General features: G+C 41.7%; 3 protein-coding genes and 1 long non-coding RNA gene across 11 annotated transcripts in view; 1 reads left to right on the top strand and 3 right to left on the bottom strand.

Annotated features, from left to right (window-relative positions):
* Positions 1 to 13,684: 13,684 nt before the first annotated feature.
* LOC133222156 (lysosomal amino acid transporter 1 homolog) lies at positions 13,685 to 31,471 on the bottom strand. Of its 5 annotated transcripts, XM_061371607.1 has the most exons (10): positions 31,259 to 31,471; positions 28,558 to 28,687; positions 27,098 to 27,182; positions 26,836 to 26,971; positions 25,463 to 25,592; positions 24,310 to 24,400; positions 22,626 to 22,750; positions 21,632 to 21,727; positions 20,501 to 20,686; positions 13,685 to 14,551 (listed from the first exon to the last, which is right to left on the bottom strand). In XM_061371607.1, the coding sequence occupies exons 3-10, from the start codon at positions 27,132 to 27,134 to the stop codon at positions 14,450 to 14,452; spliced, it is 903 nt and encodes a 300-aa protein (XP_061227591.1). In that variant the 5' UTR covers positions 27,135 to 27,182; positions 28,558 to 28,687; positions 31,259 to 31,471; the 3' UTR covers positions 13,685 to 14,449. The 5 variants fall into 5 exon arrangements, with proteins under 5 accessions (XP_061227591.1, XP_061227590.1, XP_061227592.1 ...); XM_061371606.1 differs by having other exon boundaries at positions 26,836 to 27,182; XM_061371608.1 differs by lacking the exons at positions 28,558 to 28,687; positions 31,259 to 31,471 and having other exon boundaries at positions 25,463 to 25,588; positions 27,098 to 27,184.
* Positions 31,472 to 52,514: 21,043 nt separating this feature from the next.
* VEPH1 (ventricular zone expressed PH domain containing 1) lies at positions 52,515 to 133,993 on the top strand. Of its 4 annotated transcripts, none has more exons than XM_061371615.1 (13): positions 52,524 to 52,783; positions 54,547 to 54,762; positions 59,876 to 60,050; positions 73,947 to 74,113; positions 75,662 to 75,871; positions 85,459 to 85,679; positions 92,605 to 92,814; positions 93,729 to 94,072; positions 108,421 to 108,560; positions 112,493 to 112,627; positions 117,976 to 118,093; positions 128,810 to 128,946; positions 133,209 to 133,993. In XM_061371615.1, the coding sequence occupies exons 1-13, from the start codon at positions 52,646 to 52,648 to the stop codon at positions 133,440 to 133,442; spliced, it is 2,445 nt and encodes an 814-aa protein (XP_061227599.1). In that variant the 5' UTR covers positions 52,524 to 52,645; the 3' UTR covers positions 133,443 to 133,993. The 4 variants fall into 4 exon arrangements, 3 of the variants coding, with proteins under 3 accessions (XP_061227600.1, XP_061227599.1, XP_061227598.1); XM_061371614.1 differs by having other exon boundaries at positions 133,206 to 133,993; XR_009728214.1 differs by lacking the exons at positions 73,947 to 74,113; positions 75,662 to 75,871; positions 85,459 to 85,679; ... (5 more) ...; positions 128,810 to 128,946; positions 133,209 to 133,993 and adding exons at positions 62,652 to 62,733; positions 62,817 to 63,061 and having other exon boundaries at positions 52,515 to 52,783.
* On the bottom strand, positions 63,716 to 69,482 carry PTX3 (pentraxin 3). The gene is made up of 3 exons (XM_061371627.1): positions 69,034 to 69,482; positions 68,096 to 68,629; positions 63,716 to 65,023 (listed from the first exon to the last, which is right to left on the bottom strand). Exons 1-3 carry the CDS (start codon positions 69,179 to 69,181, stop codon positions 64,410 to 64,412), a joined length of 1,296 nt encoding a protein of 431 aa, XP_061227611.1. The 5' UTR covers positions 69,182 to 69,482; the 3' UTR covers positions 63,716 to 64,409.
* A 9,440-nt stretch (positions 133,994 to 143,433) lies between the features above and the next one.
* LOC133222154 (uncharacterized) overlaps positions 143,434 to 144,179 on the bottom strand; it is a 1,188-nt gene continuing 442 nt past the window's right edge. Inside the window, exon 2 of the long non-coding RNA XR_009728213.1 lies at positions 143,434 to 143,925. This is a non-coding gene — a long non-coding RNA (uncharacterized LOC133222154). The remainder of the gene's footprint in view (positions 143,926 to 144,179) is intronic.

Below are 144,179 nucleotides of genomic sequence, written 5' to 3'. Positions count from 1 at the left end.
AAGGAATGGCAAAAATAAAGGTAAACCCTCTCCTAAATGTATTTCTAACTGCATCCTGCATCCTGAGCAAAACCAAAGTACCCAAACCCCAAACTCCCGCTGTAGATGTGGAGAGTTCTAGGGAGGACAGTACCCCAGCAGCAACACCACCAGCATGAGGAGAAACAATGATTCTTAGAGATGCTGCTGGAAATGTTACATATTAAAGACACTCCCCCAGCTCCCACTTTAAAAAAAAATAAAAAATAAAGTATTAAATAAGTTTTCCCTTTCTAGGACAATATCACAGAACATTTCTTAGTAAAAGATACTGCATACTACACATACAAGGAGTATGTGCATACATTCACACAACCTATAATTTTTCCTAAGGTATTTTATATAAGCAAACATTCAGAATGGGAAAAGGTGAGAGGAGCTTTAGGATGCCCACTTGTGGTAATTAAGCACAGACTAACTGAAACTTAATAAAAACAAATTAAAATGTCTATTTTCTGTGTCAACATCACACATCAGCCTCTGGGGAGCCCTGATCCATGCCTTGGGGCCACATTTTTCTTGGGGCTGGTCATCTGGCTCTCAGGCACATCCCTGAGCACTGCAAGCCCATGCCCTTGGAGCTGCTCACCACTGCTATAAGCATCTTAGAGGATAATTCTGAGAGGAGCTGGGTCTTTTTCCAAGAAATTTCCAAAACTCCTGCTCTTCCATGTTTTATTGACTGCAGTCTTATCATTTAAACTGATTAATGACAAATTTTGGCTGATGTCCTTCTCTCAGCAACACTTTATATAGATTCAATAATTACTCCAAAGACAAACTTCAGTTCCAACAGCAGCCATCACTTGTTTTGTGAATGGATGTGTGAATGTCTCTTGTGAACGGATGTGTGCTGCAACCCCTTTCCTCCAGATGACAGCTGTGTATCGTTGTCTTGCTTCACACCCCATTGCTATTTTCAGTAAAAAATTTTCAATTTGCAGTAAATGCATATTTGAGTGCCACTGAGGTGGAGTATCACTAAGCGTAAAGGCTTTTCTTTTGAAATACTCAGCCGATTCCAGTCAGGAAGCAGTGAAGATTACCAGGCAGGGGGGAAGCCTTAGAAAACCAGACTAGGTTTATAGCAAACTAATTTGGGGTATAGGTATCATTGGAGATCTGATTGCATAATTATTTAATGCAGATTGAAAACACAAGCAGCATTGCAACATTCATGTGCTGATAGGCTGCGTTTCCGCCCGCATGGGCGCAGCTTTTGTTTGCTGCGGGGGCCACGGGAATGCTGGTGATTTACACATGTTTCAGATGAAGGATAGTCACGTGCATCTTGTGCTTACAACGTTTTACATTACTCTAGATTATACATCTGTCATGTTAGTTATTAAGTCGCTGAGGATTACATTGCATTACTGCTTAACAAGAAGATGTATTGCAGAACAGGGGAATGCTGTGCCTGTTCCAGCAAAGGACAGTGTTTTCCCACATTTCTCTAGAAAGATCACACATTATAATCACTGTCTACAGTATAACATGTAAAATGATCCCCATTTATTTCATACAATAGATACTGTGTCATTTAATTAATTTAGACTAAAGAGGAATGATCAGTATTCACTAACAACTTTACCTTTGAGACTGTAAATGAAAAACTCTCATTCTGCAGAGCAGCCAGAGCCAGGAGAGCACTCTTGGAGAGGTTTGCACAGAGAGGAAAACTGCCCCAGTATCCCATTTTTCCCCCTAAATATATAATGAATTTACAAAATTGACCTAATGCATCTGGTGGCCATGAAAGCTACAGCACCATGTGGTACCTTAAGACCAAACCATGAAAGAATTGTCCATGATTTAAGGAAACCATGCACAACCATAGCTGTGCACACAAGGAAACCAGCCTGACCGATGTCAGAACCATACCGACAGTACCTCTTTCTCGTCCTGCTGCCATAATTTGTCTTAATTTTTATAATTTCCTATATTTTGTTTGGTTGGTTGGTTTGCTGTTTTGTTCTTAAAATATAATAGGAAAGTATAAAGGCACACCTCTACAGATGATATTTATGGTGCATGGAGCGCCATACCAGCCACTGCCTGAAGTGGTGATGCTGCCTTTTAGCATTCCTGTCCCTGCAGAATCCATTTCTATATTATGGAGATTTCTGCAGACCTTAGGCCATGAGTATTGAACAGTCCTCACCTCTCACAGCTTCTCATTGACCCAGAGTACAATACAGGCTTTTTTTTGAACATAAAAGCATCATTGACAACCCTTATATGACTCCAAGATATTGTTTACCCATGTCCTAGAGCAGACTTAAACTTGCTGCTAATTAGATGTACGTTACTGAGGCCAAGCCTTCAGGTAGTTACCACAGCTCCTTTGTCATCGCTTCCATTACAATCTCTTAATTATGATTGCACTGGGTTTGATGAGGACTGAGCTAGCACCCTGTGTTTTGTTTTGTTTGCCTTTTATTTTGCCTGGGGTGCATCCCCTGTCCCATGTGAAGGGCATGACACCATCATCAGACCCTAAGCTGCACCAGCAAGCCTTCACCATATCTTATACCTTGCTCTCAGTCTTTCCTCCCTCATTCATAGCTGCATGTATTTACTGCAAGCACTATTTTCAGCATGCATTAAATGAACTATTTTAATCACAAGTAGCGGAACTCCTCACTCCTAAACATTTTTTCTTCTTGGGAGATGTGATGTGCACTGAAGGCCTGGGTTAGCTTCCGTGATGCTCCTCAGTAAATTAGTTGTGGAAAAGTCTTTCATTGCAGCCTTTATCAGTGGAGTATTTAAATATAACCACATAGCTTTCATTGGATGTAATAAAAGATTCTCATCTGTATTGCTGGGTTTGATATAAGTGGTTTGCCTCTCAAATGCATTATAGTTCTTTTCATGTTTAGTGATGGGGTAATAGCTTAAATTGTACATTGAGGTCAAGGACAGACATTGATCCATTTAAACAAATACTGCTATTAATTAGAGGTGGGCTTGCACTGAAATACCTGGCCTTCATGGGACACTTCAAACACCCCCGAAGAACATGGGTAATTTTTTCCTTATTTCTCCAGCCAGCTCAGCCCAGCCTGACTGTGGAGTCCCTACTGCCTTTCTTCCCTGATGTAGTAGATATAAGTGGGAATGTGCCACCCTGCAAAGTGTAAGGAGTAGGAGAGAGGTAACTGTAATGAACCACAACAGCACTAATTTCCACATCTCTATCAGACGATGCTCAAACTCAGAAAGGTCTGAACCACAGCTCGTGTGTATCCTCTCCAGTGATGGGCAGCCATGCAGCCAATGCCTCCAGGACTGAGGCTGCACTGTGCTGCTGGCTCAACATGGGCAAGGGATGGCTTCTGCCCCTGAACTCACAACAGACCAAGAATAACAACCTCAAGGACAATCACAAGGATAACCTCAAGATTAACATCAAGGATAATCTCAAAGACAAGCTCAAGGATAACACCTTCTATCTCACCACCTTCACTCCAATTTCTATGAATCATCTTCCCATATCTTCTTTCTTTTTTTAAGCTATTGCCTAGTCAATTCTTTTTAAGCGAAGAAGATTTTACAAAGTGTCATGGGCCATTTCCTGTGTCTATAAACATTTTATTACTCAGGCAATATGGCCAAAGCACTTGTCTCATCTCCAAGACCTCAAACACAACAAAACAATTCCCCTAAATCCTCACTCCCAAGTGCACAGTCATTTCCTTGCTACCACCAGATCACTTTAATGAAATCAATGAGTTTATACAAGTAATTCTAATCTGTCAAGAAAAGTCTTTCTATATTAGAGCAGTGATTTTATTAAAAAGGTTTCAAGCAACAACAAGCAAATAACTTAAACATACTGGGGGTGGGGGGGTGAGGGGAGGAAGTCATGGATAAGAGATGGTAGAAAGCCCCCCTGCATAGATTGGGGGTGCAAGGGATGTCTTGACAAGTCTGTTCTTTACCTAAAGGTATTTGCCTATAAAAACAGGCTCCTGAAAGGTTATGCTGCTCCCAGCACTGTTTGCAAGCAGTTTGCTCTGACACACACACGGAGTTGTTGACAAACAATTCCTATACTGTGAGCTACCAGCATTCTTTTCCCCAGATTCACTTGCAAGAGCAAAACCTTGCCCAACTGTGTGTCCTGGTGCTTTCCCACGTGGTTTTAGGGATGTTGCCAGGGAGTTTTGGGGCTGGAAAACTGCAGGGAAAGTGCATACTGTAGCAGTGCATACTGTGCCGAAAGTGCATGCTGTGCTGAAAATGCATACTTTACCTGCTGGCCCTTCCTGCGCTGCCCATGCTGCTGGCTCTGTCTGTGGTGGGGAGGAGAGAGGCAGGCAGCAAGCATACAAAGGCTGAGCAGAGTCCCATGTGAAAAACCTGACACAAACACAAAGCAAAGGCAGGATAATCCAAACCTACTGCTGAGAAGTTGCAGAGGTTATCCATCATTGTCAAGGCTCCCTTTGCAGGATAAGACATCAGAACGACTCAGAGTATCGGTAACTGTAGCTGTTCCTGTATCTTAAGGATGGCCCTTTCAGAAGGCATCGATAACAACAACAACAACAAATCCTTCTTTTTAAAGGTCTCATCACACTGAAAGCTTGGTTGGGTTAATGACAGCACTTTTACATAAAGATAAAAGAATTCAGTTTCCCCAAGATGTGGTAACAAAAATCATATTAGATAGTTGAGCAAGAAGATGAACATTTAATATGTCCCCATCATATACCCATTTTTAAATATGAAATAAAATACTGAATAAAGAGGGCTTAAAATAAAACCTGTCTCCAGCTCTGTGCTTGGGGCATCTTCACGCAGCAGTGATAGCTGCCAGGATTGCATTAATTTGTTGTCAGCTACAACAGGTTCCAAAGCAAAACAAAAGTAATTTGTCTGTTGCAGGTAGGACAACTGAACTGATACATGTTGGCATGGGGAAGATGAGGAGAACAGATATGCTCTAAAGGTTAATACCTCTGGAATATATTTTATCATCTATTCTAAACAAAACGCTGTGTGTGGGCAGCAATTGAGTTTGCACCATAGACCTGCAGACCTTGGTGCAATGCAGACACCCTTCCAAGCCCCTTTAGCTCATATCCTTTCTAAATTGAGCCAGACATGGTGTACAGTATGAAGCAGGGACACACATCAGCTATCTAGGCTTAATGCAGAGTGATTTGCATAAAGAAAAAATCTCATGTTCTTTCAGCGAGATGTGGATTTTACACAGGACATGGAAGGACTGTGCTCTATGGGCAGCAGGCACTGGCAGAGCAAGGTCTTGGCTTGCCAAGAGATGTTCTGCAGATGGAAAGCTGTTTGGCAGGAAGCATGGGAGATGAAAGTGCTACTGCTGCAGGTGGTCATTGCACTAAGCAGTAAGACTTGTACTTTAGCAGCACCTAGATATGTATTTTGGTACCTGGGCAGCACAATAGGAACCCTTGAGTGCCTGGGCCTGCCTGGGCCTGCCTGCCCTGCCTGCTGTAATGCTCCCATGGCAGCATCAGAAAAGACAGCAGATAGGCATTGGAGAGTTATATGCACAAGAAATGAGTGGGTTTTGAGGCCTGTGGGTAGCAGCTTGACATCCAAGCATTTCATTGCAAATGTTTGGCTGAGATACATCCTCCAGGACAAGCCATGGCACCTGTCCCACTACCAGCCATCTCAGCTGCACTGAGGTCACAGTTTGCAGAAGTTACTGCAGTTTTATAGGCACAAATGGGCAAAAGATGTTAGTTTTCTCTAGAGAGCCTTTACCCTGCCTCATCCCTCCAGCCCTCTGGGAGGAGGGCTGCTGACTACCTGGTGCTGCCCACCATCCCTCAACAGTTTCCTACAGCCACACTCAGAAAAGGATGAAGGACATTATCCATCAGGAGAGAGGGTGAAGCTTCCACCTCTGTGCAGGGACAGACTGTCATAAATAGCAAATGAGATTTGATTATATAACACAATTTTACTTTCAATGTAAAAATGAATTATGTTGCATGCAATAATAAACCATAATTTTATGTTTCATCAGCACAGAGCCAGTTCTGAACTGCAAGGCATGGCATGGCATGGCACTGTGGGCATCCCACTGATGGGGGGCATTGCTCACTCCAGCAACTCCTGTCTCCTGTACAGAGACTGGCTTCTCAGGAAAATTTGGGTAATGAGGGCTTAAGAGTCCTGCTGCAGTTTGACATAATTCCTTCCATGCTTCTATTAACAAGCATACACTTAGCAAAACATTAACAGCTTTGCAAAAATGTGTGGTCACCACAGATCTGAGATAGAGGCAGGTTATTCAGTGCATTGCCAGAAGGCCTTTACTCACCTGCTTGCTGCAGCTCTGGGGAGCACACACACTGGGTCACATACCAGACATAACCCCACAGGGGCCCACCTTGCCCCACTGCATTGTCAGTGTCACCCATGGAACCAAAGCACAACCTTGTCTGATGCAGGACAAGCAGCCAGATAGGTGCACCATGGTCACCGACATGCAGCCAGTGGCTGCTGGAGCAATGCTGATGGCTGCATGGATAGCATGCTCTCTGCTCCCACCTGGGAACAGCACACCCACATCCATAGCTAGGTCACACGTTACTTTTAAATGCTGTATGATTTTTAAGCACCTGTTTGGTGTTTTGGCAGAACCAGTTGAAAAGAGACAGTTTACTAAAAATGCACCAGTCCCCTGTGTCTGGCCAGCATTGCAAAGAGCAAAGTTAGATAAAACATGGACAGCGACTTGAGCATGCTTGAAAAGTGATGAGCTGCTATAAAGCAAAGGACCAAACCAGAGGCAGTGCTTCAGCTCGGCTCTCACAGCTCTGTGACCTCTGTTCTGGATTTACACCCCAGGAGCAAAGACGAGATCAGCCTGGGCACTTTGTGAGGACACGCTGCAGACTCCCTCTTCAGGGCTGGGGGATGCAGCCCCTCTGGCCCCACAGGGTTTGGGGTTTCACAGCTCCGCAGCACTGGAACGGCAACTGCTCCATCTGGTGGGAACGGCTCTGTCTTGGTTGGGATCATGGGCTTGCAGCTTCACTCTACAGAGCAGGCAGTGATGCCCTGACCAGCTCCGGCACATGGCTGGGCTGCCATAACACCACCGTCATCTGCTGGAGTGCACCAGGTCCCTTGACTTGATGTAGCAAGGATGGCCTAGGCAAATGCACTTGCTGATAAAAGACACATGGAAAAGAGGAGCAGACTGCCAACAGCTGATGAGTGTGCTCATACAGTACAAAGAGGAAATGAAGGCATACGTGCCAGAGAACAGTGGCTCTGCTGCTGAGAATCCTGGTGTAGAAGGGCTTTATCCAAGGGTGTTTGAAGAACAAGGCCAGCACATAACCAGCACAACCACGACAGCAAGCCTGGTCAGCCTGATGGACTGGGCCAGTGGCTTCAGTGAACAAATCCCTGGCGTAAGGGAGAATCACTATGGGCACGTATCCTTAAAGAAACCTGGGGCTGAGCTGAGACTGGCTTCCTTTAAGCATATGACATTACAGAGCTTTAGAAGAAGGTTTCACAGAGCATGGATCAGCCTGGTATCACAGCACAGGGCAGGGACAGGAGGCCTGTTGGCCCCGTTTCTGTTGGTCTTTGCCTGTGTTTCCAGGCAAATTCTTTGCTGATTATTTGAACAATCTTAGTATTTAGAGAAAAAGCAATGAGCAAAGATAAAAGTGGGAGGACCTGCTTTCACTACAGCTTCAGTTCAACAAAACCAATTGTGAAGCAGCGGTGTGGCCTGGCTGAGCAGAACGAAGTCTGGCTCACAGCTTAGCAGTAGCTCTGCCCCTGCAGCTGCCAGCAGTTCAACAGCCCATTATCTTTTCATCCTACATCAAATCTTTCTTGCTTCTTCGCTACAAATATACAAACAAGAGAGGACTGCATAACGCTATGACTTGTAGAAAGCTTCTGGCTTTTGTATTTTAAAAACAGATGCATAAATGCAAAAAAATTCTGATGTTCAGCATTTAAACATTATTTTGTGTGAAATTTTGATTGTTCAGAGCCCAGGTAGAGCACTGGGAGAAGAGGGTGTACTGCTGAATGCATCTTCAAATTAATGATCATAGATATGCTTAGATATCATTATCTCAGTACATTTGTTCAGGAACAAATCAAATGAGTCCCTGCTACAAAATGGGTCAAAATGCCCAGCTGTGGGTCCTTAGATGTGTGATGGGTGAGGTTGACCTGAGCTCAGCCCTGCTGGCCCATGGCTAGGGGCTTGCAGAGGGTGTCTGTGTTACCCAACAAGCCTGATGTGCTGTATGGAGACCTGCAAAAAAGCAGAGATGCTGGAAGAAGAGGGAAAGAAATACTTGCTTGCTTTCTAAGCATGGCACTTTTGTGTCTCAGTGAATTGGCATAACTACAGCCGACAGTCCTTACCTTAAAATATGGACATTTCTCTGCTGGAAATGCTATCCTCCACTACTTCCTTGATCTGAAAGCTGCAAGTGTCAATACATCAGCACTGAAGTCTGCTGAGTGCCTAGAAATCAGGCTATATCATTTCCAAATACAAGTGACCACCAAGCTGCCATTAGCTCTGCCAGCACAGAGGGAGAGATGGCTTTTTGCAACTTTGATTTACTGGCAAATGTTGGAAAAGAAGCAAGCAAGAAATGAAAACCCAATATTACCATTACAGTTTACTTAATAAAAAAATATTGTAGGCAAGTCAGACATCATAAAATGCCCATCTTCTGCCTGTATTTACAGGATCATACAATAACTTGAGCCAGACCAGTAATAAATTTTAAAAAGCCCTTTGCAATTGAAGGCACAAACAAGTGAGTGTTCAATATCCCCAACACAAAACCGGCAGCCATGCTTCACCATAGTGCCCCAAATATGGCCACACTGCATTACAGCAAAGGGTGGAGAGTAACACACCCACTAAAAGCCTGCTCACAAAAGAGCTCTGGAGCGGGACAGTGTGTTTCCAAGAAGCTGTTTTAAACACTGGGCAATTTGTCCTCTGACATGCTCAAGAACTCTTCTACATCATCGATTCTCCCTACTTGCAAAACATCTTTCCTTGTTGTGAACATCATCTCTTGTTGATAAGAAGGATATTTTTAACATCAAGCTCCCAAGTTACGGACAGTCCATCAGGCATCAAGTGTTGCCTATGGCAAAAAAGGATCAATTCTGACTAGGTAGTTTCTACTCCCCTTCACACACATCTTCCTCTTCTCTCTCCCAGCATTATATCCCTCTTCCTTAGCTTCCTCTGGTCCTTCCCGTTATCTTCACTTACTACTGGACCTGCAAAGGTGTTTGGTTTTGCTGTGGATGCCATAACATCAGTGCTAGGGGGCAATCCCGGAGGAGAGAGGCTGTGGGTGACCATGTCACCCTGTCCCACTGCTCTGCTCTGCTCCAGCATTCCTCCCTCCCTTTCCCCCTTCATCCACACCAGGCACTTTGCCCTGTGGGCTGTGATGCCGGGGGGGGCCTCAGCCTTACCTGAACCTGCACTGTTTTTAGCTCAGTATTCTACCTTCTGCTGAGCCAATTTTCCCTAAGGAGACAGCATTAGTCCATGAGAGATGTTTGGCCTATGGGCTGGTGGGTTTAGGGCTACCTCGGGTCCATCTGCACTCCACCTGAGATACTTAGGCTTTGCTTGTGCTGTGGTCCCATTAGCTCCTTATGTCCAGCTTCTTCAGAAGAACTGAGTCATTTCATGTACAAGTCTCTTCAGGCCTATAAGAACTTCCTTTAAGAGGAGAAAGGTCAGGCTGCCGCTGAAGAAAATGTAGAGTCTGGCCTTCCTCTCTGAGGCTTGCACGCTTAAGGATCCTAAACAACTAAGAAATTTAGTTGCGCTGAGAAATAAAGGCACATTTCCCAGTGAGGGTCATTTCCTCTGGGTGTGTTAAGACCCTGAAGATGTCCTTTATTTGAACAACTGGGGTCCAAACAGGAGTGAGTACAAGTCTGCTACCAATAGCAAGTCAGACAAAATGATGCAATGCTTTATTCTTCCTGAAGTCTGCAACATGTCCTCCAAAGACTTTCAAAGAGAAAATGTGCTGTTAGAACAGTGGTAGTCTTGAGGCACATGATGCTTATGAAGAACTGGTACCTACTGAACCTCCATGTAGCAGCAAGAAGTTTCAGAGAGCAGAAGTGACACAGCTGTAACATCAAACCTGCACTTCTGCCAGAGTCAACCAGTGTTTCTTATCTCTCAGTTGATATTTTAATCTATTTTAATGATTATCAATACTGACGCTGAGTGTAATCACCTTGTCTGATACAATTGCTAGAATCTAAAAGTCAACTTGATTTTAATGGTTTATCATTAAGAGTATTATTTAGTTGTATTAAACTAGTCTTAATTCCTCTATAGTCATGATTTAAAAGCTGTTTGGAGCACATTACAGTAACTCCCCTCATCATGGTACAAATCAATGCCCTGTCTCCAAACCATATATTTTCAGCAGTATCATGGATGGATACCAAAGTACTAAAAGCAATTAATATTCATGAATCATCTCTACCACCGTTAAAATTTCCACAAAGCACACCACAGCAGTGGCTGGATTTACTTATCCTGGAGTTGATGTGGGCCATTAACACCTGACTGTTGGAACAACGGCTGGGAAACACTCAGAATGGGGATTTGGAAGAGATCCTGGGGCAGCCATTCTTGCAGTACTGAGGAGCTTTCAGGGGATGGATCCAGACCTGTCAAAGGAAGTGCTGTGCTGCAAAGGCAAAGGCAGTTCTGGGTGCATCCCTGCTGAAGCCCTGGCACCCACGGTAACACTGCGTAGCAGCAGCTGCTCATCCATCTTTTCCTTATTATTCATAAAGTCTTCATTGTCTGTTAGTTGAGAACTAATAAATGTCATTTGAAGCAACCGAAGCCCTAGATGTTGGTAGCAATTCATTAGGGTTCCCTCAGAGAAAGCTTTGCTTAACTGAACCTGCAGCTTCTTACACATGGTGCCACACAGACATTTAACTTTTAACTTAAACATCCATAAACTTAAAATATCATGGATGTGTTAAGTCACACAAAGAGACAGCTACAAAGTGAGTGGCACAAGGTACAGCTGACATTTTTCTCCTGTACAACCTTTACTCTATTAGGAAAATGATATTTCATATCCATAATAACTGCTGCTGTAACCAAAAAGCATTTTTCTCTTGCCTCTCTGAGGTTACAGAGCAATAACTAAACAAATTGCAATGGAATAATTAGAACAAGCTGACTGTTGCCCATTCTTGGGTATTCTTTTCCAAGTTTTTTATACCTACAGATAAAGCTGTGACCTTGCACAGGTTTAGTCTAAGCACTGATGGCAAATAGGGACACATTGTTGGCTTCTGGTCTTTGAACCTGAAAATCAGCTTGTTTTTCTTGTACTTTTGGCAGAGCTGTAAACAACCCCCTCTCAATGGTATTGTACTAAAAACCTTGCGGGAGCATCTTTTGTTACTTCCACAAGATGCTGCAGACCTTAAAAGCCAGTTCATAAGAAACAGAGGGAATAAGATCCTGGAGCAGCCAACAATGGCAGCTTTTTCTCTGCACTTTTTACTAGACGAACCAGTTTGCTTTCCTACAGACTAATAACACTTTTTTTTTTTGTGGGTTTTTTGGTTTGTTTTTTTTTTTTTTCAGTGAGAACACAGTGCAGAATGTAGAAAAAACAAAGAGACAGTCAGAAGGGGCAAATTAGGTATGTATTTTTGTTATTGAAACAGGTGATCACAACTGATGTGTAACAGCCAGGAGTAACTGCATTCCTGGAAAATCTTCTGTGGACAATGGAGAACTATGTTAGCTAAATTATTTGATGAATTTGTTCAAAAATAAGGCCCTGAATACATTTTAGAGGTTTCCTTTAGTTAATGAGATTTCCATGATAGTAAAAAAAACAAAATTAGAAAACAATGCCATTAATCTTGGATTACATGCAGCACGAAAGAAGAATTAGTAGCATAAAGCAAGAAGATTAAGACACTGCTTTCCAACCAAATAGCTGTGATAGAAGGATAAAAGCTACGCTCTGTGTTTTCCTGCCTAGGATTAACAAAGAGGTGATGAGGATCTGCCTTTAGTCTCTAACCTGGTATATTTGGGCATTGCTCTACCTTCTTATTCCAACATGGCAAGATCTGGTTCTGAGAAAATAATTATGGGCTGAGAAAGGGGTGACAAAGACAGTATCATCCTACTAGGCAACAGGAAACAGCAAGGACTACTGTATGCATTTGATCAGCTCTTGAAGCCAAAGAGCTAACTGGAAATAAGAGCTTCTCAAGTATAAGCATTCACTGAACCCATATACTAAATATTACATATATCTGAACTATCAAGAAATAGGTATCATTGTTTCATATTGAAAAAGTTACATTATTTTCCATTAAAATTCTCAAATCACAGTAACTTTATATACCCCATATTTGGCTGTTTTAACAAACAGCAGCGTGAAACAGGGATAAAAAACCATCCTAAACCAGGATTACACATAGCAATAAAAGGGGAAATGATCTTTGAAGAAATAATATAAGAACAATTTCTAACTGCATTAAGAAGTGAGAAGTCATGGTTTCAATCACCAGTCAGGCAAGAGACTGATAATCTCATGTGCACAGCATATAAATCTGCGAGTTAGACAAATTGCATTTAATTTAGGTACTGAAAAGGTTAATTTCTAATACCCTCTACTCGCTTCAGAAATCATGGAAAACATGTTCTTCCCAAGTAGAAGCTGAGAATAATAAACTAACTTCATTGGGGTAGAACTTGTGTAAACCCTCCACATTTTGCAGAACTGTAAAACATTTCAGAAGCACTTGCCTTTTCATAACACAATTTAGTAATTCCCTTTTATTCAGTTGTCGTGGCACTGCCTATACCCACAACACCAGCACAAGGATTACTGAGCAGTACTGTTGGCAGGTGGCAGGACTGGAAGCCACTGGAATGGGTTTATCCTTCCATGGCACGTTGTGCCACTAACACCTAATCCACCATCTCGCAGTCTGCCATCCCCTGACAGGACCCAATTCATTTTTAGCAAGAACATGGAATTCAGTTCCTCACATAACTTACTGCTGCAGCAGAAGCTGGAATTACATTTCCATCTATGGCAACAGGGATGAGGCTGATCCCCCCCTCCCAACTCCCAAACACCCCAGTCCTGTTCAATAGGGTTATATGAGTGTGCATGAAGTCCTATAAAAGGTCATAGAGTGCATGCTTTTGGCAGCAATTTAGACACAATCGATTGCACTTATTTTCTTTCATTATTTAAAAAAATAATTTATTATTCATTAGGATTTATTATTTAAAAACAAAATTTAAATCATGGCCCTTTACCAGTCACATGAAATCAAAAGGAAGGAGCGTCACAATAAACCCACTAATGTATACAATGTTCATACTGGCCTTTTTAAAGAAAGACCCCTTTTGTTCACAAACATATCTATTGAAGAGTGAATCATTACATATATATTCAATAAAAAATTAACAAGTTTATTCTTTGAGATTATTTTATTAAAGCTTTCTTCAAACACAACACAGTATTGCAAAAAAAAAAAAAAAAAAGTGATTGCAAGCTACAATCTCCTTAGCTTCTAGGGAGTTTTTTGTTTGTTTTTTAACCTCCATGGTACTTACCTAAACCAGAAGAAAATTCATGGCATACAAAACCATTATATGGGGTATACGATGACATACAGTAATTATAATCCTTGGAACAGACAGGTATTGATGTACATATGCTTTAACTCTTAAAAATAAAATGCACAATGATGCTCTGCAATGAGCTGTACCTGAGACTCCCAGTAACGTACACCAGGATTCCAGTTTTGCATCATTAGCAGATCCTTTGCATTGAAGTCACTCAACGTTTTTTCTTCGGATGCATACAAAACTGAGTACGAATTTAAAAAGGCCAAATTTACCATATAACACACCTGGACTGAGCAGCCTGTAACTACAGGTTGGGTTCAAGGCATGGGATAATCTTATTCATTGGCTTTAAACCAGCCACATGACTGCTAACCATGGTGTACACGTTCATCTAAGAATAAAGTCATCCCACAATACACACTGTATCATGATGTCAAATAAATATTTCTACAGCACTACTGCTGTCACTCTGTATCAGACTTTAGGGAGAAATAGCTAAACTCAGGGAAAAAAATAATTCAGGAAAAAAAAGTATCTAGCCTAAAACAAGACAGTAAATATTAAATATTTTATTATTGGCATATAATTTTCAAATAACTAATGAGAAATTAATGACAAAATAAATAATAATTAGTAATAAATTTGGTCCCTTAGCAACTGCACTCTTAACTGTTTGTCAAAATAATCCAAGAGCAAAATCCAATGAAAAACCCAGGAGCAGAACACAGCCCAACACTAGGCCGTCTCCTCGTTCACCAGCAATGGTTCCACTTCCAGTGTTACTAAACCAGATTCCCTTTCCTTCTGCTGACGATACAGGATGAACTGCAGAGTCACCTGTTATTTTGGGGTAAGGAAGTAATTAACTAGGATACAGAGGTAGCATTTGCAGTACTTGCTTTTAATTAAAACCAAAATAAGCTGTACAGAATAAAAGCAGCCATCCATTTAGCTCTGGCACAGACTCCAAATACCACAGTTCACAGAGGAAAGCTGCATCTAATTCACGTACTTTAGTGTCAGGATTATTTTTATTTAATCCGAACTGCAGAATTTTTGACATTCACATACAACCTCTTCCAAACCCTACTTAATGCCCATTTTCCTACTTCTTTAGGGTGAAAGGTTTAATTAAATTTTACTCCAACACTAGAAAAGGGAACAGAAAAATTCTAACTCAAAACTTCAGTTCCCCCTGGTTATATGGCTCGAATACACATGGTAACATTCTTCACTACCTCATCCTCATGATGCAAGGATCCTAAGCATGAAATTCATTAGCAGAATAGAAGCAAGGTTTGCCTAGGAACAATGTGGAATCAAACATATTGCTCTGTACTACTCTAGCCTTCAGTGGTCTGGGCTAAGAGTGGGCACTGGTAAATGGAGAAGTTATTAAGAAACTTTTCTTAGCAATAGATGAGCAGTGCTTGATAAGAAAACAAAACTTTCACTTCCTGAAAAATTCTAGGCAGTTTGATATTTACAGGCACTGACATGTATACATCACTGCGAGTCAATACTTAATGCAGTTTGCAATACAGATTTGTTTGCAATTAGACATAATTATTTATTTCTACTGTAACACAGACCACTGGAAACACTGCTAATCTAAAATGCATTAACAAATATGTACTTGTCCTGTTTTCTTGATGGCTCCAGCTCTCAAATGAAATTATTGACTTGAGCAATGGACAGATTTCTTACTCTGCAGAATTTTTGTTAGAGAGTTGAGGATTGTTATACTTGAGGCACTGAACCACTTTGTTTTCAGATAGAGATACCATTTTGAGATACAAGGCTATGGTACAATTCTACCCAGCTATGCCCTGAAGTATTCTATTTCTATTTTATTTTATGAAATACTCATAGTATTTTATGGAATAAAGGAATAAATTGATTTGGAAGTGACATGAAATGCAAAGCAGCAAGCAGTCACAAAGGCAAACCAATGCCAGCCAGCAAAGCAGCACTCTCTGCAGGGAAGGTTTATGGCTCCTACCTTTTTTACTCAGTATGGGTACTTTTTTCCTAAAAGACAGAGTGATTTCAGCAGTAGAGTATTCTAATCCTAGCATTACTTGCTATCCAATTTTCTTCATTCAAATTTTAAGAAGGATATTAGCTGAGTAGAAGCAGGTATAGTAGATGAGGTCAAGTACGGAGCCCCCAACATAAGGATCTGCACGAAAGCAGCTTTAAAGGTATGGAGTGGAGACAAAAGTGGCCATCTGTATACCCAGGTACCTTGCACTAAGTCCAGTGTGTAAGTCCAGGTTTTCACAGAGCCTGGATCACAACTACTGCTAGACATAAAATCCCATTTTAAAAATGAATTTGTTTCTCTGGGAGGAATCTGACATAGAGAATTCTACCAGAAACACTTTAGATCAGCTAAAATAACTTGGCTGGTAGACAATAGCTGTGAGAAGTCTGAGGCTAATGTATGTAATTATCTATAAAAATAAGGAGGGGGGAGATAAAAAAAAAAAAGCATTCTGGGAGGCCTGGGTGAATGGAGAGGAAATTCTCTACATCCTAGGCTGAGCCCCAGGAATTATCCCACCTTTTGAAAGCTTTCCAGTGCCCCACCTCTGAGGCTCCCCAGCTAAAGACTAGACAGGATTTCCTTCAGAGACAGAGAGACAGCAGCTCTGCATGCCTTTTTTAGTATTTCTATAGTAATATGTGGGGAACACTTTCTTCTTACAGCTTTGCAAATTACTTTTATAGTATATATAGCTACCACTCAAATTTCCTACTTTTTTCTTGTTTTCTCCTAGGCCTTACTGTACTTGCAGCTGAGCACCTCCTCAAGCCTTAATAGTTGCACTGGTGGAAAAGCAACCTGTGAACTCTGAATCAAACCTGCTGAAAACATACTGTGGGCTCAGGACAAGCCTGCTCTTTAGCACTGCATTATCACTCTTAGCCACTGAGTTGGCAACAGCAACAGAACTTTTAAGGTGGAATAAATTATAAACACAAGTTATGTGAAGCTTATCAAACTGTATTTCTAGAATATGTTTTAGCAGCAGATGTACTCAGATGCTCATATTTTTTTTAAATAAATGCTAAACTGCCAAGACCACTAAATACAGAAACTAACTTGCTGCTCATGTCTGCCTTTTTAGGGGAAACTTTAAGACCTAAGCATGCAGACAGCCCAAAGCAGAGGAGACGACCAAACTGACTTCTCAGAGTAAAGTTTATGACAGCTATGAAGCTAGTACATCAGATTTTTAAACAATTTAATGACAAAATCCAGAACAGTTTTGAGACAGAAGCAGGCATTTATAAGAATGAAGTTGTTTGTTTGGCTGGGAAACTCCTGGCTGCATTGTCAGGTCAGACATGCTCTTTGCACAGTGTAATTAAATTACAAAGTATGATGTTTTGTAGAAGTATATAATGGATTCCAAGTGGTTGCTCTGCAAATCATAAAAGGTGCAAGAGAAGAGTCTGTGTACAACATTTCGGCTCTTGCTGAGTATACTTTGGCTATCTAGTAACAACCTGGCCACACTGAATGAAAAGAAGCACATGTGGAGGATTTGAACACAGCTCTGTGACAACAGGGTGATGTAAAATATAAATAAATAAATAAATGTAAAGGGAAAAAAAAAAAAAAGAGCAAGCAAAATCTTGGTAAAGGGCTTTGTCTGAACTAAGCACAAAGCAGAGCTGTTTGGCTTTGGTAAGAGTAGGGGAGGAAGGAAGCAGGGTGAAAGAGGGTAACAGACCTACAGAAAAGGATCAAGTTTTCTGGAAAAACCCGCACTAGATTCAGTCTCTTAAAAGCTTAGTGATGACTACTGCTACAGGTCTAAGGGCAGAACTACTCATCAACTGATTTCGTATTTTAAAATACATAGTATTGTAAGTGAAATATTAATTAATCACAAAAGAAAGCTCTAATTAAGCCCACAGTCGGCAAACCTGGACCAATTGTCTCTGGCTGGTGATACGCCCTCTTAGGTTCGTTTAAACCCTGAGCTCTGTGGTTTCTTGAGAGGCTCCAAACACCTTCAGCTGCAAAGCGGCAGTTGGAAGGAAACGTTTAGTGGAAAAGAACATGTCCCATTTATAATTCAAATGTGTGATGCTACAAAATGCCTCTTAAAATAAAAAGGAGGACAATTCATACTTTACGAACAATTGGATACTTCCATTATTTATCAAAAATACCTTGCTTATTGTGCAACCAAATAACTTTAACTGTAGACACCAAAGAAACAGGATGACTGTGTTAACGTGTTAAACCAAGGCGAAACAACTCCAGTGTAATCCTGCACTAAATAATGCTGGAGCTGCTGTTCCAGCTGTGATCAGGAGTCCATTTGTTTCTAAAAATAGTCCACACCAGCAGTGTCAGATGGAAGCAAAAGAATACTGCAGCAGACACAGAGTAAGTGAACTCTTAATCCTCGCTTGGACCTTGAAAAATGAGAGTTTATTTTCCATGTAATGAAACTCTGGATACTATCAGGAGTAAAGTCTACTAGAATTAGTCAATTCCTGCAAGTACCCCTCAAAACAGAGACTCTGTTCAGGAGTAAAGTCTACTAGAATTAGTCAATTTCTGCAAGTACCCATCAAAACAGAGACTGTGTTACACAAATAATCAATTATGAAACACTTTCCTCCTAGAAATCATTACTTTTTGATTTAATTCCTCAATTTTTCAAAACCCAGGTGATGCCGTTGTTTTCTAGTCTAACAGGACATATCAGTTTGTTAGATTTTTTTATTTACTTGCTTGGCAAGAGACAGTAATGAAGCTCTCTTTTAAAAAGCATTGACTTCCCTACCTTCAGGGCTTCTCAAAGCAGGAGGTCTGCTTTTGTTTTCTCTTGATTACAAATACTTTATACATTTTCAACTAACACTATATACTTGACTAGATTCCTATAAGCTCCTCAACCTGATTTGAAAGCATCTGTTTTCAATATAACTTAAACTGGAGGACTATTAGCAAGATTGGATTCAGACTCCAATCAAGACAGAACCCAGAAATGAATGTCATGTGGATACTGGCACTGCAATCCTGGGGCAGGGCTCAGACGGGGGGGGGGAGGTTTGTGGCAAATATAAAAGTTCCTTTGCAGAGTACATCATTGAAAGGCATCTGCAAATATGCACATAATGCTCTGTAAGGGTCATCAAGATCAAGTTCTAGGGTTTTTTTGGTAAATAAATACTGGCTGGTTTATGTTTCCAGCTGAGGGCAGAAGAAAGAGTTACTACTTTACTCATGGAACAAAAGGCCTGAGCACTCAAACCAGCCACACAGGCCAGCAACCCTGAATCTCTACAGTCTGCTCATGCAGAAGAATCTGCACTAGTTCCTAAAAGATAAAACTACAATTTATTTCAGAAAGGACCATGGGCCACAGTTCAGTCTTACCAGTGCAGTGGAATATTGTGTTCCCACAATGCAGAACGTTTTACTGAAGTGCCCACTTAAATCGCCATGGCTGGAGATACAAAAAACACAGATGGCTATTCTGAATGACAGTGTAATTTAACAGTCCATTTGAACGCCGAGGTCGGCTGTTGCATCGCTAGTCTGATTGGAGTGGCTTATGAAATTACTTTAATCAGAAGGACAAAACTGATGCCTGGGAATCATAACTTCTGGAACTGTTCCAGGTAAATCTGGTAAAGAAACTCCTTTTAATATGGAACGTATTAAGATAATACGCTTCAGTATGGTCCTGAAACCACTCTTCATTTTACTCTGTTTTATACTTTGAGTTCATGGACCTATGCTTTCAGATGGTTTCAGAAAACCAAGATGTTTTCAGACACAAACCTAAATCCCTTACTTTAGGAAAAATCAGAAAATCTCCTCTTTATCTTCTTTTAAAGTAAATACAAGCTATAGTAACAGAACAGGTGGCTCTAAACCTATAGCGAATAGTAAGACCAAGTACCACCACATTACTATTCACTAGGCTTTTAAAGCAAAAGTACACTAATTACTCTAAACATTTTGCTTTTAATTTCTTGATCACAAAATGTTAACACTTAATCTACAGAAAGCATGACTAACAATAACTGATATACTGTGGGCATCTCATGTATGTCTCCTGAATAGAAGAATAAAAAATTGTAGTGTTTTAAGTTTGCTCAGGACTTTCAAAAAACTCACATACTAGTCTAGATAAGCAAGTAGTTGATTAGCCCTCAGTATGACTCTGTGAGCATAGCCGCTGTTTTCAGAGGCACTCAGTGTTTCAACACACCTGATTTTGCCCCAATCATGCAGTTAAGGGGTAGTTGCAGCATTTCTCTGTTAAGTGCTATTTTCTGAAACTAAGCTTGCCAAAACCTCATTCTTTATCTCTGACATTAATGCAATCTTGCAATAACACAATTTTACCAAATTCTCAAAGCTCTAATTCTGCATTTGCATTTAACAAGAAGCAGGTTTGGTTTTGGTTTACTTGTCTGTTTTGTTGTTGTTTTGTGTTTTGTTTGTTTGGGTTTTTTTTTTTAATCAGAGAGCAAACCTAAGAAAAACAGTAGCACAATGTGCAACCTCCCCCCACAACTTTTAGTACACTACACATTGGCTACAAGATATAAATTAACCTGTGCAATGTACCCATAAAGGAGAAATATCATTATAAAAAGCATACAAATTATTGTTTAGAAAGATTTTATGATCAGGTTAGAATTATAGAAAAAAGATTGATTTTGAAACAAAACCCCACTTACTTTCTTATGTACTTATTAACAAGCCTATATTGAGAAACTTTAGGTATAACATGAAAAGGATACAAAAATGTCTAGAAACAAAACTCCAAAGCTTCCAATAAGCCATGGAAGATGGTGTAAGAAGTAGAGGGCCTGGAAGGCTTTGGCAGCTGGCATCCTTAAAACAAGGCTCAGTCCATAGGTACAGTTTCCCATCATGGCTAACGCAAACAGCAAGTAAGAGGTGCCTTCTGTCGATCTTCTTCGGAACTAAATACAAGGAAGTTTTTACAAACACAAATTTTAAAACCTGTATCACAGTAGCCAATTAGAGATAATTTGGCATTCTGTCCCCTAACACATCCAAAGACTTTCAGTCATTCTTGTCCATCTCTTCTGGGGCTCTGAATCATCCAAACTTAGTAGTTTCAGCACATATCTCTGAAAACTACAGTTGTTACAGTACTTAGAACCAGCTCTGACTAATGTGATTTTTATGTAAGTGTAAAGCAGCAAGGATAATCTGATTCCAAATTATATTTAGCTCTTAAAAACTCTGTTGGTCTATTCAGTCAGCTTAATAGACCTTTTTGAAAATATTGTGGCATTGCAGCTGTGAAGGAAAAGGTAAAAGGGGAAGATGAATAGGCTAGGAAATGAACTAATATTTCTATAAACAATTAAAATGCCTGCATAGAACTGACAGTGTAAAAACTTCTGGTCTTTTTTGTGTTTGTTTCTGGTTTTTAGTACGCTGATAACAAAGAGGTTGTGAAAAAAAAAAAAGTCAGTCAGTAATGGTATCTTTTTTGAAAAGGGGCCAAAATTCTAAACTAATTTTGTGCTAATTCTAACTTTTGATCCCATGGGTCATTACTTAAGGTAGACTGGTTTGAAGAAAGAAAAGGGGAAATATCACTTGCTCACGACAACAATCACACACACTGTTTCTGCTCATATCTGATAAACTCAGCTGTAAATACTTCATTTCCTCTTCCCATCCTCTTCCTCAAATCAATTCTCTTCCATCTAAAACCAGTGTTTTCCTAAAATTCTCACTATCCTCTGAATGGGAGAACCCCCTCCCCCCTTTTTATTTTTTTTTTAATCATTTTAGAGTTCAAGCAGGCTCACTGTTATGGAGAATCCAACACCTAAAGCAACAGAGAGTATCCTGTAAAATATACATGCGTACTTAGCCAAAAACCTACTTACATTTTTATACAGCTGAGGAAATCTACTTCCCAAGTAAAACACGCAGGATACATAGCCACAAATGAAGCCTGACATTTCAATCATACCAAGAGAGTTCTGAAAAAGAAAGGTACATATATTTTGGCAAGAATGTTTTCAGGCATTTCAGAGGATTAAACTGAGAGTCCACTGGCTGATTTTCTGGATAGAACTCCTTTCAAACCAGTTCAGGGCTGCTCTTCAAATGACCATAGAGGGCTAGAAAGGGTTTAATCTTTATCTGCAACAATGCAAACTGCTGTGTTGTAGCCATGACTGAGATCAAAACTAGTGCCAGGCTTTAGGATACGACACTAATATCAATCCAGTCCTCCTGCTAAAAAAGCTTGGGCACAATAACTCAAACCAAAACTAAGAACTGCAGCTAGGGCCACTAAAAAAATGAATCATCCTGTCTGGAGAAAGCAGAATACTCATTTTCACAGTTTAACAGCTCTTAGTTTTTTCACTCTAGCTGTGTTTTGAAAATAAACTGCTTCCCTGCTGGGCAATGTTGCTGGATTACAATTATTTTACTGGCATTAGTATAAAGGCCATCAAATTGCTACAACAGCCTGTGAACTTTCCTACTGAACTGACAGCAGCAGCAGGTACAATTGTAATTTTCCAATTCTATTGATTTCACTCATGGCTGTGTAGTCTCTGTATGGATGTCCACAGTATTTAATACAAGCAGAAACCCAACACGTATACAAGTTACTTTGCAGAGTGGCACATCCTAATGAGCCAAGGGACAGCATAAGTTTGAAACACAGTTTGAAAAAAGAAGCAGTTTTATAACTTTTTTATTTTGGGATGCATGGTCCAAAGTTAAAACATCCACATAATGCCACAGCTATGATTTCTGAAGCATTGTTAAAAATGTCATCCAAATTTCTTTAAAGCTTACAGTACACAATCTTTTCAAGACACTTGGGTGGGAATTTTTTTGGAATGGAAGCAGGTAAGAACTTACATGACTTCTTTCGATTACTCCACTCTGGTCTTGGTTTCTTAGTAATAGCTGACAGAGTAAAATAACACACAGTGCTATACACACCATGATCCAGGTTATACAGAAATTCTTCAGGCTTTTGCTGCCTAGAATGACATACAAACAAATTAGCTGAAAAATAACATCTGCTGTTAATTTGAGGTTACTTTTTGTTTGCAATAAATATGTAAATGTAAAGGTACAGTTTCATGTATCTTTTTCTTGGCAGTAATTAAGTTCACCTCTTTCTTCTGGGCTCTGTGCCCACTCCTGCTCACTATCATAGTTGTGCTGTGTCTTTGTGCAATAACTGAGGGTAGAAGTGCAGGAACAGGAGGGGAGCTCCTTCAGTGTGCATTGCTACTGCGAGAACATTTTCATACAGCGCTGTGGTGGACCAGTCTCCACGTCTATAGTCAGCTAGATAACAAGCCTTACCAGGACCCACATACTCAAATACAGACTTCATACAGCAAGTCTCCATAGACAAGACAGCCTGAAACTGGCAGACAACCATACAAAACTCTGGAGCTACAGTACCTTCCATATCTGTAAGATGCTAGTAAACTCCTGTGATCACTGTTACCAGTGGAACAAACTGCTTATGGCATTAGTAAGCCTGCCCTAAAGACCTGTAGCCTAAATAGGATTCTGTGAAATAACACAGACTTAGTCCTGCTGTTCCACAGGCTGTACTTTGAGCTGCAAAACTGACCAAATTGCTAAGGTAGGCACTCCAGAACTGGGTACTCAAAAGTTATTTTTCAGCTTTAAGCAAAACCTCTACAGCTATGCAAACCATTGAGCTGAAACAGGCGCTGGCAGTTAAAATGCACAAAACCTTGTGTTTGTTTTCAAGAGTAGGCAGCAGGAAGGAAGGATCTTCAACATTGACCTATATCCAGGTTTATTATCAGTTCCACATTGAATGAATCTGCTTTATCCCTGTTTAGTCTGCTAGGCAGGCATCTGCTTTACTTCAGCTTTTTGTTACCTCTGATGCACCATGGATTTTCTTCGATACTTTTTAGACTGATGAGTTAATGTTTTTGATTTGATACAATGTGAACAGAGCTTTCTGTCTTCCATTTCAGTCAAAACAGTAGCCCATTGGTAGGCTGAATGCTACAACTATTGCCAGGATTTTAGGAAGCACAACTCAAGTCTTAATTTCATTCCCCTTGAATGTTTTTTAACCATATGTATGGAAACAGAACACAAGAAGATGTCAATATATTTTATTCTAAAAGCAAATAAAGTCCGTTTCAATCAACATGGAGGAAACTACCTGAACCACGCAAAAAAAAATAACGCTTTCAACTTACACATAAATAGCTGTAAGTAGATAGTAAAAACATGGAGTAAGTTAAAACATGGGGCCAGGTTCCCCAAAACTATTGTATTTTTTTATGTCTATGTAAACTGAAAGTACTACATTAAAAATATTTACAGATACTACGTGGTAAGAAAAGAGAAAATCACAGGGCAGGATTTTCAAAAAGACCTGAGAAAACTGGAAGCAATGGGCCTAACAACTTCAACCAGAATTTGTGCACTCTATTTTTTGATCCCTCTGAAAAAAAAAAATATTCAAACACTGTAGAAAATATTAAAGCAAAGAGTGTGCTACATTATGGAAAACATTTTAATTGTTGAAAAAACTTACATTTTTTCATTTCCTGATTCTTGAGCTTATAGTAGACAAATTGTGAAATCATAATTATATCCATGTTAACATAAAAAATGGCAGTGACAATCTGAAAGATAAGATCCATTTGTTTCTTCAGTATACAAATAGTAGATCAAAACACATTAATGTAATGTATGGAAATTTTGCTTCGTAATCATAATGTGAATGACAAATAACAAAGTACTGCCAAAAAAGAAAGTAAGTTTCCTGTACAAAACAAGTTGGAGCACAGCAGATGAACGCAGTGTAAACCTTATGCAACACAGTTGCAAAAGTTGGTAATTTTCCAGGATGCACAGCACAAATTCCTACCTGGGCAGATTTATAAATCCTTCCTCTCCAAAAGTTTAAGTCTGCTCCACCTAGTTTCCCCAGCATTTCAGAAGCTACTAATTCTACTCAGTGCCTCTATTGCAGTAAGACAAAATTACACTTTCTCTTCACCTTTTCATAATGGGGAGATGGAACGCTTAACATCACGCATTAGCTTGTAAAAAAGAAGACAACTCTATCCATGCTTGGGGTCCATTTCCAGCTTGTGAAAACTTCTGCAGGTGGCTGACACAAAGCCCTTTCTCTTTTAATTAACAGTCAAAAAAAAAGAACTGCAGATAGTCTCAGGCACAATGTATTGCTGAAAATGACTGTTTCTTTTGGAGAAACCCTCCTTTTAGTGAAGAAAATGTATTTTCAATATTTGAACTAGTATTTCCCTGTTAATAAACAGCTTTCTTAAAATAAATAAAAAGACAAGAGGAAGTGTAAAGAGTAGCTGCCCCAAACCAGTTAAACAACACAACAGCCTTCCAGGCTCTTCCAGCCCTATGTACTCTACAAGCTTATTTTGATGCTGAAGCTCAAAAGAAAATTCCCCACTTCATTCATCACTGAGTAACTCCTAGGAAGTCTCTTTGGATGTTAATTACATGTGAAATGGTTCCTATAAAGCATAACAGTTTCAATGTAAATATTTAGAAAATTATGACCTGTTTTGCAAATCACAGTGAACAGAATACAGAACTATTTTCTTTCCCGGTATCCACTTCACTGTGCAAGATTAAGTTATCTCAGAGTTTAAGGAGATGGTTTGAAAAGGATAAGTCAAAAAGTATGAATACTGACAAATTACCTGAATTGGCAGCTGATTTGTTAAATAGCAGCCTATGAAGTTCGTAATATCTCCAGCTATCCAACCCAGCAGAAAGCCCAAAGACAGCGCTTGATCCACTCTTCCATTCTGATAGGCAACGTAAACCTGACTGGCACAAATTCCAGAAGTAATTGCAATAACCAAAAAATGTTTAATAAGTTCAGAAGTATATTTTTCAAAATCTGAATAAAGAAAAATTAAAACTCTAGCCCCAAGAGACCTATCACAGCAATACTCCACTTACCTTTGAAGAACTTAGTATCGCTATAGTTCACCATTCCTAACATAAAAAAAGACTCAAATCACAACCTTATTACTGCTTGCATGAGCTCGGTTTTAATGGTATTAAAACACCATTTTCTGGTCCCCAGAACCATGTTCCAGAATGCCCCAGAACCATTTTATATTTGCCTGCTGTAGATACCAGCCTTTAAGATACTGAAATAAGAAAATCCACTGTTATTTAACAGAGAAGGGCTAAGAATGAACAAAGCTGCTAAAAGAGCAGCTAAGTAAGCTAGATTTAGCTTATGTCTCTAAATTGGAAAATTGTTATTCAGAATCGCAACAGGGACTATGAAGCAATCCCAGACATGAGTCCATTAGACATACCTTGATGAATTTCATGCTAATATGACAGTTTTAATGTAAAGTTCCTTTCCAACTCATATTTCAACTAATATTTCTGAAGCTAAACAGCTTACTAAGACTGGTTTTATTTTGCTTCATTTCCATAGCCCTTTTACTAGTTCAGTAAATTATATTCCCCTTATGGGGACAGACTTTGGAGTCAATCCCATTTTGTTTCAGGCATTTTCACCTGCTGGGAACATTTCTACTTTTCCTTTGTCATCTCCTCCCTACATGTTTGAAACCCGAACCCAGTGCCAGCAACCAAACAGCAGCTGATTTAGCACTACCAAAGTGTTAACTCATGTATCACTTCTGACCTTTTCCCAGGCCAAATTTACTCAGCAGGAGCCAGCACAATAGTTTTGGTGACATAGTATATGGTCTGAATGAACACTAAGCCAGCTCCCACTGCAAGCATGCCTGCACATGCACACATATCTCAGGATGGCAAAGATAAGAGAGGTGATTTATTCTCATTTGCTCTAAGTGGCAGAGATTAGTGTCAAGTCAGTACACCAGAACAGCACATCAAGCTCATTTGTCAGCCACCAAATATTTTTGCAAACATGAACAACATGTTTCTCTGGCGTATTATATCTGTATTATGCAGATAGAGAAACATACCCAAGATAAAATGAAAAAAATGCAGCTTTTGAAAAAGGCTGCAGGCAAGATTACTCATGTTTGAATCTGAGGACTGCTTAAGACTTTAAACTTACGGTAGTGCAGCAAACAGAAAACAGACAATGGAAATCAGCCCTATGACAACGCTCCAATACTCCCACGCATTCTCGACACATTCTTCCAGGAGATGCCAAATCCATGGTGTTCCATTTATGCACAGTCTCCTATCCTCTATTGAGGAGATATTGAAAGCATGGGTATTCAGCTGAGAAGCCATCATTCCTGGACCACGATTTGATGTCACAAGTTTATTTCTGCCTCCTTTTCTACCCCATGCAAATCCGCAAATCTGTTTACCAATGCTGATTATCCTCTGTGAAAAAGACCTCTGCATCCAGACGGATGCTTGATATCACTGTTATTTCCAATCTCATAAACGAACCTGCCAAATTCAAAGAAATAAACATAGCTAGTGTGAATAAGACATTAACTGTACAAAGCTTGCTTACATTTATTGCTTACAGAAGAGAAGTTAGTCTTCCAAGAAAGAAAAATACTTCATAGCCCATAACACTCATTAGCTGTTCACAAATCTGCAACACTCCAGATTTATACACTATAGCATTTTAGTCTGAGGTTGTGTTAGACTGAGACCATCAGTTACACTTAGGTGCCAGCAATTTGCCCGAGTGTAAAGTAAACCAAGCAATTTATTTACACTTATGATCAAAAGTCTGATTTTCATGCCCAATGTAATGCCAGTAAGTTAACAGTACTTTCTTAAATGGTACTAGCCCAGATTCTGAATACTCCACTCATATGTAGGAAACACAAATACAGTGTTGTTTTCTATGCAACTGATTTCAGGATAATGTTAAAAAAAAAGAAGTAATTTATGACTCAAGATTCCAGACTAGCATTAATGTCTACTTGAATCTAACTGGCCCATCAGACTAACAACTGATTCAACATAGTGTCAAGAAGTTTGCCTTAACACTAATATGAAGAAAGACTGAAAGCATGAGAAACTTGCAGAAGGCAAATGTAGAGCAATCCTGCCCCCAAAATCCCCAGAATGAAACATAATAGTATAATGTGGCTTAAATTTTGAAGCAACAGAGGAGTAGGTTTGACCTTCAAAAATATTTTCTTGTAACCAATTATATAATTCTGGATATTTTTTGTTCTGCTGAAATATCCATCCTATTTGAAATGTTAATGTTTACTTAGAAGGCTAACCACTAAAAAACTGAAGAAAATCTTAACAAAAATGTGTAATTATTAACTACCATTCATTGAAACTGCCTCCTGACAAAAAATAGCTGGTATCCTACTCATTTTGATGATAACTTAATTCCTCTGAAGGTCAGTAATTCCTTATACAGAGGAATCTAACAATAAAATACCCAACAAAATAATTACTATGCTAGTGGGTTCATCTGTTTAGTATTTAAAAGCAGATGTAGAACCAGTAACAAGAAAGAAAACGGCTAAGACCATTTGGAACACCTCAGATGCATGGAGAAGTTGAAAACCAGGAAGAGATAATACTGAGCTATAAGAGTAACCCTCTATACCAGAATAATATTACTCAGTATTTCACAGACAGCAGTCCCTAAAGGCCTGATGTTTGTGGCTGGGATTTTTGATGTTCTTCACTCACAGGGGGACAGGTCTTGGAAGGGCTGACAATGTACCCTTTCACAATGCAACAGTCTGGAGCCACCCTCATTATGCATTACACTGTATCAAATCCCAGTAAAGGTTCACAAAGTTTGTTTTTATAGCACATCATTCAGTGCAAAGTTAGGACTCACTTTTCTATTCATTGAGAAACCTGCTTTTTCTTTTCATGAGACTTCAGGTATCTGCAGTGTTAACTGGAGTGAATTTTCTGCAGAAATTGGCTGCCTCTCAGGAGAACTGTCATCATTGGACCTAAACCAGCTGAACAACAAAAAAAGAACATTTATTCATACACTAAGAATTCACCTTAGCCTGTTAGATATAGTCAGCTTAGACTTGCGAAGTTATGAGACTTTGTAGCCATCTTGGAAAATAATTATTAAAACTAAAAAAAAAAGTTTTAAGCGATGTTTCAGTTAAACTTTCCCACTCTGGTACTCTGCAGCAGAGCAGGGTTTTACTACCTGCTAAATAGGGAGAAACACCAAAGCATACCTACTACTTAGGAGGCAGGTTTGAGGCATGAATTTTCAATCATTCATAAATATTGTAAAAAAAAAACCCTTATACATTTCATTAAACTTCATCCTAAAATGCACATTTCAAGATAAGCAAAACATGTCAGATTAAAAAAAAAAAAAAAAGACTGAACATGGGTATTTTAAACTCATGTCTGAAAACTCAGGTTTAACCTGGTATGTAAAACCACGTCTGAATATCAGAACTGCTGCTGGACTCACATGCAGAAGTTCTCTTGTAAGGTTAAGGACTATGTGGCAGCAAGTCCAACCACGGCAGTTCAGGCTCGACCACGTGATCTTCTGCTATTCCCCGCTCCAAACCCCTGCAGCTATTATGGAAAACCAAACAGTTTAAAAAGCGGTAGGAATTAGACAGGCCACTTACACTTCCCAGATGACTGAAGACTTGAGCTTTGGCCTCCTGCCACACAACGCACTTAACACATTTAAAGCATGTGGGTATTCTTGGGTTGTTATTACTTAACATTTACACAGCAGAATAATGTTAATGTTGCCAGTCCTTGTGAATGTATTCTTAAGCTTACAATAATTGCTACTTTTCTTAAAACCCCAGCAAAATACTCTTTCCCGTTAAGTGCCCAATATCAGCATTCCACCAGTGGCCAGAACTGGATGCCATCAACTAAATGTATAAACCTGAACTTCTCCTGCCATTGCTGGGAAGGCAATAGGCAATGGTGTCAGCAATTGATATTCAGCTATTCTCACACCTGGACTGGCTGCACCATATTCGGATGTATCTTTCACCAAATAAACTGTCTTCTGTCCTTGAAGTATTTCATACATACATTTTTAGCTTAAAAAAATAAAGGTGTTTGAATTAGACCAATACAGATGCTTCTCTCTTCCAATATCTACATTCTTGCACAGAGATTTGATTTTTTCCTCAACATTTAAAAATAAAGCCTTTCGTTTTTCTTTTCTTGCATTAAGTGCTTTCCAACTGAAAAGAGGATAAGGAGACTGCGATGACACTTTTTCCTATAGTATTTATGTTGCCAATGACAAGGAGATAAAATAATACTGAACAATGATTTACGTTCCTATAACTTGCCTGTAACCTCATGTTCTGTCTTCGAGTATTGCCCGAATACTAGTTACTACTGTTTGGAAAAGTTACAGTAAGGCTATTATTTTCACAGAACAGTTAACTTGGAACCTTGACATCATACCTTTCTGAAAAGGTTTAGTGTTTGCCTAGCTAGAAATAAACTGTTATGGTCCAAGATATTTAGTAATAAAGAATTAGGAGCTTGAGACCCCTGTTTGGACACTTTTTCTTATTTTAATACCTTATTCTGGAGTAAAAACATGCAAACACAAATAGTCAATGGTTTATAAATGAAATCCACTTCACTAAGAATAGCTTCACAGTGCAAGTGAGGAAGAGGAAGCTTTCCCTGGAACTTGGGAGACTTGCCACAGTCTCTGCTTCTCCAGTGGCCAAGTTGCTGTGCACATCCATGAGTCCTGGCTGCTGCCTTCTGCATGTCAAGTATGAGACATTGCTAGTAATGTGTAAAGATGTCAGATATGTGTGTTGGGCAGATTTGCAAGTTCTTTAAATAGCAGCTAATAACAGCTTGAAATCCAAAAGATGTTCAGTTGTATAGTATTTATAATTTCATTATCCCTGGTGAAAAGAAAAACTGGAGCTAAGCTAAGGAATAATTCAGGGCTTCCTCAAACACCAATATTAACTAAATCATTGTATTTTGTCTCTGGCTATTCTCTAAACACATTTTTACACAAATCCTGATTGTGAATGATGATAAGATCTGATGAGAAAGCAAGACCAAATTTTACCCAGAAGCCTAGCCCTGTTATCGCAGATTATTTCCAACTTAGATGAAAAAAAACCAACAACAACAACAACAACAAAAATCCCACAACACTAAACAAACAAACAAACCACAAAACAACAAAATATAAGGAAGCGCCTTTCTTCAGGACAGTCTGGACGGGATCGCATCCCTGAAACCCCTGGGCACCATCCCTCGCGAGAAGGATGGTCCATGGGCAGCAGCTGCTTGCGGCCTTGCAGATCTCGGGTGCTACCCGGGCCTGGCCCTCGCACTGTGACAGCAATCGGTCCTCAGGGGAGAAACGGGAATGGGGGAGGCAACGTTAAAGGAATAATAATGAAGAACGGCTTTAAAAAAGGGCGGCGGCTCTACAGCCCCACGCACATGGCAAAGCGAGTTTGAGCGGAGCGGGGTCGGCCCCGGCGGACCGGACCTGACCTGTCTGGGGAGGCGAGGACGCGCACCCGAGCGGGGCAGGCACCGACCTGGCGAGAGCTCCGGGGGCTGCTGCTCCGGGGATCCGACTGCACTGGGCGCCGCACACCTCTACCCCGCGCCGCCGCTAACGGAGGGCAGTTTCTCCCCACTGAAGACCCCGCGGACAGGGATGGGGTTACGCTCCCGCGGACAGGGGCCGCCGACCTGCCCCGCAGCGCCCCAGCAGTCCCGGCGGCTGCCCAGCCGAGGAGGGGAGGCGGGAGAGAAGGCTGGGCCGCCCGCCCCTTCCCTTCCTTTTGCTTTGCTTTGCTTTCCTCTTCCCCCTCTGGTCCCCGCCGCAACCACGAGCCGCCGCAGCAGCGGGGCCCGGGCGCCCTCTGCGGGCGGACCGTGGAGCCAGCCCTCAGTGCTACGGAGCAGCCGTGCAACTTGAGAGCCCCGGTCCCGGTCGCCCTGGGAACGAGGGACGGCGCTGGTTTGATGTGAGGAAACGGAGGGTGAAGTGGGCTGCGGAGCAAGCACACAGGTGTGCTGCTGCTACGGCAGAACGTGGTCGATGTTCTTCTGCCTCGACGGTGAGAGGCTGGGGGAGGTACCAGAGCCCTGCACAGAGAAAGGTGCTTGGAGTGGCACCGGCAGGGTGCAAATAGCTACAGTATTTTTAACACCTAGGCAGTTACGTCAGTGGTGCTGCCTTTCTTCATACAAAAACATCGCTTTCGAGCCTATGTAATGCACACATGCCAAACAGCTACTGCGAGAAACAGAGAAGCGAGGGCTTTTGTGTGAAGAGGCCCGTGGCCATTTGTTTACCTCAAGTGACGCCAACATGCTCTTCTTCCCAAAGCCTGTGTTCCACTCTGGCTGCCTCTTAAACCCCATGGTGACGTTGCCACTACAGAAGTAGTGCCTAGTTGCGGGGCCTCAGCAGCTCTTAAATGCTTCCTTTTAACTTCAATGGTAATGGCAGTTAGTGATCTGCTATACAAAGAAGTCTAACAAACAATCCTAGGGTCTTTGTAGGGTATGTACATTAGGAACATGAATATTTTAGAATATTTTGATGGGAAGTAATATTGCATAATTTACTGAATTTTTAATATAATTTTACTTTTTGTTTTCATACAGGCTCATCATTGCTGTAGTTACTCCAGCAGAGGTAATTAACACAGGATTGGGAGAATGATTAGAAGAGGGCTCCAGGTAACTGCATTGTTCTAGTTTAATTGCTGCTCAAGCAGTCATTCAGTGTTGGTTTTGGCAGTTGAGCAGCATTTGTCTGGCACTGTGAAATTCCCTATTGATGTCCATGAGACTCATCTGTTACTGATGGGCAAAAGCAAAAGATTTACAAAATGTTTAGAAGACTTCAGGAAGGAATAGGTTTTGTTATATGCATTACAATGTTGTTACAGAGCCTGCTAGCTGGAGTCTCCTCACTTGTGTAGACAGAAGGGAGTTTCACAGCTGGTGCAGAGTGGGAGGACCGGGGAGCAGGCTGAAAGGAGCCACCTGCACAGCAGGAGGTGCTGCACTGGCACCGGGACTGCAGAGAACTGCTTCCTACACCTCCCTGCTGCCTAAAGGAAAGACCTCTTGGTGTAAGTAACTGGTAGGGTACCTAACACAGAACTGGATGTGAACCTGTGAGAGCAGCAACTGAAGAGACTATGCAAGTGACTGGAGAGGGTAAAATAATCTACAGATGATCCTCATAACAATTTATGAAGGCAAACAAAGCTTGAGCGAAGGTGTGATGGAAGCTGGAAGGGGTTTGTGCTCTGAGGACACTGATTACCCTGACTATCTTCACCTTGGCCTTCCACTCTCACCTGACCATCCTCACCTGCCCAGGGCCCTAGTTCAGCTCCAGCTCTTAGCAGCTTGTCTCCTGGATGGGCCCCTTATGACACATGTTACAGGTTGCATCTAGCCCTGTTTTCTGAATGGATTTTGGACCTATAGTGTAGTCCTTTCTTTGGCTGTGTCTCCTCAGGCTGGGCTCCCTGGATATATCTGGGACTTGGTTTGTTACTTGACTGTTTTGGGATCATTACTGGATAGCATTGCCAGCACCCAGGCCTGCCAGTGAGAGTGTTGCCTGTGATGAGATGTCTCTCTGCTCATGCCTTGCCTTGCTGTAGGATATTGACTAAGAAGGTTTGAGTATTTTTATTATTTAAGTTAATGCCCAACATATAATTAAATGCATGAAGGCAAGTGTGCTGATGATTAGATACAGTTTGTTGACCTCAAATGTGTTAATATATTTAAAAATACATAATGTTAATCATAAGAAAGAATTAGTAAAGTAGCAATTTATATGTGGAAAAATACTGTAAAACTACCTCCAAAATCCTTCCAGAGACAAAAAGATATTTTCAGAAATGGAGGTTGAATTTCTTAGGTTTATCCAGGCTGGTTGCTGCCTCTGTTCCTGTAATGAATGCATCTTCTATGTCACAAACTGCATCTTATGGCACCCGCTTAAAAAAAAGTGAATAAAGAGAAGATAATGTGGTGGAAACCAGCCAATTATTTCATAAATGTAAACTACATTAAAAAGTGGTGTACAAGATTATATATTTATGGGTACAATTTTGTTCTACTGTCATGTAACAAAATGAATAATACATTAGTCCAAGAACCTGTCATTAAGTGAATTTCCCTGTTGCCTTGCCAATAAATAAAGTATTTGGTCTGTATGTATGCATGACAGTAACCCATTTCTGATAGCATAATATAGGGTGGGTGAAGGTACTATTAGACTGCAATTTTCAAACAGATTTTTACCATTTTTAAGGTTAAATAATGCTAATGAAATTTGTCATATTTGAAGACATTCAGGAAGGCTTTACTTTTTTTCTTGTTAATGAGATGTGATAAGTGGAACAGATATTGGGTGTTATTTAGACACGGAAATGCTGTTCTTTATCCTCTCTATTGCTAGTGTATTATTACAGTAATCCAGAGGAGAGAGTTTATTTACAAGAATTAATAAGAATGTGGAATTAGAGAAGATTCATTTAGGCATCAGAAAACTTCCCAGGTAAAGTTGACAGTTCTGTTTGATTGGTTTTAACTCTGGAATTGCCAGTCCTTTTTCTCTTGTAAGTCGCTATGTACAATATCAGTATCACCCTTACATCTTACTGTAATAAGGTTGGGTCCAGTTATGACAGCCATGAATTTTCTCTGTAGCATCTGCCTGCATTGTTCTAAAGCCTGATCTTAAAAGTAGTGATTGAAAACATTTGAAAACAATATGTGGAAAGCTGAGCCAGCATCTACAGAAGTTTATTAATACAGAGGACTCTCAGTGGCTCATGAGCCAGCAATGTGCCCTTGCAGCAGAGGCAGGTAACAGCACACTGGGTTGCACATAGCCAACAACTAAAGGGAGGTGACCCTTCCTGTTTGGCATTGGTGAGATGCCTCTGGAGTGCTGGGTCTAGTGCCAGGCTCCTCAGTGCAAGAAAGGTGGGGACATACTGAAGCAAGTCCAGCGAGGAGCCGTGAAGATCATTAGGAGGGAGAAGCTGAGAAAGCAGAGACTACCTGTCCTGGAGAAGAAAAGGCTCAGGGACAGCTTGTCAATGTATATAATTACTTGACGGGGAGGCATGAAACAAGACTCCTCTCAGCAGTATCCAGTGACGGGACAGAAGGTAGTGGGCACAAGTAGAAATATGGGCAATTCTAGTTAAATGTAAGGAAAAGCTTTTTACTGTGGGGCAGGTCAAACACTGGGACAGGCTGTGCACTCTCCTTCCCTGGAGATATGCAAAGTCCAACCGGAGTTGGTTCTGACCAACCTGCTCTGGATCTCCCTGCTTTGAGCAGGAGGCTGGACTAGATGATCACTGCAGGTGCCTTCCAATCCCAACCATGCTGTAATTCTCTGATTCTGTGAAATGGGATGATGAATAATTAAAAAGAATGAGGCTGTTGCTCATATGGTTAGACTTCAAGAATGTTGACTTAAGACCTGGTACCTCTTAATAACAGCTCCTAAATTCATGGTGTCTACCTCTAGTTTGTATGGGTTTCAATCTTTTTCCATGCTTTTTCTTTAATTCTTTTTCTTCCAAGAGGAGAGAAGAACACCAATTTACAGTCTGCGAAGGGACACTCAAGGGGTAATATAACTTGATGATTAGGAGAAAATTACCCTTATGGTTAAAGTCAGCTAGACTGGATATGGGAATTACAGGCCCAGCCTAAATTCTTGTCTTTTCCCATGAGTCCTGCAGGGGGGGGTGGGGGGGTGGGAAGGAAACTAATAGAGTTAGATGCTGATGTAACTGTTACGGTGTTGAACCTTCCTCAGGTTCTGCAGAGTTCTCCATGTAGACGTATTTGAAGGGTTTGCACCTTTCAAAAGTAAGATTAAATTTATCTGAAATACTATTTACCTCAGAATGTGTTAATCTGATTTTTTTTCCCTGTTTTCTTCTTTTTCTCCCAAACATAATTAACAGCAAAATTGAATTGGTTTACTACTGAGCTGGACTTGAAAGGTGAACAATAAATTTTCTCTTACTTGATTTTAATGCAATGTGTACACCTCACTATTTGATAAATTCAGACCTTGTGGGGAGAAAACTGAGAACCACTTTGGACACAAAGGATCAGATGTTGACTTGTTGCAGAGTCTTGGTTTAAATTTTTAGTTTAGGAGAAAAAAAATGGTTTCTCTGCAGTATGTCTTGAAAATACAGGGAGTCAGTTTCATACTGGAGCCCATGCTTTTGGCTGCATGCCATGTCTGGATGTTCTCAGGCTACTGGAAATGCTTAAGGAAACAAGCAACAGGTAAAACCCAACCCCACAAAGCCAACCTGAGAAAAGCAAGCAAATGAACAAAAAGAACCACAAAGAAACTGAGGTCATGAATGTTTTGTAAGGTAAATTTTGCCACATGTCCAGGACATGGAAAAGCACTGGGCAGGAAGTGTGAAATTGCCAAATGTGCCAAGTGAAGGTGGCAGAAGCTAACAAAACTTGTAGCTATGGGCAAGGGCTGGATTGCACAGCTGGTTAAGAGGGCCTGTTAGGGAAATGGTCAAACCTTACGGATCACTTGGGGGGGAATACTGAGGGCTTTCTGGGAAAGGAACTTTTGCAAGGCCAGCTCTATCTAGACAACTGTATCTGTAATACTATATAAGACTTGTTATGTGTACGGAGAGGCACACATGAGGTAGAGGAAGAGAGGTGAAGAGGACGGCCAAGAAACAGGACAGGGTGCTGATAACGTGTGCTGGCTAGGGGTACCTGTTGGCGTCTCTTGTGCTTGATCACTGCAGCTGGTGAAGGATAATAAACCAAACCGGTTGTTCTGACCATGCCACAAGAGTCAAAACTGCTTTTGTGGGCAGGAGTTGAGGAGGGAGGCTTCAGCTGTGTGCCTGGGTGGACAGACAGATGGCTGGAACATCCTGACATCCTGGTGGTGCCCAATCTAGGCCCAAAGATATCAGCAGCTACCTACGGTTCCCTGATGGCAAAATGCCCCATGGAAATGAGCTGAGAAATTCCAGAAATGAGAGCCCAGAGAAGGTTCATTAAGGGGACGGGGGGGGAGGGAGAGAGGAAAAAAAAAAAGGCAAGAAAATAGGTGAAAAGAGAGAACCTGAAAGAGGGGTTTTCTCCAAAAGGAGATATTAGAGAGGAGAAAGAATCGTAAACTCGCACACAGTAACAAAATGGCTATCTCAAAACAGTTGTCCTCTGTTTCTAATGGAGTAGGAAGAAGTATTTGCCTTCTGGATAAAGTCCTAATTATGAACTGTTGAAAAGCTTTGCTTAGGGAGGCAAGATCAGAACAAACACTGGGTGTGCCTAGACCTGATGGGTCTTGCCTCAACTTAAGGATATAGGTTAGATAATCCCTTGAGGATTTTCCAGTCCTACATTTCTACGGTTTTATTCTCATTTGTGTATATAGAGGCTTTCTTCTACAAAGCTAGCAAACAAAACTTTGTCCTGGAAAGGCATTTAGAAGCCATTTTAGTGCTCATACTAATTAGTTAACTTGTCCCATGAGGTGCTGCCTCTCTTTTTTTATTACGCCCCCTGGTTTCCTCAGCCCACAGATAACTGCACTAGTTAGCTCTGGTGCCATTACTGAAATTAGTTTCTGGTTGAAGTGCTATTCCTCTTGTTTGTCTTTCAAAGCATTGTGCTCATCTCTGTGTTAATGGTGCTAAGCTTGTTAAGCATCTGGACAGATGTTTTAGTCTTTTGTAAATACTGGCTCTTACCGGGGCATCTGTCCATAGCCAAGAGCAGAACCTGCGCACAAGAAAAGGGTGAGCACATGTGGCATGTGTACTGCTTCTCTTGTAAATTAGCATAAATGCCTGTATTAATTTTAAATGTGGGTCTATGGTATGGATTATCGGGTTTCATCAGTAGCTTCAGAGAGTAGGTTTTTAATATTAATAATTACTGTTTAAGCCTATAGACTTAATTAGGATGAGAAACAGCTGGATGCTCTGCAGAGCCAGTCTTGCCTCTGGGCCTTGTGTCTCTCAGCAGCAGCCATGCCCTGACTGCTGATCTCTTAACTTGTGGCCACTGAGAACAGCATGTCCTCATGGTTACTTACCAATACTGCTTTTCCTTCCTGCTTATAGGACCATTTTAAAGGCTCCTAGCTTTTAACCAAAAACCAGGAGTACGTATTGGAGCAGTCCTTTGTAGTCAGGCAGTTTTTCTTCTGCGTGGGAGTAGCTGCCTTTGCTCTCCTAGGGTAAGTTTTCTTGACTTTTGCTCTTGGGGACAGAATACAAGGGTTACATAGGCTGCCATCAACAGTTTAGTTAGTTTGTTCTGGCTATCCTTAAAAAACTTTTGCTGAAGCCAAATGCAGATTTCAATCCATTCAGGTACAGGAAAGTAGGAAAAAGATACAGAAATCCAAGAAGTGAAAAATGCAGCAGAATGTTAAAGTGCTCCTCCACTTGTGGAGCTTGTAACTCCAGTGGCACAAATCCAGCACTCAATATTTGGCTTGGTAGAGTATATAAAAACTCGGCAATGGAGTTAAGCAGCTCAATTAGCGCAGTTCATAAGCTATGCAGCTCAGTTAAGAAAGCCCTGGATGTGGGAAACAAAGTGAATGGAAATAGATGCCTGAAGTAATAAGATATGCAGTTCAATTGGAAAATGACGCAGATGGTTAATGAAAAAGTTACGTGATACGTAAAATGTGAGAGTGTGGTACATGTATGTGTATATGCAAAAAAAAAAAAAAAAAAAAAGATGGGGTGTGTTTGCAGTTTATCCATCACAGCAAAGGGGCCTGCAGAGCATCTGAAGTGATGTCAGATGGACTTGCAGTGACATTTGGTTGTTGCCTATAAATATTTTGGAACTGGCTCCAAAACAGCAGTGGCTATATAAAAATGAGTATCAAACATTTTCTATTTCTGATATACTTTATCAAGGAGATGACATCTAGATGCACAGCAGATGTTGTCTTTTGAGATGCAGATGAGCCTTTTGGAGCAATGCAGCTGATAATGAGCTCTGCGTATTGTTACAAGGTAGGGCTGCCAGGCAATAACCACCTACAAACCTGACTAACGAACAGCTACAGTGCTGAGGCAGGGTCTAGCTCCTCTGAGACAATGGGTCAAATCCTATAGTTTTTAGACTTTGTTCAGAGAAAACCTCTTTTAATTTCAACAGGAGCTTTGACTTTGTCTAGTACACAGGATTTGGCCTTTAGAAATCAACAGCTATTCTAAAGTGTCAAACAAGTTTGCTGTGCTTTGCTGGTAATGGGAGTATAATCAATATTTAATATGTGGGGAAAAAAAGAAAATAGTTTTAGTAATTAATATGGAATTTGATAGAAATATTAGGTTGACATCTAACATTTTTATTTTGGCAGGACACTTTACAATCCTGAATAATCCACTCAGTATATTAAACTATGCAAGTAAACTAAATAATGGGCTGCTGCCAGCCAAATGCATGGCCCAGAAATGCTTTTTGTTACCTAGTCCATAGAGAAACCAAAGACTACTTCATAAATATCCATATCATTATCCACTTTTTTGTTTGACAGAGCAATGGGCATAAGGTAACTTCAGGAAATACCTACTGGGAGAAAACTGGGAGATTGTAATGACAGCAAGAGTGTCTCCATTATGTTCAGTGGGTTTTTGAGAAGCTCTGTTATTTCTTGAGTGAAATATTTCATCCTTACTGGAATAGAAACAGCAGGATGTGTTATTTGAAGGGAAAAAAATCAAATTGGACATCTCTTATTGTGGTAGAGGAAACATAGTATCCAGTTCTGTGGTTTTTTGGATGAAATTCCTAGTATGTACATAAAAGATGTAGCTGTGAATTAGTGAACTATATAGGATGTGATGGATAAAGAACTTACTTACACGGGAAACATTTTCATGGTCCTCTAGGTATTTGTATCCTTGCTGATTCCATCAAAATCAGAAGAATGTTGCCAGGTTTTAAAAATATGAGTGGATTTGAGGAACATTCATCAGTGTCTTGCTTGGCAAGTTTTTGAGAGGCATGAGTGGTGTACATATTGAAGATGGTGCCCCTTCCTGTGCTGAATCTGTCCTCTGACAATGTCACCCCTTGGTGACTGACCACCAGGACCTACAACACAGAACAGAATTTTGTGATGTGAACTTGTTATTTCCTGCAATGCAGACTTTAACTTTAAAATATAAGGAAGAAATTTTTTACTGTTAGGGTGGTGAGGCACTGGAATGAGTTCCCCAGGGAAGTTGTGAATGTTCCATCCCTGGCAGTTCAAGGCCAGGTTGGACAGAGCCTTGGGTAACCTAGTTTAGTGTGAGGTGTCCCTGCCCATGGCAGGGGGGCTGGAACTAGATGATCTTAAGGTCCTTTCCAACCGTAACTAGTCTATGATTCTATGAAAATCAGATCATTATTGGTCAAATATGTAAACCATTTAGAGCTATGACCTGTGATTTCTGTACTATACTCCTTGCTTTTCCATGGCTGACTTGGTGTACAACAGTTTTTTGGCATAGATACAGACTGCAGGGATGTAAACCTGTTTTTTTTCCATTAGTTTTTTATGTTAGTAAGTTGGGAGGGAGTTGAATTTTTATGAATACCCTAAATTAAAGAGACTCCAGCCTGACTGTGAAATTAATAGAGCTATCAAAAACCCCACTGTCATTATACAACAATTGTTAATTATTTACAAGCAAACTTCTGCAAGAACAGTATTGTAGCTGTCAGTATTGTCGTTATTAAAATTAAAATGCTTTGTCTGGGCAGAAGATAACATGACTTATTTAGGCTAAATGCAATGAATATGGAATATTCTGTTTCTCTTCACCAATTAGTCAGACAGAGAACAATAGCATGTCTCTTTCCTAACTAGATGTTTATTTCAAAGTCTAGCAAAATAAATAATTTCAGGCCTTTGTTTAGAAAGGACATGTAACTATTAGAAGTTAAAACTAAGTTTGTTGTGGTTTTTTTTTAGAATGGGAAAAACTATTTTCATAAAGTAAATTTTCCTTTTTCAGATAGTGAAATGTATGTGAAAATCTTTGCCTTATTGTCACAGTATCTTGCTTTGCCTTATTACTACAACTGACCATGCACATAATGTGCTTTAGACTTGTCAGTAGCTCAAGTGCTCTTTGCCGTCTCTGATTTCAGCTGTCTTTGCAAGCGTATCCTCATCCTGTGGTTATTTCTTCATTCTCTGCATAGTGGATTACAGTGTTTAGAAACAGCAAGAGGAAAGTCTGAGAACTTTTAAGACAACTATGCTGGGTGGCTTGAGTCAGTTTTCCTGCTGTATCTTTCACATGCCGTTATACATTAGCAAATACTTCATTGTCTTTGTGACATTAATGGTTTGTAGCAACGAATCCACTGATGATAAAGCAGAAACAACAGAATTAAAGTATGACTATGTCAGGGTTATAAAGGGGATGCCAGCATGTTGAACATCTTCAGGGAGTGTACAGATTGGAAAGGATCCAAGTTCTTAGCTTGGAAAAGGCCAAGTCACTGTCTTTCTCCATGGTAATTCCTTACCTTCTTTTCAAAGCTTGTTTGGGTGTCTCTTGCTGATTCTTTGCTACTTTGTGTTCCCCAGCCTGCTGTCCTGTACAGATGATTCTGGGAGCAGAGTGCATTCACCTCACAGCAAGAGGAACCCCTTTCCTGTCCACCTTGTGACATTAAGAGAATGACTATCTGAGAAGATAGTCAACAGTGCTCCTTTCAGCATAGTTATCAGAAAAGCTTTTCAATGTATATCTTTTGAGGACTGTCGTTAACCTTAACTGTAATTGTGTTTGAGTGAGAACCAGCTTGTGGTTCTACCTTTTCTTCCACATGAAAAATTAAAAGGTTGTCAGACACCAGGGGGGGAAATGTTACTTTGGTTCTGTTAGAAGTCAAAAGTAGGCTAGCAAGGAGTGAAGGAATCAACCTCTTAATTCCTACTGTATAATGAGTACAATGACTTCAGTAGTTATCAGATGCAGAAGTAAAATCCAAGACTCATTTATACTCTTCTAGTTAGACCATGCTGCCGTTTTTTCTTTTTAAATCTCTTGTTTAGAAAATGATTTTCAGAGTGAGAATATTTATGTTCTGCTGTCAGCTTGCAAGGTTTTTATAGTCTTATAGGGGTAGGAGAGAAGCAAGCGGTGTTCTTGATATACCTACTAGGTTAAAAGGAAGATGTAGAGAACACACAATTGCATTTTATATAAAAAACAATGACTTTCTTAACATCATTGAAAGTATGTGTTCACCAAGCATTAATCTTGTATTTGGTTGTGGAGGCCACTGTAGGATGAACAGAAGCTAAAAAGCTGTTTGGAGGATTTGCCACCCAAATTGAGGACTCATGACTGAATGCATATTCTGTGGAGCAGAGTTTTTTTTTTGTTTTTTTTGTTTTTTTTTTAACTGTATGATTTTATCAATCCTTTCCGCATTGCAGAAAGATAAAAGCCCTAACAAGAATGGTACAAACATACCTCCTCATTATCTCTGGGCAAACAGTCTTTCTTTTCTTCCAGCAGCTGGCAAAGAGAGCTTGACCTTACACTTTGCTGCTCTGAGAGTTGGTTTGTTTGATATTACTTTGGCCGTTATTAGAAAAATGTCAGTGCTGGGACATTCTTGGTGTGGATTTGCTCCTGTGCTCTCCCAGGAGGGAAGAACTTCGCCAGTATCAGTTCCATCAAGATCCTCTGGGTCTGTGTGTAGGATAAGCTTTAGTTATGGTTGATTCATTGCAAGCCTGGAATTTGTTTATCAAAGGAAAGTTGAGGGGGAAAGTATAGTATGCTTAAAGTGGAAGGAAAGCATGCAGGATGCCACTGGAATGATTTAGAAATCACTTCTCTTCTATGGCTGCCAAGGTTTAGAGGTGTTAGATTGGTCCTGGGCACTCATTCCATCCAGGCAGTCACACTTTTGAAAGGCTAATGTTCTATGCTTTGTTGAGATTCAGTGGGTGTCAACTGAAAGGATGCATCCCCTCCGGTTATTCTTTTGGCTAATCTTCCTCAAAAGATACTGAAAGGGTCCAGCCTTCTCACCAGCCTCTGAGAAGAGGCCCCATAAGTAATATTAACTTCTGCAATTTCCTTGTTACTCTTAAGCAAGTTATTAATTAACTGAATGTAACCACTGGCTGTTGATAAATCCTTTTAACTAATTCAAATTCCATATCAAGCTTAGAGTGTTTCCACCAAGCTGCTGCTGAAGTTAAGCTTTGTGAAGAATTAATTCTGATCTGGTTTTGAGTGCCGAAGTTGGGGAAAATGGAGGGAAGATATTTGTTTGCTTGATTCCACATGACAACTCCAGGGTAACTGAATAGACTGTACGGTTGGTTTGACAAGGCTGTGCACGGAGCCAGCAGCCTCACATACCAGAGGCAGGGGGATGGAAAGGGGACTGACAACTGTAATGGATTTTATCAGAATTTCTCTAAAGTGCGACAATTTGACCTCAATTATTGATGTTTTTCAGACGTTTCTCTTCTGAGAGGTATGAATAACTAACTTAAATATGCATTCATGTAACATTATCAATAATGAATAAATTGCTGTATGGAAAGAAGTTGAGTAGCAGATATTAATATTAAATAATGGAAGAGGTTTTTGAGAGTGGAGGAAATGTAGTCTTTAATAGTGTGACTGTTACTGGGTTTCTTATGAAAGCAGGAATCGCGGTTATTATGTATAAATGCATTACAGTGATGTTTGTGAAAAACATTGTAAGTTACCTTGAAATGCCACAGAATGAAAAAGCAGTGCCTGTGTATGGTGGTGTGTGACAGCACTTGTGTTAATTCTGCAGTGCTCTGGTCTCATCCTGGTGCTCAGTGTGTTACCCTTTCCTCTCCATGCTCAGGAGGTACTTTGTGCCCAGTGCTATAGAATTATTGCCTTATGGTAAGGAAACTTTGAAAATGTGGCTGAGCAAGCTGTTGACCCTGTTAAAACGTGCTGAAGAGAAGCTGGAGTGGATTTCCAGGTACCTGGGAAGAACCTTGGGACATTCAGTAATTGTTCAGTGACTGCTGTTCCAGGAGACTTTGAAGGACAGTAACTTTGCATTTTCCAGAATGACATTCTTAGAGACTCTATCTGGTAGTGCCTCATGCTCTGTTCCATTTAGTCTTTCACTCTCTTTAGACGGAAATGCATATTTATACATTTTGTAAAATTTTATAACAAGTTCTGTCTCTGTACATCCTAAGTCTTGAAAAATTGTCACAGGTACGAAAACTCATTAAGTAGCACTTGAAAATGTCCAGCTTTTGACAGCATCCCTATAACAATGAGTGTATTGCTATTCGTTACATGAAGCATTTTTTTCTATATTAACAGTGTGTTGTTTATTTTAGCATAATATTTTAATGAAGATATTCAGAAATGGAATTCTTACAAATCTGTTTTACCGATGTTAAAAAATGTTAAGTCTTATGAAGCGCTGTATGTAACATCGGTGTGTTCTGAAATAGGAGTCAAACATAAGTCTTGTTGATTTCTTATATACTGAAAATCATTAAAAACTGTCTCTCAAGCATGTAGGTTATCAAGGAGATCTGTCTATATATATACAAGTCAAGTTTTAAGCTATTTTCAAAAAACAGCACTTAGCAAGTTTGTAAGTACATTCTTACCACTCTGCATCAGTTGGGTTCTGTATGGATTATGCAGCCAAAATTGTCTCGGAGATCTGAGAAATCTGGTTCACTTCAAGCAGCATCTGACCTATAAAAGCTATAGCTTAAGCCAGTTTATCACAGGAAGAGTATTTGCATGCTGGTTTACACACCTAGGAAGAACACTGAACTTACTTCAAACCAGGGATAGTCATGTGGCCCTTCAATTCTGGTAGAAGAGATGGAGTTTAAAAGAGGCCGTGTAATTCCTCTGATTATTTTGCAGTTGTCTTCAATACAAACACTGCTTCCTTGTGTGTAAGAACGAGATGTTGAGAGCAAGTCACTTCACAGCTCCCAGGACTGCAGCAAGGCGTTTCATTAGCAAAAACCAGTTTTAACACTAGCTTAATTAGTAGACTTCATAATTTATTGTTTCATCATCTGGTCCAGCTCAGCATCCGTGGGATTTCTAGACAACATGAAGTGTGGAAACCTGTCATGACAGAAAAAAAAACAGAGGCTTGTAGGAAACAATGGTTGTCTTGTGGGAAGAGTTTAAATATATGCAGCTGATCCCATGGGAACTGCTCTAGTCTATTCACCCTGTGTGAAAATTATGCTCTTTCAATATAATCTTTAATCCTTTTCTTTCACTGAAAAATGTGAGTTTATTTATAATTTTTGAAAGAGTGCTCTATTTTAGCGAGTAAATGTTTTTCAAACATAAAAATAAATCAAATCATTAGTGTAACACAGAGGGGAAAGTTTCTCCAAAACATCTTGCAATATTCTGTCTATAAACTGCATATGTAAATGTTGGGAAAGTTTCAGGGTGAAAAAAAAATAACAAACCAACAGGAAATGTATCCAGGCTTTCTTTTTCTCTTTTTCTCTTTTTCATGGATGGGCACATGTGGGGAAGGAAGTATCCAGCAGTCTCTGAGATATTACAAACTTCTGTAACTGTTTGAGACATACTTTTTCTAATTTCACAAAACAGATTTTTGCTATGAGCTGGGGGAGAAGGATTCCAAGAGAAGGGAATCCCATCATATGCACAGGGTAAAATTTTGCTTTGGAGACGATTCTAATCTTCCTCCTATTCATGCAAAAGTAAAATAAAACCAAATATGCAGTTGTTGGAAACATTTGTACCCACCCCCAGAGAGAATGGAATTCTAAACCTTGCTTTGTTCAATCTATGCATGTGTGAATAACTTCACAAACCCCCACAGGATTTACTAGAGCTGCTGTCCTGTTTGTTTGTTTTTTTTTATAATGGGACCATGTCCTAAATATTAAACCCTGTTTGGAGAAATACTCAGTTGTATTCCTGGAGGTATAATGCAGCATATATTTTTCTAGTCTGTGCTCAGAGTACTGAAAGGCAAAGAGTTACTAATGCTATTTTGCTTTTGCTTTCCTATAGCATACAAAGCATCCAAAGCACTTCATACAGTCCAGAGTATTAAGCATGGCAACATGTCTGCGAGGTAAGAAAATTGATTAACACCCCCCCCCCCCCCTTTTCCTTTATATAGATGGAGTAGTCAAAGCATTGGGCTGTGATTTCCCAAGATCACTGTAGTGAAACAAGACCTCTGGCCTCCCAGTCTTTTAACACAAGCCTGTCCGTTTAAGGGAAATTCTCAGATCACCTTCCTCTCCTGTGTAATTTGCTTGACACTTAAGTCTAACTTACTTTTATGAGCTACCTAAAGGTTTATACCTTTTAGATTTCTTTCTTGAACATTTCAGAAAACAAATGTCATCTTTTGTTTGTCCAAGAGCTTTGGTGGCTGTGGTAGCTTGGTCTTTCAGTACAGGACAAGAAGCACCAGCTGGAAGTGCTCCAGATGGGACCTGTGCTAAAGAGTTTGAGGAGAACTATGCATGGTGCCCACAGCAAACTAAATGTATGGTGGAGAATGGAGTTTGGGAAGTGCTGAACGAATCTTGGATTCATTAGGGAGCTCTGTCTGTGTGCTGTGTTCAGAGTATCATCTGCCCTCGGTGTGGCTCCAGCAAGGGAGAGTGGTTTGTGCTGCCAGCCTGTTGTCTCTTGTTGTATTCAACTGCAAATATTTAATGGCTTCAAGAGCCTGCAGGGACTATCCCCAGTGACTGTAGGTTATGGATATTGTTGCAGGAGTGAGCTAGCTCAGGACTGACTGATCAGAGAACTGGAGCACCTTTTCTATGAAGACAGGCTGAGAGACCTGAGTTTTTTCAGCCTGGAGAAGTGAAGGCTTCGGCGAGACCTTAGAGCCACTCTCCAGTATCTAAAGGAGCCTACAAGAAAGCTGGAGAAAAACCTTTTACAAGAGCATGTAGTGGTAGGATGAGGGGGAATGGCTTTAAGCTGGCAGAGGGAAGATTTACATTAGATATTAGGAAGAAATTATTTGCTATGAAAATGGTGTGATACTGGAACAAGTTGCCCAGAGAAGTTTTGACAATGTTCAAGGCTAGGCTGAACAGGGCTTTGAGCAACCTGGTCTAGTGGAAGGTGCCTCTGCCCATGGCAGGGTTTTGGAACTATATGATCTTTAAGGTCCTTTCCAACCTGAACCAATCTGTGATTCTATGACTTAGTACTGTGCTTGCTTAATCTCCTTCTGAAATGCAGTATTACATTAGTTCACACACAGCAGTGTAGTAAGCTTTCAATTGCCTCTTGCTTTGCAGACTAGGCGATAGCACAAGGTTCACTTAACATGAACTCCAGGTTGCTTCTGTTTCCTAAAATTCCTTAAATATAGTGAGGGCTTTATTGATTTATGTTGCTTAGCATGGAGCTATATTAACAATACCATTGCACAGTTCTACAAGGGTTGCACTTTTCTTTTCAGTGGGACTGCAGCATCTGCTAAAATCAAGAACTATACTTACATTTCAAGTCTTTTCAAAGATAAGGAAATTATTCTAATTTCCTGTAGCATTTCCTTCTATGTAAATTTGTATTTTTTTATCCTCTCCCCTTCTTTTTTTGATTTAAAGATACCTTTTAGTTTGTTGTCCTTCTAAAGTCATTCTGAAGAATCTGTGTTTCTGTTAAACTGTAAGTCTCAGTCTTTTAGCTCAAAGTTCAATTGGCTTTTGGATGTCCTTAGGTCCAGCTGACCTTTTAGATGGAATTTTTATTGTTAATCTCTGATTATTGAGGGAATTATTTCACAAGCAGACCAATTCAGTTGCTTCAAGCTCTGAAACCTGTCAGGCTAGCTTTTATTCTGATTGTTTCTGTGATAAGGACCTTTGGTAAGAATGCTGTGCCTCCAGCAAGCTGAGAGACTCACCTTGGAGGGGAACAGATTCAAGGTCCAGTATGGCTCTTTTGGCTTGTCATGAAAAGGGAAACTTGATGTGAAAAATCAGTTTGAAAACTTTGAATTAGATGTGGCACTTCAATGCAAACAAATAGAAATGGCCTGTGTTGGAAGCTGTCATTTTTTATCCCTTTGTCTCTTTTCCATTGTGTACATATGACACAAATGTAACTCGCCTTGTATCAGACACTGATATGGTAAAGTATGTCCTGTCTGAATGGGAACATATTGATAGGTGTTTTGGAGTTAAGATGATGAGACATCTCAGGAACCATACACTGAAGCGATTTTGTCATCTGATCTGGCCCTACTGAAAGAAAGTTAAAATACGGTATTTTAGAAGACACGTGTGTTATGTTTTTCCTTTTCCTCAGTGCCAGGCCTATTAATAGGAAACAGTACAATCTTATAGTGAGAAAGGAGAAGCTTAGAGGACAATTTTCTCCTTTTAAGACCTATGCAAGAAAAGTATTTTAGGCATTGTTACATAACGTAAGTATTAAGGAGATTTTCTATAATTCCATTTCAAAGAGCTTATAGTAAGAAAATGTTTTTTCTGTATTGTCCTTAGTGCTGTCTAAAAAACCTTACATTAAAAAGTGTCTGTTCATCAAATGGAGAACAGGACCTTTCTGAGAAACTCTTCTGCAGAAGCACATCGAGTAGAATATCATTTGCAAAAGGCCAAGAATGGGTTGCTGTGTATCAGTGCAGCTGATCCAGGGGAGGGTTCAAATGGATCTTTGTTCCTAGAGCTGTGTTCCAAATTATGTGTTCAGATTTTGTTGTGCTACTTATAATAATGTTAAAAGCCAAAGCAAAGTTCCGCCCAATTTCAGACTAATGTAAAATGCTACAGAACAGTAGCATTTATTCCTTTGCACAGAAAATCTTTTCTGAACAAGTTTGCTCACTTGTTCTTTTGCTTTCAAACACTGTGAGTTTACTGAGGTGGTTTTGAATTTTTTTTACCTTCCCAGGAAGGATAGCTTTCCACTAATACAGAGAGTTCTGTTTTCTCTATTAAAAACAACTGCCTCAGGTGGTGTAAGCTTTGTCCTAGTAACAGAGCGTTTCATTCAGAGATAAGGCCTCTCTGCATTTAAGTTCCTGTAGTCACCTGACAGAGCCATTGGTAACTTTTAGGCTGCTTTAGTCTGCATTCCTGAAATGCCTTACTCCTGGCACTGCAGCTAACAGCTTCAGGTTCACTGCTTGCCACCCCATTCCCCAGCTTTCCACTCGCTGTGCCCTCGAATGCTGCCTGGCGTAGCAGGAGTGCAAAGCAAATGGTCAGGTTTTGTTTAAAGAGCACAAACTTTGCACCTTAAACCATCACTGAGGATGTCATAATGGAATCATGAACAGGTAAAAAAATCAGTTTGTGTCAGTGGCTTATTGAACTTTTACTTTTGAATTGAGGATTGTTGCCTATGAGTACAATGGACCTATCTCCTCTGTTCTTATGCCATCCCCTTCAGTCTGGTGACTGGTGATCTATGCCATAGCAATTGTCAGGAGGTTGTAGACTGTTGTGCTTCCATGTTTGCAGTCTTATTAGCTCTTTTCTCCTTCTGTCCTGTTGCAAATAATCCAACTAAAAATCCTGTGTAATGATATTAATGGATTTGGGAAAATTAAAAAACCCTTACAATAAAGCTTTGGGCAGATCAAGTGTAAGGTGCTGCCTATGCTATTGAAAGGAGAATGCTACATTGAATAGTTTCCAGAAGGTTCTCAGTGTTTTGCATTTGAAACTTCAGGTTTGTTTTGGTTTTTATTTTTGTGGGGTTTGGGTTTTTTTGGTAATTTGGTTTTTGAGGTTTTTTTTTGGTGTTTTCTTTTTTGTGTGTGTGTTCCCCCACCCCCCTGCCCTAAAAAAATAACATAAAATAGGTTAACAGGGATTAAGGATGATCTGTAGCTCAATAATTACAAGCAATCTAGTTTGTGACAATGTGGTATTTTGTTCATGGCCTCAAGAAAAGAACTTAGAGGAGTTGGCTGTGAATCCACATGGGCCATCTGGAAGTCATGCTTGGTAGATCTCTTCCTGGCCCCAAAATCAGTAAATATTCTATATTAGATTAGTAACTGACAACAAAGGGAAAGTTTTAATTTATGACAGTGTCTTAATACATGTTCTCATGTCAAGATGCACCTGGGTTTGAAACACATTTGCAGAGCTTCCTGCAGGCTGCTAGTGCTCCAGTGGGCAGGACATCTCTGCCTGCCCCGCTTGGCACATGCCTTTGGGGTTGCCAGTGGCTGTACACTGCTACAAAAGGTTCATCTAATGCAAGCCTGCGTGGAAAATGTGGTGATGTTCAAGGCCTTTGTCAAACCCAGCCTCTTCATCACTCTGTCCACATTACAAATAGCCTGTTTTTCATTATATCCCTGTTTCTGTTGTGTTTTACTTCAGTAATATATGTCAAATCTCAGACATTTCTCTTTCCTCTCTGTAACACTACAGTAAAATTTTACTCATTGTAAACATAGACTAAGTCATTTAAGGGATGTGAAGAAAGGCAGACTGATCCTGTTCAAGTAGTTGCTTTTCCAAAGCCTAACCTTTGAAGCTAACTCAAACTCCTGGATTAATGAATATCAGAGTGTGCCTCTGTTAATGTCATAATTTTGTCAGCTGGATATCATGTACCTTGTATTCCTGCAAAGACAGCCACTAGTGGCTAAGATGAAACTTTCAGATTGTTGTACATCTGAAGGTAAAGGACATATATATGCATACATATATGTATGTCCTTTATATTTAGGTATGTTTATTTCAGAAATATATTTTGATTCACTAAACAGCAACTAACAGCAGCCTGCTTCACTGTTTCTCTGAATGATGCTGTGTTTATCTTTCCAAAATTAATTGTAGAGAAAATATTGATGATGTGGATGATGTTGGTGTTGAAGGACTGGGAATCATAACTTGTGCACTAAAAGATGGCCAACACAGGTGCAGTTAAAGCCAAAGGGAACTTGAAGTGACCATTGGACAGAACTTGTTTAGAGTGAGCTTGTTGAGCTATGCAGCAGCTTCTCAGGGCACAGGTTACAGCATTCCCATTTGTAATGTCTCCTTTAAGCTTACTCAGGGCCATGGCACTATGTGTATTTGTGTCCACTTTGGCTGGCAGAAGCTCCATGTGCTTATTCTAGCCAGCATTGGCTGCTATGAGTGCCAGTGAATGTTTTCTGTGTGGTTCAGCTCTTTCTCAGTAGGGTCTTGAACAACAGTGGTCTTCTGCTTCCCCGTGTCCCTCACAGCTCTTTCTGAAGTGCTAGCAGCCTCTGGATGGCACTGCACTTAGGGATGCTCTTTGGGGCTGAGAAATTCTGGCTTACTGGCATGCTTTGTCACTGTGAATAGTTTTGGTGCGAAAGGGTGGAAGAAGACAGGTGGAGAGAGCTGGGGTTGTTCAGCCTAGAAAAGAAGGGGCTCCAGGGAGACCTTAGAGCAACTTTCCAGTACCTAAAGGGGCCTACAAGAAAGCTGAAGAGAAGCCTTTTACAAGAGCATGTAGTGGTAGGACAAGGGGGAATGGCTTTAAACTGACAGAGGGAAAATTTACATTAGATATTAGGAAGAAATTCTTTGCTGTGAAAGTGATGAGGCACTGGCACAGGTTGTCCAGAGAAGCTGGGGATACCCCATCCCTGGCAGTGTTCAAAGCTAGGTTGGACAGGGCTTTGGGCAATCTGGTCTAGTGGAAGGTGTCCCTGCTCATGGCAGGGGGGTTGGTACTTGATGATTTTTAGGGTCCTTTCCAACTCAAACCATTCTATTGTTTTATGAAGTGCAGTACAGTGAGGAGCTGAGGGAGGAAGGTTGGCCCTTATAATTTTTCCTGCTTGTAGGGACATCATGGAGACCCTTGGAAGACTCAAGGACAGACACTTTCTGTCTGCATGAATTTTACTTGCCTAGGCAAAGTTTAGGGGCGGTGTCCAAGCCCTGTGGGATTTTCTGGTCTTGAAGGACCCTGTGCTGTTGGTCTCTTTCTCATGTGCACTGTGGTTGGCCACGGAGACTCTTGCCTCAAAGGTGTATGAGTAGAGGGAACCCATCAGTGTGAGGCAAGTCCTAGCAGGTTTGGAATAACAAGTAACACTTCTGAGATACGGAAAACCCAAACTTCTCATACAGTTAAGGCAAACGTCTCCTCTGCAGATGCTTTAAACACCAAAGTTTGGGAGCACAAGTGTGTGCACGGTGCCGAGCCTGGCTCCACTTGGCCTGCCTTTTGATAAATTCCCCAGCCAAAAAATGCATGGTTTCAGCTCAGCCAACTGTTTGTTTCACATGAGTTGAAAAGACTGCAGGCATCGTTTTGGCAGCAAAACTGACTTTTTCTAACAAAAAATCAGTATCTTCTCAATCTTGCTAGTGTATTTCTAGAGTCAAGACACAACAACCCAGAAAACAGAGGAAGCAGCTTCACCTGCTCCCTCTAGCTCTGCTACTGGAGCTAGAAACCACGGAAAGGCAGTTCAGTTCATCTAGTCACTATCCTGCTCAGGTAACGTGCATTGAAATGAAAAATACTTGGGTTTATGTATTAAAAGTTATGTATTGTTTAGCTCATCTTAAGCTATTTAGTGTATGAGGGCAAAAGGTCCTTCAACATGCAGTTTGTGATACGTGCTTAAGGATGTCCCTGGATCAGGGCACCCTGTATGCTGTGTACAAACACTATTTAAAAGACTTTGCTAATCTGAAATATTTGTTAATTCAGCCCCTCACACCCTTTTTCCTTTTTCCTTTTAGACTGGGGCCAAGGAAGACTTGAAATATGCCCTAAATTTACTCTTCATATTAGATTGATTGGTAGTCCACAGGATTGTTTCCATTCTGCCCTCATCTGAATCATTCATGCACATGGTGCGTGCAGAGATCTAGCTGAGTGACAGTGAATGCAGCCATGCATCATCTGTTTGGGCTGGTTTTGGCACAGAAAGACCTTTCACGTGCAGGGGATCTTTTCTCATTAGAAGATGCTGAAATTGAAGGAAGCCTCTCAGAAGCTCTTGAACAAATAAGAATAATTAGTTCATCTGTGGTAAGTGAAACACTCTTAATCATATTCGATGAGAATAGATGTATAAATAAAGTGCTAAGAGGACATGCACAATCTAAGTTTCTAGAAAAACCTAAAGAATGCCAAGCAAAGTGTAATATATAAAAATGTGGTAACCAAATCTAGCTCCCACTAGCTGGATTTCCTTGAAAGATATTTCAAGTTTGTCTTTATCATAATTTTTATTCAATAGCTATTTAAGGCATATTGAAGAGTTACAGGTCCACTGTATGTACACTGTGTTTTCTTTGTGCAGCATAAAGTGTTGTGAATGATGTTACAAAAACTGACTCATCAATCAGGACAGTCACTGTACACTGGCTCATCTCTAGTCATTTCTTTGACAACAGTTACATCAGCAGACTCCAGAACATTAATCAAGTTGTTTTGGCCATTTTCTCTGCTGTTTGTGATGTACTTCAACTCACCTAACTGCAAGTTATGAGGAACTTGACACAAATTCCCCCTAATAAATTTTTTGAGAGAAAATGCAGGAATTCATTACAAAATGATTTTGCAAATGCACCAGGCTGCTCTAAGCAGCTGAAGCATCCCTCAAAGCCATCCCCTTACCTCGAGCTGCGATTCCCACCAGAGGGCTCCAGAGATCGGGGAGCTGCTCCAGCGCTGCCCCATCCCTGCAGCTTGGCTTTGACATGTATTTCTCCCCAAATGGAATAATTCCACAGCAGTGTGGACAGGACTGCTCTGCTCTCCAAGTCCACACACAGCCAGAGACCAGGATTCTCGCCAGGGGTTCACTCTTGTGCCATCCCAGACAGTGGCTGTTAACTTGTTCACCTCTTTATCAATAGGTAAATTTATACAAAAGAAAGAGTGTGTTTTCTTTCTTTAGGAAGTGCATGGATTTTTCATGCATGCCATGCAGAGCTTGTAGATGGCTATCTGTGAATAAATGCAGAGAATTGCTTTGAGACACACCCAAACATCATGGCTTATGTCTGCAATATGCTGTACCACAGTGCAGTGCAGAACCCCAGGCCTAGCTCTGGAGCTGTGCTTGTACAAGCTAGTGCTGAACTTGGTTCCAGGTTTTCAAAAATGTACGTGCTTTATCTAGAAAAGCCAATGAGTTTTAATGCTTCAGTCTGTCTTTCATCTTTGCTACTTTTTAGGGTGGAGCAGCCTAAGTTAAACTGAGGGACAGTGATTGCGTATTCCGAGTCTTCTAGTTATGGCACAGTGCTGCTATTTCATGCCCACATGGTATCTGTGTCAATAATTAAAGGGATTACAGGATTTTGTGATAAAGCCTATTTAATTAACTTTTATTCGTGTTACACTGATACTAATTGAAACTAAGTCTGTTCACATCAGGGACTCAACATGATATGAAATATTTGGGACCCTGCATTTGGCTGCATATATTGTGGCTATAACCATTCCAGTTTCAGTTTTAAGATGGTTATGGGAGAAGAGGCCTGTGTGGGTGGTTGTAAGATGTGCAGCTGCAGTCTTTGCTCAAGAAGACCATACTTCAAAATAGACTACTAAAAACCATTTGGCAACCCAATACCTCTACAGTAACAAGGACTAAGACCTAAACCAGTGAATTGTCTATGGGATGAATAATTTCTGCGTTTAAACACACTAACCATTTGTTTTAAAGGTGGAAGTAAGAAAATGACAGTGGACATTTAGAAAAAATTTGTATTCAAGTTAATTTTTTTGGGTCCTTGGAAAGGGTGGGCATTCATTGTCAAATCTCTCTTCACTTGGATCAGGACTACCAGACCAATGACAATGACCAGGCTGTGGTGGAAATCTGCATCACTCGCATCACCACTGCCATAAGGGAGACAGCATCCATAGAAAAGCATGGGAAAGCCCTTGTGGCTCTCTGGGAGTCATGTCTAGAGCACAACCTGAAGCCTTCTGGGAAAGATGAGGATGCACCACATGCAAAAATTGCATCTGATATCATGAGCTGTATCTTGCAGGTAAGAGTGAGCTGGGGGTGTAATGCATTTGTTGGCTATTCAGTTTTATCTTTTAAAATGTGGTTGTACTTCATGGTTTCTGAGGGACCATGGGAATGGTTGCATTTGTTTAGAACCAAGAATATGACCCCAAATGTTAATGTATATTATTACAATGTATATGGCATCTGTTGCAGTGAATAAAAACTTTTGACATCTTCTTTAGAAATGTCTTGAAGGTTTAGTGACAGATTTTGTTAATTCTGTTAATTTTAAGTATTTGTATTTTATGTAAATATTAAAGTGGGAGACATATGACTATAATTTTCTGTAGTTACAGAAAGATTCATTTGAAACCACTTAGTATCAGGGAGGAGGTTATTCTTTCGAACTGTTCTGGAAAGCAGCAAAATGCTGCAGATATTTTAATGTCATGAAATTTAGGTCAGTAGATTATCTGTCAGTAAGGAGGATCTCTCAACATTTTGATTGTAAAAGCTGAGTCCAGATACTACATAGAAAACTGATTTCTGAAATAAAATATGATTTCTACTACTCTAAACAGAGGACTAGAAAGAAGTTATGCTCTGGCCAAGAGTGTTGGGATAATTTCTTACAATATTTTATGAATGTTGGAGGCAACAAGATGATCAAAAAGGTATTTTCGTCCTTGAATGCAGGATCTTTTGGAGATAGGAATGGGCAATTTCAAGGCTTTCTAAGAAATAAGTTGAGGGTGAAGAGACATTTGAAAGGGGAGTGTGTGGAAGCCTGATATTAAATCAGGGTGAGTCTGGTGGGGGTTTTGCTTTTGTTTGTGGTTTGTTTGGTTGTTCTTTTTTTAGTTGGGACTGCAGGCAACATCTTTCTCTGTTGAGTAAGGAATGTAACACACTGGAGACACCCACAGAGAAACCTATGTGTACAGTTATCTAACTGGAAGTGAAAATCAGAGCTGTTTTTAAAGTTTCAGCTGTGGGTACAATTCATGGGGATGAGTTCCATGGCAGATGGAGAAACAGTATGATGCTTGCTTAGCTCCTTGTAGGACATATTGTTCCATAAACTTGAGATTCCTCATCTACTTTGGCTGAAAATATTTGAAGTCCAAAAGAAACAAGGAGTTTCAGAAAAAATAACGTCAATGCTGAATCTGCTTCAGTGAATTTAGTTTTGTGTGGTCAGTTCTGTTTAATCCCAGTGCATCACTCTGAAGAGGCACAAAAATGTGTATTATAATACATTGAAAGATGGAAAAACCCTGTTTTTCTGAAGCTAGGTTTCTGTTCATTTTAGTCTGGGAAGCGTAGAGATTCATTCTAGCCAGACATTTGGTCAAGACTGTGGATGAGGCTTAACAAGATTTCTTCTGTACCACACTGACATCCCTGAGCCACAAACCGTAAGCTGCACCCCAGTGCAGGGGGCAGAAGCACATCCTTTGTAGGTCATCTGCATACAAGGGCTTGCCCAGTGAGTGACCGGTTTTGACAGGGACCATGTTTTCCAATAGGCAACATGTTCCTGGAGGCATTGGTTGTGTCCCCTTCTGTCTTGTGTCCCTGGAGGTGAGACAGTAACTGGCTTTGGATATCAGTAGCTGCGCAGCTTAAACTTTCCATACGAGACACTGTACATCTGCACAGATGTACACACTGCACAAATGTTGTCTTTGCAGTACTTTAGCGTTCTTATGAAATATGTTTTCTGAAGTATGCCATGGCTTGTCTAATTTTGCTGTTGGCAACTGTGTGCCTAAATCAAGATAGCTCATATTCAAATTTTTGGGGGATTGCACTCTGTTGCAGATTACTTCGAGAAAGGGGTTCATTAAAGTGAAATGAGCAACTTCTAAGAGTACATTTCCTGCTCCCTGAAACAGAGCTATTGTCAGTGAGTTCCTTTGCATAAAAAAAAAAAGGCATAAAATGAGTTTTCATGCAATACGTGAGGGGTAGTTGAAGTAGTAATGAACATCCGACAGCTGGGTTGAATCTCACAGCATGTTTCTGTTGATAGTACCAGCAGGGAGGTCCCCTAGGTTTGCAAACATCACTATATCATATTATTGAAATCTGTTTTTCATTGTCACCTTCCCATTTTCATAAGTATGCATTCATGCCCTGATATATATATCAGAACAAATGAAACCTTTTTCCTTCCATCTGAATTCAAACATATTCTTAACTAAGTATTTTATATTCATTGCAGGAAAAAAACTATAATAAATTGTTCTTTGGAATTTTCTTAGATCTTTTAAAACCTAGTCAGAAGCTCAAACCTTATCTTCCTATTTTTTTTGTACTGAGTCCTAAAGTATAACTTGGAGGCAGAATTTGGCTTTATTCAATAGTGCCTCTCAGCCAAATATAATGAGGCATTATGTGGATTTAAGCATGCTGCTGTATAAAGCTCTATTCATTTCAAGGCCTTTTCTCATTAAAAATGTGGCTCTTGATCATATAGCAGTTGCCATGACGAGCTGTCTTGACACCTATGTGTTGTTGCAGCCCCTCCTTCCTCAAGGGCCAGAAGAAAAGGATTGTCCCAGAGCAGGTGCAGCATTCCATTGCTTGGCATGTCTCCCTTGCAATGAAAAACCCTCGTAGCCACTTAAACTTGGCTCTTTTGCACTAGCTGAGTATCATAATGCAGTGTTAATTGGGGTGAGTCCTGCTCTCTGTGAAGCTGATGGCAAAGGCAGTTACTGCTGATGGAGGCAGAACTGGCCTAGGAGGCAATGTAGCATCGTATATGGAATGACAGATTTGTTTTTTCTCAGGTCCAAATTTATTTGTTCAGTGCTGCTCCAGAATGAGCATGTGCTCGGTCTGTTCTGCCTTTCTTTGCACTGTTTACTTGCTTTCTGAAACATCTGGATTCCAGTGGCTGCCTGTGATTTCAGATGCTAATTAAATATAATCACATTGCAGGATTATTTTCAAAACCAGTGAGGTACTCCAATTTCAAAGAGATGTCCAAATCTAAGTGAAAAGCATAGAAAAGCACTGATTGAGGAGGCTCAAGAGAGAATATAGGTCCTCAGTTACACATAAGCATACCCTGCTAGTTTCAAGGGCAATTATGTATGGGAACTTAATGGCTAATAGACGTGTATAATCTGTGCCCACAGTTTCATGTACACAAATAGTTGTAGAAAGCCTTTTATGACCTTAATGTCAAACCCCAAGTGTAGGTGCAGATACCCCTGAGACTGCTGAAGCTTGGTGCCATTTTGACAACAGAAGTTAGTAGTCCTGAAAAATTTCAGTTTACCCTGCTGTTCAGAGAAATTGGCTGGAGTTTTAAAAAGTCCTAATTATTACAGGAAAGGGGATGATCATAGAATCATAGAACAGTTAGGGTTGGAAAGGACCTTAAGATCATCTAGTTCTAACCCCCCTGCCGTGCACAGGGACACCTCACACTACACCATGTCACCCAAGGCTTCATCCAACCTGGTCTTGACCACCGCCAGGGATGGAGCATTCACAACCTCCCTGGGCAACCCATTCCAGTGCCTCACCACCCTAACAGGAAAGAAGTTCCTCCTTATATCCAATCTAAACTTCCCCTGTTTAAGTTTTAACCCATTACCCCTTGTCCTGTCACTACAGTCCCTAATGAAGAGTCCCTCCCCAGCATCCCTATAGGCCCCCTTCAGATACTGGAAGGCTGCTATGAGGTCTCCATGCAGCCTTCTCTTCTCCAGGCTGAACAGCCCCAACTTTCTCAGCCTATCTTCATACGGGAGGTGCTCCAGTCCCCTGATCATCCTCGTGGCCCTCCTCTGGACTTGTTCCAAAAGTTCCACGTCCTTTTTATGTTGAGGACACCAGAACTGCACACAATACTCCAAGTGAGGTCTCACAAGAGCAGAGTAGAGGGGCAGGATCACCTCCTTCGACCTGCTGGTCACGCTCCTTTTGATGCAGCCCAGCATACGGTTGGCTTTCTGGGCTGCAAGCGCACACTGGTGGCTCATGTTCATTTTCTCATCGACCAGCACCCCCAAGTCCTTCTCCGCAGGGCTGCTCTGAATCTCTTCTCTGCCCAGCCTGTAGCTGTGCCTGGGATTGCTCCGATCCAGGTGTAGGACCTTGCACTTGGCATGGTTAAACTTCATGAGGTTGGCATCAGCCCACCTCACAAGCATGTCGAGGTCCCTCTGGATGGCATTCCTTCCCTCCAGCATATCAACCGAACCACACAGCCTGGTGTCATCGGCAAACTTGCTGAGGGCGCACTCAATCCCACTGTCCATATCAGCGACGAAGATGTTAAACAAGACTGGTCCCAACATCGATCCCTGAGGTACACCACTCAATCAATGCTAAAGCTGTTACCCTGTGAGCCAGTCTCCAAGTACACTTATCCATGCATACTCTTTTTCCTTGTTTGACCAGTTTGCCTTTGATTTAGTCCAGTGGCTTATCATGAGATCCTGTTCTGGGCAGAGGGGTCCTTTCTTCAAGTACTCTCTGTCAGCATAAAGATAGGCCGAAACTCAGAGTAATGGCACACTTCAGTTTAGATAAGGTAAGCTGTGACTTCCATTGAGGAAGACTGACCCGTGCTTGAAATTGTTTCCCTGAGCCTTGAGCCTGCACTTGGGGCTGGACATGGACATGGGCACGGGGCAGAACGCTGGGATGCAGGAACAAAAGGCAGCAATGCCTCTCCTACTGCAGGGAGCAATATTTACCAGTCACCAGCACAAGTGACTGTTCCAAAGTGTTTGCTATGCTTTGGGATGCAAATTACCTACTCTGTGTGTATGATGGATACAGCTTCTGCTGTCTTCTCTGAAAGCACCAAACACAAAATGTCTTGTTAGAAATGCTACAGCAATTAGCACTTAAGTAGTGCACTTCATATTTTCTCCTCCTCTTGCGGAAGTCAAAAATAGGTGCGTCATTAGCATTTCCTGGTGAAGTAGTTTTAAATTCCTTTACTTGCTGTTTCTTTGAACATGCCTTCAGTAGTGTTACCAAAACATAACCTTTCTTGACTTTTTCTTTTCTTGTTTTCCCTGTTGTTTTGATTTTTGTTTTTCTACTCTGTTCAGCATGAAACTTTATTTTAATAATTTCTACAGCTCCTTATTTTTCAGTGCTTTTCTATGTTTTTACAGAATTACAACCAACCTCCAGTAATGGCCTTAGCTGTTCCAGTGGCAGTGAAATTTCTTCAGAGGGGCAATAAGGAATTGTGCAGAAACATGTCAAGTTATCTGTCCTTGGCTGCAATCGCTAAAGCAGATCTGCTGGCTGATCACACAGACACCATTGTCAACAGTGTCCTTCGAGGTACGAATGCACTGAGATTTTTAGTTTTAGTCCTGCAGCATACCCACCATTAGCTTAGTTAGGCATGTATACAATTTAACATGCTACATAGAAAAACATCTATGAGGCATGTATGTATAAAGCAGACATACGGACATATCTGTAAACATCTAAGACAATCTAAAACCAGACTATATCAAAGGAGACCTTTCAAGGATGTGTGAATTTACTGAACCTTCTTGAATATGGAAGTTTCATTATAGATTGGATGACCCACAGGGCAGAAAACACATCTGTACTTTTATAGTATGTTATACTAATGGACAACAAATTATAAGCCATGATGTGAGGCACTAGTTACCAGGCTCTTATCTTTACTTTTGGTGTCATTGGCAATACCCTAAAATATAAATGGGGATGAAATTAATCCTGTTCTGTGGCAAAATAGTCAGATGTAAGATATAAAAGGATTGTAGTGCTTCTTTAATTTTGCCTGCATTATTACCTTTACACAGAATATTGTTGCTAAGCTCTGTATGCTTTACTTTTGTGGTTTAGAAAGCCAAAAATATTCATACCTCTACAAAAGGAAGTCCAATTTATTTGAAGGAGTAAAGTTCATGGTATTAGTTACAATGCAGTACTACTGTGACAGTAAAATCGCTGTGTGTTTTTCTTCAAGTACAGGTAGTAGCTCTTTCTTTATTCCAAGAACGTTGTTATGAACATGTTAAGCACTCAAATTAAATGTGTGCATTCTGTATTTATTTAAAAAAAAACCCACATAATTGAGTGTATTATGGAGGGACAGATAAGCTAGAAAGTAATTTTGTCCTTATGACATTATGGTGAGAGTTTTCATATTTGTCTGCTTTGTTTAAGGACAAGTGTGTGATAAACATCATAAATATGTATGAGCTATGTGATAATACTAATTAGGTAGAGTCCAATGACAGAATATTGCTAACAGGTTTTCAAAGCCACATGGATAACTCTTAACTCTCATGATGTTAGTATTTATGTGTTAACGTTGTGCATTACCACTTGTAACTCAGTGCTATTAATAGGGTAAAAGGTTTTTTGATATAGTCATAGGTTTGGGAAAGTAATACCTACCCACAACTGAAAGTTTTATCATGACTGTGCCTGTTCGGTTTTGTGTATTAATGTTATTCTACCAGCAGGTGTTGCTGTGGACATCAGGTTTGGAAATTCCAGACTGGAAGAGGGCACTTCGAATAATCAAATTGCTTTGTTTTGCATAGTGGCTTAATTGCACTGTACATAATTTGTACTTCAGGCATGAAAAGTCTGATTTGCAGCATGCTAAGAGTTGCGCTTAAAGACCAAGTGTTTGCTGAAGGGAGAAGGAAATCAAGAGGATAAAGCTGCTAAAGCTGAATTTAGAAAGCAGTGTGGAGACAAAGAGTCCTGTTCTGGTGCTGCACACACATGGCTCAGCCTAATGGCACCAGTGAGACTGATAGTAGACTTTGGCCCATTGCCTGGGAGTATTTCAGAGCTAACTGGATTTTTTTTTATTACTTGGGGCAACTGTCTGGCTGAATAATTAGTTTCTTATCTTATTAGCTAAAAAAGAGCTCTATAGAAAAAGTGTTTACCTACTCTGTTGCAGTTAGTGTGAACTCAGCTTCTAAACATGCAAGCGTCTGTACCATGCTCTCGATGTTGACAGGCACTGTGCTGACACCTTCCATCAGCATAAGGGATCAGGCAGATTTATTCCCAATTCCAGTGAATAGCAGCAAACCTACCCTGCAGTTGGTGCTGTAATCTGAGACTTCCACTGCTGCTCAACCTTCCAGAGGAGCTTAGGCAAGGAATGTGAATGTTGTATTCAGAGAGACTTGTTAGAGAGCAAAACTGGGCTCAGCAGCGTATCCCAGGCATGCACATCTTGCGCTTGCTCCTTCATTTCTATGTTTGCAGTGAAAGAGCAGGGTTGCAGTGGCTTTTTCATGTTTGGAACCCAAACTCCCTCAAAATACTATTTGCCCAGAGTTTCCCAAACAGGCAAAGTAACTGTTGATGAATTAAAATATAGTTAGTCTGGGAAGGAAAGAGAGAAGCATGCCGATGGAGATGACTTGCAGTGCTGGGCAGGAGGGGGTAGACTGTGTGAAAGCTTTGGTAATAAAGGAATAGCAAAACAGTTAGGATGAAGAGAGTTTTCCAGGTGAGCCAGTGGAATGAGAGGACTGGCTTTGCATTTGGTCATTTGCCAAAGCAGAACAGAGACAAGAAAAGGCTACTTCCAAGAAAGAGCATTTCAGGTATGAAGTACAGTAAGAAAAGTAACCAGGAAAGACTTCCGGTAATCTTTTTGAGGATTTTGCTTTTTCTGCTTTGTTTCACGAACATTTGTTTTCATTTACTGGAGAGCACCGTATGGAAAGAGGATTTGGGTGTGTTTTTGCACTTACACAATATTGGGACATCAAGTGTCTTTTGTAGCTCTGGAGATCTGTTTTCTGGCTGAAATGAGATGAACGAAGGTAATCTTTCATTGTTTTGTAGTTAAGGTTGTCTACAGCTATGACTTAGTAAGGGACTTTTTGTCATACTAAGCATTTATAATTTAGATACATTTTTTTATTACAGGGTAATAGGAGAAATTCCATCAATTGGAGCAGTTATCTTAAACAGTGTTGCCAAACCTTTGGAGCAGGTCATACAACTTTAGGTATGAAGCACAGCCCCCTTGAATGGCATAGTAAAGTGGAAATTACCTTGTCATAGCTTTTTCTTACTACTTTTGTATTGTAGAGGAAGGATCTGGTAGCTGTGTCATATTTGGGAATAAGCATAGCAGCAACATGTCAAGAAACTTTTCAAAGTGCATTCTTAGGACATCTGTAGAGAATGAGAAAGACAGAGAAACATGTGAATACCGCAGAAGGGTATGCTGCTTCCAGTGAGAGTGAGAATTGCTTTGAGTAAGACGTTCTCAACAATAAATTGTTCAGAGGCTTCAACAGGTAGCGCATAATCATTCTTGTCATAAATGATAACATATGCAGTGAACAACTGTTCATCATTTCTACTTCTGCTCTGTTCTCTACATGCAAATCACCATCAGAATCTTGGCTATCTGCATCTGCTTCTTAGGCACTGTATCCAGCCCTATGTTTTTATTGGATTTTGAATAAGCTTGTGAATGTGAGAAAAGAAAGCTGCTGCCACCAAATATTCATCAATCAGCCTTGTACAAACTTCCTGTTAGCACCAAACAAGTTGGTTACTTTGGATATCTAAATATATATTAAAACAGAGTATGTCCTTCTCAGATGGCCAGTATTATGAGAAGGGTGTCGACTGACTTTTTTTTTTATTTGGTCGAAACCAATCCTTCCTTCAGCCTCCAACGCACACATGCCAGTATGTCAAAGCATCTCTTCTGTACAAGTGACCATGTCCACATGGGAGAACTAGAGCGGCAGATCCTTGCACATGGCAGCGTTCACAAGAGGGATTGTTATCATGAAGGGTCTTTAGAGCTGTCCCTGGCTAATGCTTGAATTTCAGTCCTCCAAAAGTCTTTCCCTCTGTATGAGATGTTTATGTTTCTGTTGGCAGCTAAAACTGCATGGTACAAAATATGGAAAAATTCCCAATTTGTACTTACTTAGTTTCAGAGTTTCAGTTCACGAGAACCATAGAAAGTTTTAGTATAGTAAAGTACCTTTATTTACAGAACAACTTTACAAAAATAATTTCAATAAAATTATCAAAAAGTAAATTTACAATATAATACAGCTGCATTTTCTCCAAATGTGGCATCAGATTAAGGTGGGGAATATCTCTCTTATATGTTAGGTCAACCTGTGGCATAAATATTGCTTTATACAATGAGCTAGTTTTTTTTACAGTCTATAAATTGCTAACAATGATTAATAAACACATTTCTTGGTTTATGTGGTTCCTCTGTACAATTCACATTAGTACTATAAGCCCCAGTGACTGGAGGAGCTTGGAAGGAGTGCATCCTTCTGTAGAGACTGGTCAGCTGGATAGGTTTGCCATGGCAGGTATGCCAGGGGCACCATTCAGCTCCAAATATGTCCACAGTGGCACTTGCTTTTATACATCAGAAAACACCGTGTAGAGAGACAGCAGTCATCTGACCTCAGGAACAGCTTTTTCCAATGTCATGCCTTGATGTACTGTTTTTTCAGTGTTTTGCCAAAGCAGCAGGCAGAGATAAAATCCTGTCTCTACAGTACCTCCTTTTGTAAACTTGCAATGCTAATCTTCCTTGGGAATTGGAGCAGTGTGGGCTCCTACATGTTTACTTGCATGGACAGGTGTTCAGCTCTTCATAAAATATGTTTGCTGCTTCAGAAACTGCCTTGCCAGAATTTAAGAAACGTACTGGGCTCCTCCATATAGCAAAACTTCTGTGACTCCCCACCCGATAATGTTGCCCCTCATACTGCATGCATCTTCTCCGCTCTGTGCTACTATCTCTTTTGCACTGAGCACTCTGTCCCACATGTTAAAGCCAGTTAATTTTCCAGAGAAAGCTAAAGCTTCATCAAATCCACCTCCAACACAGCAGCCATTCTTTTCTTGACCGATCTGCAAAATCCCTCCACTTGGAACGGTATGAGCATCGGCAATGTCCAGGGTGGTGGCTGTAAGCTCTCCGTTCAGCCACAGGGATGCAGATCCATTCTCTGAGCTCCAGGTGCCACAGAGATGGATCCATTTCCCAGGAACAACTACGTTTTTGACAACTAACTTGTGCTGGTCACCACCAACAACAAGCACTGCAGACTCCTGGCTGAGATAAAGTTGGATTTCGTATGGATTTAACTTGGTTCCGTACGAGAAGACGATGGTTTTGTTCAAAGCCTCAGTCACCTTGATCCAGATGCAAGCAGTAAAGGAGCGAAGGGTCATTCCAGCAGTTGGGTGAACACTTCCAAATATTTTTTTTGAACGCATGGGGAATAGAATTGCTGTTTCACACCCTGAAAAGTTAGAAAGATTGTTAGATAAATTAGCTAGTCTATTTGTACACATACAGTTACGGCCCTTGACATATGCTCACTTCCAGGCTTTTTGAAGGGAGCTGAGAGCTCAGCTTATCCAGCAGCATGCAGGGATCCTAAAGGGTGCTTGGAAGAAGCTGTCAGATCTAACACTATAGCAATAGGTCTAGGGGTTAATCAGGATGCAGAAACAAGGCTTAGCTCTTCCTTCATTGCAACAGTAAGCATCTTCTACATATGCTGTGCAAAGCTTTATTTACATTTAATGCTGCCTGTCTGCCCTGGTGCTTGCCTGCGGAAGTTGTGATACCCTGAGGGTCTGTGTGAGGCAGGTGCCTTCTGCTCTGACACACCTCTTAGGAGATCTGCTCTTTTGCTGGATCACCTAGAGAAATTAGCACTTTACATTGGGTAATTATGTTCGATAGGTCTCTCTGATTCATTTAGGTCTTGGTTTAGCCTCTGTGTTATTTTTTGGTACAGAGTGATAAAAACAGCGCTGTGGTGTGGGGGTGGGTTCAGCGGTTTATCAAACAGCAGGTTTAGTAACTGTGTCATTCCTTGGACAGCAGCGTGAAACTGCTGATGCAGCTGGAGAAGCGGGCTCAGATTTGAGAAACGGAGCACTAGGTAGTTGTGGCTTGAGCAGCATCTACAGCTGTGTCCTGTGGATGTCCCATGGATAAGTGGGCAGCAGAGGGGAAGAGGACAGAGGCTACTGAAGAGCAGGCACAGGGAACATCTAGAAGGAGCATGCTGAGATGTGTGCTTATTATAATGACTCCCATTCCTGAGTCTGGCTTTAGGGCTATTGGTTGGTGACTTTTGTATGCACTGGTTAAGCACAGGAAATGTAGGAAATGACTGATATTCTTAAAACAGTTCAGCTCTCAGCTCCAACTAATCAACATGTTGATAATAGAAATCAGTTAAAAGCACTAAGAGAAACTAATTAAACTTGGAAAAGTAACTGATGGTCACTAAACCCAAGCCATTTTTGTTATTCTGTGTACTATTCCCTAGCTGTATAGTCTATGCATATATAGTCTAGGTGATGGGGTGGGGTTGAAAGCAGCCCCCTGCTACAATTAAGCTGGTCTGTTTCTTGTTTAAACAAGCTAGAAGATCTAAAATGTCTAAAATGTGTGTGGAAATTTCTGCTTCAGTGAATGAAGGACTCTTTGTGTCCTTCAGGACTGTGCTGCTGTGTTATTTTGCAGACTGTTTCCTTTAAATTTTGAGCAGATTTTATGTTTCTTCATTGGCTTTTTTGAGGAGGGGCATGGTCAGTGAGCAACTCTTGGATACTCCTTAAAATGCTACTTAAGAACACCATTGTGAAAAAGCTTTTAATTAACAAGCTTTCAGGCTTTATTATCAAGGCCTAAGTAAAATTAAAACCAGCCTCACTGAAGAACAAAAAAGTGTGATTAGAAAATCTCTCAAGAGTAGGCTGGCAGTAATTCAAGATGTGAGAAATTAAAGTCAGTTGCTAAAAATTCCCTTGAAAAAAGAATTCCAGAGAGACACTCTGAAAGTATTTAAAATGTATCTTTTAAATTAAAAACTATGAACTTTTTATATAAAACCATGTGGGAACCAATGGAAATAATCTGGATTTCCACTGATGAGACTGAGACTGTTAATGCTGATCAAATTTGTTACTCTCACCTAGCACTGCACAACTGTTAGCAAGGCTGGCTGTGTTACGGGAGAGAGATAAAGAATGAGATCATGCTTTCTGGAAGGCAAGATGTGTTTGGAGAGGAAAGCAATATGCTGTAAGATCTACCCCCCTGTATTGCCGTAATGCAAACATTACTAAAGTGTTATGACAAATAAAGCAGTAAAAGTAATTTACTTATAAAGCTGATTTCATGCCCTACTTGAATGCATAGATTCATATTAGATTGTTAAAATCTTTGACGTAAACTAATGTTATGTTGAGCATATATTGTAAGTGGCCTGTGTAAGTTGTTGCCTTTGCTTTAGCAGTTACAAGAAGCAATCCTCCTTGCTCACCCATGTAGGAGCTCATGCTGGTGGTGCTGCTAAGGGTTGGTGGTGAGGTTAGTGTAACTTCCCACCAACTTCCTATTTGCATATGCAATGTGAGATGCTGTGAGTGTGAATTTCTGTGGGGTTTTTAAGGTGCAGTAACTTACATTTGTGGAAAATACAGCCATTAAGGACATGTTAAAATTCATCAGAGTGAGAGCTGTCTGACAGGTAGAGTTATGATCAATATGATTATATTGGGCATGTAGCAATTTTGCACCCATTTGAATAGATGGGGGCTGCTCTGCCATGCCCAAGTTGCTGTGGCTGCTTTTTGGGTGTAATGTTACACTGCACAGAAAAATCGACATGAAATTTCAGATATGAGCTCAGCTTTTTATGGCCGCCTTGCTTGCTGACTAATGCAAACATTTTGGAAGGGGAAACAAAACCCCAACAATACCACAGTGTTATTAATTTTTCCATGCTTCAGGAAATGTTCTGTCCTGACAGTTGCATGCAGCAAATGTGCCCTCCCTGCTGCGGGAAGCGTGCTTAGCTGGTTGACATCAGCAGTGTGTCCTCAGACCTCAGTCTGCTCTTGGGCATTTGGAGTTGGTGAGGAGGTAATATTTAGTTTAGGAAGGAGTGGGTACATGCATGAAAAGAACAGGAGAGCTCAGTTACTACTGCATATGCAAAGGACTTACCAGCTGGGAAGGTAAAAGGTGAAAGAATATAATTGGTACGTTTAAAATACATTCCTTGCTCTCTGGAAACCATTTTGGTCTGGAACAGCCTGCGAGAGGTGGAGCCTTCCTTGACTAAACCCTTCTTTGATCCCACATTTGAAAATCTCAGCACCTCTTTTTAAAGAACAGATAATAGGTTTTCTCCATGTGTGCAGACTGCCCAAAGCTGCTGTGCTGTTCTTAAGATTGCTTTGGAGTCATATGCATAGGAAAATGTGTAAGAAGTGTGTTTATATGATATACGTTCCGACAGGGCCACGGAAGAGAGCTCTCTGGTAAAGCATAGCATATGTGGACTTACCTCCTGGCAGTAAGTGCTGAGCTACCCATTTCTGTGATGCTTTCAGTTCAGTCCTGGTTTGCTGTAGCTCTTTCCACAGGGAGTTCAAAATGGTATCGTCTCCTCTGGTAGGACTGAATTTATCCTGACGAAAAGCTGTTTCTTGAGCCTCTGGCTCACACCTCCTCAGCCAAGAGCTCTCCAGCCGGCCGAGCCTGCTGGACACATTGTGGCTGAGCAGCAGAATGTGCTCCAGAAGCTTTCCTTGCTCAGACTCATGAAGCCTCTTGGCTTCTCCAGCTAGATCACTGTTCCTCACAAGCGCCTGCTCTACCTGTGACACAATGTGGGATGTGACTTTCTCAACCGTGGTGGCCAAGGTACCCGCAAGGTTGGTGGTGAGCTGGCTCAGCTCTGTTTTCAGGGTCTGCAGGTCCATCTTCAGGATCTCATCCATCGCCTGCAGCATCATGTTCTCTTTCATCTGCGAGTTCTCAAGCATGATGAAGAGCTTGTCCCACTTGGTGTGCTCTCGCTGGCAGTCACATGAAACAGCTGGAATGGGAGATACAGATGTTGCTATTCCTTTGTACTTACATATTTAAACAGGAGTATTTGACAAAATCTGGCTCCATGCAAGGCTTATGTGCTCCAGACTGTCAGTATATTTCCCTCTACATCAAAACAGAAAAGTAAAGGAGCATATATTATAGCAATTCTAAAACTAAGTATCATCGGCAGTCTTTTTCAGGCAGCCTAAAAAATAAAGAGTATAAGGAAAATTCTAAGACACACCATCCAAGTGCTTTAGCATTTGCTGTCCATACCAATCTACTGGTACAAGCAGATGCTTCTTCCTTTGGGGAAAAAGTAATGTTTGTAACAATAACTGCTACAAGAGCTAGGCAACAAATAATGCAATTCTGCACTTAACACAAATTTAGTTTAAATCTACTTACTTTCCTCAGTACCAAGAACTGGACCTTCAATTTCATTATCCAGGTTCACATACATGAGATCATAGTCATCATCTTCATCCAGAACAGAAACAGAAGCCCTGAAAACACAGAACAGGGTAAGCAGAGGAAGTATTTCTTGGGGCAACATTCTCTAGCTGCTTCCTGAAAATAGCTGTGCTGTCTGGAGCTCGAGTCCAAGTCAGACTTCAGCAGAGACAAGACTGCGAGTGAGATGCAGTGAGCCCCTAGCAAACGCTCCGAGCGCCTCGGCTTGAATGAATGAGCAGTGCTAGTGCCAGTGTTGTAATAAGAGCACTTCTGACTGTTGTTTTTGGCTGAGAGGAGAAGGGGGCGTGCAGCTTGCTCAATTCCAGCCTTTCAGGGTTGCACTGGGGGGAGATGTACTGACTCGCAGAGGGGAAGAAACGGGGAAAGCTGCTCTTGTTAACTACCACTTCCCCTCTGAGAACAGATTGCTGTAACGTGCAGCAATGCGAGGGTGAGTGTGGGGGGTGAAATCACTCAGAGTTTGCTGCCTACAAGCACTGGCTGCATCAGTTACGTTCTTCTGTGTTATTTGTGAAGAGGAAAGTTTCTCCTCAAACTCGTTTTGTAGTTGGTATGTGCCAGCACTCTGGAGGAAATCTGTAGAAAAATAAACATACCTGGAGTTGGTTTGGATACACATTTATGGTTTAAGTAAATATTGTAGCTTTTTTCTTTTTTTATAGTTATGTATAGAATCTTCTATTACATACTAACAGTTTACTCTTTAAGAAGTGGAGAACTCGTAAAGACAGCCTGTTAACGCTTTGCTTTTCTAGCCCTAATTACCAATAACAACATCCTAACTATGTGGGTGATACATCACTGCTAGTATTTGTTTTGGGAATGTGTAGATTAGCAGCTGCATGACTAGAGTTGCTTCTATGAACTCTGACAAAAAACCCTGAAACGAAGGGACTCCTGAATTAGACGTTAATCTAGTGCTAAGCATTATTGTTATTGGTGTTAATTTGTTGCAAATTCAGGAAAACTTTTTATTTCCATGGGCCATTAACTATTTCAGAGGTGCATTGTTTAGGTAAGATTAGGTGTAACATTGTACAAATTATATATGGGCTATGAAATAGAGAATAGCAAAAAAAGTAAATAATCCCACATAATTCCATCTAATTTGCAGTTTGTGTTGCCTTTCCATTTGAGTCTCTGGGTTTGCCCTTTATCACTGTACACACAGTGTGCGAAGAGGGCAATGTGCTTCTTTTCTTGCTCATTCTGCCTCTGACATCTGGGCCACAAGTGGGAGGTATGGCTGCATGGGGCAGCAGAGATGGTGTGTGTGGCCTCAACCATGGCCTGTCCTGCCGTGGGGCCAAGAGGCACTTTGCAGGTGTCACCTTCTGCTGAGAAGGCAGGTAGGGCCAGAGCTGCCTGCTCCCCAGCTCCTCCAGGCTTGCTCCATGCAGCCGGGGGCAGCACACTGCTCTGGCAGCGGCAGAAGGCTGCTGAGAGTCTGATACTGCTGTACCAGATGCCTTCCAGCACACAGCCTTGCTTCTGCAAACCTGAGCTACCCACACATTGGACTGTAGGCCACAGTACCGTGCTATTCCTGCATGCCACACCATTCCAGCGTCACCCCATGTGTGTATGGGATTTCTGCCATTGTGGTGCCTCCAGCTGGTCTCCTGCAAACCAAATAATAAATAAGAATGCCAACACAATATGTTACAAACCTCAAGTGTTTGGTAAAGCAGAGGTGAATGTTTTTGTGGATGTATGCGCCCAACTTGAGTCCTTCTGGGGAAAAAAATTAGTCTTGGTGCTTGGGCTTTTATCTTTGAATACTCATTTTGGAGTGAATATCAAACCACCACTGTATAGCTCCTCCTGCCCCTGCTGTCTGCAGAGTGGTTTTTACAAGCACTCTGTGCTGCTGGGCTGGGCAGAGCAAAGGCAGAGTGGAAGGCAACATTTGCAATTCATATGTGCAGAGGGAGTATGGCCAAAGCACACACAGGACATGGTCCTGGGGCAGCCAGGGGGGCACTGCCACCACTGCAGCATGCAGTTGTGGTTGCTTCTGCCATATGTGCTTCCTCCCTGCCTAACTTGCAGCCAACCGTGCAAAGCCATCGAATGTCCCCAACTGTACATTAGTTTCTGCCTGAATTGCATAATTCCCAGTGTGTGGTCTGCTTGGAAAGTCTGAGAAAATCTAATCTGGAAAGTACTGGGGGTGAGGAAGGAAAAGGGAAAGAAGGTAATTAAGGAGTTGACTATAATGTTTTTCCATTCTCAGACAACAAGCATACTTTTCAGGCTCTTAGTTCAGACAGATGAAGCAAGATTGGAAAAAAGTGAATTACTTGGAAACAGGCTCAATATTGTTTCTGACTGCACAAGCTCAGAGATCAAAAGGTTGGTGAGCTGCATGTGCGTAAACCTCTTAGAAACTGAAAAGGTGTGACAAACAGATGGCAAGAGGTACTGGGAGCCAACTTGAAACATGAAAATACAAGAAAATAGTGAATTGGGTTGTGCTTCATGACCTTTCTTAAGTTATATGAAGAACAGATACAAACTGTGGTATCTACTTGGATTGTTTACAAGTTCGTACATTTAAATTCAATATTCAGTTCAGGTTATTCAATTAAAGGCAATTCCATATCAGTGAGGTCACTTAAATGTCACTCCAAAGTGATGGAGTTGCTTCTAAATTGCCTTTGCTGTTCATTTCTCTTGGTTAGTGAATATAAACCCAGGAATGTTTGCAGTAGGAAACTGCCCCAATTTGCATTTGTGCAGAGTATTTTTGTTCAGAGAAGTTTCATGGATGCTGTCATGTTGTGTCATGTAAAATTGCATCAGTCCTCTAATATATCCAAGACTTCAAATGGTTGTTTTCTCAGATTGAATAATTAGTCTTACTTTCTAGATACCTTCTAATCTGTGACATCTCAGTTTAGGCAACAGCATGTCTCAGGTTAGAGTCTTTCCTTGTTTAAAGCTGCTAGGGTTTGTTACTCTCAGCTGAATTAGTTTTCTCTACACTTTGTTCAGCTCAGATGAATTTTGCCTGTCCAAGAACATGGGAATTTCATCTTTTGCAATTACTACTGCTAAAATTCAACTGGAGATTGACGGCTGTGTTCCAGATTGGCAGAAAACTTCCAGTGGAAACTAAACGTGTGCAAGTGCAAAGGAAGGACTTATTTCTGTACACACTAAATTAGCTGGAGAAGAAAATTTTTAGTGTATTCACTTACAAAAGCTTTCAATTTCAAACTCAGGTGTGATTCTAGAAAAGTTCAAGTAAATACGTCCTCTCATCGTTGTAGTTCTAATGTTGGACGAATTGGTGCTTTGCAGGATTCCCATGGTATGGTAGTGACACTCGTGAAAATGAAAACACTTTTTTATACAGATTGACTTGTAACATCAGGAAGAGATTTACACAAAGAATGTGGCTAGAAAATGTCCAGAACTGAACAGTTTGCTAATCTCTTTAGGTAATTCATCAGCAAATCTCTTTCCTTTGCAACTGACTTTTGTGCTTTATTTGTAGAACAGGATAAGACAGAAATTCACCATGTCCATGGGACTATTGGTGGGATCTGAACCTTGCCTTTAGTGCTGCATTAGCTGCATGGAAGGCTCAGAGTTGCCTCCAAAGAGAAGCCAATGATTCTTCAAGCAGCAAAAATGCTTCAGGATAGAATGCAGAAGTGTGGCTGCCTGAATAGTGTGGAGGCAGTCCTCCAAAGCTTAAGGACCCCTTAGGGATCATTACAAGCTCTTTGACTAAAAGTTGTCTGAACCTGTAACAAATTATATGTTAGTTACTTGCCACAGAGGTGATGGGTGATATTGCAAGACCTGAGAGTGTCTTGGGGTACATTTTCTGTAGCTGGTAACAGCACAATGTAGTCCAGTCTGAGCCTCTGTATCTTTTTTCTACCATCCATGAGGTGACCTGCTTATCTTCCAAAATTATAAAATTTAAATGAGAGAAAAAGCAGCAGGATCTTCCAAAATTGTAATGTTTAAATGGGAGGAAAAGCAGCAGGCCAGAGAGCTAATTCCTATTGGAAACCAAACCCAAAGAGACCTTAAGGACTTTCAAAAGTTTACAAAAAAGGAGCCATACTGCATTGCAACAGGCAGATGTTTTCCATATGTTGTTCAAGTGAAACTTAAATATATTGAGGCAGGCATGTACAGCAATGTGAAGCTATATATTCTGGCATGAGCCTGGGCTTCAATTTGAGTTATGCACAGACATCTTAAGAAAATGTGTGACAGAGGGTTTTGCGTATCTCTGTCTGTCTGCAGTTGACTCTCTCTGGCTCCTTTCTATTCCTGGAAATGGCACCCTTAACTATTTATGTTCAAATTTACTGTCATGCGTATTTAGTTCTCTGAATAGCTGACTATTCTTTCCACATGCTGCTTATTTAATTTGAAAGCCCAAATCTCAACAAAGGAGAAATATGGCTTTTATGTGTTTTCTACATATTTTTTTTTTTTTGTTAATTTAAATCGCACTTAGTTTAGTCTAGAACTCAACAGAATATCATCCAAATCTGAAAGCTCCTTAAGCAGCCTCCTCAGGATATCACACTGGGGAATAGAAATTCTAATTTATAGGATTTTATTTTCTTTTCTCTTTTATTTTTTCTTTAACACATGTTGTTATACATGCAATGATTCATTCATTTTTGGTTATCTATCAAGCTTCTTGGCCCAGTGTATGTTTTTCTACTGTGTGTTCTGTGTCCCTGGTTTTGTACTGATGGTTCTTTTAAAACTGGTATCTGCAGGTGTGTGCTGGTTTTTCAGGGAGCTCTTCAGGTGCAGGGTATTGACTTGACAGCAAGCCACTGGCCTCTCATTTGCTCTGTTCTCAGGGAACTCAATGCTGCTGCGTGTCCTGCCTGCTCTGTATGAGAAGCAACCACAGCCAATAAACCTTCATCTGAGGGAGCTGATGGCACTGATGGCTCAGCTGGATCAAGCTGAACAACATCATCTCCTCAGGCTCCTCCAGACCGTGGCTAGGAAAAAGGAACTTGGGGTAAAGCTGTGTTTGGAATATCTTATTGCTAACTACTGCACCTCCTTTTGGAGGGGTTTGCTTCAGATGCCTGGGCAAGGTTTTTCTGCTAGCTGCTCTCCAAAAAGTGAGGAGTCCTATAACATGCATGATAGTGCTTCCCTACGTTAATTCTCCATAAATTCTCTAATTCCATTCCACATTCTCCATCTAATCATAAAGAACATACCAATGACTCCACTGGACCAAAAACATTTGTGTTAAACCAGAACTATTTTCATATTTTTTGGCTCTTTTTCTTTCAGCTGAGCATGAATTCCCATAGCTGTGTTTTTGTTAGACTATATGAACTGTACTAAATTACATATCAAGGAAAATTAAAATGAGTTAAGAACTGATAAGAAGTAAGCTGGAGAAAAATTATCTAAGGCAAAATATATAGTGCTTTCAAAACTGCATGTCACTGACAGCACCCAGCACATTAGAACAAGGCACAAAATTACCTGCTTTGTGAATTTATGAAATTCATAACATCCTTGGGAAAGAAGAATCAACGGTAGTTAGTATCTAGATAGCCAAGGAAGCTTTATTGTAATACACAGTCCCAGAGGAAACATAGCTCCTTTCAGAAGTGAGGGACTTGTCAGCTGGAGGGGTCTGGGGTGTAACTCTGGCAATTGCAGGGCTCCATACTGAAGCTGACGCATCTGAAGTAGTTTTGTAGTCTAACTATTATTATCATTTATTACTACTAACAATTTATTCAGCCACCCACCTGAGGTATTTTGCCTGAGTGATAGGTATCAACTTGCTAAAACTGATCATCCTCAAAAAAATGATGGAAGAATGGATCAGTTTATGCCCCATTTCTGTGTTGCAACATCTTTTACACAGATGCAATAGTTTCACTGAATCACAGAAGCATTAGTGTACGTATGTGTTTAACTGAAAAATAATTATTCAATAGATAGTTGTACATACTGCATCCTGTTTGTGAGACAATTTTAAAGACTTGAAAATTGTGTTGTTACAAGGAAGGACAACTGGCCTACAGCATTTTTTGTATACAATGAGGACCTTTCCTCAAATTTTTACCCCTGTTCCAGCTATTAACCTTGTCACGTTTAGTTTCCAGTGGAGACCAAAAATTTCAGCTAGTGCTTTAATTTTCTGTATCACTGGGGAAGGCCAAGTCTCACATTGTTTTAATCAATGAAGTATAGGTTTGGCCCACAGCAAGGGAAATATTTGGGGAGGTTAGTTTTTGTTTTGTTTGGGCTTTTTTTCATGTTTTTTTTAGTCTTTATTAACAATAGGGTATTTCCTTACTTATATATGCATAACTGCAATATTTCAAGGCTACAGTTACCCTTATTCCATATGTTGAGCTGAACTTCGATTGACCTCAGCAATAGCTCTGTGCAAAGGTCAGCAAGGGTGGAAAACTGTTTTACTAAATCAAAGTCTAGTGTTTATTTTTACCACTGATGTACAGTACTTCTTTTGGTTATATGTGTTCACAGCTACAAAATATGTTCACAACTTGTTTCTCTCTGATTCTTTTAATAGGTGCTGAAAGAGTGTATACCATTTCTATTTGGGCACTTGAGAGACCTTAACCATAGTGACATTATTCTAAACATACTTACAGAAATATCCAACTATGAGCCAACAGCCTTATCCGCTTTTCTTCCAATGCTGAAAGAAATTGGTGAGAGTTTTCCATGTCTGATTGGGCAAACAGCAAAGATCTTTGGAGCTGTTGGACATATTGATGAGGTAAGGTCAAAACCAAAAGAAGTTGAGTAGTTTTGGATTGGATTGTTTGGGGTGGTTTGTGTGTGGCTTTTTGTTTGGCTGTTTTTTTCTTCTCTATCATATATTCTCCTATACATTGAAGTATTCCTTTCTTCACGAGTAACCTACCAGAACATATTATTGATCATAAGACCATGAAAGGTTTAGACTGCAGTACTATCAGTATGGCTAGGAGAGCAGGTAGCACAAAAATCCAGTGTGGTATTTATTATAACTAAGACTGTCCTTCTGCCTTCTAACCAAGGAACAATCAGGTAGGGCTGATATAGGGTTAAAGGGGCTCTGCAGAAACGGGCTTTAGATTAATGGGAAAGAAAGAAACTTTGTAAAGAATGTAACGAGCATGAAAAAAAGACTACTTAAACTCTCATAACTGTAAAGATAAGTATCTAAATTATTATTATTATTATTTACTGTGTATTTCTGCATGTGTATGTTCTGTTTATATGAACTTTATTTTTATGGAATGGTTAAACCTCCCATTTGATAAAAGCACATGATTGTCATTATTCCAGGGGCTTAGCTAAGCTAGGTTGCAGTGTTACCTACATTTGAAATTAAAGACAGAGAAAAGAAAAAAAAAGTATTTTGCACACCCTTTCTATGATACCTCATTTTGGATGCATCGAACCTTCAGAAATGTTGTAATTGTGCAGTGAAATATGAACTTCCTTGTATAGTGTAATCCAGATATTTTGGCTTTGTAGCCACAGTTAATTGGATACTTCTGACAAAAGTCTTTATAATGAAAACAGTCAGTGGTAATGCAGGGCTTAAGCTTTGTCACAGGAAAATCTTGGTTTGAGATGTAACCCAATGCAAACGTGATACCTAAAATGGATTTATAGTGACTAACTCCTAAAGAATTATGGGAATTTCATGGCAGTGTAATGAATTTGCACTAAAGTTAGTAGCTTTGCACTTTAGTCATAGCTGTGTGGTCTGGATGCAGGAGCTATGTTCACCCAATCCTGGTGCCATGAACAGACCCAAACACACTGTGCATGCAGAAACCACCAGGCAGCTCTCAGGTCCCAGAGCTCTCTGTCCTCCCCATAATACCAGCCCTGACGAGCAGCCCAAAGAGCCCTGTGTACCCAGCAGCAAGGGATGCTACTCATTGTCATGGTTTAAGCCCAGGCAGTAACTCAGAACCACACAGCCACTCACTCACTCCCCGCCTTCTTCTCCCCCTGATCCTGAAGGGATGAGGAGAAGAATCAAAAAATGTAATTCCCACAGGTTGAGATAAGAACAGCTCAGTAACTAAGGTATAACACAAATCACTACTGCTACCACCAATAATAATAATGAAAAGGGAAATAACAAGGGAAGAGAATATAAAACTAAAAGGGGAAAAGGGAAACAATAAACACAAGTGATGCACAATACAATTGCTCACCATCTGCTGACCAATATGCAGCCTGACCTGAGCAGTGATCTCGGCCTTCCAGATAACTCCCCCCAGTTTATATACTGGGCATGACGTGCTGTGGTATTGAATACCCCTTTGGCTAGTTTGGATCAGGTGTCCTGTCTCTGCTCCCTCCTGGCTTCTTGTGCCCCTCCTCACTGGCAGAGTGTGAGACTGAAAAGACCTTGGTTGGGGCAAGCATTACTTAGCAACAACTAAAACATTGGTGTGTTACCAGCGTTTTTCTCAGACTAAGGGGAAAGCCACAGCACTGCACAAGCTATGAAGAAGGAGAAAAATGACTGTTACAGCTGAACCCAGGACACTCATAAAGATCTGATATTAGTCGTGTCCTGCTGGGACTGGGAAATGCCTTAGACCCCAACAAGACCTGTCTTACCCTCCTGCTTTCCCGAGCTCTTAAAAATACAGCCTGGAGGAGATTACCACCATGAGCTTGTAAACTGCCTGATTGCTCAAGACCTTGGGTATCCTGAGAACACTAAACTCCTTAAACTTATTTATGGCACATCATGGTCTTTAATGAGATTTTATTTTCATTCCCAGGTATGAGCTTATGTGCCTTTCACCACTGTTACTAGACATTTTCCTTCCACCTCAAATCATGGTTCTCTAAAGGCAAAAAAAATATTCTGCTAAACTTAAAGAGTTTCTGTTAAGTAATTCAAATGTTTATGGGTATGGCAAAACTCAATTATATAGCAGAAAATGAATGGTATGCAATGAATCTAACCAATTGCTGAAGTGTGGCACTGGTGCCTGCCATACAGTAACCTGGATAATTTATTTCAGCAAAGAGCTGAATCCCACAGTTTCCGTGTCCTTTCAGTGATCCTTGAGGCAAAATTTGCACTAAGTCAACTGGAGTTTGTCAGCAAAAAGGCTGTTGGTTTTGCATTTCTGAATCAGACTTTTTGGTTGTCCTCCCTTTGACTCCGCTGGAGGCCAGTTTGGAGGGAGGAGGGGGGAAAAGTAGCATCATTTTGCTCTGCAGGGGAAAATCCTTCATATATTCATCTTCTGCCTTTAGGTTGACAGTTCATCTATTTACTTGTTTAGATATAGATAATAATGTGCTCTCATCAATGACAGTGGTCATTGGAGAATCTCCAGAGAGGCTTTTGCCTCCAGAAAGTAGTTTCTCTTGGCCCCTAACCAAAGTTAGTCTTTTAAATCTCGGAGTGGATATTATTGGAGGGGGCAAGCTCTGTGCCCCTGTACAGCAGCTTGCCAGCAGCTGTCATGCATTCAGGAAACAGCTTTGCTCAACGATGAAGGATCAGCTATGCAATTTGAAGCATATTTTCAACACACTGGAGGGAAGGGACCTTGACACGTTTAAGAGATGGGCCAACACAAACCTCATGTAGTCCAACAAAGCAAAGCGCAAGATTCTGCACCTGGGTTGGGGCAATCCCAGGCACAGCTACAAGTTGGGCAAAGAAGAGCTTTGTGGAGAAGGACTTGGGGGTGCTAGTCGATGAGAAAACGAACATGAGCCAGCTTCAGTGTGCGCTTGCAGCCCAGAAAGCCAACCGTATCTTGGGCTGCATCAAAAGGAGCGTGACCAGCAGGTCGAAGGAGGTGATCCTGCCCCCCCCCACTCTGCTCTCGTGAGACCTCACCTGGAGTATTGTGTGCAGTTCTGGTGTCCTCAGCATAAAAGGGACATGGAACTGTTGGAACAAGTCCAGAGGAGGGCCATGAGGATGATCAGGGGACTGGAGCTCCTCCCGTATGAAGATAGGCTGAGAAAGTTGTGGCTGTTCACCTGGAGAAGAGAAGGCTGCATGGAGACCTCATAGCAGCCTTCCAGTATCTGAAGGGGGCCTATAGGGATGCTGGGGAGGGACTGTTCATTAGGGACTGTAGTGATAGGACAAGGGGTAATGGGTTTAAACTTAAACAGGAGAGGTTTAAGTTAGATCTAAGGAAGAAATTCCTTACTGTGAGAGTGGTGAAGCATTGACACAGTTGACTAAGGAAGTTGTGAATCCTCTACCCCTTGCAGTGTTCAAGCCTGGATTGGACAGGGCTTCGACCTGCCTTTGTCCTTCTAGTGGAAGGTGTCCCTGGTCATGGCAGGGGAGCCTGATGGGAGGCAGGAAGCAGCTGTGTGGGGCAAGAGCAGAGGGTTGGAGCCGCTCCTCTGCTCTCCTGTTCACTGGCACAGATGGATGTCATGCAAGTCTTATTTCACTTATTGCAATAAGGGAAATCTCTTTCTCTGTTAGCACTTAGTTTTGAGCATGTATTGGTTGGGCAATGGGTGTCTGATCGTTGTGGATGCAGCACGGGAAGGCACTGTACTTGCTGTTTCTACTGATCTTGAGCTTTATACTAATTTAAAACAAAATTTATCTTGTAAGAATCAAAACCAATTTGGTTTGGCTTTGTAAATCTTATTTCTGTTGCAAGGGGATGGGGAGGAGAAGCCAAAATCCCATTGGAGTCTGTGAGCCAAATGATGTTTGCTGTTCTCTCCTTGTTTAATTCCATCACCCAAGCAAAATATACTTTTACAAGGACTGCAGGTGACCATATTTAATTCTGCATTTACCACTTAAGAGTCAATGTCTAGAAGCTTTACAGCTTATAACTAGCTAATCCTCAAATGAGCACAGCTGGGATCAGAACTTAAGGATTTAATTCGGATTCTGTATTTTAGTGTGTCGAACCAGCTCTTCCCAGGCTCTTCTCAGGAGCCTCTGAGGTTCCTTTTCTGCTGTGTTTTGCTACTTCAAAGGGACTGGATTTATTTTGCTTTTGTTGTTACTGTTTTATATCAATACCAAGACTAAGCAAAGACCCAACTGGACATGCATTCCATATCTTGTGGAAATTATGGACTACAGTAATGTTTACAAAGAAATTATTTGCAGAACATTTTCTCCTTATATTCTTTAACTGTTGTTTTGTGCAGATACACACACAGCTATTGCCACACGCACAGCCTGGGCAAGCCTGCATTGCATAATTAAGTTTCGATCTCTCATGTAAGTGTCGAGTAACTGGCATTGTCCTGTGTCGTATCTTATTTTTCTAAGAAGCTGCAAGCTGCTGACTTAGCATCTGACTGCATTCCAGCCTGCTCTGCTGCCACAAGCACTGCGTGTGTGTGGAGATGGCATGCTTTTCATTTGTTTATGGTAGGTTCAGTTTTAGTGACATCCAGGAGACCTTTCACTCAATACCAAAAGCAACACGTAAAGGTTGGCAGAGCCGAACTTTCCATGAATATCTCCTTTCCATTTTGCTGTATAATTCTGAATTATGAAAGATCTGCCCTGATTGAAATGTCTAATGATTACCAGTGCTCCAGTGGCTGGATTTTGTTTCTGCAATCACGTTTGAACTCTATCAGCCCATGAGACTATTGACATCTGTGTCAGGCTGGCACAGCTCTGTCACTGGACACAGATTACATACCCTGTGGAACATCACCACTGAACCTTCTCTGGAGGTTCTCCCCTGTTTCTTGTCCTGTCTCCTTTGTTCTGGGCAGAGGAGCCAGAACAGCCAGAACAGCAGAAAGAGGCTGTGCCTCAAGCTGGGGAGTACATTTTGGTGAGAAAACAAAGACAAGCTTTCCAGGTGAGGAGAGGCCCAAGCACAGTATAGAGGAGCTTTGGGGTAGCCTGATGAGGAGGAGGTCTCAGGCACTGCCTGCAGTCTGTTGGTGCCCCAGCACTGCCTGCGAGGAGTCGGGCAGCCACCTCTGCCAGCACAACTGCTCTTTGCTGGAAGACCTGGTGTCTCCTGCCTTTCCTTGGCAGGAGAACAGTGTGTCTGTGTTGCTGGTGTTCTCCCAGGGTTTGGATGTGCTTCCTGCACTGCCACGCTGCCAGTTCAGTAATTGCCTCTGGTATAAATGGTACAGAAAGAACCTTAAAATATGCTTGGGTGATGGCTGGGTGTTGCATGCTGGAGCCAAGGCGAGTCACTGTTTTGGGTGCAAAAGTTATGATAGAATTGCTGGGGGGGGGAGGGGGGGTGTGTTAAAGTTTCCCATTTTCTCCTTATGGAATGCTTGTGTTTCATGGGGCTTTTGCCTCTCTGTGCTGTGGGATCTGCTTTGCTGCCCCACATCACCTGGATGTTTTCACATAGCAAGTTCTCCCTTCACAGACATTATAACTGATGATCTTTCCCTCACCTTCTATTTGTGAGTTTTGTCTCTTTGCCCCAAGAATTTTTATTTCATTTTATTTTATTTAGTCCAGGACAACTTGAGTGCTTTGTGGCCTGAATTTTTGTGGTGGAGGGGATATGAGGAGCTATTAGTGGGATGTTCATTGGTCCACAGTTGCCTGAGGTTGCATCAGACCATATGTGGTGACTGAAGGGTCCTTGTGGATCTTGTGTATTTAGTAACACAGTGGATCTCCCATAGTCCTCCTTTTCACTTGTAAAGGTTTTGTTTGCTTTACTCTGGTGGTTCCTTGTGCAGAATTTGCCCCCACCCTCTTGTGAGCCAAGAGAAGACAGGTCGTGTCTGGATGCTCCCATGCAGATCAGCCTTCTTGAAAGGAGAAAAAATACCATTGGATTTCTCTGATGCAGGGGGCATCACTCACTGCAATGCAGACAATCAGCCTATGGTAAAATAACCAGGAAAACATCTGGCATCATAAAAGCTGGACAGATCTTAAAGGCTCAGTATATAACAATGACTGCACCCACAAGAAAGAATTAAAATAGTGCTCTGATCCGCAAGCGTAACTGCAAAGTTATAAGTGTTAGTGCACCCAGTATTTAGATCAGGTCCAAGTAGAATCATGCAAGCAGCAAAATGGTCCCTGTAGACCACTGCTGATGGTGGTGTCTCACAGCCCACCATGGCAATGCCTTCCTGAAAACCTCCCTTGTCACTTCTCCCCCTCTTCGTTTTCCTGCACTGGAGCCATGTTATAGATATGCTGTTAGATCCTCCTTAGACACGAACCAGCATCCCCTTCCCGGTCAAGCAAAACAAGTGGGAAAAGGATCGACAATGGTAGTGTTGCGATTTTGTTTACTGGTATTTTGACCCTTTATGGTACAGAATGCAAATATGAGCAGAAAACCCTTTCTGCTTGCTTCTAGAAACAACCTCTTACGCTTTCCCTGAACTGCTCTTTCCACCTTGGCAGTTCAGACAGACCCCTGGAGAGATGAGAGGTTTGGCTGAAAAGAGATCCTTTTATTTAAAGGTTGCCCTCCTGTTTACACACGCCACTTCTGTTGATGTTAGTGACAGTCTCATGGGTGAAGTTGAAATCAGACCTTGTCCCTTAACCATAAATTTGTGCAAAGCAAAACACCATCTTGGGGCATAGGTCAATGGAACATTTTAATAGTTGGGTTTGGGTTTTTTTTTTTTGCCATCACTTATGTTTGAACCAACTGGAAATTGGAATTACCCCTGAAAGCCTTGTGATCTCTTTTGTAGTCTTCTGAGCCTGATTTTAAGATAAAGCAAAATACTTTGCCACACCTCATTGCCTGTGGTTTAGATCTTCACCTGCTCACAGATACAATGTCATAACATGCAAGGGATGCTTATAAAAAATACATGAATGCATAAAATAAGCATTGTTAAAATAACAATGGGTTATGCACATCCAAAGAGGCTGCCTGAAAATTTTTGGATAAAAACTGGCAGAGATAATGACTGCTTTCATGTTGAATTATTTTGCTGCAATTTTGTTTTTTTGTAACAGTTACACATTATATTACTCAGTAGTTTATTGTTCTTTTACTTCACTCCAGGCGAAGCATTTTAGCGTGGCTGGAGTCCAGCTGGATCAAAGTGACATGAAAATGGTCAAAACTTCTCTTCCAGTTAGTCTGCTGCACAGTTTGTTTAGGAAACAAAAATGTGTTTTAAATGTTAATTGAGCCTGTGTTTATCTCTTGGAGGGAGGATCATCTTCCAAATAAACTAGTGAATATGTACCAAAAAGTCAACCTCTTAAGCCATTGAGAAAAAAAGGCTCATTCCATCACACCACCCCAGCCCATGTGAGGATGTGGCTGCAGTTTTTCCTCATATGGCTGAAGGGAAGCAATTTGTCTGATACACTTTTCTCATTTATCTCTGTCACGCCACGGTGTAGCAGATCCTTTTTTGTTTGAAATAAGGTGACTTTTTCTTCAAAAATGTCTGTCTTGTGATGCTCAGGCCATGTTCTGCCAAAATCCCCCATGTATTTTATAGCCCAGCTGTATTTAGAATCAAACTTTGAGCAATTTTTTCTCTCCCATTATGAGGTCCCAGAAGAGAAGAGGTAATAATGCTATTGCCCCGCAGTGTTTGAAGTACATGTATGGCACACAACTTCCTCTCCTTTTCTGCTAATATTCTGGGAAGAAGATAATTTTTTATTTTTGCTTTTGCTTGCATTTCAGCACAAGCTCTCAAAGCAAAATATTTCCCCATTTCTGTACCAAGTGGATTTTGCTGAGCAGAGACATACCAAGTTACCCCAGTGGAAGATCTGATATGAGCTCCTAAGTTAATTGCTGCTTTCCCTGCTGCTTTTCCCACTTAGACATTTTTAGGACTTTGGGACCTGATACACTTATAACAGAAGAATCCTAACGCATTTCTTCACCTTTGGGATTTCTGGTTTAGTTTGTGAATTTGTACACGTACATACAGAAATAGTTGGAACTGGAATTGTGTGCCTTTGCCAAGCAGAGATGATAAAGTGTCTATGCTAGAAAATCCTTGCATATTTAATATTATTATCTGAAATAGCCCCTTTAATCCTAATTTGTGGGGGATGCAGTCTCGCTGATAAATTGGCAAGATCACATCCTCCTGAAAAACTGACTAACAAAACTTCAGCTACAGAGGGCATATCAGACTTCAGTGCATTGGCAGTGATAGATACAACTTGCCAGACAGCACCTTATCGCATGTGATAAGATCTTAAAACAAAATCTCATTTTAAATGTCTCTTTGTTGCAGTGTTAGTCACAGGTCTAATCTGAGTGTTTCTCTTAAATGAATTGCTAAGAAAGGAGAGAAACCATGTGATTTATGAGGTATTTTTACTTCTCGCCATTAGTGCAAAGAGATTCTGATAGTCCCCAGGCTCCTGTCCACTGCATCTCACTCCTCTGCTGATGCTGTGCCGGAGGTGTCCTGCTCTGTCTGTGCAGCACTGGTGACAACAGGCTTTTAGATGACATTGCTAAACATAGCAAATCAGCAACATCCAAGAGCTCCAGAAAGGAAGCCATGATTGGGAAATGTTTTATGGTCTGGGAAATAAATATTCATTCCTTGCAAGATTATTTGTAACAACTAGTGGCATATGCAGAATTCACTGCAATTGTCTGATGCCCCTTGATTATTTGCAGTTATGGAGTGGAGAGTAACATAGGAAAAGCAAAAATCTGGACATTAGCCCATTAATACAGTGGGGCTGTAATGAAGATACAAAACTGCAGCTGGCTGTGGGTCATGCAATGCCACAAACTAGCACAGACCTCAGCTGCGGGGTCCATTGAGCCTGCATGTTTTAACATGTTTGTGTCTCTGCTAATACTTGTGTAAGCTCAATGTGCAACAGGTTGGGTACAGACACGAGCAAAAAGACCCTCAGGAAGATGATCCTGTGAACTTGAGCAGTGGGCATGAGTGCGTGGCCCCTTACAAGAGAGTTTGCCTGCCACAAACAGCAAGGAATAAAGCAGAAAAAGGGCACAGAAACTGGGTATAGGAAGGTAAAGTAGCTTGGCCAGACTCATAAGGCTTATCAAAGGAAAAAGGGAAGCTAGGTCCACTGCTGGTGCTGTGATCACTGGCCCAGGCTGATCAACCATGCTAGAGCAACACAGGCTCCTTCAAAAACGCTTTATGGACTCTGACTCTAAGTCTGAAGGGGAGACAAGGTGTACTAAAGTTAGGCTGGGTTAAGTAATACCAAGAGGAATAAACGTAATGTCAACGGTACACAAAAATAAACTGTGTTTGATGCAGTTGCCTTTTTGTTATTTGTCATGGGGTAGCCACTATTCCCCAGTGACATTTTAATCAACAGCGTGCATGCAAATGTCCCGTGCACAAACAAACAATGAATTAATTTGTTTAAAATTGTTCTTCTCTTCTTACATTTTCTAGGAGCGAGCCAGAATATGCTTGATGTATTTGGTGAACCAGCTGGCCAACATGGAGCACTCATTTCACCATATTCTTTTGCTGGAAATTAAGAGTCTTACTGACACTTTCTCAAGCATCTTGGGCACCCAGAGCAGAGATATCTACCGCATGAGCAACAGTTTCACAGCCATAGCCAAGCTCCTCGTCCGACAGCTAGAGAATGATAACACATCTGGAGCCAGGTAAAGCTTGTTTTTGTATGATAAAGCTACAGCCATCTCCATGACTGTGTGAGACAACGTACATTTATATTAAATATACTCAAGTTGCAGTGAATGATCAGCTGAAAGTAACAAGTACTGCAGTTCCTGTAAGTCACTACATTGCCATTTTCATATTGATCTTGATATCCATCTTGTACCATTCCAGTATATACTCACTTAGCCTTTGGATTGTGTTATTTATAGGGTCAGGTAAGCATGCAAAGTAGTTTACCAACACCTTATGGGCAACATCCCTAACCTGAGGCGTGAATTTCAAATGCAGGCATAAGGATAATTGATACTGAAGTAGAATTCTGTAATTAAAGGGTGGCAGTAAGAGCTGTGGGTGCATGGCAGACACCAGTTTTGCGCTGCCAGGCAGAATGGCCGCCAATCATACACCAGAAATTGCGTCATTTGGCACTGAAGAATAAAGAAGCTGTTCAAGTTTTAGTGCTTAAAGCATAGGAAGAAAGCTATGTCTCAGATAAGTAGACTAAGGCAATCTAGAATTCTTCAGTTAAAAATAAATCGGTGAAGTCAGGCTACACAGTTATCATTGGGTTTATTCTAGAAGATAGCCGCTGACGCTGATGAGAACAATGACTGGCATAGCTGCCTTGTAAAGGTTTGCTAAAAAAGGTCTGAAAAAAATTCTCAAACTTGCATGAAAAGTTGTTTTGTTCACTCAGCTTCTTTTAAACGTGCCTCAGCCTCTTTTAAATGTGCATCCTAAAGTTAAAGCATTTGGAGTGTCGCTGCGTTTGTCAGTAAAAGCACAAGTGTTATTTAAATATATGGTAGCAGTCGCTTTTAATTAGGGAAGGACTTATAATTAACATTGTGTATACTGAAGTAGGTCAAGAGGGCACAAAGGAATAGTAATTCTTTGAAAAAATTTAACACAGATGTCAGAAAACTCATAACCATGAGGGATAGCCTTGGAGACAGACTTGTAGAGCTGGAGCCAAAACATTGAGGTCATTCAAGAAACAATTAATTGGTATCCTGGAGAGAGTTAAAAATGAAAAAAGGAGAGGAGCCCTGATATAGCTCCTCATTTTACAAGCCTGTAAGAAAACTTCACCTGGTGGCTGTAATCTCAGCTGAAATCAAGCCCTCAGCACTCGTTTATATAAAGCTTCATTGGAGATAGTGAAAAAAATGAAGTGGAGATAGTAAAATGAGCATGCAATGACATACTTTTCCAGACTAGTCAAGTTCAACTGGGACAGATGTCACTTAGTAAATGGGACCAGAAGGATGTCATGTCTTCTGGGAACCACAGTGAAGCAGGACAGGAATTGAGGCTTCAGTAATAAAGTATAATAATTATTCACAGAGCCCATTGTGGTCCCTTGATTTACAATAGAAAAATTATTTGTTAAAATGTTATGATATTTCTATTCCTTATTATCTCATGTGCTTACCATTTATCTCTAGAGCTGATAAAAAACAGTAAAAAGCAAGAAAAGGTTTAATTAAAATGTTGTTGTGTTTGCCTGTTCCTCTCTAAAATTCCCCTTTGTTAAGGACTGACTTTACTGAGGAGTAGAAGCTTCTTTATCTGTGTGAGTGTGGTTACAGATGCAAAATACTGTTTGATTGGAGTCTTGGTGGGGAGAAGGGAGATAATTATATTTTTCAGTGGACTTTTCAGAAGAAATCCTTATTTTCCCTCAGGAGAAAAATTCTACTGCTTCTACTGAGCATGAAAGGAAAATGCTTTGGTTGTTTGCTTGTTTAAGTTATATTTGCTTCCACATGGCAAGTTTGAACACAGCCATGTATATAAGTGAGTGAAAATGTACTGCCTTCTTTGGAGTCTAAGAATTGCCATGGAGTCCAGGGACCAAACTCTGGAGGGTACAAAGTAGGGGCAGAACATAAAAATGCATCCACCTTATCCCAGGGCTGCAGTGGGGCTGCTCAGAGGCTATTCTGGTTTAAGGAAGGACATTCCTCTTTCCTTTTTGTTTTGGTTTTATTGGGTTTTAACATTTCTGTGGATAAATTGCTGCTATTATGAAATCAGACAGTCCCTGTGATGCAGCTGTGCTTGCCATGAGGAGGCTGTGAGTGTAACCAGAAGTGTTGGGAAGGAAAACCTGTTCCTGATGCTCTTCTGGGTAAGGACCAGTGTCTCAGGACATCTGCTGCAGCAGGGTCTGCCTTGCATGCAGCTGTCTCGAGCCAGTGGCAGGGCCTGGACCCTTTCAAACAAACCTTTCTGAAATGATTTCTTATTCTCCATCTGCTGCTTGATATTTTAATAATTTTTTTTAATTGTAATTTTATCCCCCATCAATCATCTGTGACCCTGGTTGCTTGCAGCTGCCATCATCCTGTTATCTCAGTGTGGCTCTGAGAGGTCACGGTGAAACACTGACTTTTCACAATTATGTTTTTTAGGTATTTGGTTTTATATTTCAGGCCTGTATCAAGCAAAGTATCTGCTAAATCAGACAAGAACAAGTATGACAGCAAATAAGGCTAAGAGTTCTTCACTTAATCAGAGTTTATTCTGACTTCTACTAGCAAAAGTGGGATCGGTCCAGACACTGACATGGAAATACCCTCCTAGCTCCAGAGCTGCTTCAGTTACTGAACTGCAGTGATTTTTAAATAGCAGCAATCGAGAATATTTGTGCTGTGAAAGGAAAACAGGATTTTAAAATGTGTGGCTGGATTATAACCATTCCTTCCAGAATCATGTGTTTACATAAGAAGAAACTGATTTCTTTAGAGTGATGGCTGGCTTGGAGTTGTTTGACGCAGGGAATTTTACATGCAGTTAGTGGAGAATATAATTAAAACCATGTGATGCTCTGTTGCCCCTTACTGTCACAAAATTGCAAGTTATTCAGTCTCAGATGTACTTTTTAAGAACATGGAGTTTTAATGGACTGATTCAACCCAGAAGTATAGCATGGTCTATTGAAAGAAGGCAAGAAAAGAAAGTAAGATAATTAAATGGCACTTCCAAGTCCTCAATCTGGGTAAGAACAGAGAATAACAGGCTATACCAGTGCTGCTCACTTTAGTGTAGTGATTGGATGAAATTACCTTTTTTCCTTAAGGGAGAGGATAGGTCTAGTACATAGCATCATTTGGTATTCCTTTGCCATTCATTTACCTTTTATTTTCTACAGTGCTCTTTAAATCAACGTGTAGTAGTGAAGAGAGCTATAACAGCATCTAAGACTTTCCTATCCTGGTAAGGTATTAATGGTGTGATTTAATTCAGCACAAGCACCAAGAAGCCTGTCTGCATGCAGCATCCCTTGCCACTTCATGTCCTGCCTGGCTCCCAGGAGCAGCTGCCCTGCATGCAGCACTTGCCACTGCCTGCTGTCTGTGTTTGTCAGCATCAGCTATTGAAATGTTCGGGCTTCTACCATCAGTACCTGTGAGTGCAGAGGCTGTGAGTGGCATTGCCTGTGAAGTGACAGAGGATGCAGCCTTCAGCTCCCTGTGGAACCTCAGCCTTGAATATTATCTGGCTGATAGTGTTTCCACAATAATTCCTAACAATTAATTTGGAAGCTCCTGATGCGTTTCCCACCCATGACCCAGAGGTTCTGAGATTGCCGTTGCTGTCCACCACTTGTCTCCCTCAAACCTGCAGGTCCGTTGTATTTGAGGAGATGATTATGTCTGTTCATTGATGAACCACAAGGATTCACAGTTGATCCATTTGTGTTGCCTCCATCCGCAGAGTTGAAGCCCTGGAGGCAATCCCATCTCATGTATTTTTAGCAATTTCCATTTGTGTATGCTCTTTTCCCCATTTTAAGCACCTGACTGGTGTTGTTATAATGGTGCTGGTCTGGAGAAATGTTTTGCAAATTAATGTATCACTCTTGACTTGCTGACCTGTATACTTAGGTCTCTTTCTAAAGAGAATTTTAAAGCAGTGAAATGGTGAGTAGCACAGTACTGTCTTTTCAAGCCAGGTCCTTATGATTTCTTTATAGGTTTGTGCATCCTTTTCCTTTCAAAAACAGCCTGAGCTTTGGTGTAAGCTGATCCTGCTCCAGCAACCTCAGCAATGTACTGAATGTCTCCTGCCAAGATTTCAAACAATAGTTTATTTTACTGTTGCTGGAAGGGGAGGCCAGCAGGAAGGCCTGCCAGGCATCCCGTTGGGCACAGGGTGGAGGCTTCATTGAATGTTTCACTTGGGTTATGTGCCTTTGGCTTCCTGGGAATTGATAAGATGTAAAGCAGGTACATGTGAGAGACATGCCAGTGCGCTGACTTCCTCATGTAGTGCTTGCAGTTGCCCTGAAATCGCAAGCAACAACCAGGTCAAAACCAAGGTGATGGCTTGAGGAACACCAGGCAGCAATGAGCCTTCTATGCACTAACTTACTGCTGCTTCACATACGGCAAGTAAGATTCATCAATGTGTTTCTTTAGGAGAAGGATTTTGTATTTCCTTCATAAAGCCACCAGAGTTCAACAGGAGAATGATGGACAGAAAAAACGCTGTTGTAAAAGGCCATTTTTATTTCCAAACATCACCAGGGCTTGCTGGTTTGGGTCTGTCATTCAAAAACCGCATCAGTCCATCAGTCCCCTCCCTGTGGCCAGAAGGCTTTATATGTATCTACATATGTAACAAGACATTTTTCTTAGCACATAGTTTCTACAATGGAGCAGCGTTAGGAGTGATCTTGGAGTGACAGCTTTCTCACGAATTAAATCCTTCCCCCATCTCCAGACAGATTTGCTAGTAAAGGTCAAACCATGGTTCTTAATTACAGAAGAATATTTTTTTCAGTGTTCTGCACTGTTAGTATCTTTTGAGATCTTGCCTAAATTAAAAACAAGACAAAACTTGCCAACTCCTCTGAGAAATATCCTGAGCTGCCTTTATCAAAACAAATGAAAGAGTGCATTTTGTGATGCAGGATTTGTGAGTTTGGTTTTGGGGGTTTTTAACATGCTTTTTTGTTTCCACAATTTGCTGTATTTGGGAGTTTTTAATAGGCTTCCCAGCTGTGAGCATGACACATTGAGACTCTGCTGCTTTGAAAGGCTGTGTTAAAACTCTTATTTGTGGCTTTCCATATCCGTATTTTACAGATTTAGCTAGTCAGATGTTTCCTCATCACGGAAAAAAAACAACCGCCACCAAACAAGCAAACAAACAAACAAACACAAAGAAATGGTCAGAAGTAAGATGAGCTCTAAAGAGTTGTGGGTAGAGTTTAAAAAGTAAATGCTGTCAAATACCCCTTAATTCCCTGAGATTTCCAATTGTTTATGATTTTTTGGTCCAGTTCCTCCATAGTTGCAGGAGTAAGATGGAAACGTAGAAATACCCAACAGAAGGCACACCCCTGAAGAGGGAAAGGAGCAACAGTGGTTTTGCCACATGTGCTGTTTGTCCCCCAGGAGACTCAGTCCTGGTGTTGCATAAAGACCAAGAAGCATCTTCAAAGAAGAATACAGATATCCAAGGGTTAGGTCTCTGACAAATGGCTCAATATTTGGAGAAGCTGAGTCTCACTGTGGGGTGTGAGCTGTGTAGGATCCAACCAACAAACTCCATTTTCAGAAGCTCTGTTTTGGGAAATCCGGCAGTCAGACTGAAAACCTTAACCTAGGAAACCTGGATTTGGGCACAGAAAAGGCTGCACTAGGGATAGGGTACAACACTGGTGTGCCTGTCCTTGCCCTGGTAAGGGGTGGTGGGTCTGTCACCCTGGGATCCTTCTGCAGAGGGTTTCTGATGTCCCCTGTGGCTTTGGCAGTAGCGATTACTGCCTCTGCAGCACCATGGCTGGGCCTCCATCAAAGACAGTATTTTTCACTGGTAAAAAGACATTTTAATGGCTAGAAAGCAAATTTTTAACAGCACTATATCTGACAGCAGATTTCTTTTTGTTCCTTAAGATTAACAGCTTCCTTTAAATTTATTTTAAAGTTATCTTCAAGTTATAGAATCGTAGAATAGTTAGGGTTGGAAAGGACCTTGAGGTCATATAGTTCCAACTCCCCTGCCTCACACTAACCATGCCAACCAAGGCTCTGTCCAACCTGGCCTTGAACACCGCCAGAGATGGCGCATTCACAGCTCCCTTGGGCAACCCATTCCAGTGCCTCACCACCCTTACACTAAAGAACTACTTCCTTATATCCAATCTAAACTTCCCCTGTTTGAGTTTTAACCCATTACCCCTTGTTCTATCACTACAGTCCCTAATGAAGCATCCATCCCAGCATCCTTATAGGCTATGAAATTTTGTATTAAAAGATTGTATTCTAAAACCAACATCACAGTCAACTTTAAAATAAAACAGCTTGTCCTGCAGTCCTACCACGTTCATCTTAACTCGTTGTTTTCTTTTTCTCTTTTGCTGAACTTCAGTCACGTTGCTTAGAACTTTTATTGAGTCTGCTTCTGTACTTGTGCTGAGTTTCGAGAGACGTTTTTCTTACTTAGAATACAATAATTCAGTAGGAACTGCGTGTACTTTTGTCAAACCTTTAAAACCACAGACTTTTATAAACTCTGCAATTAGCTTGACTTGAAGTTTATTAAAATAATGTAGGAAGTCGCTGTTTAGCAAGCTAGAGAGAATGGTTTAAATTCAATTGAAAAACTTTTCGCTATGGGACCACAGGGTAAAGAGCGGGGTTTTGCTTATGCAGATGCAGCACATGAAGTTAATTATCTGGTGTTGTCAGAGATGTTGAATGTTTCTGATCCATCTGACAGAGACATTGATTCAGAAGATGCTTTTGAAAAAGATTAATCATCCTCTAGGAGAATCTCTGCTGAAACATAATTATTTTACCAGAAACATAATAAAGGTCACAGGCAGAAATGCAGCACCAGCATCACTATGAACACAGTGTGCCAGAGTTAAATCTCTGCTTTCTACTGCCTTAGGATGGAAAATGATACTGAAACAGAATCTCCAGCACCAGTGGGTGACTTAAAATCTGTTATGAATGGAAGTGAAGAGGATGAAAAGCTTCAAGTTAAAATACAGGCTTTTGAAGAGAAAATAAATGTTGACAATGGTACTCCTGGCTCAGTGCGGAGATACAGTTTAGGCCAGGTTTCTAAAGAAGAAAGGAAGGATATGAGATTTAACAGGTATGGCTCTGTAAAATGTGTGAGTGCTTTTCGTGAATATAAGTTTATAAGTTTTGCAATAAAACTTTATGCAAACGTTGAGTATTTGGCCCACTTGATGCCTTTGGGCATCATAATTCTAATTTTAACTAAGTCTCATACCCATGAATTCAAAGGCTGGTTAAAGCTTTCCTAAATTATTTATTTAATCTCTTGTGCCCTACACCAGTAAAAGGGATGGGAAAATATTTGCATACAGATATTACTAGAAAGGAAAATATGGAGACTTTTCTTGAGTATTATTGCTAACAATAAGTATCAAATGTTTGAATAAAGTTTTGCCTGTGTGCCGTGAGATGAGTGTGACTCTCCTGGGACCCTGGGTTAGATAGCAGCTCAGACAGCAACATGCACCCACAGTGTCTTTAAGTTGCCTGTGCACTGCAGCGTTGCAGCAGAGCTTTTCTCTTCCTGCTCCAGTATTTGCCTTTTCAGCCACTTCACTTTCTACCCTTTTTACTCTTACAGAGGCTTACCTTCATCCTCAGCATATAGGTATTGGGCAATGAAGAACTGGAGACTGCATCTTGGTTCAGTTAAATGGCACTGGATGGCATTTTTATGATGTGCTCAACAATACATATATTCCAGTCCTGGGGTTATAAGTTTCTTGCACATAGGCTGACTAGCTCCCTCCATGGCATGCAGATGTTGTGATATATGGATATTATTTAGTTTCATTCGCTTATTAAAGCTGTGGCTTGCATTTTGCTTTTGAAATGCATATCTACCAAAAGAGACTTGCTTCTGGCTAAGTGAACCCCACACTCAGCTCTCTGAGCTAGCTGCACAGAGGTAACTCAGAAGAGCATGTGTTTGGGTGATTTTTGTGTCTGACCTCTACTCCAAAACGTTTGTCCTTTATCACCTTCCAGGTCTAAAAGCCTCGCTTTGCATGCAGTCCGCATGAAGGGCATAAACTCAGAGTGTGGACAGGATGAGGACAATGGGGAGATAACTGCTGGTATCTCCTTCTCTGAGATCTACATTAGCCAAGAAAACGACAAATTGCCTTTCGATGTTGGTTATGTGGAATCAGCAAATTTGCCAGACTCTACTAAAGAAAAGGCCCTCGAAGGAAGCACAGAGGCAGCAATGAGCCCCAAGGAATACCAGGATGAGCTCTACTTGCACTTGAAGGAAAACCTGGGTAAAGTGAAAGCATATGTCACAGAGATGGGGAGAAAAATTCCTATCCCTGATCAGTGTGTGGTTGAAGGTAAGAGCTCCAAGCCTTCCCAGTTACGAGAACTTTAACACTATGCTGAAAGTCCTCTCAAGGTCCAAGCAAATGGGTAGCAAAGACCCTCTAGCACAGAGCTCATGGATGGAGAAGATGTTTTATAAAACAATGCCATTCCCAAACCGCAATGTTTTTAAGTCTTCCAGGAGTGTTGTTCTTTTCCTTCAGGGATATAGCTTTTGGCTGTCACAGGGAACAAACCCCGAGCTCTCTGGAAAAGGGCAGGAACTGTCACACTTAGCTGAAGAGATGTTGCAGTGGGCTAGGTCTGGCAATGCTTCTAGGCATGTCTGTAGGGCAGAAAAGCAAGGGGAATGTGGCCTGGCTCCAGGCTGTACGTTATGGAGCTGTGTGAACAGTTGTGGAGAGTCAAGTACCACAGACTGTGTGTGCCATGGGTCGCACTCGGCCACACAGGTATATGGATAAGCACATGCTAATATTTAAGCCTCCTTCTTGGCATTCTGGGCTAGTGTAGAGCAGATCTGTGTCTCCTTTCTCATTATCATGATATTTTTAAATCAGGACCCTCAGGTCAGCACATTCCAGTCTAGACACAAAGCTCCTTGGGGGCACAACAGAATGAAATCCCCAGTGCGTCAGGTTGGATCCTATCTCACCACCTCCCTGGGGTTGTTTAATGTTTTCTGCTTTCATCAGGGGTGGCATTTGTTTCCAAGTGCGAGAAAGCTGGGTTTATGAGACTGCGGGGGAGGCAGGTGATGCACTGCTTGATGGGTCTTTGATACTTCTCTTTGAAGTAAATACTTTAGGTTGGTTTGTGAGACTCTTATTTACATGAATTTGTGTGCATCTAAACACTTGCTGGTGGTTGTGAACTATTCACAGCTCAGCCCTTCAATGGACCATGTTGATTCCAAAGAGTAGGTGACTCCATAAATCAAATTGATTTGCAGCCACCTAACACCTCATCTTCTAATACTACAGAACTTCAGGTTCATCAGATATCAACTTCTGTGGATAAAATATTTGTTTACTTTTTCAGTGGTCAAGAAGTTGAAAAGCAGTTTCTACCCATAAAAGGGATATAACCGTATTTTAAAAGCTTATGTTTCTGAAGAGATTTCTAAATATCATAAATTCCAAATTTATTACTTGAAATAGTTATTTGACACAATTAATGATAAAACTTTTGTTTTGTAAAATTACAGTGGAAACATGAGAGTGAACAGGCTGGCTTTTCAAGTGCTGAGTGGTATGACCTTGCATTAATCGAATGCAATAAGTTCAATATTTCTAAATGCATTGCTCAGTTTCCTTTCCAAAGTACTTATTATGACATGTTCTAAGCATGTGACTATTTCTAAATTCATTCAAACTATTGTAATTTCCTGAAAATCCTCAACTAGCATTCTTAGGGAAATTCTTTGAGTAGGGACACATGTGCAGATCAGGAGATTTATGTGACTCATTCTAAATATGTTGAAGAAATCTGGCTCATTACTCAGGGGATAGCTTTGTTAATATTTCAGATATTAAATAAATCACCCCATAAAAACTTTCAGTTATTGGACTCCTGTGATTCCCGCACACTCTAAAGGCCTATTCAAATGTGCAGGGCTTACTTTTCAAATAAGGTATTTAGAAAATAGTAAAATAATTTTAGAAAATATTAATATACATAGTTGGCTAATTTTACATTGCTTATGTAGTTTGTTGAACTGGAAATTTAATATGTAAACCATGGTAAATATTAAAAGATATGCACTTCAGAGCACTCTTCCATGAAACAGAGTAAAGGAAATAGTGGCAAAATGTGCTGCAAGAAAATAGCACTGCAGTGTGTTAATAACAGAGGGTGCAAATTTTCCCACATACCTTTTTGTTGGTCATGCTTTCCTTGGGCTTTCAAGTGGTAGCTCAGACACAGGTCAACAGACCGTTAATGTCAGTTGTAAGAATTTCTATGTAATAAATGGGTCAAATTCTGTTCACTTAAACAGAATTGAAACCCCTGCTTGCATTTCTAATGACAGTGATGTCCAACCTCTGGGCAGACTGTCTGTGAACATGGGGAATGCTTTATTGCTTAAAAGTGAGACTGGATGGCATCCCCAAAAGGATGCTGTGATGACACACTGGTGAGAACAGAAGGTGCTTGCATACCTTTGGGTACATCCGGAATTAGCGTGTACAGCCCATGCCAGGTATGGTGTCACCGATACCAAGAACTGTAGGAATGAAAGCAAGAGGTTGCTGAAGGTTTTCCAAATATGGAGTCACTGCCTTGCAGAAGGACAGAGGACATTCAGTTCAGTTCTTAGTAGCTGGGGGGAAAAAAGCAAGAGAAGAATTATTAAGAAAATTAGACCAAATGACATCATTATGGCATTGTCTGCATCAAGTGGAGCCTGAATCTTGAAGGACAAATGAGACTAGTAAGCAGGATTATGAGGATATTTAGGGGCCTCCATATGAAGAATGGCCTTTTACTCCGCAGTCCAGAAAAGAGACAGCTGACGGAGATTTGCAATATCTTAAAGGACTGAGAACATTAACTGGGAGTGGTGGCTCACTGTCTATCCTAATACAAGTTCTAGAGAACATGTAATGAAGTTGTCAGGAAGCCAATTCAAAATACACAAAACAGGCACCTCTTAACACATATACATGTAATTAAATGGAAGAGCTGATTGCTACAGTACATAAGTATGCTGAAAGGGTACCTGTTTTCAAAAGTGGTTAGGTAAATTCAGGGATCAGAGCCATTCAAGAGTTATCAAAATAATATCACCCAACTCTGGAACTGCCGGAACCATGGATGGAGGTACCAGAAGGGAAGTTACTGCTGTGTGCTTGTTCTGTTCTTGCACTCCTCAGTTAGAACTCTCTTACTTGCCTTTTGCAAGCTAATGCCAGGATAAGTTCCTGGTGGGGCTTTCTGACTCAAATCAGAATTGCTGTTTGAACATCCCTTGAAAGGATGAAAATTGAGAAAATTCATTTTCTTAACCAAATACAGCTTGCAATGTCACAGGCACTCTTGACTCTGAGTGTGGGTAAGGGGGCAGATCTGATTACCAGGTCCCCTGCATGTCTTTGATTTCATCCTCTGCTCTGTAACATTGTCTGTGATTTGTAAACTTTCTTTTTTGCTGTTGAGTCAGACATTTGCTGTGTAGGTCTTACCCTCACAAAATGTTTTTGCTTTATGGGGTGTGCTTTTTCAGTCTTCTTGTTATCTTATAAGTTCATTTGAATTATGCTGTGTGTCAAAATGTATGCATTATTAACTTAAGTGTTAGGTTTTACAGCTGTGAAGGGATTAAGAACTGCAAGGGTGGACCCATGGTCTGTCTGTGACAGTCTGAAGATGTCTCCTATACACATTGAAAGCTCTCTTATCTGACTTAGTATTTACTATTTTTGGCTTCAAGCAGAGAAGAGTTATGCACTGGGTGATGATCCTACAGCAGAAGCAGGGTTAAGGCTGGGCTGTTAGCCAAAATGTCTTTTACTAAGAAAATGTCTAAGTTGAGGGCGTTTTGAAGAACAGGCAAGCTACAACAGCTTACCAGATGCGTGTGTGTATACGTATACATGAATCTCTTGGAACTAGCACTGCAGTCACAGAGGGGATTTAAACTGGGGCAGAAAGAAGGCATTCAAAACCACAAAAATCCATTTATTTTAGTTTGTTTCGGTTTGGGGCTGATGGTTTGGTTCACTTCCTGCTTAGTTTGAGCCACTTTGCCCAGATTCCCATTTCTGCCATACCTTAACAATTTGAGGCATTCTTTTATGTTATGTTCATCACTTTAATCCTCTTAATCCTGTGGATCTTTCCCTCAAAAAAATAAAAAAGAAAGCCACCATGTTTGTGAGATGCTTTAGCTTTCACAGAACTAAGCAAACAGCTTTCATCTGCCCATATTTTTCCAAACGGTTTGTGATCTTACATCTTATCGGTACCTTCAGGATTTTACAGATAGCAGTGGCCCAGTCTTGTGCAGCTATAATTTCCTGAACACTCCTGAGTTTGGTTGTTGCTTTTCAGTATACATTGGGCAGGAGTTCCACTGTTTTTGGGTCCGAGTGGTTAAGAGCAAGAGGCTGTGTTCAAGTTTCCCACATTGCATTTGCAGTTTCTCCACTGGCCGCAGTATGTGCTCTCTGAAAAGTCTTTCAGCCTTTCTGCTTTACTAGGTCTAAATGTACCATTCTGGGGAGATAGGGCTGGCAGTGGTTTGAGGAGGTTGCTTTGAAAGGCTTAGGTGAAAGATGGCATTCCTGTATTACTCATTATTAGTGTTATGACCTGCCAGAGTTGGCTTAGGGAATACCACAACATCCAGCTGGAACCTGAACCCATTCTCAAAAGAGTGTAACCCAATTACCGTTGCATAGGGCAATTTTTAGGTCTTGTGCATGTTGGATGACTTATTCTTGTTTCCCAGATACACAGGGATGGTGGATAAAATGCATGGGCATGTGTATTCTGCCTCTGGGAGTGGCTGATGTCAGATGGTTCCCAGACATAAGCCTGTACAGCTGCTGGATTTGGTTATAATTTGAGGGCAGGTCCTTGTTTTCCACTCTATTTCTACTTGCTCTTTGGATAAATGGGATAAAACTGCCACCATTAATGCCTACAGCTCAGAGCATTGAGTGTCAAGCAAGATGCTGGAAAGAAAGCATTTTATAATAACTGTGTGTAGAGGATGCTGTGAAGGATTTGCACACCTTCAGCCTGCCTAGCCGCCTTTTTAAAAGGATAGAGCACAGGGAGATAATTCAATCCTTAGTCACTGAAGCCACATTCAAAATGCAATGCCATCCAATGAAAAATAATCATTTTATAGTAGTGAGTCACTCCTGGCTCCTTGGTGCCCTACAGGAGGAAACAAACAGCAAACATTTTGTGGGATTAATAGCAATGCTGAAAGAGGAGGCGGTGGCAGGGGAAACAGGTTGCAGTATGCTTGCCCTAAATCTGGTTGTTGTTATGTTTTATGCTGTACTGAGAGATAATCAGTACCATATGATGGTGTAGATGGAAAAGTTCATTGCTCCCCTGCTGTGCTCGCCCCTGCACCAGTCTGATAAATTCCAGCATTCCATAAGCCAAATGTTGATTTGGAACACATGGACCTCTGGTCCTTCAGTGGGATCACAAAGCTTCATAGGTTCAGGCCAGCATTTCCAGAGATCAATTCTGCTGCTACTCAGCCAAAAGAAAATATTAGTTGGCATTTTATTCTACAGGACTGGTATTTCAAATGCATCCCAAATGTGAGGGCAGGCAGTGAGAATGGAAGTGCTAACTCACAGTTTGGCCATTGCGCTCATGGTGATCTGTGTCGTTAGACCATGGAGAAACTCCAAGTGCAACTGGGCGCATAACAGGAACATGAACACACCCACAACTTGCTATCTTCGTATATGTGATAATAGGAAATCATGTGTGTTTTACACCTAATCTGGAAGCATCAATTTAAACAGGCTGGTCTCCAGATGCACTTTACCTGGTAGCTGGGAGAATGGTGGTGGGGTGGTGTTATCACTCTCCTGAGGGAAAAGCCTAGCCAGAGGACTTTGACTTCTGAGCTTCTGGGTGGGACCAGGATGGACCTAATGGTTCTTCCTGTGTCCTTCCTCACCCCACTGTGCAGGCAAGGTGAGCCATGCTGCGGGTGCTGGGCAGAGACAGCTGAAGGATGCAGCTGGGACACAAGAGCCAGGCATCAGCAGGACCCCAGGGTATTTTCTCAGGATCCCACTTTCCTGCACACACCTTATGGGTTCTTTGCATGATGTCATCAGTACAGGCAGCAGAAACGTAAACGCACTTTTGATTCTTAAGATGGGAGGATTGTAGTACAGATACTTTCCTGTTGTATCTTCCCACATGACAAAGGCTTTTCATTGCCTTGATAGTAAAGGGAAGGAAGCTAAAAGGTTTTATCAAGTTAAGCTGATCTGTACATTCTCAAATGTGGTCTTTGCCACTCAGATTTGGACTCTGTGTATTGAGTGCATTGCGGTGGCTGTCCAGACCCCATTACATTTATGCCTTCTCCATGTATTTTTTGGTAACCTACTGGAGGTGAAATCTGTCAGACTGAGTTATGGCACACATGCAAAGCTAGTAGTGTTAAAAAAATATAAACCAGCATTTCCTGAAGCTGGTTGCTTTAAAAATTACCCTTTTCTCCTATAAACGTGTTTATTGTTTGCACACTTATTTGTAATGCAAAATGAAGAGATCAGGCAAAGGAAACTGAGGAAGCCGGAAAAGGCTTAAAACTGAAATTTAAAAAGTTGCATCCATTTCTTATTCCCTGATTTCATGTTTATGGCTGGGTTTGATTCTGTTCAGGAAATTTATGAGGGTACTTTTACTCCTATTAACAGATTTTATTTAATAGTAAAGGTTTACCAATGTAAATCAAATAATGCATTAATTGTTCCCAGAACCAGTGGCTCTGGACCTACTTGCCTATGAACCTCCAGTTTTAGCCCAGCGTATTAAGTTGGAATAAACAACAATTAACAACTCTACTGATATTCTTCTGTGTATATTTTTTGTTCTTTTTCCCAGGCACAACCACTTAGTAGTGAACTTTAAAATTGCAACATATATTCTCTTGTTTCCTGTAGGAAAAACAAATTGTTCCTGATTCTCTTGCTAGAAGTTTGACACTTGCCAGCAGACGTGATGAGAAATGTTTATTGATTGGAGGAGCCTTTCCTGGGGACCTTAATCAGTCCTGGCCCTTTGGGGCTTTTGGTGACTCTGATGTTTTGTGCCTTCCATTTCACACATTCTTCATCTTTTAAAATCCCTTTCCTTGTGATACTCGGACTCTCCTTCCAAGCCAAAGCCAAGCTGAGGAAGGAGGAGAACTCATCATTCTTTACAGAGAAGGTGTGCCCAAGTTTCACCAGCCACTGCTGCCAGTGATGCAGGAGAGCAGGATGTGGGTGCAGCTAGGTACAATGCCCAGGCAGAAGCTGTGATGAGGAGCTGCTTGAGTGGAGGGATGCACAGAGCTCTAAAATGTCTTGGCTCAGGTCTGCTCTTAGGTGCTTGTCAATAGGGATGATTCGTGGTAACTGGATAAAAGAAGCACTAGTTCTGTCTGTGCAGTGTGTTACACCAGATACTCAGCAGCAGCAGATACTGCTTTGCTGCTAATGAGATGAAATGGATGTATCTTTTCTCCTTTGCTGAGCAGCTGCTTAGTCTAAACAAAACTCTCGACCCATACCCAGACTTCTCACCTAACAGACCTGGTTTGCATCAGAGCTTGCTAGCCTCTCCCTGAGCAGGGGATAGATCCAGGCTGGCCACATTTCCACCTGCATGTGGGGTCACAGGCTGAGACCCCAAGTGCTGAGAAATTGGTTTCTCTGATGTCACAAATGGGAGCACTAAGGAGATGTACAAAATGTGCCATAATTGTCTCTGACAAAGTCAAAGTGTGGCTTAGCCAGCAGACACTCAAGAATGCACAAGAATCTCATTTCTTGAGGCAGTAACATAGTGGCAGCATGGCTATGGGAATGACTGGCGTGCAGACTAGGGTAATGCATGCGTTTACCCAGGCCTGTCTATGCTAAGTAAGTGCCACAATAAAGACATACCTGATGTTATATTGTCTTGTCCCTGAGCTGTCCCTTTCCTCCTCATGCATTATCTTTCGATGTGTTGACATGTGCAAGGGATTTTCCTGCCCTAAACAAAATAATTGCATCTATCATCCAGCTCCAGGAGCCAGCACTCCTAAATACTCATAAGACAAAGTCTGTCTCATTTCGGGTTGGTTTTTTTTCTTTTTCTACAGTCAAAGCCTCTATGAGCCTGTGCAGTACAGAAGTGCTATTAGAGTTACAGATCTAGTGGCTGGAATGGTGTTTCCATAACTCCTAATTTAGGTCAGATGGGACAGGTTCTTTGGTGAAATAGAAATCAGCATCAACACCCTGCTTCAAATTTGCTTTTCACATTTAGAAGAGGCAATAGGTTTTAAAGTAAAAAAAATGGTTCTAGAGTCTGTAAATGTGTAGCTTAATTGTGACCAATGTAATAGACTTAATGTCCTCAGGGAAATTAGTTTTTAACTTCCGAGCTCCCTTACATACTTTTGACCAATTATATTAAAGAGCTGCAGATCCATCTTTGCCATAACTTGTACTTCACTGCTCTAAAGCATATTAAACGGACCTTTAGTCAACATTGGATTGCCAACACTCATCAGGATGTGCTGTGTACTGAGGGAGCTGTTGCAGAGCGAATAGGTTCTGTTGACAGGACTCTCCTGTGTGTTGTACCTTACTGATAATCTGAAAATTAATCTTTCCTTACCACATGAAGTCAGGGTGAGTGGTTGCATGTTTCCACACATGGAATTACACAGGGATTCAGGGAACTACATTGTCTCCACCCTCTTAGGCTGAGACTGGTTTCTTTTCACCTTCAAAGCTTTTTTGCTAACCCAAACCTGCAAGTGATTTATTTTTGTTCTTCCTAGCAAAAATTGGTGTATGCCCCCCTTTCCTAGCTAAAGCTACAGACCCAATCCCTGCTCACCCATCAGATTTCCCTTTGTCAGCTGTTCTGCATTGCCAAGTGCAAATGCAGTGAGTTGTTTTCCCTAGAAATGACTGCCTTCCAATCTCACAGTGTTACCTGGTCTTGCTATGTTGTATATTCTGTGCTTTAACTCCTCTGAAATCCATTGGAATTACACAAAGTTGATGCTTGTTTTACAGTATTTTATATAACTTGCAATGATGGACTGGGAAAAGTATGCAATATAGCTTACCTAAAGCTCACCTGACTTATGCACGTGTGTTTTAGGGAAGCCCAAAGTGTATCTTCTTAAACTGTGTATTGTACCGATGAATTACATCAGTAATTCATACTTCTGTATGAAATAAATGTATGCAATTCATAAATACTGCAATGATTTTAAAAGCACCTTTTTTCACTCAGAGTATGTCTGAGCACAAGCACACACATGTATGTGTCACATGCATGCTTTGTTCCTAAATGATCATGCCACACTTCTAACTTACTCACAAGGCACAGTAAAAATGACCTACAGTGATGGACATGTTGAGGTTTAAATAATGGTTCATTGGGATCCTTCAATAGTATATTATAAAAGTGCAATATTATACTAGAAATATCAAACCCCACGGTGAATGTTATTAATCTGCTACAGTAGGATATAGTGAATAGACTGAATTGAAATTGCTTCACAAGTGGGGAAACACAAGAGTAGTATTGTCATTTCTAGAAACATTCAGTGCTTAGGTTTGGCTTCTTATGGTACCAGTGTGTTAGTTTGCACTTGAGTAGGATATAGTGTAACAGTGCTAGATATGTATCTGGGTCATCTTAATTTTCATCAGAACAGGTTTATTATTTAAGTACTACTTTCTGCTGACCTTGGATAACTGATATTAGCTGTTCTATGTCGAAACTCATAGTTCATTGCAAACCACTGAAAAACACACGTAGGGAACTTTGGCTTGTTACCAGATATTGCCAAATTCAGCACATCCATGCAGAAATAGCTGTGAGTAATCACTCATGCCAAAGGTTTGAAGAGTGTCTGAGTAGGAGGCATTTTTTCACTTGGAATTGACAAATGCATGCTACTTTTTTCCAGGAACTTTTTCCTCAGCCAGCATGGACTCCAGCCCTTGAAATTACATTTATTTTGGCATGTGTTATCAGCCTCAGGATTCTTCTCAATGTCATCCACAATGTCTTGCTAAGCAGTTTGTTAGGGTTTTTGCATCTTCATATAACCTTTGCAATTTTTTGTTCTACAGCATTCAGAAACCTCCTTCAGAGTCCCTTTAAACACAGTCCCACCTAGCAGTGGGCATCCTTTCTCTTAACTGCTAGCTGGGGGCTGGTATCCTGGGATTCTGCAGCCTTCTGCTCCCAGCTGCAATGACTTCTTTGGAAGATTGCCCAGGTGGGATATAATCAGATTGATGTGGACTTACTGTGGACTCACTGTAGGTTACAGGAAATCTAGCTCTGGACTCTGCTGCCTTGCACAGTTGCTAAATGTACTCTAATGTTTGCCTGCAGCCTTTAAACGTCTCCCATGTTTCTTGTCAATTCATACATTTGTAACTGAAAAAATAACTGCCATCCTAACTGAAGAGGAAGGCATTGACTGCCAGCTTCTTTTCACAGTGGCAGTATGTGGTTTATAGTCTCTTTTAGCTAAGAGTGATTTCCCATAATGAGCTATTACACTTTTCACACACAGGAACCAAGACCATCAAGCCTCTACTTCTGGTTGAGTGTACTCAAGTTAAAGTTTTGTTATCATCTGTGATGCACAAAACAGGGGTCTTTAGTTTGGACCATGCTGTTGGAAAAGTATTCTGTCAGCAGCCTCCTTGGAGCAGTGTGGAATCACAGAAGGGTTTGGGTTGGAAGGGACCTTAAAGATCATCCAGTTCCAACCCTCTTGCCAGGATCATGAATGCCTTCCACTAGACCAGGTTGCTCAAATCCCCATCCAATCTGGCCTTAAACACTTCCAGGGATGGGGCAGCCACAGCTTTTCTGGGCATCCTGTGCCAGTGTCCCACTACCATCATAGCAAATAATTTCTTCCTAATATCTAATCTAAATCTCCCATCTTTCAGTTATCTCAGTTTAGCAGCATTTGCATCTTTGTTGACTTAGCTAAGCCCTGGCTTTCTACTGCTGAAAGCTAATGGTCATACACACCCTTCTAATAGTGTCCCACTGTAGATCTCAAGAGTATATTTGCACTTAGTTTATTGATGTGATCCAAACAGCACTCCTACAGTTCCACAGGATTTAGTCAATGTGCACAATTAATGTTGTTTTCTTCAAAGAGCAGTCTACAAATGCTCAGCGCTTGGCATCAAGCCACCACTTTGTGTGGGCTCTTTCCTCCTTCAAGGCAACATTCTCCTATAACATATTCATTTTTTCAGGCCTTTGCAGGAGGAAAGAGTGCCGTATTTCCTAACACCACAGAGGTGCCTCTCTTTTTGGTGTGTTTGATGAAGACAAGAGCAGTGGCCCCACTTCAGCTCCTCTTTCCATCGGTCTTTCACAGGAAAAGAAACATCTTCAAAGTAGCCTTCTGCTACTCTAGAGGCACATATGGATGGTTTTCTTTTTGGCTCACCCATAGCCTAGGGGAGCTAGGACTGGTCTAGGTCCTTCCTCCTGTCTCTTTGGTGGGAAATGATTCAGGTGATGCTTGTAGTCTTGTTCAGCTCATCATTTTGACTTGGTTCATGAACTCCCTCTCTGGGAAGAAAGCTTACTGCCTGGTCTGACCCTCTGACCTCCTAGTGCCTGTGGGTTTTCTTCTGCTTTCACTATTGCTCCTTCTGCCCCCTATTTGGCTTTTGCACCTGCTTGTGATTAAAGATTAATGAATACCCCATTGGTTTCCAGATAATCCAAGTTTCATTTGCTGTAATATTGCTGAGCTCCTCTGAGGAAGGAGTGCTGTTGTCATCCCTTGCTTTATGGTTGCTATGATCTGGTTTGGTTCTTGTGCTCATTTCCAAATATTATGAATTGCTTTGGCTTGTGTGTGTTTCCTCATAGCACATGTAATGACTCTACTGTTTTTTGCAAACTCCTTTAATCTTCCTGTGCCTCTACATCTCAGAGTCCTTCTGTGCCTCAGTGGAGTCTGAGTGAGCTCTGCAGCCCCAGCTTGGTACTGGTGCCCTCCTTTACTCAGCAATTTCAAACAGCTTTCTCAAAGGATATCAGAGTGGTTTCCACTTACCAGCTTCTGAAGTTTTTTTCCCACCTTAACAACTGTCTGGCTACTCTATAGCGTCTTCGATAGCTTCCAACATCTCAGTTTTGAGTTTTCTGCATTTTCAGAGACAATCTGATCCATTGATACTTTCATTCCAGGGACCCAGACTTTCGTGCTTCTGGTAAACTCACTCCTCGTACACTATGTGAAATACTGAATTTATTACATTTCTCTCCTATGCTTTAATGTCCTGATAAATGAAAAATGTTAAAACCAACAAGTACTCCAAGATGGTCTGCTGCTGGACAGAAAGGCCTTCTGATATCTGTCTTCCTTGTTCCTGGCTCTCGTCAGTAGATCCAGAAGGTCATGCTATTTAAACTGTCTCCTCATAGCCATGTTCTCCAAAAAGTTACAACTCATTTTCCCAGTTAGGATATTCTCTTATAGCATTTTATTCCTACACCTTCACCACACAGGGGCTCACCAGGGTACCACGAGACTCTTGAGTAATGCTGCCTGCGCAGCTGCCCCGTGTCAGCCTTCTCAACTGGTGATTCATTCTGTGGATGCTGCACGGTGAGATCTGGCTGTCCAGTGCCACAGGAGCCTGCACTGTGCTCTCTTCTCTTTGAAAACACTTCAGCTCTGGCTCTGTAGGGGCTGGCAAGCCAGGGCCCCAGGAGAAGTGAGCAACAGTAGCTTGGTGCATAGATGTAGTGGGCTCATCAGCCACTGCATGGCAGCTCATCTGTCTGTCTATCATTCCTGCCTTTAGCTAGGAAACTGGGTTAGCTGGTGGGTCAGGTTGTTCCTCTCCCTTTCCAAATTCAACTCTCCAGCTGAGTAAAGAGGTCACAGCTCTCTCCTGTATTTGCGTCACGGTCACGATCTAAGGATCTCTGTCTCATGTTTTCCATGCCTTTTACCTTGAATAGCTCTTTGCTCCTGTTTAAAGGGGATATAAAATACCACTACTATTTTGAGTTAATAAAAAGGTCTGAATAGGTTATCCCTAACATGCTGTTATCATTCTGAGTAATCAATCAAAGACAGAAAATTAGGGTTCAAGGTCAATATTCTGCAAAAGCAGAATTGTGCATCTCAAGGGCTTCATTTCCAGTTAAAACAAGCAAGGGAAGTTCAGAGTCAGGTAACATTATGTGACACTATAGCTCTGTACTGAGCAGCTGATCCCAAATGTCACCTTCAAATTGCATGTAACCACTGTAGGACTTTTATCAACAGGTGACATGATCACAGATGGCATAAATGGTCAGTATTTAGCAGAGTGGTGAGAACTGGAGATGCTCTGCCTGTCTGTAGTGCCCCAGAGCTGGGACTGCAAGCCAGACTGCACTTTTGATGAAAAACCTCTGTGTTGAGTGGGTGACACTGAGTTGTGGCTGTGAATGGACATTCAAAGGTGATTACCCACCTTTCCTGGCGTGTAACTCTCCTGTGCATGCACCTGCAGCCTCCTGTCCAGTTGGACCTCAGCTCCGTGCCTTTTCTTCTCCATATGCTTTCTTCTGCAAAGTCTGTGGCTGGTCTGGCATTGTGACCAGTGGGCTCTGATAGTGGCTGCCCTTGCACTGCCTTGATGATTTGAGTGTGTCACGTTGTGCCTTGCAGTATGGCAGCAGCGATGATTCCTGTGCCTCGAGGGTTTTGCCTCTCAGAATAGCTGCAAAAGCTGCTGCTCCCTGGCCTAGTGTGTAAAAATTGGGTATGACCAGCAGATTTGTAGTACATATGCTTGGTAAGAAGTGGGAGTTGTAGGACCTGGACCCCTTAGAAGCCAGGCTGTAGGAAGAGCATCTCTGCATGGGCAGGTTCAGGTGGAGCTGAGCTCTGGAGCTACAGCTCCTGGGTGGATGGGGAGAGGGACTGAAGCTGGAGTCCTCACAGTGCTGGGCAGGGGCTGGCAACTCGGCTCCCTGAGGTGACACACAGCTCAGTGAATACTCACTGATGCTCTTCTTTGAAATGGTAGTATTTTTGATGATAAATGTATAAGATGGCCTGCACAGAGAACATGCGACATGCACAATAGTGTTGTAAATTGAGTTATGCACCTTTTGGCTCTGCGGAATCCACTGCAAATGGAAAGTACTGTAGCTTTTACTAGCGGCTGAATGAGCCCATTCCTAGCTAGGAGATGCACTCCTCCATCCCTACAGACATCAGCTTTTAGCTACACAAAGTCTCAGCGAGGATCCTACAGATATCAGACTCCCATGTGGTTGTTTTGTGGTAAGGAATGGTTCTGACAGATCTGCCTGTTTTGGTAAGATAAATATTGGCATCAAATGCAGGAGAAAGAAATAGGAATGTAAACAGCCTGACTGTGCACTGTCTTGTACCTTTTGCATTTGGAAGTAAATGATGACTATGTAAGATTTAAAGCACATGAGACCAAATTTCCCTAGTATCGTTCTGAAAGCTGCAGGAGCTGACGCAGGCTGAGATACCCCCTTACTGGAAATCCATGCTCTCCCACTGGTAATGGACAGTCAGGTTTTTGTCTTTTATGTAGTTAATTTTAATATTCTGTATATTTATTTCTAGATACTGTTAGAAGCTGTGTAGCAAAGCTGTTCTTCAGCTGTCCCCTGAAGGGCCATTACTGCCTGTACAGTAAGTCCAGTTTTACCCTCATCAGCCAGCAACCTTCACTGTGGATCCATATCATGTTCCTCTTCCAGCAGGTGTGTTCAATACAAATTCATGGCATCCCTACACTGTTCACGTTGCACTTGGAAAGAATGTTTTAACACTTTATCTTGTTAAATACACTTCTAACCCGCTGTGCTTTGTGACCCCTGTGATTTCTCAGAAAGCCATTGTAGTAGTTTGAAATGATTTTGCATTTTGCATTTTGTAAGTTTTTATATTTCTATTAAACGCAACAAATTCAAACAGTCTGGTGACATTACAAAGTCTGGGGATAAAAAGGTGGGACTAAACCTTATTGCCCTCATTCAGACAAAACTTCCAGTAAGTCCCAGGTGCCTTGCAAATGAATAGGAACATTGCAGTACATTTGCAGGGGAGCAGAGTCAACCCTGAGGCTGCAGGTGGAGGTTTGAGGTGCAGCAACCACTGGGATCTTCTTACTGCAGACATTTTGACTGAGCAGGATTTACAAATCTGATTATTGCTATTCCCCTACCAACCCTACAGCTACTTCCCCATTTTAATACTGTTTCCAAATCCAGCCCAGTATTTGGACCTATGTGGACTTTCTTAATAGATTACAAATCGTATTACATTGTAAGAGAAATCACTACATTCACACTTCAAGATTAAGAAGGTGAGGTTTGTGTTAAAATAGTAAGCTTCAATTTCTCAACTTATATAAAGCTGTTTGCTGCAGTTCATAGAATCAAGCAACCCTAAAGCAACCTTAGAAATACAAAGGATTTACCTGAAATTTAAAATATTCACAGCGAGTTATACTGTTAATTTAATTGCTTGAATTGCTCTTCCTTGTGTTAGTCCCTAAATACGTACAAAAAAAAAAAAAAAAGGATTTTAAAAATGCAGGTCACTGGGAGTATTTGGGTGTTTCAGTACAAGAAGTGGTTTCTCTGGATCTGGAGGTGCCTGTGTAAGCTGCTTGTGAGAATGGGGGCTTTGCTGTAGATGAGGAATGGGGATGGTCAGGAGCCAAGCTGAGAGGTGATTGGGGAAGGAGAGGACAGTGACAGCAGAGCAAAGGAAGTGAAGAAAATAAAGGAGATGAATTACTCTGCAAAGGAAAACCTGAAGAAAGAGATAGTATTTAACAGGACCCAGAGATAATTAATTATGTTGCAGGTGTATCCTTTTATTCCTGATGTGAGGAAAACAGGTATTGGAAAGCATGGACAAAAGTACAAAACCACACGAAAATGTGAAAGGAGGAGCAGATGCAGAGGAGACAGGCAGCAGCACTGGCTTTTCTCGCTTGCCACTCTGCAGCCTCCGCTGCCCCTGCCACTGCACTTCAGCGCAACGGCCTCTGCTCTTTCTGTGGTTGATGGTTTGAATCAGTTGCACTGACAACATAAGCACCGATTCCGCCTTTAATCCCTCATGCCTTGCCTTTTCCTGATCATTTCTTCACTTAAAAATCTCTCCCTTTAACGCCTTCCCAGGTAATTCTGAATTTAGCCCTGCCAGCAGGACTATTGAGCTTCACATAGTTCCCAGCTCAGAGGGGAAATACTACTTTCCTTCCCCATTCCTCTGCACTGGGGTGCCCACTGCCCTCCTTCTCCATCCCCATGTGTCTCTATTGGGTCTTGCTTCCTTCAGACACTGCCCCTACACACTGATCCCTCCATTGCCCACTGCTTTCCCTGCTCTGAGCTGGGTAATTGCATTTGTCCCACTGCAGCACCTCTTTCACTACAGTCTTGTTAGTTTGTTCCAGCTCTTCCAGTGCTACTCCTGGCCCTGGGCTCCCACGCCAAGGAGCCGACAGAAGAATTCCTCCATGCTGCCAGAGCCAGGCTCAAAGGATCACAGTTTAGTCTGCCTTTGCAAGCATGCTGTAAACACAGCACTTAATACTCAATTTTAATTGGGGGGGGGGGGAAGAGGGAAGGAAATTAAAGGGTTCCTCTTGTGTTGCACTTGAGTATTGGAGTCTGCTGTGCATCAGGATGGTGTTTGATGTCAGATAATTTATTATTTTCTTTTGTTTGAAATCCTGTAGCTTTTAAGTACTGGGTATATAACTATTACTAAATGAAATACAGGGCCCTAAATTCAGCCCTGGGATGATGTTATTTAAGCCTGTGAAACTGTACAAGAGATAAATTTGACATAAAATGTATTTATAGTGTGTTATTAATAAGTTAAATGAAAGGCTGGTGATAAAAATGTCATTTTCAGCAGGTCTGTCATAGATTTACAGACAGATGGCTAATACACACTTTCTGACTGTTTCAGTGCTAGTTACCACGTTTTTTTTCTCTTTTTGCCAATCACTCCATATTCTGTTTATCTCTGTGTTCTGCAAAAGTAAAAGCAAGAGAGACTTTTTCTCCCAGGTCTCCAGAACAGGTCCTTAACTTCATGACCCTGTGTTCTATTTAATTTCTAAAATATTAGTGAATAGTTTTAGCATGCTTCGAAATCCTTGGATGGAAGTTGTGAAATGGCAAATTATTACTGTAGGACAATAGGAGGAGAAGTATATGTCAGTGAAGATCTGAGAAATTGTCTTACAGTTAAGTGATGGGACAAAAATGGAGTAAGTGTTAATATTAGAGTGGTTTCAATAGGATGCTTTGGTTCACAGATTCATTCATTAAAATAATCCTCTAATGCTATGCGATTAATGCATTACAATTATTAATGATTAAAGCAGGACAGGGTCACATCACTATGGTAGCAGCAGCAAGCAAGGGGCTGTCCAACGTGTCCCTTTCTAACACCTTCTCTAGAGTCACTCATAAATTTGCCAAACACAGACTAATTGGGCTGCCATTTTCCCGTGCCAGGTGTCTGCCTGGAGCTGGCTGCTTCTCCCTTTTAATTCGAACAAAATGATCTGGCTGTTTCTGAGAGTTTAGCCGGAAAAAAATGCATTGCCTCAGCCATGATAAAATTCCCAGTTGAATGTTACTGAAATGCGTCTGTGTCAGTTGGATGCCAAACAGTGGGATTAGGATTGTTCAGTTTCTGCTTACAAAGAGAGGGAGGAATGTCCATCCAGGAAACCTACATTAAAAGTAGGTTCATGGTTCATATTGCAAAATCAAATACTGGAAATATGGAAAATCAGATTTTCTTGTGAACTCTTTAACTTGCCTCCTGCATGCAAATAGATATAGTAGACATTGAAATGCTAAGCTCTCTCAGCCACAGTAGTGTTCTTGTAACATTGACTTTGTGTGCAGTTTATACAACAAAGAACCTAATGCTGTTGAAATACTAGAATAATTTGAAGCAGTATAAGGTTGTATCCTTGCTGTCCTTTGAAACAGGGAGCTTTGGCAGTGAAAGCACCCAACCCAACACAGGTTTCATCTTGTTTTGTGAATGTTCACAGGCTGAAAATTCCTGTACTCTGCCAGCAAAATCTGTGTTGAATGTGTTCTGTGGAGGTTTTTTTCTCTTGCATTTCATCATGCTGTCTGTTCAGTGCAGTCACAATTGCTGCACTGTTACTCTTCCCCACACAAGGACCAAGAGCTGCAGTCAGGTCCAAATAAACATACACAAACCTGCAGTGCTTCTAAGCATCACTTTGCATTAACTAGTAAATAATGTGTCTTTCCCAGACAGTTGCATGTCACCGAGAACTGCACCTGGTTCACAGAGGCCACTGCCGCTAGTGTTTTGATAGACTAGCATTTCAATACGAAAATGACATGCAAGTGGCTGTGCATAGTGGTAGTTGATAGATAACCTTTGGTGAGCCGCAGACTGTAAAGATGTGTAATGTACAATAAACGAGAAAAGCCCCAGAGGAAATGAAATATTGGAGGATATATCTAATTGTGTGCATACTGATCCATCATAACTCCTCAGAGAAATGAACTAACCCCCAGTTATCTGCATGCCTGCCTCACTGTAAGAATGAGATGCTCTTTGTTAATGACAAATTTAAAAGTGCCTGAAATCCTGTTTTCAACATTTACTTTAGAGCTTGTTTGCAGAGCCTTTGTCCATAGAGAGTAATCCTGTGCAAGTCCTTAAAGCCCTGTGGGAGAAGACACGGCTTAAGGGGACACATAGTTTTGAAACTGCCATCATTCAGTCTACATTTCCACACCAAAAGGTAAGTTTTCTTTTTTCCTCAGGAAAAAAAGTAGAACTCTGCCCTGACTTTTAGAACAGCTGAACAAAGACCCTTACAATAGCTACAGCAAGCCCTTGTTGTGCTCAAATCGTGACAAACAAAACTTCTTTCCCTGCCCCTTCCCTTTCTTTGCCTTAGTTCCGGCATCTTCTGAGCATTTGCACTTACTGACATGCCAAGTCTTCTTCTGGATGCCCATATGGTGCATGCCTCTGACCTCCCTTTTATAAGAAGCACTCACCTGTGGGGAGGTTGAAAAATGTTCACCAGCTATTGTATTTAGAACCTCTACAAAGGGTCCATGGTGTTCCTTTGTACCATGCTTTGAAAGGTCTTCAGGCTAGTTCTCCACCCCCTCCTCCCTGCTTCCTGTGGATTGTTCCCAACACAATTAAAAATGGTGATGCTACATGTGGATGTTCCCCTGTTCGCAGTTTCAAACTGTAGATTCAGATTAGCTGCCGCTATGGACTGTTTGGCAGCCACTTGGAAATTCACCTAGTTAAATACAGACTTGGATTTTATGGAAATGATCATTTGCACAGGCACCATTAGTTACCCCCATCAGTTTAAAAGATTAATCTTTCAAAGCTGTTTACTGTCTCTGGGATTTCAGCAAATGCTATTTCAAAGCTATTAATCAGGCTTCTTGGAAAACGATGCTGTAGGATTGTAGAACAAATATCTATTTATTCCTGAACATCTCCATCCAGCCTAATTGGATGAAATGAATTGTCAAATGTGATTTTAAAATGCTCTCTCTCAGAACAGTGTACACATGAAGATGTCTGACTGAATAAGATTAATTTACCAAGGCTATGGCTGATTTTAAAAAAGGAGTTTTGTTAGGAACACCTGCTGAACCCCCAAGATAATGTTGCATTGAAGTGGGAACTCCTGCTGTGACTTGTATGAGGAGTAGGACATCCTCGCATCTGAGACCCAGCTTATGGGCCAGTTTTGCTTAGACACAGTGGAGCTTGCACTAAGTATTTTAGCTGCTACTGAAATCCTAGCTAGCTCGTCCAAAGGCATTAGAATTGCTTTTCTGTTCAGTACTGGTTTGAGTCTGTGCCAAGGTCTACTAGTCAAAAGTCAGAGCTGGTAGAGTATGAAGGAGTTTGGGGTGAATAAAAAGCCTAGGAAAGAACATGCCTTCATGGGTAGGATTAGATGTAGTGCATCACACACACAAAGTCTACAAAACATGTTAAACACCCTAGAAAGGGGATTAGTCTCCAGAACATTGGTTGCATAATCCTACTACTGCTCTGATACTAGCATTTGCGCTATTCTGGGAACTTCCATCACTCCGTGACAGTAGCAGTATCTCTGAGTTCCCATAATATTGGAGCTGGAAAATGACATACTGATCTTCAGTGACTTAATGAATTAAGCAGTGAAATGAATTTGGAAACTTGGGAGCTGCAGATTGTCTAAGAGCCTTTGAAGGCTGAAGAAGGTCAGGCAGATCTAAAACACTTTCAAAGACTTTAACATTCAGTCTTGGTCTCCACAGTATGCTGCTGGATTTACTTTCTCAGTTTTGGTTTTGCTTTATTAATACAGAACCTGAGTTTGTTTCTAGTACACTTTCCGTTTGGTTTACCGAGAAAAGTGCCGTTGAGTTTTCTGGGAGTGAGACCTAGGCTTGCTGTTTCCTTTGGCTTTTATATTTCCCAGAAAATCTAGTGGGAATATTTCTTCCATGACCTAGTCCTTACTTTGCTTGACAGACTAAGCTTCTGTTATAATGTGACTTTTTCATTTCATTAGTTGTTCCCACTGCTAATAGAACTTCTAATGTTGTGAATTACTTGACAAAATTATTACAGTTGTTCATGTTATTCCTCTGCCAGTAGAGCAGGAAGCAAAATTATGCGGCTGTGGTTGTTACAATAAGGGTAACACTTTTAATCTGAAATGTTTTGAAATCTGTTGATGTGAATACAGCATCAGTGTCATCTGTTACACTTTATATTAAGTTTCATGTGTTCTGTTATAGCAGCGTCAGAATGCTTTATTAGAATTGAGGAATTTCTGTGCTGTGAGCACACAGGGAAGGTCCAACCCCCAGTAGCCAGCAGGAGCCACAGCAAAGCCAGTGATGCAATACTGCTCTGCAATCCCTGTTCGCCCTGTGGCCAATCCAGAATAAACTAATGTAGGGTTTTGTTTGTTGGGTTTGGGTTTTTTTTTCCAACAGGGGTTCTAAAGCATTTTGCGAACCTGGGAAAAAAAAAATACACCAGTGGTTTATTCCAGGGTAAATTTGGATAAATATTTTCAGAGTTACATCACTGTAAGCAATTTTCAGTTTCAGCCCAGGACGGGTGTGCAAGGGATTGCAGCAAATACCTGGTTTATAGATATTGCAGCAAATACCTGCCTGGTATTGTGTTTCACCAGGCAGCCTGTTCATGCCACACAAAATATTTATACAACATGGCTTAAGATGTGCCAGAAGTAAAGCATTTCCAGATGTACATCCTTACAGATTTCCGTTCAGTTGCTTCACAGTTCTTTATCAAAGTATACGCAGGACATATTAGAAAAACTAAGCCATTTTTGAGCTTGTTTCTGAATTCTTTGTGTTGACTCATGCTGTGTCAGAAGAGTGAGACGCTGGCTACTTTATGAGCCCCATGTGATGCCCCTAAGAGAGTCTTTTGTTGAGCAGCCTTGCAAGAGAATAATTAACATTTTTAAGCCATTGTTCTGTTCTTTCCTTCGTTTGCTGTCTCTGTTTATGTAGCAGAAAGAAGTGCTATGTTTTCACAGTGGAGTCACTGAAGTTTTCAAGACAAAGGAACATGGTGATGAGATAAAATCTTTTCTCTCCAACTGGGTTTTTTTCCCCTGTGCTTCCCCTCCTTGAAATAAGTGGTTTGTTGAAAATTATTACAAGTGTACTTGAGCACAGAATGGAAAAGAAAGATTGCGGCATTGACATTTCAGTGCTATTTCACTTTCAGTCTAGAGCTGGCTCATTGTAGCTTGCTCATTGAAGGTTTTTTCACAGGATGGAGAAGCTCCTAGACTTTCTGTTCAGCGTCATCTATGTGCCCTTACAATGTCGTGTGCTGACCCACTGAGAGCAGTACCATTGTTATTTTGCACATCTTGAATCCTCCCACATACAGGAGGAAGATCAAGGCACACTGGGGCAGGGTGCACTGCTGGCCATGCTCTGCTCTGCCATACCCTTCTTGAAGGGAAATCTGCCCTTCCACTGAGAGCCTGAAGTAGGGAGACCACTGTGGGCTGGTGTGGTCTGTTGCTCCACCCCGGGAAGGACCTACTGGGGATCCCACACCATGCACAAAGTATCTGAAGGGAGGCAGGGACCTGGACTGTTAGATCCACTGCTGACTGAGCAGCTGGAGAAACACAGAGAGAAGCTGCACAGTGCTCCTGCTGCACAACACAACAGCCAGCTCAACTTCTTGAATGTACAGAATTCTTCTTTGGAGGAAAATAAGAACTTCAGCAATAAGAACACCCAGAAATGTATAAAGAGCACTTACAGATCAAAATAACCAAGTTTTATATGTGACTGCCAGTGCAAGCCAGTTTGAGTGTGCTGGCTCAGGGCAGCCCAGCAGCTGACTGCACAGGGGTATGGATGCAGCCCCGACCCCAGCGAACATGTGCAGGAGGCATAAGGAACTGAACAGCTGAGTGTTACAGTGGAGCCCACCAAGGCAGCCAGGGAGTGCAGGGGACCTCTCTGATGCAGCCTGGCCACTCATCTCCCACATGGCCTCAGACTGAAAAGCCTGGCTGTGAGGCTGCTACCCTGCAGCACCTTCTTGCAAACAAAGCCAATGTGTGTCCAAGACCTCTGTTGTGTGATCACTCTCTTCCTGTGTGTTATGAAGCCCATCTCTCTGCATGTTGCTTCTGGAAAGGGAAGAAAACCTTTATTGTTTGGAGTTTCTCAGATGACATGAGCCGTGCTTCGCGTTCTGCCTTGCCATCCTTCCTACAGACAGCTTAAAACCCATTGGGAGATGGCCTCTGGCATACAGAGGGGGCACCTGAGAGCTCCCCATTAAGCTAAAACTCAATGATTGGCTTAGCTGAACTTGTTATCCAAGGCAGTGTCCAGAGGTCTGAATGGGCCTTGGGTATTTTGGTTCTTGTTAAAACAGCTCTTTCCTGGCTTTTTCTTGGATTGAAAGAGGCTCTGAAGGAGAGACATCTTGCTGCCGGGTCTCCCTGAGCCAGCCGGCTTCCTGCTCCCTCTCCTTTAATAGAGCTTGCCTGAAAAGTCCCAAATCAGACAACTAGATGCTTTGCACAGCCTTGCTCAGTCCTGTGAACTAATGTCCCTGGCAAGGGATTATATTTTCCCCACTGGCTGTGTAAATCTGTGTTTTTTTTGGGTTGCAGCATGCACTGTTGCAGATCTGTGAAGACCCTTCGCAAATAAATAGGAGTGTTTTCTGACTGGTTCTGGCCGTTCTCTTCATGTTTGCAATAACTTGGTTTCTGTTATTTAACACCAACCTTTGTTTAAGTATGAGATCACAAACTGTTTTGAAATTAAATAATGGGATTTAGAATACACTGAATTATACACTGCTATTGATTGCGTCAAAAGGAATATCCTCTGGCTTTTCCCATACTTGAAGCTGCAAGTATGCTTTCTGTAGGATTCGTTTATTATACATTCAGTTTACTTGGCAGATGCATAATCCTTTCCTGGCTTCTCACTGGCAGGATAATATATTTTCCTGGATGTGTTTTGTGTGAGTTAAATCAGTCCTGTCGTTGCTGTGCTTTTGGAAATGCTCATATGAACATTTACATTAAACACTGGTACCAGTGCTTCTCACAGGGGACTGCGTTCACAGCCCCTATTCTTTCTTTAAAAAAAAAAAGTGGTCCCCCACCACTAACTCTGCAGGGTCCAGTTGGACAGGAGGAAGACCGCAGCGTGTTGGCAGAGACCACTACTTTTTGGATCATTGAAAAAATCCTGAGAGGGATGGAGGTAATAAAGGTGGTTCCGCTGGTGGGAAACGCGCTGGGCAGCACTGCTGAGAGCACTGCTGGCAGCACTGTTAAAGAGACACAAAAAGTCCCAGACTAGCCCTCTGCCTCCTGCAGACTAATAATTTATATATTAGCTACTACTGATGATAGAGATATGTCCTGCTTAGCACATTTGCCCCAGCAGGTTGGTTGTCTGCAAGAGACATATGGGAAAGGATGCTAGTTGGCATCAGCTATGCATCCCTCTGTGATTTTGGGTTACGAGCCGTTAAGAGTGCAGTGCTTCACCTCATGAGTGAGTTTGTTTTTTCTCATTACTGGTCTAGGACCTGGACCATGTGCAGATGCACCTGGCAGAAGTGAGGTTCTTTGATTTATTTGGCTACAGCGAAGAAGCAGGAACTTGGCAGTGTTTCATGTGCAATAACCCTGAAAAGGCAACAGGTAAGTCACCTGCCTTCATCCCTGGTGGGCTGTGTGTGGTGGTGGAGTTGTGGTGGATGGAGGATGGAGTGAAGCTCACAATTAGTTAATGCTGTGTCTCTGGTGGTGGTGGCAGAGGCTGGGGAAAAAGGAAACCAAACTGTCCAGCATAGCACAGGCACCGTTTGTTTCAGCTGGAATTCTCCATTAACTCTGGTCTCAGTTTCTCAGATGAGCAAGGCAAGCACAAACTTCATTAGGTGTGTGCTTAGAGGGATAAAATCCAAAACTAATGAAAGGAATAAAATCCAAAACTAATGAAAGGGATAAAATGCAAAATTAATGTAGACTCATAAATGTGTGTAACTAACTTGTGGGGCATGGGAGGGACCTGCACCCATCTTGCAGTGTCCAGATAAGGCAGCTGAGTCTGCTGGACCAGGTCCTCTGCAGACTGCACACCTGCCACATGTCAGGGGACACTGGCATAGATACGACACTTGATTCATGTCATCTTTGTTCTCCGTTTTATTTGCTTCAATATAATTCAATCCATAGTACACATCCTCTTAGGAACAAGGCAGTGTTTAACAACAGCCATATTACTTCAACCATATGAAAAAACAGGCTGAGTGGAAAATACACTTTTTCACAAATAAAAGATCCTAGTGACATTTTTTTTATCCTTTTTTGTTTTCTGATACTCGTATGTTTTGGATCAGTGCCCTGAAATTCAGAAGAATGGCTTTTCCTTTAGATGTTTTTTGCCACTCTGTAAAAAATCTGCACAATTCTGGCCAAGAATTTTGAATATTTTGGCTAAGCCTTTGAATAATTGGCTGTTTAAGGTATTTATTTTAACAGCTAGCAACTCTTTATATTTCATCAACCCTGAATTTAGTAAGTCTTTAGTAAGTCTTGCAAGAGTGGCACAGCCTCTGCTGCAGGCCTGCAGGCACAAGCTGCCTGTGCTCATTTCATGGGACCATCTCCTTCCACATCTCTCATGGCACTCAATGACCATTGTGGTTTGTTCATCATATTGGTGACATATGTCAAGCTACATGGATAATGATGATTAAGCTACATGATAATGATTGAACTGTGGCTATAGGGATGCTGGGGAGGAGCTATTCATTAGGCACTGGTAGGACAAGGGGTAATGGGTTCAGATTTAAACAGGGAAGTTTAGACTGGATACAAGGAGGAAGTTCTTTACTGTAAGGGTGGTGAGGCACTGGAATGGGTTGGCCAAGGAAGCTGTGAATGCTCCATCCCCGGTGGTGTTCAAGGCCAGGTTGGACAGAGCCTTGGGTGACATGGTTTAGTGTGAGGTGTCCCTGCCCATGGCAGGGGGGTGGAACCAGATGAACTTAATGTCCTTTTCAACCCTAACTATTCTATGATTCTATGAGTATCTTGCTTAAAATTTCAAAGCTTGGTAAAACAGCTTTGTCCTGAGTTTTCAAAGATATTTAACTAGTCCAAAAAGGGGAGTGTTTGTAGCAAGCTATTGATTATGCTGATAGGGCAACTGTAGTAGAGACAACAGAGCAGATGAAGGTAGAAAAGGCAGTCCTTGGGGTGACATGGTGCACCATTCGTTGTTGACACCTTGGGTTTTGCTAATGACACTAGTCTGGAGACATCAAAGGACAGCTGACACCTTGCTTCCCTGCTGCTCTCCTGTCAAAGTACTGCATCCTCCAAGGAGAGGTCTAAGAAGGGCTGGAAGCAGGACATGGTGCAGGGAGGTCCATGGGGCACAGCACCGTGGCTCTGCTGCCAGGAGCACGAGGTTGGGTCTGGGATCCAGACCTCGCCAGTATTACCAGTATACAAATGGTGCCTTCAGACGGGTCTGAACTCAAGGCAAACAGCAATAAAAGACTGTGATAGCAGGCAGAAATTCCTGCTAAGCTCTTCAATACTCTTTGGTAAGTACAAGAAGAATTTACAAAACCATGACTGTCTCTGTACCACTGACAAGGGGTTCTTGAGTCTGTTTGCAGAGCACTTGAGCTGATGTCTTGAGTAGTGCACACTGTATATCCTGCCTGATGCCAGTGATCCTCAGGAAGTGGAAATGTAATGCCTGCTGTGGAAAGCCTGCAGCAGGGGTTTGGCATGCCACATCTCTCACCTACTCGTTCTTTCAGGCTGGTGAAAAATTACATCGCACTGTTGTAGGTTGTAGATTTGGTATCACAGTATTTCACGGAGATAAGAGAGAAGGTCACATCTCTTCTAAGGGCTCACCATTTCCCTTAGCTGCTGTGAAAAGGCTGCAGCAAAATGCATGTGCTGTTCCCTCTTCCTTGGGTGTGTAAATACAGTTCTCCATTTGTTCATTGGTGTGAACAGAAGAGTTTAATATATTCAAAGTTTTGCCCTCTAACCTGAGCAGTTCCCAAATGGCAGTGTAACAGTGCTGTGTTTCACAAGAAGTGCCAAAATCCACTCTGTGTGGAGATGTAGGAATGTGGAAGCACTTGGCCAGCTGGGCAAGGGGCGGCTGCCCTTATCAAGCTCGACAACATGTCCAGGTACAAATTAGACTTTCATTCCTATAGGCTGGTACTTATATAGGCCCTTGTAAATTATAGTGCCTTTTCTAGAAGTGGGAAAACAATTTTCTTTAGGTTTACCTTTTTTCTACCTTGTATCTGTATGATGTTAACTAAAGCCTAATGGAAAAAAATGCAAATACAGCACTAAGGTTGTAAGTGAAATGATGAGTTCTCAGCAGATACAATAACTTGAGACTTTGCTTTCTTTTTCTTGAGTACCACCAGTACTCAGGAGCATGGAGGATGCCTGGGCATTCGGGAGGAGGTTTTCCCTCCTCAAGCACTGAAGGCACAGAGGGTGTTGCCTGGAATTTGCAGGCCTATCACTGCCCACAGGTCTGCCTCCCTCTCCCCCCATTCAGAAAGGTGCTCAGCCTGTCCTCCCTGCCCAGCCTCCAGCTGTCTCTGCTGCCATAGCCCACGAGAGGTAAGAGAAGACATTAATAGCCATCAACATATCAAATCATCATTTAGTCTTTGTTTTAGAGCCAGGGTTGAGAGTTCAGCCATGCCTCTGAGGATGGTCAGGAACAGGAGGAACTAAGCACAGAATATTTTTGGACTGGAACTGTCCTTTTTGTGAGCAAGTACTTTCTTCATCTCAGTTTAAAGAAAATTCTGTAAGAAAAGCACATTTTTAATACCTTGATTTTCTTCTCAGCTCTCACAGCCGTTAGAAGACCAAGAAAACAGATTATTGAATGGCTCGAATGAAAGCTCAGGTGTAGGAAAGGAATGTGGAAGATAGTGCTTAACGGAATAAAAATCTGCAGGGGAATGACAGATTTGCCTTAGCATTGGTGATGTAGAGCTGCTGTAGCTGGGAAAAGCTGTACCAGAGCTGGAGACACTCCAGTCTTTTTGTGTATATAAAATCTGACACAAGAAAGAGGATTTGGAGGGCTCCTTGAATTGATAAGAAATAAAGGCTGTAAAACATCTTTTATTTTCATTCCACAGTGGGACAGACCCTTTGAAATCTCAAGTACTTTTGAAAGACAAGGAAATAATTTCTTCCTCTCAACAATGCTGTTTAGCAACCAAATTCTTCTTAAAGAAGGAATTCAGAGGCAAATTCTTTTTCTGTTATTGTCTTTTGGTTTTGTTAATGTTGGGGTTTGTTGCATTTTTTGGATGCATGTTGCAAGATGCCATTTATCCTCCAGACTTAGGAAAGCATTATGCCTTAAAGCCTCAATCTTCCCTTAGGATGCCAGATCAATGATAGTTTTGTTTGGATGTAGCTGGGAGGACTTTTGGAGCTAAGCTACACTTGGAGGCTGAGTTAGTGAGGAAAGAGGCAGTTATGCTTAAGCAATGTGGCGGATGTACCCAAAGTAGCAATTAACACAGAGAAAGTTTGCATATTTCTCATGCATTCTTCTGATTGCAAAGCACTTCTTATACAACCACAGTTTTCCAGAAGTGCTGTTAAGTCATCCCAAATTGGTTTTTCCTGCTGTACAGGAAGAGCATTCCCACAAATGCTACTCATGTGCTCAAATACATGTATCTGCCCTGACTGTGCTGCTGTCCTCAGAGCTACAAAAACCAGGTTACACCATTACTTTATTTTTTTTTTAAATGACAACCATTCAAGGCACTTGAAATTTTTGTAAATGCAGTGTGAGCCTCCTGTTAGGAAAAGCTGGCCTTTGAGAACCTCATTTCAACATAACCTCCTATACTGACAGTTGGCTCCACAAGCTCTTGCACAAAAAAAAGTCAGTAAAACCTCTTGATAACTGGAGTGGGAATTGCAGTACATTCCTATTCTGGAAGCTTACAAAGAAATTGCAGTAATCCCTGTGGGCTGCAGAAGAGACATTGTGCCCATGGGCAATGATTCGGGTAAAATTGAGGAGTTTTTATGAATTCCTCTTTAAAAAAGCAATTCACTCAGAATAGCCTACACCATATTAACTTCTGAATACATTTATCTTTTGCTAGCAGTGGTGATTATCTAGTGAACTGAAATATCCCAGCTATAATGCTTGTTTGAAAATTATAAAAAGTGGCATTCAGTAATGTGTTCTTTCCAGGTTTTCAACAAAACCAAATGTGATGATTAATGAGAGAATGAATCCATATTCCCTTAGGTTAATTGAATTTGTCTGCTTGCCACCCACACATTCCATTCTTTCAAGTTAATAGGAGTTTATTATCACTGAGATCATTCATGATTGGACTGAATTTTTGTGGAAGATTTCATGTTTCATCAAATGCAAGATTTAATGCTTTGTTTTTATCTGTCTTGAGTTCATCTTGCAACAGTTTGGAAGGGTTTTTACTTTTTATTCAGTACCCAAACTATTAAAAGACTGATGCATTGTAGTTCTGCAAAGAAAGCAAGATACAACTAACAGAAAATCATTTCAAAGGACACTTACATTCAGTGTCAAATTGATTTTGGAGTTAGTGTCTCTATATTGAGACTGTGTAAGAAGCTATGAATATTTTTCATTTACATTTCAATGGAAATAATTTTTCATCTTGAGTTTGGGTAATATTTTTAGCTTTATTCTGTGTTCTGCAGGAAAAAAAGGAAGTACAGACAAATATATAGTAAATATAACATCTTGAATACTTTAACTCCTTTTTTTCAAGTTAAGGATATATGGCAGCATACCAGCACACAAAGTAATTTCAAGCCCAGAGATGATGTGATCACCTAGTTTGACCTTCTAAAACACAATAGTCAAAGAATCTAGTCCAATAATACTTATATCAAATAAATCTTTTCTCTTTGATCTATATTGCTTTTGAATATTTTTATTAAGATGTCTAAACCTGATCTTTAAAAGTCAAATGAAGGAGAATCCATGACATGCCTTATTTGTTGCTCAGGCAATTTAAGGGTATTGTTAAAATGTGGGTGTATTTCTAGTCTTTTTCTAAGCACTGCATCACATTATGCCCTCTCCTGCTATGCAGAAGATCTCTATTTGTAGGCTTTATCATGTCATATTTTGATATTTGCTTGGGCAAATTAAGGAGAACATACTTCGTTAGTTTGCTGTGATACGAATAATACGAAACATCAGGTTTATATCATTCTTGTATCACTATTCTGAAGTCTTTTAATTTTTCATTATGCAAGGTGAAGAAATCAAAACTAGATGTAGTTTTCCCAATAATTAATACGTGTACAGGGAATGTTCATGCTCCAATTGGCATTTGATTTCATTTTTTTAAAAGTCTTCTATCCATATTAGATGTGCAAATGCTTCTTTCAAATAACCCTCTGCCAAGTAAAGAAGTGGGGATCACCAGCTACTGAATTTGATTTTTGGAAGAGTATAGAGAGAAGAGTAAAGCTTTGCATTTCTGAGGCAATACAGATTTATTCATTATGTCCTCTGCTCAAAGACCTCCATGCACTTACTCCTGCTCTGCACACAGCAGGTGTTGAAGGGCTACAGTGATGACTGAGTAAAACCGCAGTAAGGATGGGGACAAGCTCCACCAAGACATTTAGTAGCTGATGCTTTTGCCCTGTTAGAAGAGGCTGAGGGAAAAGGGCTGGTGCAAGTAGAGCTGGAGGAGACTTCATGGTAGTGTCTGTCCATAGCTCCAAGACAGCCATTAAGAAGACAGAGCAGGGCTCTTTTCAGTGGTGTGTGGTGGGAGGGTAAGAGACAACAGACTGCCTACAAGGGAAAACTTTCCCACCATGAATATGATTGAGCATTGGAACAGCTTGCCTAGAAATGTTCTTGAGATTTGCAAGTCCCAGATGAATAAATCCATGAGCAACCTAGTCTGACCCCATAGGTGACCTTGCTTTGAGCAGGAGGTTGGATGAGAGACCCCTTGAACTTTCCTCCATCTGAATTATTCTGTGATTCTGTGAAGTTAATCACAATGAAAATAAGCAAAAGGGCTTAGAAAAATATAGGAAAAGAGTGTTCTTATCTTTCATGAATCTTTTTGTTTTAATCAGACCCTCAGACATACTGGCATCAGATTCATTATGATGACTTCGGAAGCTGACATCAGAGTTCCCCATGGGGTTCTTTGTGGATGTGTGCAAGAAGTGATCTGTTAGTATTGCTGCTAGCCACCGGGTGCTTAAAGAGAGATCAGCATTTCTTTAGGTAAACCCTGGTTTCGAAAGATGTTGGACACAAAAATCCACTTTAGGCCAAAATGACACATTCACTTCCTTTCTCATGTTGCATTCCTGACCATCTCAATACCCTGAACTTTTTGTGCTTTACACTAAGGACTAAGGCATGTTCCTACTGCATTGGAACTGGTATCAAAGCCATTCCCATGGGACCGGGAGCCAGGTAGATGCACTAGACCCAACCACTGAGCAATTGCCCTTTCATATCAAGTCCTCCTTTTGCTCTATCTAGACGTTTACAATTGTCATTGTGCTCTGAAAGTTACTCTGCATATTATTCTTTATAGCTGTCATGTAGGAGTAAAAACCCCTTTTTCTGTCTCTGTCATTTTTATTGAAGTGAAGTTCTCTCCCCTTTCTTTCATGCACACTCCAGGAAAGCTTGCTACTAGGTGCTGCTGGTTTGAGTTTCTCAGATTCACAGCTTTTTGATCTCTTGTCCCTTACTGGGTAGACTTTGTCATAGCAATTCTGACACTTCATCCTGGGAGATGATACACACCCATGCCCTGTCATTATCACCCACATGCTACTGAGGTGGTAATATCCTGATGCCAAACTGCGCATTCTCATGGTGACAAAACATCCTCCAATGAGAAAGTGCACACATGAATTGCAAATGGTGGGAATGGCAGGGATATCACCCTGTACCTCATGAAGTTACAAATTTGATGAGGCATTTGCACAATAAGCAAAGTATCAGCTCAGATGTTGTTTAAAGCTAACTATAAAAAATTATATCTTTTTATCTCACAAAATATAATGCCAATTGCATAAATGGGGAACAAGGTCACCAGAAGATGAAAAGGCTGCTACAAGACTATGAGGACTTGCACTCAGACCTGCCAGACTGTTGCTGGTCCTATGGGTCTGCCCTTTTCCTCCACTCCCAAACAGGAATGACTCTTAGGATGACCATTACGGGTATCCCAGCAAATCTCAGCTGCAGAAATGCCAGATAATACCTGATACAGCCTTAGAAAGTGGTTTAGAAAGAAAAGAACCCAGCTCTTCTGTTCCCAGGACATGTTTCTCTCACAAAGCTGTTAACAAAATTGCAATGTTACTGTAAAGCAGCACACTGTAAAATGTGGCTCCATCCTGCTGAAGAGTGTGTTGTGAAATGACTGCAGCCTCAAATTCACTTCCCTGTGGCATTTTGCAGTGGTAAAAATTACATGGGGAGAAAGCAAGCATGTTTACTTTGTCCCGTGCCAGCCTCAGCAGTGTATCATGTCGGTGCTGGCACGAAAATGTACAGAAAAGAGCTGCTGCATCAAGTTAGGAATGAAGCAGGCTACAAGGAGCAGTGTGTCCAGTTCTTATCATGGAAATCACAGCTGCAGTTCCATACTGAAGCTTAAACTTGCCATTACCCTTTTCATTCATTCCATCTCCTTCCAAAAGCTCCCTGTCTAGAGAGACAGAAATATTTATACTCTTTCATGAGGAAATTGCAACAATACACACTGAAGCCCCCGAAAGCCTGCCTCTCTGCCAGTATAAACAGTGCTGGAAAAAAAATACATTCTTTATCTAAATCTGATGCACTGTATTTGCATTGCTTTTACTCTACCAGACACAAGGTAGTGAATAGAGGTTATGTGCCAAAAAATCTATAAAGCCTTTGAATCTCCAGGTGCTACCTTCGCTGGCTGTGCTGTGCCACCCTGCTCACTTCATATCTTCAGCATTGCACCAGCCTACTGTATCTAGGGTTCTGAAAGGTTCATGCACAGGCAATAGTGAACACTTTCAAGAATAAGTGTTACTGGGTAAACATTTGTGCTAAGGTACTGCCAGCCATAGGATAACTGACTACTTCACGGGTGCTGGGAAGGGGTCCAAGTCAACTAACACATTGACAAGCATCTGTTCTTAGACTGCTTATGCCTTGGACTGCTCTTCAGTTTATCTGATCCATCCATAGAATTATTGAATGGTTAGGATTGGAAAGGACCTTAAGATCTTATTAAAGCCTCACACTAGACCATGTGTCTTGTCTATAGGTGTAAAAAACAGAAGGGAAAAGAGAAACCCAGACATGGTATTAGAGGATTTTTAAATGGTTTGCTCTACATGTGAAGGGTAGTGGCTTGAGGCTGCTCTGTGGATGTGGTTTATAGCCCGTAGTGATTCCCTTGATTGCTGGGCTTTTCTTGTGCTGCAATATTCCTTTTTGCATGCAGAGTATGGGAATGCTGTTCCAACTCTTATAAACTCGCATGCTTCAAGCTGAGGTGTCAGTGAATACTGACGGCAGGCAAGCACCATGGTCACAGGGCTGGAGGTAGAGATGGCTACAACCTTACACTGTAAAGAAAAGTGCAAGGCTTCCCAATATGCATACAGTGTTTTGAATTCTGAAAGTAATTTTTAATATAGGAATAATTTTGCAAAAAGATAACAAAGAAGGGTTTATTTCCCTTTCCTAGAGACTTTATCTGGTTTTTATTTTTAAGGGAGTTGATTGAAGAAAAATCTGTAGTGACAAATATAAGGTTATTTTCCTAAGGCAAACTGAAGGCACTTTTCAGACCACTATAGAAGATAAATGGGCTGGAAAGTGGCTGAGCTGAAGGTAAAGTAGCTGGGTGTGCCTGTATTTCTGCTTCTATGCTAATTACAGTCATTACAGTATTGATGTACTGTACACTTACAACTATTGAATACTGATACGGTACACTAAGTAATTTTCATTACATTTTAGATTATTCTTGGGCAATGTGCTGCAGCACAGGTCATTGAGGGGGACAGAAGTTTTTGTGTCTCTCCCTCTCCTCTGTCCTCCCGTTTGACCTAGGGCAGAGTTACCCGTTCCAGATTTAAAATAGGCTCTGTAAGGATTGCCACATGTGTGACAGAAATGCTGGTTTAGCTCTTACCAGCCAGGGCACAAGCCAGGCAGTGTTATTGCCAATGATATGATAATGGTTTGTATGTAAATTCTGCCTCAAGATGGTAAAAACATTGTCCTCAATGGGGAACATGGTGAAAAGACCTTGACTGCTTCTGAGGGAGCAGGGTGGCTACTGGGCCCCTGGGGCTGAGCTGTGAGTTGCTCTTGCCTTTGCCATACAGATGTCAAAATAAATTGTGTTATTTTAGAAATGTAAAAGTGATAGAAAAAGTGACGTTACCAACCAGTCAGTGCTATGAGATCTACAGGATGTAAGTAACTCTTGAGTTTGCTGTAAGGACTATTATTACAAAATGGATCGCTAATGTTAAATGACTTTGAAATATCCCTGAAGAGAGAACTAGAAAAAATACGAAGACGTAACAGTGAGTGACCTCTACAGAATGTAGAGCTAGATTATTGCTTGAACACTGGATAAGGAAGAGCTGATAACAAACATATCCCTTTCCCAAGAGAAGAAGGAGTCTTGTCTTGGGAGGGTGAGGATGGGAAGTGTCATGTCTGGGAGACAAAGCCCCTGGACTCACCAACCCCTTTCTCAGCAAAAAGTCATATATCTGGGCTGGAATTACCTACAAATGGTTGGCAATTGTCCCAGTAGGATGGTGCCTGGTCTCTCAGCCCCACGTGGACATTCTGCTTCTGGCTTTTAATTCCTTCTCCACAGGACTCCTGCTGCAATGAAGTAAGTATTGCATGTAATGGAGAGTGACTTCCTCAAAATATTCCTATCCAAAATACTGCATGAATATTGTACTGAACTCTGTAGTGGGGATTAAAACATCAGAGACAATTCAATGAAATTGTATCTTATTATTGCAGGGCTGAGGAAGAACTGGGAGATGTAATGGTGGGGTTAAGCACATGATGGCTAAGGGAATAAAGTGATGGACAGAGCAGTTCGAGCTGTCAGCTCCATCTGCTAGGCCTCCCAAGCAAAACATGTCTAAAGGCTGAAATGTCTTTCTGAAGTAACAGCTGCATGCTTGAGGTTGGGAGGAATGTGGTCTTGGAGCTGCAAAACTGCAAAAAAGTTTTTTTGCATCATAGGAAAAGCCTGACTTCCGGCTGAGTGAGAGGACAGAAATAACCTCCTCTTTGTATGTTCACCTCCCCAGTTGTAAATCAGGATGGCCAACCTCTCATCGAAGGCAAGCTTAAAGAGAAGCAAATCCGGTGGAAGTTTATTAAAAGGTGGAAAACTCGCTACTTCACCCTGGCTGGCAACCAGCTGCTTTTTCGGAAAGGAAAATCCGTAAGTCAGAAAACCATCAGTTTGATGTATCTCTTTCCCTCCTCCCCAGCACCATTTCCCAGCAGTTTTTACCACTCAGCTTTGCCTGCGGTCTCTGTGAGCTGCATGGCCAACTTCAGCCAAGGGGTTGCTCATCATCTTTAGTTACAATTTTCTCTCTGGATCAAAAGCGTGTGATTTTTGCAAGTACTCAGCCTCACACTGACTCTGCTCTTGTTCAGCCAACAAATGCCTAGGGCTCAACATTGTGACACAGTAATTTATACCCTACTAACTGGTGACCTGTGCCTGAGTATTGTTGCTCTGCCTCGAGGCATCCCAGAGTCACCTCACAGATATTGCAAAAGCTTCTGTTCCTGAAAGAGTTACAGTGGGTTCAAAAATCGTTTCCACTTTTGACCAGAGATTCTTTATTTCCTTGTATAAACACAAATCCAATAAATTCTGCTCAGGTAAATGTATTTTTTCCACTTGCAAAGTGCATGGCATGGGATAGCAAAGCATGTAGCAGCCACAGCCAGTGTGCTCAAAAGTGAGCTGTCATTTCTGGGTGCCCAGTTTTCATGGGACCAGCAGCGCTCAGGAGCAAGAAAGTCAGGCACTTCTGAACACCTCAGGGCAGTCTCCATAATCAAGCCGCGGTTCACCTTTTTTGAAAGTCTTGCCTGCTTTTGTACATTAGTAACTGCTCTTGAGATGATGGCATTATAACTGGTGTTATTTGTGCAGGCAATGTAAGCGTGCGTAAAGCAAGGTGCTGCTGAAATGTTTTTTCTCCCAAAGGAATGCTGGTTTTTTGCTTTCACTTCCACCCTTATCTAAATTCAGAGAAATTCTGCTGAAATGCCTGTGAAATTGTTTGAAGGTCATACTGATTGGACTCCGAGACAAGTATGGCCCAGGGCATGGAAGAGCAGGTAGCTGAATCCAGGCCTCATTAGTTATTATTTCTCAATTATTAGAAAATAACATCAGCTTTTCACAATGAAAGTTGTTATTAGCCTTTTTCTGACTCTCTGGTGGCTTTTTCTGATGTTTTTATTGAGATTCTGAAGACAATTTAACCCATACATGTACCATAACTACAGCTCAGTACCAGCTAACGCTCACTCTTGAAAGAGTGTCAGAATAATTGTCATTATTTAGCAAGGTGATTAGCTTATAGAGTTGTATTTAACGGAATGGCTTTAATTAGCCCTCCAAACAAGCCAGGCATAAGGCACATCAGAATACCTTGATTACACTTGGGTGCAATCGCCTCATTACATTTGCATTCTCAGTGCTCCCCCTGTTCACGCAGAGAACGTACAATGTGTCACAGGCAGGTGAAGCTGGAGGTTTAGATTGTTAAACAGCAGATTTTACTCAACAGATTGACTTTCCCTTTTTAACCGGCAAACTCAAGGCTTCTTTGCTTCTTTTTCAACTTGAAAACAAATACCTGGACTGGTTCTTTAGCCTAGCAGGCTGGCGTCCAGCCCCCCAGGGACAGCATCAGTTACTGTGTCTGAGTAATCAGTCTTTCAAGCTGGTGCATTATATCCTGTTGCTTCTACATTTTATATCCTGTTACTTCTACATTTTTGGCCTAAATTCGAGAGTCAAGTCCTGCTGTTAACTACTGCTTGGGTTGCAGCCTGAAGCAAACCTGAGCCCACTGGTTTAGGTTGCCCATGTGCCCTGGGCTGACTAATGCAGACACCAAACACAAAATTTAAAGCTCTTCAAGCAAGGCTGGAGGTATGAAGCCTGGACACAGTGGCTTGGACAATAAAAGTGTGATTTTCAGACCCTACAGGAGGTCCCCTCCTGTGCACCTCTGGCACCCAGCAGCAGGACCAGCCCCATACCTTGCCGGCTGAGCACAGGTGCCAAAAGCATAGCAAGATTCAGGGTGCCAGTCTGTGGCCAACTAAAGAAGCGGTAGAGACTCCTGCCCAGCTGCATCCAGTGCCTGTTCTGGTCCTGAAAGCCAGTCTTGCCTGGCAGAGCAGGACAGCTTTGTCCCACCACCTCTGGCACTGTGGAGCAGGGCTGGGTGCTGTGTGGGTGTTTGGACTTTACGCACTGCTTACTTAAAAGTACAAACCTAAGACAGAGGAGGTATTGTGAGGTGGCCAGCTGGCTGTGCCTGCTTATTGCTGGAGCCCCACCATGAACCTTCCCTTCATCTGAGTAACCATGAGAACAATGTTGGCTCTGTGTAAGCAACTGTATGGCCAGTGGGTAAAGGGGAGGCAGGAGAAAACCAAAACATAAGAGGTCTGAGAAACAGCCAAATCCTAAACTCCTGGAAAATTGTGGTAAACTCCTTCCACAGAAATGTGCCTAGGGTACAGTCAATTTTCTCTAGTAATTTGAGGTCAAACACTGTGGTAGTGAATCATAGAATCATAGGATGGTTAGGAAGGGAGTATATAATTTTTCCTCGATAGGCTTCTAAGTGTAAGGGTCAGGTTCACAGGGTGCAAAGTTTTGCTTATCAAGTCTATTGCTGCTGTTCTGGGCTCCTCACTACAAGAAAGACATTGAGCGGGTCCAGAAAAGGGCAACAAAGCTGGTGAAGGTTCTGGAGAACAAGCATTATGAGGAACAGCTGATGGAACTGGGGTTGTTTAGTCTGGAGAAATCTCAGAGGGGACCTTTTCCCCCTCTACAACTAACCCAAAAGGACATGATAGTGAGGTGGGGGTCGGTCTCTTCTCCCATGTAACAAGTGACAGAACAAGAGATAACAGCCTCAAGCTGCACTAGGGGAGGTTTAGATTACGAAATATTTCTTCACAGGCTTCCCAGGAAAGTGGTGGAATCAGCACCCCTGGAAGTGCTCAGAACCTGTGTAGATGAGGCCTTTCGTGATATGGTTTAGTGGTGATTTTGGCAGTCCTTGGGTAATGGTTGGCCTTGATGATCAATGATTCTATGATTCTAATTGTAGTGGACTATCAAAACCTAAAGAGAAATCACAGCCATTGGGCTTGGGACTTCTTTTGGAAGGTCTTTTCAGATGAGCTTTTCCTTAGAGCAGTAAATTTTTCCTGGTTCGTTCCCAGAAGGACTGAGACATTATTGCACAAGAAATCTCCCTGCCCAGTTCTGGTCACGTTTCAGACCTGAGCTGCTGGGAGAGCAAACGAAGCTGGGGCAGGCAGAACAGTTCTAGAGACTGCAGTTCCCACACCTCAGCCTGTCCAGGGTCATGCTCAGCTCCTGAAAGATACTTAACCTCTAATTTTCAGTCAGATCAGTCCAGATATTTCCAGTATAATAGGAGCAGAAAGCTTTTGGAAAATCTGCCTTACTACTCTTAGTAAAGTAACTCCTCTTAGTAAAGTAACTCCTCTTAGTACTCCTAAGTACTCTACTCTTAGTACTCCTAAGTACTCTAAGTACTCAACTTAGTACTCCTCTTAGTAAAAAGCATAAGAAGCTAAACAGCAAAAATAAATATTATTGAGGAATCAGGGCCTTTGGTTTAAACTTCTCACCTGGAGATCCAATTTGTACATTTTTTTACGAGCTCACAAATCTTTTCTCCTGAAGGAAACTTCCATGATTTTGTACAATTCTCTTATGCTCCCTGCATGTTTCTTATAGTGATGCTAAGATTTCCTACACATACCTACTCTGTATGTTTTCAAACAAAATTGCAAGGCAGCTGTCCTGTCTCCACTGAGAAATGCCTCAGATTCCTGGGTCAGACTCAAGGTATTTGTTCTGTTTTCAGAACCAATAAAAGGAGTTGTTGCTTCCATTTTTGGGTGGAGACTGAGAAGGGGAACAACTTACACTGCTTAAGAGAAGATAGCTTTCTTCAGTCCACAAGGATTGGCTGATATTTGTACCTAGGAAGCATTTGCCATTGGCACTCATGCCTGGCACCATTAACAAAAGTGTCCATTATTAAAAGCCAGAGAAAGGAAAAATCTAAGGCTGTGTTGACAGCTGAAGCTGGAACTAAAAAGTGCAGATGCTGAGGGGGCATGGACATGGGCATGGGCATGGGCATGGACATAGGCATCAGTGTGGACCTTTGGTTGCTGCATACAGTAGACCATGACAGCCCATGTGGGGGAGTGTGGCACTGCATGGGAGCGGGGTTTCTAACTTCCCTAAAGCTCTTTTGGGAAGTCTCCATCAGTGTGTTTGCCCACATGAGCAACATTTACAAGACAAGTTCTACAGACTTCAACTGTTTATTAAGATGATGGAAACCCTACCAAATGAACTTCATTCCGTGTGTCTTCCCTGTGTTTCAGAAGGATGACCCTGATGACTGCCCCATTGAGCTCAGCAAGGTGCAGAGCGTTAAAGTGGTGGCAAAGAAGCGCAGGGACCGCAGCCTGCCCCGGGCCTTTGAGATCTTCACTGACAGCAAAACCTATGTTTTCAAGGCTAAAGATGAGAAGAATGCTGAGGAGTGGCTTCAGTGCATCAACGTTGCTGTTGCACAGGCTAGAGAGAGGGAGAGCCGAGAGGCCACCACCTATCTGTAGAGCTGCTGGCACCTCCATGGCCATGCCAGCAAACCAAAGGTGCCTGGGACCACTCCGGTACTGAGCATCCCACTACCATACCCCATATCCTAGACCTCTTTTACCTCCAAAAGCCCTGCTGGCTCCTGGAGCATGGGAAACTGTGGGTAAGAGCATGTGCTAGCATGGCCCAGGGAGAGCTTTGTGCAGTGAGAGGTCTAACAAGACCACGTGATGGAGTGCCACCATGCAGGAGTGCTCCCCAGCACTGGGGTCAAAACAGCTTCCACTGCTTTGTGAAATGCAGGTTTTTTCTTCAGCCTAATGGCCTGCAAGCCAGGAAACATGGTTAGAAACATGCCTGGGCCTCAACACCTCAGCCTCTGTTTCTGAGAGGCACATGGTCTCAGCGGCTGTAGACACTGCCAAGAGCATTCGAGCATGTAAGGACTTTGTTTTCCTCAGTCACTGTCTGTCTGTGAACAGGTAATTTTCCTTCTTATTTAATCTCCGTGTGCTTTATCCTTTTACTATTTGTATGTATTTGTGCTGCTCCTTTCAGGTTTGAGAATGATCAGGGGACTGGAGCACCTCCCTTATGAAGATCAGCTGAGAAAGTTGGGGCTGTTCAGCCTGGAGAAGAGAAGGCTGCGTGGAGGCCTCATAGCAGCCTTCCAGTATCTGAAGGGAGCATATAGGGATGCTGAGGATGGACTCTTCATTAGGGACTATAGTGGTAGGACAAGGGGTAATGGGTTAAAACTTAAACAGGGGAAGTTTAGATTGGATATAAGGAGGAAATTCTTTCCTGTTAGGGTGGTGAGGCACTGGAATGGGTTGCCCAAGGAGGTTGTGAATGCTCCATCCCTGTCAGTGTTCAAGGCCAGGTTGGACGAGGCCTTGGGTGATATGGTTTAGGGCGAGGTGTCCCTGCCCATGGCAGGGGGGTTGGAACTTGATGATCTTAAGGTCCTTTCCAACCCTAACTATTCTATGATTCTAGGATTCTATGATATTGAGCAGTATGAAAGATTTAATACCGATGAAAAATAATTTAAAATATTTAACTGTTTTGATTTTCCCCCTTTCTCCTGTTTTTCCTCCCCTTCCTACCTGAATGTAATTTTTAAAATTTATTTTATTTTACTCTTTTTTTAATTGTCTTCTCCATTCTGTAACATTTCAAATTTTCTCCAAAACCAGAAAATTCACAGTTTGCTTTTCTGTGTCACTCTCAAATGATCCCAAAGTGGAGAAAGTTCTGTAGAAAAGACTGAAACTAAAAAAGGAAAAGAGGAGGAAATACTGAATGAGAAGTCTGCAAGTGATGAAATAAATAATAATGGTGTAACGCTTTTTACTGTAACTGGTATCGTCCACTCAGTAGTTGAGGGAGCACATGGCTTTTTTCACAGCTTCTTGCAGAGCACAGCAACATCATCTGCTTTCAGAAATACTCTTGTCAACTTCCTATAGCATTTTCTGGGTGAGCTTTGGTATTGGCTTGTAGCCCAGAGGGCAGCAGCAGCAGGTGAGGGTGGCAGCGCTGCCTGGGCAGCTGTGACAGCGAGGACATGCCAGGCATCATCAAAAGCACGTGGGGTACAGGGAGCAAGAGGAAAGATCTGGGAAATAATTTCAGTTTAAAGTCTGTTGAGTAAAGCTAGTGCTGGTGCTGCTGAGTCCAGCCTGTTCCCAGCGGTCACCACGAGGTTTATGTCTCCTATCAGAGCTTGCCACTGGGGTGCAGCTTGAATGGCTGTGTACCTCTGAATTCACAGCCTGATTTTCCCACCGTGCTAAATGTTGCCAGATCTCTTGATTTCCCTGGGCCTGCTGCTGGTGGGTGGCTCTGAGAATGGGGCTCTGGACAGCTCAGAAATGTTATTCTGCCTGTGTTGAACTTCTCTCACTTTGGGAAAGCAGCTGGGGCAGAGCTGGCACCTAAGGCTGGCTGCTCAGCTGCCTCCAGGAGCCCAGCCAGTAGCAGGCAATCTGCCTTGCCCTACCCTGCCTGTGGGCAGGAGCTGCAGGAAGCATGGAGGGAATGGGTTGTGAATGACTGAACTTGATGGTTTGGTGCCCCTTCCCTGATGTGGTTGTTCGGTGGGGGCTTACAGCCTGAAACGTGGAGTCTTGTAGCTTGCCATATACATATTTATCTCTTTGGAGTTTGACAACTTGCAAGCACTGAGTGTTGCTGGTGTTTGTCTCTCTGGCCATCAGAGCTCTGTAAATTGGTACATTGCAAGTAAGATGCTAATATTTGGTAATAAGCATTAACCTGAATTAGAATGAGAAAAAAATAGTACAGTACTATAGGAGTGCCTGAGTTCTGCTGCCAGGTCAGAGCTAATGGCTGCCCGGTCCCTTGCAGTAGTTAGAGTTGACAGGTCCAGAGAGGTATTTCTCTTCCTGATCCATTAAAGCACCATCAAAACTTCAGGGCAGAAGCACCATGAACCTTGGTGCAGCACCAATGCAATTAATTTCCATTTACGGTGAAATGAAAATCAGGCTAAACTTTGAAAAGTTGTTTGCTATTTCTGTGCCTCACTTTTAAGTCGCTTGCTCTCGTGGGGATGTTTGTGCTTCTTTGCTTGTTTTTTTTCCCCATTATTTTAAATCATTTCCCAGACCTGACGATGTTTATGGAGGCTCCAGGGGACTACGATGCACTAGGGAATGGCAGACAAATGCAGAGACCTTGTGCACTGCGGCTCTGCTGTAGCCACACATGGCAGGGTGCTGTGAGTGCAAGGTGGAAAGTAAAAGCAAACAAGCTCAGAATTGGTTTGGAGCAGGATTCATCTGCGGTGATCAGGCTCTGATGGTGACCTTCTGGTGGCACAGATGATGTACCTGTTTGGTGTCACCATGCTGCCCTCCCATAGCTCTGATACCACCTTTCCAAACCACCCCTTCAGCCCTGCCTGTGCCACCCAGCTGTCCTTCTTGGCCACAGAGCACCACCTAGACCCATCTCAAATAATGTCTTTTCCAACTCTCCATGTTTTCCATAAATCCTCTTGGAGACAGTGAAACAAAACTGGATATTCCTTTCCTATGCTCCTTCCCGGACTCCTGCAGGGATTCATGTTCATTTGTTTTGCTTTGCTTGAGGGTGTCCAGTATTTCCTGAGACCTGGTTCCTCCCAGCACTGATAGACTGGAGTCCTCCTCCAGCCCCAGGGATCTCCTGCCCTGCAGACCTGTGCAGCATGTCTGCAGCTTGGGCTCCTAACGTGTCAAACAATGGACCTGGTATCTGAGCTTGGGGAGGTCAGCAAGCCCTGGTCTGAAAAGACAATATTTTATTTCCAACATTCCCATGCTGACTGGAAAAGGAAGTGCCGAGTGACTGCACCACACGGCCAGCGGCTGAGAACAAAGCAGTTGCTGAAGCATTCCTGGATGATGGAAAATCAGGGAGGACTTTAAAGCTAGCCATAGGTTTATAGATCTAAAAGATAAATTTGCATTCACACTAAAGATGTCAGGGGTGAAAGAGAAGACCTCTGTCAATGGCCCATGCATCTGTCAATGGCTCCAGACCTCCTGCTGCTCTTGGCATTCCAGAGGGATGCTGAAATGTTCAAATTCCTGAAAATTCTTGTAACAACTAAAATGTGGAGATGTTAGATCATAGGATGTAGCAACATGATCAGAACAACTATGTTAGAGCTAAATTTAGTTACAGAAAATATTGAAAGCCCATCCAGGACCAGCCTATCCAAACAAATCTATGGACATCTGCATAGGTTGTCTGGCTGGGCAGAGTCTGCCTCCCTGATGCTTACACAGAATCAGGCAATGTGTGCCTCAGGCCAGTAATATAATATTACAATACTTACAACCTCTAGAACACATGAAGTCAAATCCAAGCTTGATGATGAAGACTGAAAGTGTGGGTTTTTTTTCAGGAAATGTACCTTTTTCATCTGTGACTATTTATTTACTGTTACCTCGGTATGGGACAGTTTGTGCAGGGTTGCTCACGCACAGAGTATGACACAGCTTTGACGCAGACATCCTGTGTGCCAGGACATCACGCAGCATGTAAGGAGTGAAGAGGAAGTCTACAGTAAATTGTGTATTATGTCCATACAAACAATGCAGGTCTGCAGACTGGACTGCTGCCACCTCAGCTGCCTCTGGGTGTAAGTGAAGCAGTTGAGCCAAACCTCAATTGAAAGGCAGCAGTGCAAGGGTAAAGAAGATACATATGATGGAAAATTTCCACGACCTCCCTGGCAGATGAGGAAAGATTTCAGTCATTTAATTTGCAGTGTCTGAAACAATAAAGCCTTAATTTACCCACAGGACACACCACTGAGTCTAACAGGAATGAAGTTAATTCATTGGTGTGGACCTGTGGATTTACATTTTGAAGTTCCAGAACTAGATCCTACACTAAACACTCAATTCCCCACTGAGGCATGTCACTGGAGTTTGATGATATAGTAAGGCAGCCACTAAAAGCATTTTTTGCAGACAAAATGGTTTGTATTTCTTGACACTGATACTATGTTTCAGTTTTCCACCTATGCATTACATTATCAGTTTAATCCACTTGCTAATCCATGTGTATGTATGTACAAACACAGGTCATTACCTATCTGCCAGAGTATGGAGATATGCGAATCAGGGCTTAGCATTCACTTTACCATCAAGTGATTCCCAGGTCTAAGCTAGATGAAACTCACGTATGGGGAAACACACTCCTGCTTCACCTGCTGTTCCAAGGTTTTGTCGTCAGCACTTGGCCATCATTAGTCACTTACATGCTTCCTTTCAGTCTTAGCATGATCGAAACAATACAGAATGCATAGCTGTGAGAGGCCCTGGATTCTGTGCCAAAAACTAACTGGAGAAAATAAGAAGCTCAGCCACACTTCTCCTGTCTTAAATTAAAACTTGGAATAAAATAAAAGAGAAACTCAGCTGGCAACTTATTTTTGTCATGCTCCTAAAAGGAAAAACACAGAAATCATCAATCTTGTTATGATGAGAGCAGGGAGATTTTAAGGAAAAATAAAATTAAAAAAATCGCCCTGTTGCAAACTCTCTCCTTGAGCAAATATAGAAATAGCTTTTATTAGTTCTTTTTTAAATAGCATGTATCGAAACACTCTAGATTTAACGGGTAGCTGCCCTCTGAACTGGGAGCATGCTGGCAGTCACTGTTGCACTGCATTTTCTCGGTTTGTTTGCAGGAACCATCCTCCCCTCTGTGAAGACAATGCAAGAGCTCCCCACAGCCCCAGTGGAAGGTCCTGGGCTCACCAGTGTGTGTAGCAGTGCTCTCAGAAAAAGGGATGCAAACGCTCTCCATGGCTGCAGTGCTGGGACTCTGCCGAGCATCTGATCCTCCCTGCCAGGAAACAATCTGCCTTCCATCTTGCACAACTTTTGGTACAAAAGATGTCATTGTCTCTCTGTTTGGGGGTGAGTTCACCTTTGCTGAAGAATCCTATTATTCCAGCAGTGTTTGTGGAGGGAAGGAGCCTCACTCTTATGGAGAGAGGGACAAATCCCAACCCTGGCCATATGGACACTAAACCCACCTGGTGTATCAGGTACCACACTCCCTCCAGTTCCCCAGGGGCAGCTGTAGTGACATTTCCTCGGGGTCTGTGAAAGCAGGCAAGCTTTGGGGAAGTCCTGGCCATGATGCTGGGGCTCAGCAAGCCAGTCCCCCTGTTACGGTGCAGCATCACCATCTTTCCCTCAAAATTGTGCTGTCATGACTGTCTTTCTTCCTGTGTTCATTTTGGTTATGGCTGTTCGCGTCTCTGTAAACCTGAGATGGGCATCTCAGACCCATGCCCCTGTGAGGACTCCATCACTAACACATCCATCTGATCATGAGGACTGACCCGTGCCCTGCCTGGGTTGGAGCAGGGACACTGCAAGCACTGTGCAGTGCTCAGTGCAGCCGCTGTACCCAAGACATGCAAAGTGTAGGACCCCTGCTGCTGCTGGCTCCCTTCTTCTCTCATCTCCAGAATATAGATATTAGAGATTTCTTACCTTCCCGTGGCTTGCATGGTTCAACTGCCTGTGTGGCAGTAAGGAGAGGAGCAGTGGGGCCCTGTTTCTCCTGCCTCATCTCTGCTGCATCCAGTCAGTCAGGGAGAGCAGATAGCACAGTGGGCAAAGCAAAAGCAGCTTACACTGGCACTCGTATCTGCTGCACAGGCTGAGCTGTATCACAAGTAACAACACTGGTTCCAACACCTCAGGGGAACAGAGAGAATGAGGTAGTTCCACGGTAAAAGGTTTGTGAGATAAAGATGAAGATTAATGATACTTAGTCAGTCAAATGATATGTGATCACCGATTTCTCCAAAAACTGAAATATTTAACTATTTCATCTATTTTCCTGTTGCTCGCAAGCAGCTCAGTCTTTGTTTCAAATACATTTGTCCTATTATTCCCTGAGAAATTCTTGTATTCCTTCTTGTGAAGTTTTTTGCAAATGGCTGTTTCTGATCACTTGACACCTACATTGTGCCGGTCAGTTCTTCATGCCTGAGTGGGTATTTCTACACCCAGATGACAGGATCATACCGTCTGGAGTCGGATGACAAACAAAAGCAGTCTCCCTCAAACCTCCTTCTTAAATAGTTTCCTTCCCAGTGCTAACTGCCTGTGTTTGAAAACTCAAATTAAAACTTGGGACATTTCTGCTGTGTTTACTAAGTCTCAAGTGGATCACATTCTCAAAAACAACAGAGCAACAGTTTCCAAAGAAGCATTGCGGGAGCGTGCCGGCCGGGCTGTCAGCTCCCCACGCTGTAGCTGTGTGCACTTCCATGGGGCCTTTAGTAGCTCTGCTTGACAATATTTCCTAGAAATATGAACCATAGGTTGTACACCAAAACTGCCTTCCCAGGGTTTGTTTATGAGAGCTGAGCCCAGTTCTGGGAAGTTTTCCAAGGAAACTTTACTCTACAGTTCCCTCCTGCCTCCCTGAACAAAGCGTTCCCCTGCGTGTTTGACAGGAACAGAATAAAACAGGCGATAAATGCTTAGGTATTGCATACAGCAAGCACATGCATTATGGGTATAAATGGAATAAGCTGGACATTATTTTTTCAGCTTTTCCAATTCCGAGCTCAGGAGCCCATGGGAATAACCTTGCCTGCTTCTTGTTGACAGGTCATCTAATTCATCTCTATACTTATGACTAATACTCCTCGGGTAAAATCCTTGGCCTCACTGAGGTCAAATGCAAAACTCCTATTAACTCTAATAAGGCCAGAATTTTACTCTGATCATTGCCTGTCATAGCGGTCACTTTACAGCTTCCAACAACCACTGGATTTGTCCAGCTGAAGAAACACAAGCCCCTTCCTCCCCATTGATAAACTTCTGATAAAACAGGTTTGCAGTGAGGAGTATATCAGTGAGAAAAGCCGCTTCTCCCTCTTCTACCATCATCCAGCATCACCCACACCTCCAGCAACATGCACTGGGCAGCCACCCCATGGGACACTGGCAGTATGGCCACCCTGCGGTGTCTCTTCTATTGCTTTGAGGCAGCAACAGTACTCCAGCTGGCTTTTCATCCTGAAATGGTAGGGGTTGCAGGAAATAAATACATTTCACCATTTTGGTTTGGTTTTGTTCTTTTTTTTTTTCCCCCACAGAAACAATCCTGCACTGGTTAGTAAGTATTTATAGTGCACCTGTGGAAGAACTGGACATTGATTAATTAGATGTCAAATTACAGCAACACTGTGTTGGCTCAATTATACCATAAATCTCCCTGTTGTCTAATTAGGTGAAGAAAGAAGCAAAATCAGACTTGATTCATTTGACGACTTCATTGAAATCACCTGAAGCTCAGCCTGTGGAACAGATGATGCTAAGTTAGATCAGAAAGCACGTGCAGGAAGAGGGATCAGGCCCAGTCAGCCTGGGTTCACGAAGGGCAGGTCCTGCTTGCCCAATCTGATCTCACTCTATGATAAGGTAACCCTCCTGGTTGATGAGGGAAAGGCTGTGGACATTGTCTATTTGGACATAAGCAAAGCATTTGACATTGTCTCCCACAGCATTCTCCTGGAGAAACTGGCTGCTCATGGTCTGGATAGGAAGATTCTTTGCTGGGCTGGAAACTGGCTGGATGGCCAAGTTCGAAGTGTGGTGGTAAATGGCATCACATTTAGTTGGTGACTGGTCACTAGTGGTGTCCCTCAGGGCTCAGTGTTAGGGCCAGTGTTGTTTAATACCTTCATCGATGATCTGGATGAGGGGATTGAGTGCACCTTTAGTAAACTTGCGGATGACACCAAGTTGGCTGGGAGTGTTGATCTGCTGGAGGATAGGGAGGCTCTGCAGAGGGATCTGGACAGGCTGGATCAGTGAGTTGTGGCCAATGGTATGAGGTCCAACAAGGCCAAGTGATGGGTCCTGCACTTGCACCACAACCACCCCATGCAATGCTACGGGCTTGGGAGAGAGTGGCTGGAAAGCTGCTCGGCAGAAAAGGACCAGGGTGGTGCTGGATGATGGCCACTGAACATGAGCCAGCTTGTGCCCAGACAGCCAAGAAGGCCAACAGCATCCTGGCCTGTATCAAAAATGGCTTGGCCAGCAGGGCCAGGGCAGTGATCGTCCCCCTCCACTCAGCACTTTTGATGCCACACCTTGAATACTGTCTTTAGTTCTGGGTCCCTCACTGCAAGAGAGACACTGAGGTGCTGGAGCAAGTCCAAAGAAGGGCAACAAATCTGGTGAACAATCTGGGGAATAAGTCTGATGAGGAATGGCTGAAGAACTGGGGTTGTTTAATCTGGAGAAGAGAAATCTCAGTGGGGACCTTATCACTCTCTACAACTGCCTGAAATGAGGTTGCAGTGAGGTAGCACTCAGTCCCTTCTCCCAAGTAACAAGCGATAGGACAAGAGGTAACAGCCTCAAGCTGCACCAGGGCAGGTTTACATTGGACATTAGGAACAATTTCTTCACAGAGAAGGTGGTCAGGCATTGGAAAAGGCTTCTGAGGGAAACGGTGGAATCACCGTCCCTGGAAGCGTTCGAAAACCATGTGTGACATGGTTAACAGTGCACTTGGCAGTGCTGGGGTAAAGGTTGGACTTGATGATCTTAAAGGTCTTTTCCAACCTGATTCTATGATTCTACAGTTCTGTTGGGGTTGATCATGTCAGGACCTGGATGACCCTGGCCAGCAGCACCTGGGACTCCTGCCCCTGCCTGGGACCCCAGCCCAGCCCAGGGGCTGTGTCCTGCCCTAGCAATGCTGTAGGAGCTGGTCCCAGTCCCATCCCCACTGGGGAATCCCTCCAGCCCCACAGAGCCCTGAAAGGTTTCACACAGCCTCAAGCTATCAAAAGATTAAGATTTATTTGCTTCCAAAATGTGGATACTGTCCACCTGTCCACCTTCTGTGGGTATAAAGCCTTCAGAGGGTGATCCTGGTACTTAATTAACTGCAACATTTAGTACACACTGAAATCACTTGGCTTTTTTAGGACAGAAATACCAACAAGTTTAAGCAATAGCTATTGTTTAAGAGCAGAGTTTTTTATCTCTGCCTTCCATCCCTACCCTTCTCTTCTTCTGGCTCCTTCTTAACAGGGAAATCAACCTCAGTATGTGATTTCTGTCTGACTCACAGGTAAAGTGGGGGGAAACTAGAATCTGAGGGGTCTTTAAAATCCAGGCAATGCTTTTGCTGGCAGTAAGCTGCAAAGAAGATGGCTCATTAAGGTTGGTGGCACTGAAGCCCATGGTCACCTCTGGATGTCTTTTCCTTAATTTCACAGTGCATCATTAAAGACCATAAAAAAAACAACCCATAATCACAGAAGGGACGGCAACGCCTCCAGGTTAGGAGCAAAAAAAAACCTGTTTTCTAGTTACTGGCGGTTATTCATGGAAAGTATGTGTCTGTAAGAGGGTCCTTTGTTTTTACTTATTTTTTGCAAAATATGACTCTATCTTGCCACATAACACTCTTGTCAATGGCTCCAAACCTGTATTTGGTGGAATGATGCTTTATTTAAGAGTAAACAACAGTGAAAGGCCATGCGTCACAAGGCCATGTGTCACAAGGTGCAAAACAGACGTGTAACCAGAGGTCTATCCCTGGTTGTGATTTGGGGCTTCCAGCACAAGGAAAAACATTCATGGCAAGTGGTGTTGTTTTCCCTTTGAAGAACACAAGTGTGAAGATCCTTTTCTTCAATGCAGGTGGTGCTTAGGCAACAGCACCATATGTTTTTCCAGCTGTCCATGACCGCACCTCAGTTCTGACACAGAGAAGCCACCACCAGGGTTTGGATGGCTCAGTGCCACACCAAGGGCAGTGCTGACTCTTGGCCATGCACTTGCACAGCCTGCCAGAGTCCACTTTCCTATTTCATGGATCCTGAATGCTTTTCTTTCCTGTCTACATGGTCTCAATTCTGCTCTCTTTGTTAGACTTTAGTGCAGTACAGCCACTCTTCTCTTTTGAAAGGAAGAAGCAAATCTAAAATAGATCAGGAATTCATAAGGAAATAAAGCACAGAGTCCCTTTCATTCCAGCCATGCTTTAGATAACTTGCTCTGGCTTCTGGTTCACTGAAGTCCTGCTGCATCCCACTGCCATGTTAGCAAGTGATCAGAACCAACACTGGAATCACAGAAATGGTGAAAGCACATTGTCCACCAATACCTACAATGTGTGTCTTTAAAAATAATAACAACCCAAACTACAAAAAATCAGAAACGCTTTCTCAACAC

The sequence above is a fragment of the Neopsephotus bourkii genome, unplaced genomic scaffold (genome assembly GCF_033783945.1).
Source record: "Neopsephotus bourkii isolate Nb327-2 ecotype Australia unplaced genomic scaffold, CSIRO-AGI_Nbou_v1 NB_1574, whole genome shotgun sequence".
NCBI lineage: Eukaryota > Metazoa > Chordata > Aves > Psittaciformes > Psittacidae > Neopsephotus > Neopsephotus bourkii.
The sequence above is the reverse complement of the archived record's forward strand: the minus strand, read 5'-3'. Positions and strand labels throughout refer to the sequence as shown.

Bases quoted from the DNA above. Each gene is read 5' to 3' on its own strand.
- VEPH1 (XM_061371614.1), top strand. From the start codon at position 52,646: ATGCATCATCTGTTTGGGCTGGTTTTGGCACAGAAAGACCTTTCACGT. The intron at 52,784-54,546 runs GTAAGTGAAACA...CACTTGGATCAG, and splicing joins GAATAATTAGTTCATCTGTG to GACTACCAGACCAATGACAA. The intron at 108,561-112,492 runs GTGTGTTCAATA...CATTTACTTTAG, and splicing joins TCATGTTCCTCTTCCAGCAG to AGCTTGTTTGCAGAGCCTTT.
- PTX3 (XM_061371627.1), bottom strand. From the start codon at position 69,181: ATGTTGCCCCAAGAAATACTTCCTCTGCTTACCCTGTTCTGTGTTTTC. The intron at 68,630-69,033 runs GTAAGTAGATTT...CTCCCATTCCAG, and splicing joins AGTTCTTGGTACTGAGGAAA to CTGTTTCATGTGACTGCCAG. The intron at 65,024-68,095 runs GTAAGTCCACAT...CTAACTTTTCAG, and splicing joins TCAGCACTTACTGCCAGGAG to GGTGTGAAACAGCAATTCTA.
- LOC133222156 (XM_061371606.1), bottom strand. From the start codon at position 27,134: ATGCAGAGGTCTTTTTCACAGAGGATAATCAGCATTGGTAAACAGATT. The intron at 24,401-25,462 runs GTAATTTGTCAG...CTTATCTTTCAG, and splicing joins CAAATCAGCTGCCAATTCAG to ATTGTCACTGCCATTTTTTA. The intron at 22,751-24,309 runs GTAAGTTTTTTC...ATGTCATTCTAG, and splicing joins GAATCAGGAAATGAAAAAAT to GCAGCAAAAGCCTGAAGAAT.